Consider the following 144,179-nt stretch of genomic DNA (forward strand, 5'->3'; position numbering starts at 1 on the left):
TAGACAACTAATTTTGTCATCTTACCAAATATCTACATGAGAGGAATTATATTCAAATCTAATTATCCATGTTAATCTAAATACTATTAAATACATGCAATAAATGACATGAATTGAGGGAAAATAATTGAATGCACACTAGGAAGAGTACATGAACTTATGATTATAATTTTAATGCAAGAAATCACTTCCAATACCTTGCTCTCAGCTCCCCCTTTTATAATAGCAAGGACTCCAATCGCATGTAAGAAATATCCTTAACAATTTTAATGTCATTTCATTTCTTATCTTGCTCTCAACCTCTTCCCTTTGTAATGGCTTCCTTACACAGGCTTTGCGAAGGATATGAGATGATGAATGTAGACACTTAAGTCCTAGAAAAGTTAGTATTTTCCACAACTTATCATAGTATATGAAAAGGGATCTCATCCTTCTTGAATAAAAATCCTTGGAATTGAGAAATCCTAAAAAGAAGGAACCTCCATTAGTTTATCCCAGTTCATCTAGAGAGATGGTGACATGTCTATCACTCATTGCAAGCTAAAATTTAGTGGAGAATCATCCTATGCTACGTCATGGGGAGTGATGGAACACCTAAATCTGTCTTTCCAAAGTAAAAAGTGAGATATCTTAGCATACTAAGTCATATAGGTTTCTCCTCGAAGCTCAAAGGTGTTTGATGCCACCAGCAATGAGAAAAAAATCAGCAAATGACAAGTCTTCATTTACAATCATAATATTTGGAAGGAACCATTAATACTTACAAGCATACATTCTATTATAACCTATTACTACTTTTATTATGCCTTCAATTATAATAAATATAATTTCTTTAGTAATAGTTCCATATCTATGCACATCAATGTTTACTTGATGGACCATTTGAGAGAGAGATTATGCTTCTCTAATAGATTGAAGGATTGTTTTTACACCTTGTGTTCCTATAACATGCAATCAAAATCTATATTCAATTCAATCGAGGATAAGATTAACCCTTCTTCGAAGCCACATTAAATATATACCATTTTCATTTCCTTTGTGTCATAGGCTTCCATTTTTATTACATAACCATACATGATCCACAACGATAACCCTAGTATAGCTACAATTTAGCATATTTAACAATTGATTTAAATTAAAGAAAAAGGAAATTACAGATTATTCATCCCTAAACATAAAGTACAGGTTTGATTCCTTTAAATGTGAATTTTCCTTTGGTTTGATCTCCACAAGGGTAAATAATGGGTAGTAATAATTCCTTGGAAACTTGAAATTCATTTTTTGACTTCCAATTTCTTAAATGGAGATCAATGGGCATTAAAGGTACTTTCGATTATCTTCAAGAGAACTTAGAGCATATTGAAATTGGTTCAATTACATTTTAATGACAATATTAGAAACACGTCCCTCATTCTCTATTGTATGATGAAGGACCAAAAAATTAAAATATAATTTTGTTCTCACAATCCACACTATATGGAAAAGAGCTTTCGTTTTTATGCCAAAATATTGTAAATGTTCTAACACTAGATAACATCAACTCAAGGTGTACTTTTATACTATGAAAGCATTTATAAATAATAAATAAAATAAATATCATGTATTTATAGGTCTTCCAATACTTCTTTCATGAACTTCTCTTCCACACTCTTTAATCTGTATATCATTTCAAATGCCCCATGCTATCTCTTGCCTTCGAAACTATAGTAATGTGAGGCCATAATGATTCAAGAAAAATGTAGGAGTATTCACATAAACAAAGTGTATTCAATTAAACAGGGCATAGGCTCAAGCTATAGCCCAAATTATTTGTTACCCTAGCATATTTTACAAACATACAAACGTACAAATACATAAATGCACAAACGGCATAGGCTCAAGCTATAGCCCAAATTATTTGTTACCCTAGCATATTTTACAAACATACAAACGTACAAATACATAAATGCACAAACGTACAAATACATAGGAAGATAATATGAGGTTGTGTAGGTTGAGGGATATAGGATTATAGTTAGGGAGGTTATTGAAAACATACAAATACATAGCATGATAATCTTAGGTTGTGTAGGTTGAGGTATATAGGATTATTGTTAGGGAGGTTATTGAATTATGTATCTAGCCTATTGCTTTATAAATATTGATTGTATGACCATATTTGGTTCTAGGTGAGTTTTCTACCTATTGGATTACATAGCTTTAGCTTAACCGTGACCTCCTACTAAAATATTTAGATTAGTATGGTCTATGCTACATGGAACGTTTGAGGTTTTGTAATAGTTGGTCAATATTTACATATATAATTTTTATGTTCCTATTTATATGAATTGGATGTCGTCTTATCTCACGCATATAGATTATTCATGTATTTATGTGGATATAGAGGCTATATATGGTTACATTTCTATTTTATCTATAACCATTGTTGCATATCATAGAATTCATGTTACATGCATGAAAAAAGGGTACTAATATACAAAAGATACCTAGGTTTCCAAGTTAAATCTATTAAGGTGGTGATAGTGATCAATGAAGTTAGTATCATAAGATTCATAAGATTCATCTGCTAAAGTGTGGCACTGATTGTGAGTGGGCATAATTATCATGCATTATTGATGGATAACAACCTTGCAAATTTCATTGGTAGGTAGTAAAACCAACTACATAATAAATTTGTAGAAAATCATGTGTATGTAGGATGGTGAACCATTTATTTAGTCGATGGATAGTGGACTTGATTGTATAGTCCATGGTTGTTCAATAAGTATTTAAATTATTTTTTTTGGAAGTGATGTTCCAATTATCTTCATCAACTAATGGGTCAATTTAGTGTCTAGGACGAATTCATTATTGTTAATAAGTTTAAGGAAAAAAAAATTGGTATATATAAGGGAATACAAATGGGAAAACATGTTTTCATAGTACCTTATTATTAAGCCTTGTAATTGGGCACACCTTTAACAAATTATGCATGAAGGGAAGCATTTCTATTGAAGTATTTGTGATTTTCATATCACAAGCAATGTGATAATATGGAGTTAAGTTGATGACATGAGCATGGGAATAAGGACTTCAATGAAATGAAATTGAGGTAGTGAAAAACTGAGAGGGGTGACCTCTTGGGTGGTGATGTGGCCAATCGAGAGTCAAGAAAATCAAACATTGGGATTTCCACATAGGCACAAGAATCCACAACGATATGTTGGATTGGATGGAATTGATGCCATAAAGGTGAAAAATCGCCAAGTGACACACCCAAGTGCACAAGGAGATGATTCAACCAGAATGACATGAAGGTAGCATGTAGTAGAATAATGGAACATATGAAATAAAAAACACAATTCACATGTTGGATGAATAGGTTTGGTTGTATTGCATGGCAATAATGATGGTGAGTCAACACACAAGAGGGTGAGTTTACCACATGACATGTGAGGCAACCAACCAAACATGCATAACAAGTGAAGGGATATAGTGTGTTGAACCATCATCACACGTCGTATATATATGGAGAAATACCAAACCTAATGTGACAAAGGAGCAAGTAGAGTTCAAAAAACATAGAAATAAGGAACAAAACTAAGTAACAATGCATGGAGTAGAGCTAAAATAGGTCTATGGAAAGGTAGAAAATCGAGAAACCCAAGTGATCCAACGTGATGATAGCCGATCATGAACTGAGATGTGGTTTTCGGAAATAGCTCGGGTGGTTAAAAATTTAGTGGGACATGTTTTCACTTTCTAATTTATATGTGAAATTTGCATGTTGTGATCAAGGAACTAATCCATTGACTCATGTTTCCTATTGTACATTTTACATTGTTATAAAAGAAGTGAAGGTCAATGGACCATTCCATAAAAAATTTATGTACATGTCTTTGATGGTATATATTTTTCGATGAAGTATTTTATGGATACTACTATTGAAGTACTATGAAATATTTCTTGCACTATAGTAAAGAGTTATGATATTTTGCTAATTAATTGAAAGAGAGCATAAATAAAGTAAACTTATCATGAGGCATACTCCAAGTGCATTGACACTTTTCTATACTAGGAAGTTGTGAAACACGCTAGTGCCATATGCTCAAAGGGCTCATAGTGAACCAAAAGGTTCCTTGTAATTATGTGTAACCTATGGGGTCAAGTTAGGTGGTTGCAAAGTATAATATCAATAGAAAATTAGTAGTGAAACTCTTCACCACAAGTAGGTAATATTAGAGTCCATAGAAAAGTAGATCATAGAAAAAGCTCCAAGTACGGACTAGAACAGATAAGAAGAATTTCGTCTGTAATTTTGACACATAGGTAGAACTCGAAGTTAGTGAATGAAATTGTAGGTGAATTTACCTTTCTATCTTGAAATTTTGGGAAGGGACATTCTGTAATCATTTTCTCATAGGGAAAGAGGGAATAAACTATTTGTTTTTGGTATAGGGGATATTGGGCAGAAATTATGTCAGATTTAGCAAGGCCACATTTAGAGCATATAGTAACAGATCATAATGGTGAACATGAGAGGTTACTTAGGGAAACAAGATGAAGCTAAATCGGAAAATATGATCTAAGTTATTTAGTAGAGCTTGAAAATGATCATGTTACCATGGACACAAAATTGAGTTTGAAGCATCCAAGAGTGATGTTAGAGAAATCATGGAAGTTATTGATGTATGATCCTACATAATCTATGATACAACACATAAATTGTAAGGTCAATGGGATTGAATACAATATTTAGAAGATAAACTAAGATCACTTGTAGAATTAACATGAAATCAAGGTGAAATGATCATAGTGTTGAATAAGCCCATCCAATAAGGTTTGAATAGTTCATCTATGAGGTTGAAGGTGAAGGAACCAAATAAATATGATGAGATGATAAGTGCCAAGATTCCTGGGAAACATTTTTGGGATGTAGAACAAATGTTGGAAGAGTTGAAAGGATGTTCCAAGGAGATGAAATTCAATGTAGTTGTAATGTATCTCACAAGTACTAAAAAGTGTTGTGGATAATGCAAGTAGAAGATATAGTAGTTAGATGTATCACAAAGAATATTTTGAATCAAGAAAAACTAAAATAAACAATAAATGCATTTTTTAGACTAGGAAATCATGTATGGGTATCAAGGGATCTCTTTATGGTTTTGAAGTATATGGGGAAGATCAAAATATATGTCAAATAATTTCTAGTCTTCTACTAGATATCATAGACATGCATGATGAGGACCACATGTATCACTTAATTATCAATTTAAAGTCGTGGGCTAAGAGTGTGTGGTGGGCCGCCCAAATAGGTAGATTATAAGGCTGGTCAATCCACTCCTAGGCACATAAAATGATGCTTGACCCCATATTTTACACTTGAGGGTATAGTTTCCCAAGTTAATGAGTTCAAAGAGAATTTGATATGGTTTTCATGATTTATGTTCCTTAATATTTTTATTATGTATGGTTTAGAAAGATATTGAGTGGATTCTGAGGGATCTAGTTTTGGACAGATTCTAGGGACTTGTTCCCTATATCAGGAACACTCAAACTCAACTGGATCAAGGCATTTAATGCCTCCTCATGTTGTTGCATGTTGGAGCTAGCACAATATACCCTCCATTTTGTATTTTTTAAGGGAAATATATCCCTTACCTTAATGATGACTCTCCCCCACTTGATGTATAAATAAGAGGCTTGAATTGGCCCCAAGGGCAAGAGAACGAAAATAGAGAAAGAATAGATTCAAGTTTTTATTATTTTTGAGCAATTTAAAGACTCTAAGCATCCTTGGTTTGGTACCACCAAGGAGTTTCATATGCCTCTTAAGAATATTTTCATATTATTTTAGTGCTTCGCATATGCCCTATTTAGCTTTTAAATTATAAATTCTTAAAAGTATAGTTTAATAGATTTTTTCACAACTAAGTATGAATTTTCTTGAGCTAATCCACTTTACAGTTCATTTATATAATATTTCATCATTCTTAATCATTCATATAACTTATTAATGCACTTTTGAGTACTTTTCCATTTTATTTCCTTTCTTGTTACAAATTATACAATTTTTTGTTTTACTATGAAGTTGATATTTTGCTTACAAAGGATAGATAGAGCTTGATTTTATAATTATAAATCTTCTGTTTGGTTTCCCATGATTTTACGAGTTGAATCACATAATTATATATCATCCATGTCCATCTTTTTCACCTTAGGTTTGCATTTCAATTGTTTTTCCAGTCCATTGGTCTCTTCTTGTTATAAAACAATGAAACTTCTAGCGGACTACAGATATTCTATTTTTCTCATCCATTTCAAAAATAAACCCTTGGTTTAGTCTACTTAATATATTCAAACATCTCTAAGATGTTTGTGGTATATTTTATAAGAATATAAATCTCATTGAATTTCTCTTATATTCTTATTTAGTACACTTTCAGAGTGTTGTTTTTATCTTTTGCAACATAGGTTTCAATATTACCTTTTAAGTTCTTTATTTCCACGAATAATGTTATTTTCAATTATTTAAAGTAGCATAGGTGTGCTCCATTTCATTTCTTCAAGTTACTTCTACAAATTTACTTTCATGTACCATAGATAGTCTGGAAATTAAACTATGGTTCTATTCATCTAACCAACAATCCAACACATCTCACCTGTATAGGACTTAGAATAGGAAGAAGATAGTTATTTCTTCTAATATAATTCCAACCCTTCTAAAGTTTTTTTGAACCATAGGTAGATAATTAAATATGAGACTCTTGGAGTTACAATGTTGTTGCTGCAATAGTGAGCTCCATCACTTTTTCGCATTGTTGCCTGAGAGGTGTAAAGGTATGCATTACCTTTTTCTTGAACTAATTCTATGTTTTTTCCTTAATTTATTTTTTGAAAAAAGAGAAACAAAATAGATATTAGAATCATTTCGAAAAATATAATCACACATATTTTCTTCATTCCAGAATTTTCTTCTTTTATGCCTCTCACAATTAGGGGCAAGAGAGAAATTTTTTTATCGAAAAAAACAACTTCTAATAGAAGCCAACCCTTTTTATCTGAATATGAGCCTCATGTTCTATCTATAGGGACCTTTGAGGCCCTCTTTAGTGAAAAAAAAAGGATATTTGAGGAGCTTGTAGGAGGAGAAAATCCTTCAACCACCACCACTACTATGGTTGAGGAAAGGAAATCTAAAGTGTTCGTATTCCCCATTAGAGAATAGGTGTAAATGAAAGAATGAGAAATATTAACCCATCTTTACTTCTCACTTATATGTCATAATCACATAATTTCTTGACACATTTATGTTTGAGTCTATTTTTGTGTGCATAACTTGTGACTACACCATATATGAGTAGATTATCAAGTGTTTTACTTCCACCCTTAAGTATGTTGAGCTCTAGTTGTTCATGAGCTTTGAAGGTAATAGTGTAACCACATGGGATCAAATGCAGTAAGATCTTAACAATAAGTATTGATATTATTGTAGAGAAATTGACACTAGAAATTATATTTTCACAATGAATTAAGGTGGGAACGAGTATTTAGGGTATTATGAGGAAAGATTCTAGCTAAGTTACAGAAGGGATGACATTTGCACTCTCGAAATAGATTACTCAATGCTCGTAATAATGATGGGATAAATATAGTATCTCACGGAAACTATAAATTTATTGGATAATGGTGATATCAACTAGCTCACATATGATGAGGTTAAGGAGGTTTTTGAAAATCATTCAAGAGCCACTAGAAAAAGAGGTACAGTGAGACATAGTTTCATAATTATTTCTTCTTCCATTGTTCTTACTAAAAATAAAAGAGCAGGAATGTTATAATCCCTGAAAACTAAAATATTACACATAGCTTCCATTTATATGGATACTTTGCAGGTTATAAGAAGTCAAGAAGAACCAAAAAAAGTAGTGATTTTGTTTTTCCCCAAGTGCGCTAAGAGAGATCCTATGAATGAATGTCCTTTGAATATTGTAATTTTTTTTTTATATAAATGAAGATAATAACTCCATTCACAAGTGTCCATCTCTACTTAGTTTTAAGGATATATTTCAAACAACAAAAGGAAAAATGGAGTAGTTGTGCTTCATAAATCAGAAGAGACCACAACCTCCAAGACAATTTCAACAAGGTATAAACTTCCCTTCTAATTTAAATCATAATTAAATTTGTCAATATAAATATTGGTGGCCACCTAATCCTTGAAATTTTCCCATTCCCACTCCTTGTCCATATTCTCCTCAACTTGTTGTTCCTCCGTTCCAGCCATATTATAAGCACCCTCCTAAATGGGGAAATTCATCAAGAGGATGGAGGCCTTATGTGGCCCAACCACTTGCTCTAATGTCTCTTCCTCGGCAAAAATTACCTCAAAATGTTCCAACAGAATAACCATAGATGCATTCTCAACCAAATCCCAATACTAATAATAAGTGGACACAACTTGTTTAAAGTCGAGAGACTTCTTACCAAACCTATTATGTGGAGGTCCAAAAAATAAACCATAGGTTAGGGAAGGTTCTCCCAATTGTCCATATACCTTATCCTAATGAATATCCTGGGAAAGAGAAGGAGGTTCATGTGCTTCAAACCATTCACCAAAAATCTCCTTATCATGAAAGGTTGCAAACCCTAAAAACACACATCTTAAAAGTATTTAAACTTAAGGGAGAATTTAAAAATATATTTGTAAAAACACCTATCCTCCAAGGACATTCACATTTTTAATAAATTCATCAAATAACAATGTATAGAAGGAATAGAAGGATTAAAATGGATTCCCCTATCATCATTGTTAGTGGGAAACTATCTAACCTAATGCTTGGGTGACTAATCATCCCTAAGTGTTTGGATCCTAGAAGCCTAGCAGTAGATGTGCATATAAAAAATATTGTAGTTCCAAACACTCATTGATTTGGGAGTTGCAATCAATTTCATGACTAAGTATATTATGTTTAAGCTTAAGCTCCAAGTGGATTTGAGAAAGACCATTACTATTATACAATGTGTTGAGAGATCCACAATAGTGCTAGAAGCCATAATCAAAGATGTAATGGTAGCCAAGGAATATGGTAATATCCCTTATAATTCCTTGTACTATAACCTAAAATTAAGTTTACGGGTTATCTTCTCATTATAGGGATACCTTGATTAGCTATCATTGATGCATATATTAGCGATAGGTTTGGGAACATGACAATTTCTCATGGGTAGTCCCTAAAACATCGTATATTGTATCCCACATATCAACCCCTTGTTGAATATAATTTTCAAAAATGGGAAGAAGAAAAAGAATAATATTGTGTCCTCTCATCACACTATCCTGTGTGTACCATCAAAAGCACCATCAACAACAAGTAGGCTAATGAAGATGCAAATCAATATCCTACTATTGTGAACATTTATGGGATGAAAAAGGAGTTATCCTTAGGATAACCTAATTCTTCCAAATACAGTAAACCAATAGAATTATTTATTATTGATTCTAATCGAAATAGCATCAAAATGGTAGAATTTTTTCACTCCAAACTATTGAAAATCAGCTCCTCACTTTCAGTTGATTAATAGGATCAATTACTCACTATCTTGAGGTAAAACATTAATACATTTTCATGGGATTATGATGGTATGATAGATATACATCTTCTCATATACATTCATCACATATACATAAAATAACAACATGATATTTTTCACCAACCTCAAGATAAAATAGACCCCTCTTTAAAGGAGGTTGTGTAAAAAGAGTTTCAAAAATTACTTGATGCAAGGTTCATGTATCCAATTTTGGATAGGAAATTAGTATCTCCTTTGGCTATTGTTCCCAAGAAGAATGGAAAAATGATATTTTCTTTTGTTACAGGGAAATTAGTAAAGCCACAAGGAAATATCATTTTCCCTTTGGCTTCATTGACAAAGTCCCTGATGTGCTTATTGTGAAAAAAGTATTTTCCTTCTTGGATGGGTTTAGTGGGTATAGTTAGATCCAAATCAGTCCTAACAATAAATATAGGACAGCTTCCACTTGTAGTTGGGGGAAGTTTCTTATAATGTTCTCCCATTTGGCTTATGTAATGTCCTTATAACTTTCAAAAGGGGTATTCTTAGCACCTTCTCTGATGTTGTACATGGTTCAGTAGAAATTCGTATGGGTAACTTAAAACCCTATAGGAATGAATTCCACAAAGTTATCCCCAATATTAGCAAGGTCTTGGAAATATGTGGGGAGATGAACCTCTCCTTAATCTATGAAAAAAACTTGTTACTAATGAAAGAGGGAGTTTTTCTCTCCTCAAAATGGATTTGTGTAGATCCTATTAAGGTGGTCACTATCAAACACCTTCACGTGCCTAACAAAAGGAGATGTCAGAAGCTTCTTAGGCCTTCTAGGATACTATCAAATGTTTATAAATGATTATAGTTAAAGTGCCTCTCCTTTTTTTCCCTTGATAATCGAAGAAACTGAGTTGTTTTGGACTGATCCATGCGAAGAAGAATATGAGACCATAAAGGAAAATTTAATGACATCACATGTCTTTAGAGGTCCTAATTGAACCCTTATCTTTTCCATACATGCTATAACAATTTTATTTCTCTTTATATTTATAGATATATATATTATTTCCAGTAGTATATTCATGTGAATTAATATTATGAAAAGAAAAGAGAAAAATGAAATCAAATCTCTCACACACACATTTCACATAAGAAATGACCTAGGAAACCTTTTTGAAAGGAAAAACTAGTTGGATGGTTACACCACTCTACTTTATTTCTCCAAATAGAAAATGTTTGTGAGTATAAAGAAGTATGGTCCATGTTCTGTGGGCTACTATAGTAAATAAATCTTGTACGTGCCCTCTGTCTATATCTCTCTTGGCTATTTTTTCTCATCTATGCCAAACAAATGCACTCAAAATAATGGAATCCCTTTTCCCCATAGTGGCTCGATTACAACATAGCACAATAACCTACTAGTCTTAGGTTTGATTATCTCAACCCTTAACCATAGTTACAATATAGTCTCTTCTATAGTTTCTATCATCACAATAACATGGCTATCCAGTTTCTCATGAAAAATGGGGGTTGGCTTGGCATCCTTTCAAATTTTGGTGGTGAGAACAAGGAGGTCAACTTCTAAGTGGAATAAAATTCACATAGGGACTTTGATTGATGTGATTGTTGTGCAATTGGAAATGCCTTTATGTGTATAATAGACAAAGAAAGGTGCTTTTCTAATGAATAAAATTTTCACACCTAAAAAAACTTGTTTTATGCCTCAAAACACTCTCGAAAGGTTTCAAACCATATTTTCCCAAATTGCGTCCCACCGGTAAAAATGGTCATGTGAGATAATTCCTCCACTCTTTCCACTGTCAAAGCATCTAGATGGATGACCAAGAATATAATGATCCAATATGGATCAATTTTTGACAAACTAGGGAAACAAAATGTTGTTGCATATTTCTTTCCAGGATTAACCTTTTGTATAAATGAAGGGTAGTTTAATGACCAACTCCAAGATGAGCATATTTTTTCCATTTCACTTCTTTCTACATGGTTTGATAAAATTTCCAAATGTCTAGTCACTGGCCAACTGCCTCCCTATGTGTAATCAATAGAGAAGTGCAATATCATTAGACAAATTTCTCCCATACTTGGATTGGTGGAAGCCTAGTCAAGTTGGGACCATATTAGGCTTTAAGAAAATGTGTCAGGAAAGATGAATTCTATGATATCCTTTTAGGTTTTCATGATGAAACTTGTGGAGATAATTTTTTTACAAGAAGGTCACCCTAAAATATCCTACAAGACGGACATATTTGGCCAACTTTTCATAAATATACACTAGATAACGTGATGAACACCAAAGAACGAGGAAGCCTACAAAGGAGGATCAAATTCCCCTTCAACCTAATGTTTCTTTTGAGCTATTTGAGAAATGGGGCGTGGACTTCACTGGTGCTATCAACCCCCCATCTAGACATAATCGTTACATCATTATCTGCAATGGTGACCTAACTAAGTAGGTTAGAGTGAAAGTAGTAAAGGCAACCACAAAGAAAAAGGTAGATATGTTATTAAGAGAGAATATTTTCTACAAGTTTGGTTTCATGAGAGAATTATTAACAAATCACAGAAACTAGTTTTCTTCGAACCTAATTGAGGGGATAATGAATTAGCATCAGATTCTCCATCGAAATTCCACTCCCTAGCACCCCCATGAAAATGGGTAGGTAGAGTTCACTAACAGAGAATTAGAAAAAACTCTTACTATGGTCATTTGTGGTATCAAGAAATACTAGAAAAATGGGCTTGTTTAGGCCACTTGGGCCTACAATAGTATTTGAAAAACCACCACTAGTTTCAACCCTTATGAATACAACACTTTGAGGATGACATTTCAGCTAGACATGGATTTGGCCAAGGCATGGTTCAATAGGATACGGTAGCTAAATTCATTGGATGAGTACAAAATTTATGTATTTTTTCATATTGAGAAACTATATCTACAAAGAATATTTTGGAATGATAGATACATTAAAATTAGAGTCGTCCAAGAGTGTGATTGGGATCTCCTATATGGATTCAGCTTCAAGAACATCAAAAGAAAAATAATGAACAAATGGTTGGGACCTTGTATAGATAAAACATGTTACGATAATAGTTCTATCAGAATCAAAGTCATAGGTGATGAGTAGATACCACTATTGGTAAAGGGTTGCAAGTTGAAGGTTTATAGGAAGCCCTTTTCAATGGTTAAATTTGTAGTTTCAATGAGACAAAAACTAAAAATGATCGAGATAACTAAATATCCCAATTCATCTAGCTCCGAATCAGGAAAATAATAAGTAAAAAAATAATAATAAATGATATCAATTAAAAACCTAATTTGAGGCACTTGAGGTAGGCTCATTAGTGGAAAACCTCCCTTAGGTAGTAAGTGAGTTTCAGAAAAATATAAATAGAATAAACATATATCTAAAAGCCCCTTCTAAGGTGCCTAAAGCAAGTTCCCTAGTTGAAAGAATTGACGAGAAAGCTATTGATCCAAAAAAAACAAAAAACAAAAATGGAAAAAAGAGAAAAAAACATATTGATTTATCACTTTAGTTTTTACAGATGAATAATTTTCGTGCAATAGAAGATGAAAAAATAATTACATCTAGAAAAAAGGACATTCCCACACCCATTTAATTCATAACCACATATTTCCCTAAGGTTAGTCCAATTATCATCCTTTTAACATTTTTCACTCCCTTACATCTTCCCAACATCATCCATATCATAACACCCATTTTTCACAGGTTTTTTACAACTTTCCAGAAATGTTACAAAAAACTCTAGAACTATTACAGGATGGGCCAGTCCCTAAAAAAAGCTACATATCCAAGTTATTTTGAGTATATGATCTAAGGAATAGCACTAGTAGGGTCATATTAATTTTCATTTCCATGAACAAGCTTCACAAATGTTTTCAAATCATTCTATTCATCCTTTGCCACACTACAGAAGGCCATTATTTTCACTTTTTCATCATAATTAGACTAAAAACCTTCTCCATCCACATTTCCTCCATCCTTATGAATTATCGAATCACATAAATCATTTGAAGAGATTTTTCCACTGATCTGAAAGGGTTGTTGTGCTATCTACATGTAACTACACATTCTGGTAGTGAGCCACAATGAGCCTACATACCCACCTTTCTTATCACACAAGGATCCCTCTAAGGGGATTACATTCTCCAAAAAATAAAACAGTTCTATAAATACCCTTCAAGAATGATAAATAGGTCATAATAAAAAACAATATCCCTTACATATTGTTATAGGATTAATTGTACACTCTAACAAACACGTGACAATAACCTACAATGATGGTACCCATCAACACCTAGTGTCTAAAAGGAAAACATGAGGTATGGAACCCCCGAAATATCTCTTAATTCCTTCAAAGCATGATGAATTTTTCCTTTTGAGTAAATCAACGTTCAAATATAATAACCACTAAAATATAAACAAATAGAAACTAAAATATAACTAGCATCCAACACCGACTTTTCTAAAATATGACTTCCCATGTGTTAGATGAAAATATGAAAAATGGGATATTCTCTCGGACTTATTTCAAAAGCTGGCCATTGTACCTTTATGATATCACAGTCAAGTCAGAAGTACAAAGAAGTACTAAATTAGGAGTGGAGTGGCATATGGAGTATCTAAGCCTTGCACACTATGTCCCATCCCTACAATCCTATCATTACTTTACACTCTATTCTCCCCATCATTGTGAAATAAAAGCAAGAAAATTATCCCCTATCGAAAGAGTGCAAACAATATATAGAAACCATAGGTTTTCATAGGAGTTATCAAAAGCTACTATAGGAACTGCTATAGACACCTAAACTCCTACAGGGGTTTTCTAAAGAATTGTAGAAATATTGTTGGATTTCTCTCATTGAACTCCTTGCATGTTTTAAAAAGGTTTTTTCCTCAAAATAATTCCTGAATTTCTTACCAAGTCCACTAGTCAATGAACTATTTAGCCTACATAACATGTTTTGTAATAAAATTTCCAAATAGTTTGAATAGAAAAAATCTCTATTTTTGTGTCAGTTTCTAAGTAGAAGCAAAGGAGGTTCAACATTTTATTTCATATTTGATGCTTTAAAGCATAGGGCTAAGACTGTGTTGACACTTTGATATTTTGTCCATTCAAAAAAATTGTATAGATTCTACAACAGGAAGCCTTTTTTTCTATAGTAGCACAACCACACCATCTTATCTCAAAATTTTCATATCCATAAAGAAAACTGTCTCGTTCTACTAAGTTTTTTTTTTTTTTTTTAAGAAGGAAACCTATGAATGTGGTCTAAAATTAATTTGTAAATCTTGATTGCGGGAACTCTATGAGGATAGAATGGGGGTGAATTTCCATCAGATAAAACCAATTGACATTAGCATACTTTACCAACACCAGAAATTTTTCAACATATATGAAAATTCTCAAACGATAGGGCTCTTTGAGAGAATCATGGGTTTTGGTGATGAGTTGGAAATGGAATTGTCCATGAACTTGTGGAAAATTCAAGAATGAGAATTCGTTACTACATTCACATTACTAGTAATTTTCATAAATGAGGACTCAATAAGTACAATGACAACTCTCCCCAAGGGAATTTAGTGTAGAAAGAGATGCAAGAGGGCATCAATACCAAAAAGGGATTTTTCTGGAAGATAAAAAACTCGATGAGGATAAAATGGAGTGAGGAAGGAGAGATTGCATAATATTTGGGATGAGGTAGCCTATGATATCCTTAAATACATCTCTTATGAGGATAGGTTAAGAAGAGTTCATGCTTACTAATTAAGGTTGGTATATTAGGTAAGATTCAAATCCCACCTCCCAAAATATGAATTAATGAGCATCCCATTATTTCCATGATAATATATGTAGGATATGAGTGCTAAAGTAAAGGATTTATATATTAATACTTGGCCCATGATATCTTGATAAAATTGGTTTTCACTAATGAAATAAAAGAATTACAAATATGATTACTTGGCTCAACATTTTGGATATGGATGAAATACATTTCTAGAAGCTCTAGTAGAACTCAAATGCCTAAGAAAGTTATAGCTAAAAATAGGAAGGGATAGGCAAACCCTAGCCCCTCAAAACATAATAGGAGAGACACCATGGAGGAAGAGGAAGAGGATATAGAAACTACCATTGTAGGTTTAAGTACCCCTACCAATACCAAGGTGAGTAATCCTATCAAACGATTTTTCTATTCAAGAAAAATAAAGAATAGAATCATATTCAGTGTAAAATGTCAATCTCCTTCTCACACTCCCATTTTAATAGAGAGGGAAACTAGCCCCAAGGAGAAAGAGAGGTAGGGAGGAAAAATGTAGGGACTAGGAGAGCTACAAGAGCTAGAAGCGTAGGTGCATTAGGGAAACATGATAGTACTACTTGAGAAAATGGATAAGCTACAGGAGAAGTCTATCTAGCTATTGGAACAACATATAAAGCTATAAGAGGAGGAAAAAGATACAAAATATTTTGCACCAAGGAAGCCACCTTCCTTCTTTTCCTAGCCATTAAGGGGTGATCATCTTTCTAAAGGGAAATTTGGAATAGTGTGCCTACACATCTAGTGCCCCATTTGATGTTTGAGGTGGAGAAGGCGAAATTAGAAACCCATAGGTGGAAAAGGATTTCCAAATATAAAGGGGTTGCCGATATTGTTAGCATGGTGTGTGAAGTCAACATGGTGAGGGAGGAAATGTCATTCTTCACAATAGAAGAATTCAATACAAGATAACACCTCAAAAACGAGCGAATACATTACCAATCTGTAGTATCAAGGGAAATAATTATTAGCATAAAAATATGATCAGATTGCAACGATGGAGACATCCTTAGGGACCACAGTGCATCTTTACTTAGAGGCTACCAATTGTAAGAAACCTACGAAGGAATATTAATTGATCCTAAATTTAGAGAAATAGTGTAAATTCCAAATTAACAAGATAGCTCAGAGAGGCACCATACAATTGAAGGATACCAACCACTTCATATAACTCTTTCTAGATTGTAGCATGGTAGATAAAGCCGAACTACCTAGATTCTATATGCATAACCTTGTCCTTATTTTCGGTAAGAATGTTTGTTGTCATTAGCTTCTTGGTTAAGACATGACGAGATTAGATAATAACAAGTAAAAGCTAACTGGGAATGGGAGTTGAAGGAGCCATTATGGATCCAACTGAAACACCCATCTCCTTTAGTGCTTGGTCAATCCCATCTCATTCTTACATAGTACCCTGAGGTAAAAAGTATTTTGAAGCAACAATAATTAGAATCTATCCCACAATTTGAGGAGAGCTTCATATTATTAAGAGAAGAAATTTCATAATCCTACCAGAGAATATGGAAAGGCTTGTCTCAAAATGTGAACATTAGAGAGTATGAGTCTCCTAATAGACTATAAATAGCACTAGCAAGAACTCCTCTATATAAGAGGATCATTCAGAGTATTTAGATTCAATGGATAGGACTTGAGTTTAGTCCACCTATGATACAATGGCTATAGGATCACCATAGCCAAGATGATGAATCCTCATTGTAGAATGACATAGAGGAAAATCCAGGATTCTATATAGCAGTGGTAGCCACAACTAACTTCGCATGGGATATAAAGTAAACTATAAGGAAGTTGAATAAATAAGAGAATAGAAGAGAAAAATATGAAGTTTCTCAAGGATGAGAAATAATAGTAGTAGGGGTATATGATGGTCTATTAAATAGGTAAATTACAATGCCCATTATTCCACTCCTAGGCATAAAGAATGATGTTTGATCCCACATTTTGCACTTAATGGTATATTTTCCTATCTTAATGAGTTCTTAGAAGACTTAATGTGGTTTTAATGCTTTATGTGCCCTAGTATGTTTATTGTGCATAATTTAAAAATATATTAAGAATATTCTAAGTGATCCATCACTGGACAGATTCTAGTGACTTGATATCTATAGTAGTAAGAGTCAAACTTGGCTAGATTAGGTTACCTAATGCCTCCTCCCATTGCGGGAAGATAGATCTATGACAATATCCCCTACTTTTATGATTTTTGGAGAAAAATGTTTCCCTACAATTAAGGGGCAATAGAGAAAGAGAAAATTGATCTTTTAAGTATTTCTAAACTATTTTTGTAGCATTGTAATTTCTAATGTAAGACATATTTTCAGTTAATGAAAGAAGTTCCTCACTTCAATCCTTGGCTTGGTTCTTCTTCAAGGAATTTGATCATACTTGGGTTAGGTATATACTACGAGCATTCGATCCCTCTTTTACTTCTGTTGATATTATTTTAATGCTTTACATTTTCCTTGTCTAGCTTATAAATTAGCATTTCTAGAAATAACATTGTGCATGATTAAGTAAGTAGTTTCTTGAGATAATATCCTTTATAAGTAATTTATACAATGTTTCATCCTTCTTGATAATTTATATCACTTATCAGTTCATATTTAAGATTTTTTCCATTTCATTTCATTTCCTATTACAAATTCTGCAATTTGTTGTTTTACTATGCAGGTGATATTGTGGTTACAGAGGATATTCGTAGCTTGATTTTGTAATAATGAAGTTGTAATTAGGTTGTCTCATGACTTTACCAACTAAATAACATCATTACCTATCATCCCTACCCATCTTTCGCACCTTAGGTTTGAATTTCAATTGTTATGTTGGCTCGCTAGTCTCTTCGTATAGAAAAACTGGCGATCCTATAACAATCAACACATAGTTCATTTTACTAACCCATTTTAGCAATAAAATCTTTCTTTATTCTCCTTAATGTATTTGAAAATATTGAGGATGTTAATGGTAGCATTTAGAAGAATATAAATTTCATGGAGTTTCCCTTAAGTTCTTATATCATATGATTACTGAGTGTTCTTTTTATCTTCTACAGAATCAACTTTTGGTTTACCCCCTAAGTTCTTTATTAATAATTGAACTGTTAATTTTTTTCTTGCAGGAAAAATAGGTGTGTGCCACTTCATTTTTGTACATTACTTCTACAATTTTACATTCGTGTAGCATTGCTAGCCTGACAAAATAAATAACTTTTTGGTCATCTAACCTACATTCCAACACGTCTCACCTATATAGGAATTAGAATACAAACAATATAATGACTAATACACATACATTCCCAACCCCTCTTATTTTTGTATCAACATTGGGTTGATAATTAATGTTGATACTCTTGGATATAGTTGTTGCAATACTGAGGTCCATCAGGGAGGTCAAGAAGTAAGGTGTCCAAACACTTTTAGAGGCTATTAAAATAGTAGAAAAATATTTTGGACTATGAAAAATATGAGAAGGACAAAGAGGATGTTCATGGTGATAGAATCAAGAAGAAAAAAGACCAAGAGAAGAGAAATTCCTTTAAGGAGGGTAACAAATCACAATAAATTATTTCAAGGGAGAAGAATCCCATCGCACGTTGGCTTTGTGGAGAGGATCCTTTCACAAGGAATTTATATATAATGTAGGAAGTAGCTACCTTCGAAAGATAAGAGCCTGCTAGGGTATGAATTTTGGAGGTAGTGAGTACCTTGGATACTAAAATGGAGATTCAGTCCTAACCCTAGGGCATCATATGGTTAGAAGGTGTCCCTTTGGCACACCATGATATCTTGAGTTTGTGCTACTGACATGTTTCAGCTCTGTGTTGTGCAACACAAAGCTATTTAACCTGAACTATGCCTCACAATAAGTTTACTTATATAATTTCTATACCATTAGTTACACAACAAAACATTATAACTCTTCATTGTAGTGAAAGAAGTGTTACATCCTCTTATGTTTCAATTAACTTTCTTTCATAAATAAATGAGAATTATATGCAAGACAATAATCCATAATCATTATCATCATACACATGCACATATTTATAACCGAAATATCCCTTTGAAATTTTACTTTTATTTAGTGCATACTTTACAACAATTTTCTAAGAAAATGGCTTTGCCACAAATCCTTAGAAGTAAGAAACAATAATAAATTACAAAGAACCTCTATTTACATCCTTTGTACCCCATCGGGTAACCTTTCCACCCTACCATGGGTTTTCTTATGAAATATAAGTCAGCTTCATTTTTGTCATCCAAGAGGACCATAGGACTAACAAGATTATACACCTGAGCCTGTTCCAACTCCTCTTCCTCATTCAAGACATGATTTCCTTCCCCTATGATTCCTCATCCATCCCTTCTTCATTCAATTATGTTTTCCCTTGTGTCTTGTCATGTTTTTTTTCTTTTTCCATCGTGTAATTCCTACATACATATAACTCATTCCATCCATTTTTCCCCTTGTGTGGTACACACATAATCAGTTCATTCAATTGAATGCCATGTCATTTCTTTTCATGAGTGGGTTGACTCGACCAAGTGTTAGCAACCTTAGGTTTGGCTAACATGTAATTTGATACTTCACTCTCAATTTTTTCCTATTGACACTAAATTATACTCCACTAGATATCAAATTTCATTGTATACAATGCCAAATTCTAGCTCTCTCATCTCATCTCGCCTAACTGATGCCTTCGCCTTCCCTAACCAACACCAAATTTTGACTTTATTCATCTCGTCTTTCCTTGCTAATCCCAAACTTTGGAGATTATCATCTTGTATTATTGTCGACGGTGTTGGACCTGCCAACATGTCAAGGGATCTCAATGGTAAGAAGTCTGAATTAGACCTCTGACCGTTTGTTGTAGGAGTCGCAGTAGTGCATCGTACAGTATCGACTGGACCAGAGTTTTGCACAGACGAAAGTAAGATGTCCCTATTGGTAGCAAGGGTGTGACAGCTGCGGAAAGTCAAGGAATGTGCATGAGAGGTTCTAACACATGGAAAGTGGGGTGAGTGTGCCCCTTGGAAACTTGTAATGGTACTCGGCTCGGAAGGTGTTGAAGCCCTGAAAATCGGGTCGACAACAAGGGGGATACCCGCCTGGTCTGGACCTTGGTTGGCAGCTCCTTATCCATTTGGTATAGCGGGTCCGATTGGGGATAATGGGACCAGTTTCCCAATCTAAGGGTGTGTGTGTGTGCAGAGTTGGATGATGCTGATCTAAGAGTTCTACTCTAAGCAAATTTAATCTAATTCTATGCTATTGTAATATAATGAAAACAACACATCTAATTTATGCTAACTCGGGATGTATTTCTTCTATTACGCAATCTAAAGAGATTTCAAATAATAAATGGTAATAAAGATCATTCAGCTATCATAAGAATGGAAATCAATTAAGATGAACCACTTTGCATAAAAAGTTAGGCAAAACAGTTGTGAACAGCATATCGCATAATAAGTTATTCATATATCAAACATAAATAAATGGCTCCACCATACAAAAGTGCCAAATGGTAACTCAAGCATTCATGCAATAACATATAAACAACTAAAAATTGTATATCACTTTAAGAATATAAGCAGAAATGGCCAAGAGATAAAAGTACCATTTATGACTGGTCGTACTCATAAGCTTCAAGCAACAATGATTTATCTCTCCTTGTTCTAATATCTACCAAGAGTACAGAAGTGCAACATCAGTAGCAGATATCAAATGCAAACATTAATAAACCTTGATCCATTCATTCATCAAAACCTCCTCTAAGGGTGCAAAACTGCATGTTCTGAGGACACGTTTTTGACAAATTTCTGGACCCTTCTCTAAATGCATGAGAAGGGTTTAAATACTGCTAACTAAATAACTTAATTACATAAATTTAGGATACGGTTTAAATGACTGCCCTTTATCTAAGAAAATTTATTTCTAAAAATTGAATCTAATTCCTAACTATTTCTGCATTTGCTACTTAATGTTGCGAGCATGCAACATTTGCCTTGGAAGAGTCGGCTGGTTGTTTTCTGCTTTTGCTTGGGCTACGCAAATAGAAATGGCAAGCGCTAGCACCACTTTTTAGTAAACTAGAACATATTTTTGGGAATCATCCTCTGGTTGGGCGAATTTACTGCGTATATACTTGGTGACAACCCAAATTTCTCTCAAATTGCTTCTGCTTTTGCTATCTCGGTTTCCGGACTCGTGGATGACTAAGCAAATTAGGGACTTTGCTTTCTGAACAATTTTCTTAGTGATTCGCGATTAGCGCCTAGCGCTAATCGCGCATTGAAAACTGCCTCCGTTCTTTGATCCGGGCCTTTCTGGTGCGCTTTACATCTTTAGCGCTTTTTCCTTTATCGGGCATAAGCTTCAGAATTTTGTAAACATGCTGCTTTTGTGAGCTTTTGACCTTGAGTGTCGAATCGTCTATTGATATCAGCATCTGCTCAGTAATACTCTAAAATCTGCGTTTCTGTTGCATGCGGTATCCGTTTATGAGGACATCCCTTCTCTATTCTCTGAGAATTGACGCTTTCCCTTTTTCCTTAGATGTTTCCTGCACATTGCTTCATTTTGTTTCCTGTTTTTCATTCCTGCAGTTCACGCAAAGGAAGAGAGTAATGATAATAAATTTTGACACGAAAGCTCTAAGCTCTACGAATGTATAAAATCATGACACCCATAGTGAACTGACTCTTCGAAAAACACAAAACTGTCCTTCATGAATACTTTGGCGTACATTCATTAATTTCCTTTAAGGCGCGCGCCCAATTTTTGGTTTAGGGACAACTTTTCTTGAATGTTGAGCCGAGGAAAATTTGCGATGGGTGACTTCTACGACTCGCATCACAGCATCGCGGATCACATTATCAAGATCTGTCATCGCAGAGTTTCCTGATCAGTTTATCACAGAATCGCGTTATCGCGTTGTCGCAAGATCGCAGCATCGCGTTTATCGCAAGATCGCAGCATCACGCTTATCGCAAGATCGCAGATTGCCGATCGTTGCAATTTGTTAAGTTATTGTGTGTTGTTTATGCGATGTTGTGATATGCGATGTTGCGATATGCGATGTCGCATATCGGCCATCGGAGATTTCTTTCATTTATGGGCGCTTCTTAATGTATGCGATGCGATGAATTTTAAGGAGTATAATACAAAAAAAAATTATAAAATTTTTTGAATTTTTTACTAAGGGTCCCCACTTCTTTAGTGTTATTTCTAATACTAAAGAAGGAGGGGGGTTGTTGGTGGCCACAACAGAAGGGAACACACAAGCAAAGATGCATGACCAACTGGAAAGAAATATAGTGAGAAATCCAAAGTGATAGTTAAACCAATCAACACATTTTAGTAAGATTCATACATACTTATATAAAATAGTCCATACATGCATGCGTAACCAAACAGATAGCTGGAATACAATATGACATATGCATGAAACATGTTGGCTCTGTCATATTAAGAATTGTAAGTTTCAGTCATATAATACATCCATGTCCACCCACTAGCCCCGATAGCGGAATGTTACAGCCACAACCACCTACTCCTCCAAAGAGATATACAATCTCTGTGCAATGGAGAAGCCAAGGCTCGTTACAATACTATCCAAGATTTTTCTAACATACTCCTATTAGCTTGGCTAACCAAAAGCCTATAGAATGAGTTATAAGGGACTATATATAACAAAGGGTTGGGTGGCCCTTAACATTCCCCTTTGAGAAAGTTCATCTACCATCATGAATTTTCATCTACTCTATGACTGTTACATCTAACTATGGATACTTGAATTTACAATTGACAAGACATTACATACAATCTGCACATGTACCCATGTGAGACAAAATAGGCTTGACAAAGACATGCAAGACAACCCTATGACTTGGACAACTGCTGGAAGACCAACTCCTTGACATCCTCATGGTGGTTGATAGTAGCGAACTGATGCTGATCTCGGTACTCCGTGATGGTGTCTGTGTACTCTAAGGTGACATATTTCTGGAAACGAACTCTTACCACCATAACATCTGGGTACATTGTTCAAGCTCCTCTATCCACCTTGTCTGACAGCATGCACATCATTGTGTTGAGTGCGGCCATACCAACAACATATTTGTGCATGGTGTCTGCACTGATCACCAAGTCTGGGATGGTGGCTATGCACATAGACTCGTCAAAGTATGAGTCAAACTCCAGTTAGACCTGTGCCTTTGTCTTCACCTCGGTGAGTGTCCCAATATATGGGATCGTATGTGCATTCACATCACCATCCATACTCCTGAATTCATGTGCATGGGAAGCCTGTAGAATAGTGATGAGGTATGGGAGATCCTCATAGTTCTAGATCTGACTCCAAATGTGTGCCTTCATCTTGACTGCTCTGGGCTTGATCATCTTAGGAAGGTGTAACGGGTCTCCCTTGAATCCCATTGTCCTTTTGTGCATGTAATCAATGACAGCATGCAGTTTAGACAAGATACATGCTCTCCTAGCACATCGATTATGCCAACCATTGAGATGGTTAACAACCTTATGCATGGTACCAAACTTCAAATACAACACCCACATGACTATGTCAAGAGACAATACTTCATCTAATATTTCCTTCTTCAACTCTACTCCGACAGATGTTGTAATCAATTCTCCTCCCTACTTCTCCATTTGTATCTCCTTAGCCATTCGCTTGTTCTCAGTAATCAGGATGCGAACACTCAAGCTAGTTGCTTTAGCATATGCTCTGTTGTCATCAGACAATGTTGTTGGATGTTTGCGTAAGTCAGAAATGATCACTCATTCCTAAAACTATGTAGGAGAAGTATGATCATCAAGAGTGAACACTCTACGAGATTTCCCAACTCTATGTTCAGACTCATCGAATGAGATGTTGTGCATCTCTCCTTTTGGACTATCTCTAAGGATTACAGTGTCTCCTTGGTCACTTGGGAGCTTCTCCTCTTCTAGATGCAGTGAAGCTAGTGGGTCGACCTCTTGGTGATGAGGCATGAGGTCAATATCTCTCTCTAACTCCTGCTGCTCCATATTTTTATCCATCTATTCTTGTATCCATCTGTTCAAGTGCTTGCTCTATCTCCTAAGCAAAGCTATGCTCCTATGATTGCTCACCCTCTCTGCATGGTGTCAATTGTTCTGATGATTCTATTACATGTACGGACGTAGCTTCATCTATTTTTACATGTTTCACTCCTTGTTGTACCTATGCCTATTGTGCTTCCTTCTCCGATCTGCGTAGCTCCTGTTCCTTTCGAAGTTTCTCCTTCAACTCAAGCAACTCCTTCTTTGTTTCCTCCATTCTCCATTTCTCTCTCTACCTTGGCACATTCCTCTTGACATGTTGTTGCCTCTTCACCTCTATTGCCAAAGTTTCTTTTTGCACAAGTGGCTCTGCTTAGAACTTACAGATTTGTTCCTCCTCCATGTTGTCGACAATCTTCCTCTAGTCCTTGTTGCGTAGTGCTATGTTTACCTATGTTGTTTTTGCTAGCTCCGCTTTCCGGGATGCTGCTTCACATTGCTTTGTTAACCATTCAAAAATGATGTCGACCCACTCATTGGGCCTAGAGAAGCTATAACAATATCTCCATCTGTCTTCCTCTACCCAATGACATGCCTTGTGGATCCAGGTAAACCGTTCTCTCATTGAATTCTCTTTCACAAGAAAATGTGGGTCATATGAACTGTAACTTTGGGTGTAAAATGGATATTATTTCATCTCCTCCACTTGGGCAACCACATGCTTGAAAGTCCCTATCTCATACAACCCTATCTACTATAGAAGAACGGACCAAGGTACCTTCCTCTTTCGGTGCAGCCTCACTGACAATCATACTGAGATGTGATATGATACTTCCTACATGATGATTTTGTCCAAGGGAAACTTTGGTAGAACATGCGAAGGCTTCTCCGGGTTGCACATCTATATGAAGGTTCCAGACGGTAAGCCATACCAATCTTCTATATTAATCAGTTCCCCCATTGCTTCCTTTGACATGCAGGATGGATCCTATTCAAATATTGTCTTGTACATCGGGGTAAAAAAATGATCAGACAATTGTGTGATAACTCCGCTGAAGCTTCATTTTGACAACATCTTACAATAAGCCTTCATAGGGGTTTCTGTCGATGTCCATGCCCACTTCAAGCCCAGGAACTCCTAACGGGCACAGATTACATCCAAGAAGTAAGTGGACATGCAGATCTCTCCTTGCTTACCTTTGTGTGAAAATTGATCCCTTGTTACCTGTTCCTTCAGCCGGTGAGCCAACATGTCAAACTAGTTGCATGATTTTCCTTCTCTAGCTAGTTGGTCCAACGGGATCACCCAACTCTGTTGGAAGGTTTCCATGGTTTCTTTTCCATACATATGACATACGAAAATGACCAATTATTGATACACCTTCTGCAATATCTTCATCTTGTAGACCTAGTTGGGTGTCATCCTGAATTTAGACGGCTCTTTCACCCAGTTCTTCAAGATATCTGTGGAGTTGGCATTGTTGCAGGGTAAGTTGAAGGGTGTCTCCATGGCGATCATAGGCTTCATAGATTGGAAAACTTGTAGACACTTCCTTAATTGTTGCTTCAGCTGCACTTCCGTCAGTGTCCTTTGATCCTGCTCTCTTGGAGGACATTAACCTTGAACTACTAAGAGGTGGATGACTGTCTGCAAGATCTAGAGACATAGTGACATGCACGGAAAGAAATCTGTCAACTAAAACCAAAGGAAACTTGAGGAATGACATGCAACATACATGGGTATTGACTCGTAAGGATTGTGCAATTTTTCCTAGGAGGATCAGAGCCTGGCTACCAGAACTGTAAGAAAGGAAATATGGGTTGTCTAGAGGCTGGATGGCTACAAGAATTTCTCAATGTGCAATTTGGACTAGCCTGCTAGCTGCTAGGATTGTGCAATACACAATTCCAGTTGGCAATGGTTGCGGGCTCATTGACTGCATTGCAGAATTTTTAGGCCTAGCAGTCACTACCCCTCAGAATTGCACAATCCAAGACTGGAGGACACTCACTAGGTAGAAATGCACACTTTCTGAGAGGAAGGCGGAGCCTTTCCTCTCAGGATTGCGTAATGTTGTCTTGGTGAGGCAAAGTCCCGGCCAAGGCTGCCAGACTTGTCAATGGGGCACTAAAAGAAAATGTGAAAGTGAATGCATGGTCATACTGAGTGTAAGTTTGAGTGAATGATCATGTATGCAAATAGTGAATGAAAGATTCATAAAATGGAACAACATGCATGTGGGTGAAGTGAGTCACCAAATCGGTGACCATTCATGGAAAGATGTTTCATGCATGCAACAATAGTGAGATGTTAAGGAAAACTAAAATGGTGCTAGTACAAGATAATGTGCATGAAAATGACAACAATCATTCATAGAAATCATGAAAATAGCACTTACACGAGGCAAAACACAAAAAGCGACATAAATGCTGCAAAAGACAAGTTAAGAGGAATTACTCATGAATAACTAAGCTAGATGTGTCGAAGAATCCTGGATGTGCTGCGAGATGTTAGATCTCCAAGATTGATGTGAATAAGTGAGCTCTGAAGTGTCAAATAAATAATTTTGAGGCTCATGATGGGCATGCCACAAATCTAGGAAAAGGCGACACTTGGAGTAAAGATTCTAAAACGATCTTTGCATGTAAACTCCAGCTGCTAAAAATAGCTCCCTTAAATCTACGGATTTTTTTTTCATGTTTCTTTTATCTATTTTGGGGAAAACTAACCCATGCATGCAAGTCAAGTTTTTTGGGTCCCAAGTGGAACCAGTGAATCCAATGGCGCATGTAACAACATGCTCAGCTGAGGGGAAAATTTTCACATTTCGGAGAGGGAGCTGAGCTAGCTGCCCAGAAGGATTATGCAATTTATGGGTTGAGAAATTGGCTGTTGCCTAGATTTGTGGAATTTCTGGGCTAAGTAGTCTTGCTCGGTGGGATTGTATAGTTTTTCCAGTGAAGGTGGACAGGTATATTTTCACAATTTTGGATCTCAGCAGGCTGCCAAATAGGATTACACAATTTCTAGAGGGAAGGGTGGTTCCCCTCTAAGATTGCACAATTTCTTGAGGGAGCTTCTTATCCTGCAGCTGGACCAAGTCCAGAGAAACAACCTGTGAGGGGGATGAAACACGTTATCATGCATACGCTGGTAATCTGGTGGAAAGACACTGAATATTGTGTACATGACAAGGCAAGACATGATGCTGAGGGTGGTTGGTAGAGAGGCTCCAAAACGAAGCTAAGGAAAAATTTTAGAGGTTGTTTCTATTCGCTACAACACTTGGAAACACACTCGTAGAACTCCAACTCTCTGAATGGATGTTGTTCATGAAAAGAAATTCTAATGCCTCCAGAAATATTGTTCACTTTTCAGTTCGTCTTGGTTTCCACACTTGCTTGATTATAAGATGTAGCATCTACAGAGCTCTTGGTCGATTGGAAAAAATTCCAAGACAAGTCAACATAGTTGTTTCAATTGGGGTTGAGGGGTATATTGGTGAAAAAGTAGTATAGTCATCAAAGTCTTAGTTTCACCTCTAGTGTTGCTCTATTGCCAACAGGCATGGATAGTACCTCGACGGAGTCACAGAGGAACACAAGCATCACACTACTACCAGTGAGCCTGGTCAGTGCATCAGCAGAGTTACTTGCATCACCATTATGCACAGGAAGCCTTTCTCTTCTTTCTCCTTTTTCATTTTTCATGTTTTTTTTTTAATTTTTCACTTTTTATTTTTTTCATTTCTCATAATTGTGCATAACACTTATTCATTTCGAAGGCGGAATAGGGATCCCGACTTATTGAGAGTATAATAGGTTGGTTCTTCAGAGTTTTTTATATTTATACCTCTGACATGCTTGTTAAGCTTTTCCCCCTCACCTTACTCTACTTGACTAAGTTTTCAAGGGTTAACCACAAGAACAACCAACTAGAGTAGGTTACACTTGTTAGCATGCAAGTTTTTTTCTTCACCAAGGTTCACTTCGGATAGTATGCATTTTCCATAGACATATCTCAGACTGAAGATAACAAGTTCTTACATAAGAGAGCGGACAACAGATAACCAAATTTTGATAGATGTACAAGTCCTCTTATGCTTTACCCAGCTTGTTTCAGGAGTCACCCACGGTTTCATGCGAAACTAACGTATGAGCAAAAAACAAGAAGACAAATAGAAAACAAAGTAGAATAATAACTAAGTGTGAAAGAAAAGCAAAAAAAACAAGCAAGCAGACAAATAAACACGTGAATTAAGTAAGAAAACAAGCATGCAAGAAAACAACCAAAAGCAAACACTACTCCTACTCTTAAGCTAACACTGCATGGGCTTGATCACGTGAAGTGATACTTCCAATGCATCCACCGGGGCATTGGTTGACCCATGTTGGTGAAGGCATGGTCTGCGAGAAACTCAGTTGTGCAAACCAGCAAACATGAAAGATATAACAATGAAGACAAACACACTTCAAGCTTAAATGTGTCCACAGGATATATGTGAGTGCAAGTACATGACATGCAGTCCCTGGACTTATCACGGTGTTATGCAACACTGTGTGCAACTATGAAGCATAGACATATGCTTAACTATGACATGAAAGCAAACAAAAGAAAAAAAATACAACTTGTGCCGCTCACGTGTGCTTGCAATGTAATATTCCTCCAATGCATGAGCGATGGGATCTTGCAGTTCGAGTGGAGGAAGTATGATTTGTGAGTGAGATTGATCTTCAATTCATATAAATGAGTGATGACAAGCCTTAGGCATTTCAAAAATTTTATGATCAGAAGTGAAACCAACCTTAGGACAGGGAGGGCCTGACATAACCATCAACTAGGGCTAAAGTTCCTTGATAGTCTGGGGGATTTCGACTTCATCATCAAATAGATCAACATAAACAGTTGGCTTGAAAAAATCAACTGCAACAGAATCATCATCGTGATCAAATATGGAAGAAAATAGGTCACGATAGCTATAATCAACAAAATCAATGATTTCATCGACATCCTCATGATGTGATGAATTCAATAGAGGGCTATATGAGAAGTAGACAAATTCACCCTCTATGTTTCTGAAAAAAGTAGATGAAAAGTCAAGTGGAGTTTCAATGAATAATTTATCCTCTCTGTTGTTGGATGATGGACTAACATCTGATTTATCTTGCGAGTGATAAACAATGGGTGCATCCGTATATGGAGATACAAATACGAAATCATGGATGGAAGGTTCACCAAAGAGGTTATGGAAGAATAGAGGAGGCTTGAACAAAAGCAAGTTATCCTTTTTCGAGTTTTGATGCTCAATCTCCTAGTCATGTTATTCATGAATGACAACACACGTTGGTTGTGCAACACCAACTCTGTCGAAGGCATGACCATCATTCACAAAAAGTGTAGAGTCCAGAATGGAAGAACACAAGACAATATCATCTGAAGGATCATCTGAGTATGAAGATGAAGGTTGTGGTACAAAATGCATATGACAACTCGATGTACTCACAACCAAATCTGCACGAAAATTAAGTGAAGTGATGTTGGGAAGATGTGACAGTTGAACATATGTGTGTACATATTCTCCCGCATCACTCTACAGTGGTGGAGTTGTTTGATGAAGGGACAATGAAAAATTACTTGGGACAGTGACCATATCTGTCAATGATTGCGCAACTCCATCACTAAAGTATGTTGAGGTAGGCTTGGTCTCATATTTCTCTTTGCGATGGAATGATTTGTTAAGACAGTACTCAAATATGTCCCAAAGATAAGGAAATTTGATCTGGGTTTTAGGAGCTTTAAACTACGAAACATGGAAGCATTGTCAAAAATCCATAGGTGATTCATGAAGGGCCTTATGTTGTTGTAATAATTTTTGGTCAATATGTTCTGGATCAAACTGATGGAAAGCATCTTCAATGAGATCATAGAAATACTCAAGTGAGTGTACGTATCATCCAGTAGGCTGCACAGCGACTGTAGTGGAGATTCACAAAGCATGTATGCAAGTAGTAGACTGGCCTGTTCCTTGGAACATCGATCTTCCTTGTCAAGAATGGTAAGGAATTCATGTAAGAACATAGGCCAGGCCATTTCACCTTCATCATCATACATGTATCAAGACAAGAGATCAAAAAATTCCCCCGTTGATGTGAAGAGGTCTGGCATGCGGAAAACATCATGGAGTGTTGAGTTTGTAAGGATCCATGATAGATGTGCAAAGGTTCAAAACAAGATGAGAGGACACAACTTGTCATCTGTGATCCATCTAGTGCCATAAATGTGGATGATGATGGACTAGCCAACATGTCAGAGGATCTCCCTGGTAATAAGTCCCAATTGGACTTCAGACCATTTGGTGTAAGAGTCCTAGTAGTGGGTCGTACAATATCACCTTTACCATGTTTTTGCGTAGAGGAAAGTATGATGTCATTGTTTGTAGCAAGGGTGTGACAGCTACAGCGAGTTAAGGAAGGTGCATGATCAGTTATAACACATGGAAAGTGGGGTGAGTGTGCCCCTTGGAACCCATAATACTACTCGACTTGGAAGAGAACACTTGGAAGAGAACACACGAGAAAAGATGCATCACTAGTGGGAAAGCAAGATAGCGAGAAATCCAATGTGTTGGTTAAACCAATCAACAAATTTCAGTAAGATTCATACATACTTATACAGAATAGTTCATACATGCATGCGTAAGAAAACAGATACATATATCATTTAGAGTAAACCGGATAGCCAGAATACAATATGACATACGCATGAAACATGACAGATCTATTATATTAAGAAATGTAAGTTCCATTCATACAATACATCCATGTCGACTTGCTAGGCCTGATAGCGGAATGTTACAGCCACAACTGCCTACTCCTCCAAAGAGATATACTAGCTTTGCATAGTGGAGAACCTAAGGATTGTTACAATATTGTCCAATATTTCTCTAAGATACTCTTATTGGAAGCTTGGATGACCAAAAGCCTCTACAATGAGTTATGAGCAACTATAGATATAAAAGGGTGGGGTGCCCCTTGACATTCCCATTTTTGATAGTTCATCTACCCTCATGACTCTTCATCTACTCTATGACTGTTACACCCAACTATCAACACTTGAACATACGCTTGACAAGATGTTACATAAAATCTACACGTGTGCCCATGTGAGACAAAATGCACTTGAGCAATCCATGCAATACATCCCTATGACTTGAACAATTGTTGGAAGATGAGTGCTTCAAGATCGTCATGGTGGTCGACAATAGTGAACTGATTCCAAGCTTGGTAATCAACGATGGTGTACATGTACTCTAAGGTGACATCTTTCTGGAAACAAAATCTTGCCTCCATAGCATCCAACTACACTGCTTGGGATCATCTATTCAACTCATCTGATAGCATGCACATCATTGTCGAGTGCGGCTAAACCAACAACATACTTGTGCATGGTGTCTGCATTGATCACCAAGTCTGGGCTGGTGTCTATGTGCATCAACTCGTCAAAGTACGAGTAAATCTCCAGTTGCACCTGTGCCTTTATCTTCACCTAGGTGAGCTTACCAATACATGGGATCGCATGTGTACACACAAAAACATCCATACTCCTGAATACATGTGCATCGGAAGCTTGTAGAATAGTTATGATCTGCAGGATATCTTCATAGTTCCAGATCTAACTCTAGATGCGTGCCTTTAGCTCGACCTCTCTGGGCTTCATCACCTTAGCCAGGTGTAACGGGGCTCCCTTATATCTCATTGTCCATGTTTGCATGTAGTGAATGGTTGCATGCATGTTTGACAAGATTCGTGCTCTCCTAGCACATCACTGCTTCCAACTGTTAAGATGGAAAACTTCCTTATGCACGTACCAACCCTAGAATATAATGCCCGCATCACTGTGTCAAGGGACAATACTTCATCTAGTATTTTCTTGTTCAACTCTGCTCAGGCGGATGGTGTAACCAATTCTCCTCCCTGCTTGTCCATCTGTAGCTACTTAGCCATTCTCTCATTCTCAGCTATCAGGAAGTGAATACTCAAGCTATTGGCTTCAACATATTCTCTAGTGGCATTGCCTAATGTTGTTGGATTCTTGCGCATGTCAGAAACGATCACTCGTTACCCAAATAGTGTAGGAGATGTATGATCATATATCGTTGACACTATGCGAGATTGCACAACTCTATGTTGGGACTCATCGAATGAGATGTTATGCATGTCTCCTTCTGGATTATCTCTAAGGATTTCAGTGTCTCCGTGGTCACTTGGGACTATCTCCTCTTCTAAATGTGATTAATTTGGTAGCTCAATCTCTTGGTGACGAGGCATGATGTCGATATATTTCTATAACTCTTGTTGCTCCATATCATATCCATCTGTTCAAGTTCTTTCTCTATCTCCTAAGCAAAGTCGTGCTCCTATGATTGTTCACACTCTCTGCTTGGTGCTAGCTATTTTGATGAGCCTACTACCTATATAGACGTAGTTTAGTCTGTCTATACATGTTGTGCCCCTAGGTGTAGCTTTTCCTACTACGCTTCCTTCTCCTTTCTGCACAGCTCCTTGTCCTTCTAGAGTTGCTCCTTCAACTCATCCAACTCCTCTCTTTCCTCCATTATCTATTTTTCTCTCTCCTTTTGTGTGTTCTTGTTGTATTGTTTCCTGTTTGGCTCTATTGGCAGAGCTGCTTTTGTACAAGTGGATTTGCAAAGAAATTGTAGCTTTGTTCCCCCTCCATGTTGTCGATAATCTTCCTGTTTCCCCTGTCATGCACTGGTATGTTTACCTCTGCTGTTGGTGCTCTCTGGATGTTGCTTTAGGCTTCTTTGTTAATAATTCCACATCAATGCCGACCGGTTCATTGGGCCTGGAGAAGCTATAACAATATCTCCATGGGTCTTCCCTTGCCCAATGACATGGCCCATGGATCCAAGCAAACTGTGCTCTCGTGTAGTGGTATTTCACAAGACAATGCGGGTCATACGGATTGTAACTTCAGGTGTCGAATGGATATTTCTTTGTCTCCTCTGCTTCAACATCCACATGCTTGAAATTTTATATCTTGTATATCCCAATCTGCAATGGAAGAGCAGGCTAAGGTACTTTATTCTTTCACTATAGCCTAGTTAACAATCTTGCGAAGATGTGATATGGTACTTCTTGCATGATGAGTTTTTCCAAGGAAAACTTCGGGAGAACATGCGAAGGCATCTCCACACTATACATTCGTACGAAGGTGTTGGATGTTGAGGCATACCAATCTGCTATATCAATCAGTGCCTCTATTTCTTCCTTCGACATGTAGGGTGGATCCTGTTCAAATATCATCTTGTACATCGAGGTGACAAAATGATCAGAAAACTGTGTGATAATTCCTGTGAAGCTACATTCCAACAACATCTTACAATAAGTGTTCACAAAGGTCTCTTCCGATGTCCATTCCCACTTCAAGCCCGGGAATTCCTGACGGGCAAAAATCTCATCCAAGATGTAAGTAAACATGTAGATTTCTACTAGCTGACCTTTGGGTGGCTTTCGAGCCCTTGCTACCTATTCCTTTAGCTTGTGAGCCATCATGTCAAACCAGTTGCATTCTTTGCCTTCTCTAGCCAGTTGATCCAATGTTATCACCTAACTTTGTGGGAAGGTTTCTGTGCTTTCTTGGCCATACAGATGACATGAAAAAATTAGCATGTACTGATACGCCTTCTACAATATCTTCATCTTGCAGACCTAGTTGGGTGTCATGCAGAATTTAGCCGGCTCCTTCACCTAGTTCTTCAAGATATCTCTAGAGTTGGAACAGCTACTGGTTAAGCTTAACGGTGTCTCCATGGTGATCACAGGCTTCGACATCTATTACATAGTCTCATAATCCTGTGCCTTGAAGGTGGAAATCTTCATCCTACTGACACTGCTTAATGTCATCATCTCAAGATTAGTGTGCGAGATGATCCAATGTATCACATCTACACATGGGACCATGGGATACATGCATGCAATCTAGTACAAGCCCACTTGTGGATGTTCACATTGACTTGGCAGTCTTTGAGTTCTTCCCCAAATGTGCCTGCAAATGCATCATTGACGTCTTCCCATTTGAGCTTGACGTCCTTGTCTACAATCAACATGGTATCTTCATAGATCAACAAACTTATAGACACTTGCTCCACTATTGCTCCACTTGCACTTTTGTGAGTGTCCTTTGGTCCTGCTCTCTTGGAGGCCATTGATCCTAAACTGCTGAGAGGGAGACGAACAAATTCAAGATATGGAGATATAGGGAAATGCATGGCAAGAAATATGTCAGCTAAAATCAAATCAAACTTGAGGAACAACATGCAACATATTTAGGGATTGACTAGCAAGGTTTGCATAATTTTTCCTAGGAGGCTGCGAGACTGGCTACCAAATTTGTGCAAAAGCTAGTGTGGGTTGTCTGGAGCTTGGCTGGCTACTAGAACTATGCATGTGCAACCCAGACTGGCCTACTAGCTACTAGGATTTCACAATACGCAATTCTAGTGGGAAATGGTTGCAAGCTCAATGACTGCATTGCGCAATTTTGTGGGTAAGCAGTCACAACCCCTCAAAATTTCATAATGCAAGACTGGAGGATAGTCACTGGGAAGAAATTTTCATTTTCTAAGAGGAAGGTAGAGCCTTCCTTCTCATGATTGTACAATGTTATCTTGATGGCAGAGTCCAGGCCAAGGCTGGCCAGACTCGTCAACGGGCAACTGAAAGCTAATGTGAAAGTGAATGCATGGAGATACTGAGTGTAAGCTGGAGTGAATGATCATGTATGAAAACAATGAATGAAATATTCAAAAAACAGAACAACATGCATGTGTGTGAAGCGAGTCGCCAAATTGACAAATGTTTGTGCAAAATATTTTCATGCATGCGAGAAGAGTGAGATGCTAATGAAAACTGAAATAATGATAGTACAAGCTAATATGCATGCAAACGACAGTAAACTTTCATATATATCAAGAAAACAACACTCACAGAAGGAAAAATACAAAATTGGCAGAAATGTTGCAAAAGACAAGTTAAGAGGACTTACCTGCGAATAGTTGAGTTGGATGTGTCGAAGACTCTTGGATGTGTTGTGGTATGTCAGAGCTCCAAGATCGATGTGTATAAGTAATATCTAAAGCATCGAATAAATAAGTTTGAACCTCATGACACGTATGCCACAAATCTTGGAAAAAGCCAAACTTTGAGGAAATATTCTAGAACAATCTTTGCATGTAACCTCTAGCTGCTAAATATAGATCCTTAAAATCTAGGGATTCTTTTTGCATGTCACTTTTTTCTATTTCAGGAAAAAGCATCCCATGCATGCAAGTCACTTTTTCCTAGTCCTAGGTGGAACCAGTGAACCCAATGGCACATGCAACAACCTGCTCAGTTGAGCAGAAAATTTGTGCATTTCTGGCACGGAGCTGGGCTGGATGCCTAGAAGGATTGCACAATTTCTAGGCTAAGTAGTTGACTACTGCCTAGAATTCCACAATTTTTGGGCTGAGCAGTCCTATTGGGCTAGATTGCATAGTTTTTCTTGTGAAGGTTGACAAGCAAGTTTGCACAATTCAGGAGCCTAGCAAGCTACTAGAAAGGATTGTGCAACTTTTGGAGGGAAGGTTGGTGCCTCTCCATAATTGCACAATTTTTTGACGGAGCTACTCAACTTGTAGTTGGACCAAGTCTGGAGAAACATCATGTGAGGTGAAAGCAACAAGCTATCATACATATGCTTGCAACCTATTGGAAAACCACTAAATCTTGTGTACTTGACAAGGCAATACATGTTGCTGAGGATAGTTGGTAGGGAGGCTCCAAAACAAAGCTATGGAAAAATTTTGGATGTTGGTTATATCCACTACAACACTAACGTATTTGATGAAAAAATTCTTCTCGTCTCCTCTAATCCTTGGGGCTCATTCACAAACCATTTTCATTCCAACTCATCATGGGCCAACCGTTTCTAAGACTTGGTCACTCGTCTAGGTGCATTTATTCCCATCTCTCGGGTTTCCCATGCTTCTCATTATTGTGTAATATTCGACCTCCTCACCCATCATTAGTCAAATTTGATCACTTGGTCATCCAAACATATTCTTTCCCCAAGGTGTCCACATGCGCCCAATGGAAATCCGAGGTGTCAATTTTTTGACACCTCGTGTTTGCATGCCTTTTCCTAGCATCCTCTTTCATCGCCATTCTTGTGATATCTTTTTCACAAATTGCGTGATGGAAGTATTTCCCATGAAACACACCTTCATTAAAGGTGCTATTGACTCTAGGGCCTGACATCCTCCCCCAATAAATGTTATGATCATCCCAATAACAATCGAGCTACAACCCTATAGTCACATCCCACTAGATATTGCCATCATGATGAAGTATCTCTAGATGATATCTTTGATTTCATCCTTGGAAATCGCTCCTACATATTGACATGTGTTAGATCTTCTCATCAGGAGAAACTAATCAAGTAGCTACACTATTCGTCACACCAAACTCGATAACAACTCATGTCTCAGTTCAATATCATTTACATTAGACCATCACAACTTGACTGATCTACTATTGTAGAGGCACCACCCTAGGCAACTCCATGATCATGGCTCACTATATAAATATAACAATGATCCATGTCATCATGACTTAGTGAGATGAATAAGAATTTTTTTTGTGATGACCTCCACCCTCATATTCCATTTGATATCCTAGAAGCACTGCTCCATAGTTCCTCGTCATGTAAGTCACCAGAGGACAATAGGATCCTATCCTTCCTTATACTTCCTCAACATGTATCTTGAGCTTTGGATCTCATAGCTAACCTCCCAAGATTAATGTTGATGTACCAACCTCTTTGGACTCAACATACTAAGGAACCTCTCCTTGGTCATATCTTTGAACCAATATTGCCATCCCAGTCTCCTTTGCTTACTCTAATATTCTTTTCTTCCTATCTAACTTCTCTACTATGTCTTGAAAAATAGAAATATTGTCCACATATCTTGAGGAAAGAGACTCCACATAGCTTTTTCTCAAGTATCTTCATATAGGACCACAATGATGTTGTTCATTCTAAGAAATGGTGACTATCCTCATTGTTATAGTTGAGACTCGTCTATGATTTCCTTAGGAAGGTATTACCTACAACATCCCAATTTTAGCTTTGTATTACTAGTCTAAGGCAGGCACCTTCTACTTAAATAGAAAATTCCTTGTTAAGTGATCCTCTCTTTATATCCAACAAGATATGGGATTTTTTTCATCAGTTTTACCTACAGTTTATACATCATTGGAAGTACTCCCACTCTCTTGATCCTTCTTTTTCTTCTTGATCTCATCACTCAACATCTCCTCATATTTACCATTTATCTGGTAGTCAAGAGGTTTCTCTACTACTGTGATGTTTTTTTGTAAGAGACTAGATTCCCTGCTTCATTACTTCCTTCTTTTCCCATCCATGGAGAATGTTGTTAGAGAGGTATAGTCATTCCTTTTCATCCCTTTCTCTAAGCTCCAGTATAAGATTTGGTAATTTGTTAATATCGATCTAGATATTACCAATATGCTTTAACTGGCTTAGGTTATCCCGTGGTAAAAACTATTCATTCAAACTTATTTCAGCTTTGTCCATGTCTCAATTATGTCTGGGATGTAACCTGGTCTTATGTCCTCAAACCTGCTACTCCATTAACGTTCCATTTTTACTATGAGAAATGTGGCTAGTGCATTGAATTTCTTCCCTTCAGAACAACCCTTCATTTGTTCCATCATTTTCCCCAGGTGCCAACAAAAGTTTCCCAATACCTCAATGTTTCTTGTCCCATCATACATATCTGATTTTGTTAGCTTCACCTTCATATATGAACTACGAGGACTCCACCGTATGACTTGCTTCAATACTACAATGGTATAAGATCATCCTCTTTTTAGTGCCACAAGTGACTTCACCTGATCCTCCAAGTCCATGTAATATTCCTGATCTTGGGCTTGTATCACTACAAATTCAATGGAGTAGGACCATGTCATAATGGCCCCCTTAATCTCTTAAATATTTACTTGGAGATCTTAAAACTAATTTATATTCCCATCCATATTCTCAACCATCCATATCATCATTAAGTTAAGATATTTGACCTTCTCAAATAGTACCATATCATCATAGTCTAATGATTAGACCTAGTGTTCACATTATGACCAACTTCCTTTTAGATGTGATATTGTCAGGATCACTTCAACCTTTGCAACAACTTGTACGAAAATATAATAACGAAAGTCCATTTTCCTCGATAGAAATTATTTAAAAAATTCCATTCCCCCATAAATTGCAAACAAAAAGGAAAGTGTCTCTGCAATCTTCCTTTCACCTTACTTCCTTCAGTTCAACCTACCTTGAACAAATTGTTCACAACACTATATTATTTTACTCTGTGGTAGCTTGACACTATCAATAAATAGGAGAATAATCCTTACATATGTTCTATCACTTCTAGGTATCAGTTTCAATACCTCCTTCATGTGGTGAAGAGATTCATTGAGCCTTGGAATTTTCCTTGATACCACATGTCACAACCCTAGGGCCTCTTATGCTCAAAAGACACTTTTTGAGCACATCACAGTCCATTGAGTGTGTGAAATTGATGTGTTTCACCTCTGCCTCATTCAACACAATTCTACTTCAGCTAGGCTATGCATCATAGTAATTTTACTTACATGATCTCTATACCATTAGTTACACAACAAAATATTATAACTATTCAATATAGTGCTAGAAATCTTATTATAACTTCTTCTTCAATTAACTTTTATTCATAAATACATGGGAATTTAATGTAGGAGCATATTGTCCCTAAAATTAACCTTCTCTTAAGGTGGTCATAGAATTTTCCAATTTGGAGTGATTCTCTCAAGTAAAATTTGTATAAAATTAGAAACATTGAATTTCTTATGTCAATACATGTGTCCTAGTTCTAGAAGGAATCTACGTTGTTAAGGGAATTTTGATGAGATAGCACTCTGGTCAAACTGGAATATTGTAAATATTGAAACATTTTCATTTAGTCTCTCAAGATGAGAGAAAGTGTATTTAAATTAGCCATCTACTGGAAAAATGCTCCATCTTGTCTATTGTAATCTTTGATATTTTAGTAGGAAGTTCATGAGAAAAGCTAGTGAGGGGTAGGCTTGTCTGGACAATGTTGTAAATTCGTCAATGAAGGGGATCTCCTTGATGTGAAGTCCCAATTAGACCTCACACTATTTGGAATAAGATCCCCATCCTGAGTATCGGCCTGGTTTCCATATATTAATATATATTTGCATTAGCTTTAGCTATGAGCAATAGGGATAAGTGTCTATGTGCCTTTGAAAAAAGAAAGTGTGTTTGGTGAATGTTCGGTTACAGGTGTATCAATATTATTTTCCTATAGAGGGACGAAAGTTGAGCCTCTAAGAGAGAGGTAATAGTACCACACACAAGAAAAATAGAATCACCTAACATCAAATAGAATAGTCCACATAGATGTGATGATTGTTACAACCATTACAACCTATTTTCTATAAGATAAGCACTAAAATAATTGAAATAGTTCAACTAATTTAACACAGGTGAAAGAAAACGTGAATCATAAAAATTCATAGAACAATCTTACAAATATTCACAATCCATGCATGAAAACATGTTGGCCATCAAGCTTCAAGTATTAAGTAAAAGTCCCAAGGTACATGAATACAATTAACATCACTAGATCCAATAGTGGAACATTAGAGCCATGACATACTCCCCAAAAATACTAACTTTGTCTCTATGAGGCCTTGTGGGAGAAGCCAAGGTAAAAATTACTTTTCTTGTACAATGAGGGCTAAGGTCTGTGATTTAGGATTCATACTACATAATGCGAAGATCAAATTGTCAAGGTAAAAGGATTGCACAATTGAGAGAATTAAGAGATAATGTTAGAGGCTTGAGCCTTGAGACTTTGTAGTACATAGCTATGAAGGCCTAGGCATAGGGACTGTACAACTGAGGGACTGAAGGGCTCAATATGGAGGCTTGAAGCTTTATATTGCACATTGTGTAGCTATGAAGGCCTGGGGTAATTGATTATGTGGTTGAGGAACTTAAGAGGTCAAGATTTAGTCTTCAACTTGGCTAATGTGCAGTTCATATAGGAGAACGAGGTGGGAGATTGTGCAGTTGATGGGTTCAAGGCCTCAAGCTTGAGCCTTAAGGCTTGAATTTTCCCAATGCACAGTTTTGGAGGGAGAGATGCCAAGAGATTTTGCAGTTGCGTATTTCAAGAGCTCAAGGTTGAGGCTTTATCATAGATACTATGTAATGCACAAAGAAGGCTTGTTGGAGGCAAGGATTGCATAGTTCGCGAGCTTAGGGGTTGGGCTTGAGCATTGAGATTGCATTGTATGAAGCTATGTGCGGTATAACTATGCATTACGAAGTGCCAAGAGGAAAGGCTATTGCATGAGGACTGATACTATGTAGTGCGCAGTCCAGGAGGGTTGAATGAGGCTGAGAGGCCTGGTCTGGGTGTTTTCCCATTTTTGACTAGGTGTGGGATTAGTGAGATGAAGTTGAAAAAGGACAAGACTTGAGCATGACCTCTTATAAAACCAACTCACAAAAAGATAGAAAAGATAGATCAAACTTCAAAATCAACCTCTTCGAGGGGGAAACTTCCTTTACATTGCAAAAATGAGCAATTCTTGGATGATACAAATGACTAAACATCCTTTCTATTTATAGCACTCTAAGGGGTCACAATATAATCAAACTCAACATAACAATAATAATATAAGGGAACAACAATAAAAATAGTGGGCTTCTATGGGGCACACTAATAATAATATGGGGACAATAGGAGCACAATAATAACAATAAGGGCTACACTGACAATAGTAATGTGGGAACCACTAGTATTATAGTGATCTAACATGCCCCTCTCCTTCAAAAAAGTGTTTTATTCAATGCCTGAGTAGCTCTCAATGCTTCTGTATAAAATTATCATCCTCCTATGTTGAATCGTCAGTGGGTAAGTTCTTCCACTTAATGAGATGCTTCGAAATTGGTCAATTTCATAGTTGTCAACTTCTTCTCTCTGTGACTGCTTCATGTTCAAAAATGATATTTCCATCCTCATCAAGTCTTGGAGATATTGTTTCAACCAGGTGCTTGTCACCTATAACCTTCTTTAAACATGAAACATGGAAAACTAGGTGCACTAGGGAAGCTGCATGAAGCTCCAATTTGTATGCCATAGTACCAATCTTTTGCAACACCTTGTATGGACCATAATACTTTGGTGATAATTTGTTATCCTCCTTATCTTTCTTGAGGGACATTTTTATATATGGTTGTAGCAGTAGGAATACCCAGTCACCTACATCAGAACTTCTTTCTCTACGATGGTGATCTTCCTGTTGTTTCATTCTATTATGCACCAAAGTGAGGTTATCATTTAATAATTATAGAACTTGCTGTTGATGCTCGATGTGATCTTCCACTGGTTGAACCTTATAATTTTCTCTTAAATATGATGAGATGGATGGTGGATTATATCCATAAAGTGCCATAAATGGGGTAATTTTTGTTGTAGTATGGAAGGAAGTGTTATAGCACCATTCAACCATAGGCAACCATTTCACCCATTGTGTCTGTTCATTTGAGGAAAAGCAACACATGTATCCTTCCAAACATTTGTTTGCTATCTCAATTTTCCCATTAGATTGAGGGAGATAAGATGAGCTATGAGCTAACTGAGTACCATGAAAAGAAAATAATTTTGTCCAAAAATTTAGAGTGAAAATGGGATCTGTGTCACCTATAATAATCTTTGGGTTTCCATGTAGCTTTTGAATTGTTTCCATAAATGCATTAGAAATTGTACTGGCTTTAAATGGATGAGATAATGCACAAAAGTGTGCATACTTGGTAATTCTGTCAACTACCACCATGATGACAGTCTTTCCTTCGAACTTGGGTAAACCTGTGATAAAATCCATTGAAACTACCTCACAATGTTAGATTGCAATGGATAAAGGTTGCGATAGACTTGGGGTGTTAATTGTTTCAACTTTATATTGTTGGAAAACCAGACATTCCAGTACAAAATTTTGAATATCTTATTTAAGGCCATCCAAAAAAAATTCCTTCTTAAACCTTTGGTAAGTTTTTAAAAATCTTTAGTGCCCTCGTAAGGGAGAAGTATGAAATTCCATAAGAATATTTTTTCTAAGTTGGGAATTATTACCCATGTATAAGTGATCTTTGTACCATAACGAATCATTTTTCTAGCTAAATGTATGAGATGTACTAGGATCTTGTTGTAGCTTTTGAATGAGTGCCCACACTTCTTCATCATTCTTCTATTCATCTATTATTTCTTTTATCCAATCTAGTTGGATAAGAGAAATGGCGCAAAGCAATGCTTCCACATCCTCATCCTTCCTTGAAAGTGCATATGCCACAAAATCTTGCTTCCCTTTTTTATAGTTGATTTCAAAGTCATAACCCAATATCTTTGTGGCCCATTTTTGCTACTCTTCTAAAGATAATATTTTCTCTACAAAGTATTTAAGACTATCATGATCCATTTTTACCTTGAAGTGTCTTCCCATTAGGTAGGGTCGACATTTCTTAAGTGCATGTAATATTGCCAAGATTTTCTTCTCATAAATACCTTTCTGTAAATAATTTCCTTTGATTGGATGACTTTCGAAAGAAGTGGGTCTTTCTTCTTGCATTGAAACAACACCAATTCCATTTCCTGAGGCATCACGTTCCACAATAAAGGTTTTTATGAAGTTCTATATAGCTAAGGTCGGTGCTTGGCACATTGCCTCTTTAAGATGTTCAAATGCCTTCGTTGCTTCTGGAATCCATCAAAATACATCTTCCTTCAGTAATGTTGTTAGAGGTGCTACTATTCTACTATAATTCTTAACAAACTTGTGACAATATACTATCAACCTGAGAAATCTTCACAGATGCTTTATGGATGTGGGGATTTTCCATTCCTTAATGGCTTTAATTTTGCTAGGGTCTACCTTAACACCTTCATGAGATACAATATGACCGAGATATTCCACCTCTTGTACTCCAAAGAAAACTTTGGAGCTTTTTTCATATAATTGTTTGTCCTCCAACAGTTTGAGCACCCTGTCAACATGTTGGACATGATCCTCCCAAGACCTGCTATAGATTATTATGTCATCAAAAAATACTAAAAAAAATTCTAAGGAAGGGTTTGAAAATGACATTCATCAAACCTTGAAATGTAGAAGGTGCATTGTAAGGCCAAAAGGCATGACCAAAAATTCATAATGACCCTCATGATTTATAAATGATGTTTTCAGAATGTCTACAGTATTTGTTTTGATTTGATGATATCCTCAACGAAGATCCAACTTGGTGAAGTAAATTGATTTATGAAATTCATCCAATAATTCATCAATGACAGGAATGGAAAATTTATCTTTAATGGTGACCTTGTTGAGCTGTCTATAATCTGGACACATGCACCATGACCCATCCTTCTTATGCACCAATACTACTGGAGCAAATAAAGAACTTTAACTAGGTTGAATTATACCAGCCTCTAGCATTTTTGCAACCATAGGTTTAATTTCACTCTTTTGGGCATAGGGATATCTATAAGGCCTGATTTTTGGAGGAACACTTCTTGGAATCAAATGAATATCATGATCAGGATCATGAATACATGGGAGGACTTTGGGAGTCTCGAATACCTTGGAATGGTTTTCCAAGACTTTTTTCAGATCTTGAGAAATATTTCGATGTGGGAACCTCTAGCGAACATAATTGTGCAATTACACCTCGCTTTTCTTTCTCTAGAAGATTTGTAATTTGGTTATATTTGCTTATCTTTCATGGTTTCCATGTTATACCCCTTAATTCAAATTCCTTTCCTTCTGAAGAAAATTTCATGAAAAGTTCTTGAAAGTTAAAAGCTATTATACCCAAGGATTGTAGCCATTGGACTCCTGGTACAACATCAGCACCACCCATTGGAATGGAAAGCATTGGGATATTCAATACATATTCTCCCATTGATAGCTTGATATTATGGCTCTTTCTAGAGAAATTTATGCCTCCTCCACTTTCCACCATTACTTGACACTCTAGTGCTGGATATAGGAAAAAATTCAATTCCTTGGCTATCTTATAATGAATAAAATTATGGGTACTTCCCAAATCAATCAAAACTATTACCTTTTTATTCTTGATATGCCCTTCTATCTTGATAGTTTGAGTAGTGGTAATTCTGGCCAATGCATTACAAGATATGGTCAGATTCATTTCTTCTTTATAGAGGGTTTGTTCCAGGTGTATATCCTCTTCTTTTGATGCTTCTTGTTCCTTTTCTTCCTCTTCTTCACAATCTATGTAAAATAATTTCTTCTCAGTGCACTTATGACCTTTAGTGTATTTTCTATCACAATTGTAACAAAGCCCTTATTCTCTTTTTTCTTCCAATTATTTTGGTGTCAACCTTGTAGGTTGTAGAAGGCTAGGGGAAAAAGCACTTCCACCTTTATAGTTGTTCGTGGTAGGCTTCCTTGTTGTCATAATTTTGCTTTCCATTTTTCTTGCCAACCTGAATGCCTTCTCTAATGAATCAAGTTCACAAAGGAGAACCTCATTTTGGATGTTATCCTTTAAATTCCCAATGAATACATCAATCCTATGCTCCTCTGGAATATCTTTTACCCTTATATTCAATTTTGGAAGTCCTCAATGTGCTCCATCATTAAACCCTTTTGTTTGAGATTTATCAATTGGCTAAAACACGTGCTTCTTTTTGTATCCTCATAATGTGCTATCACTTCTTCCAAAAAATTTCCCAAGTGAAGATTTGTTTATGAGATAAAATCCATCGATACCATACAAACTGATTTGGTTGCAAATATAAAGTTGCGATACATACCTTTTGTGTTTTTTGCACATTATGGAGATCAAAATATTGCTCCATCTATAGTATCCATGTTACGTTATCCTTGCAATCAAAATTCCTCAAATCAATCCTTGGAACATGGTGGGTATTCAATCCACTGTTAGGTTCTATTAAATAATGATTAACATTGATTTTCTTCTCCTCATGAGTTTTCTCTATTACCTTTTCTTCATTAGGAAGCCTTTCTTGTAGAAACTTTGTCAAACCTTCATTCAAACCTTCCATGTCCTTCTTCAAATTTTCAATGTTGTCTTTCATACCATCCATATTATCTTCCACGCCTTTATTTAAACCATCCATCTTAGCTTCTGTTACTTTTTGTGAGAGTGAAATTTGTTGCAATTGGTCTCGTAATTTTGATATATCATGTTGCATTTCTTCCTATTCTTGATGAGTCATGCTAGATATTTTAGGTTGTTTACTAGGTGTTTCCATTTTATTTCTTCGCGACATCAATTAATGATAAGTATTCTTCACTATGCCCTTTGAATTCCTTCAAACTAATTTTTCAAACCAAACATATGCAAAATTAAAAAAAAAAAGAACCACACACCTTTTTTCACTTTGTAAGAGCTTGATATTGAATCTTATGTATCTCTAAAAATTTTTACTTCAAAGGTCTCAAATTGTTAAACGTGGTAGCCCTCTGAGTTGTCTTTCCAATGCCACCAGCCTGATCAAAATTGGATTCTCCAAGAAAGAGTTATGCCTAATCTATCAAGATGACCTGATTATACACTTTTTCAGTAGAGTGAAGTTGTACGAAGTGTCATGTGTCACTATTTCAACCTTCAGACTTGCAAATTCTACAAAGAAAACTATAGTCTATTCTATATATGTAAATTCCTAGAGAATTGAAATTTGATACTCAGAGAAAAAGTTATGATGATGTTCCCAAGGTCACCTGTTTTGGATGTAATTCATGATGCTTTCAAAACCCTAACTTCCTTGGATCATATCTATGCAAATATAGAAAGACAAGATCTGAAATTCGGACCCGAGGATCATTGAGATTGCGGCTAAAATGTGTGTTTTTTATATTTTGAAATGTCGTAGAAAAATGTTATAGCAAAATTGCTACGATGACCTGTTTTGGAGCAGTGAAGCCCTAGAATCCAAAGCTCTGATATGAATTGTTATGAAACGGGTTCACAAAAAGATAGAAAAGATAGATCAATGACTTCAAAATTAGCCTCTTCGAGTGGGAAACCTCCTTTACATTACACAAATGAACAACTCTTGGATGATACAAATGGCTACACCTCTTTTCTATATATAGGAGTTTAAGGGGTCACAATATAACCAAAGTTGGCATAACAATAATAATATAGGGGCACAACAATAGCAATAGTGGGCTTCTATGGGGCACAATAATAACAATAAGGGCTACACTGACAATAGTAATGGGGGAATCACTAGCATTATATAGATATAACATGACCACACAGTTAGACCACTTCAAAACATAATACATTACACTGATAAGATATGAACAACATACTTTCCTCGATGTGACAACGTTGCAACAACTCACTCGAAGTGCGACACTAAAAATAAACTTTGTGACAATAGTGACGACACTTGTGTGATAGTGCTTGAAACTTTTGAAATGATTACGATACATGTTTACATGATAAGAAAAACTCATGATCCCAAATGCTACCCCTTGAAACACACTAGAGCTAGATTTTCTACAATGTGTGACACTTAACATGCTAAAAGATAATATTTTCTATATGAGTAGGAAAAGTGTGAACAAAACTTGCAATATGCGAATGACAGTGAAAGAAACACATGACAGAGTGAATATAACATGATAGTGATAATAATTAAAGTTAAATAAATCATAATCGATAGTCAAAAACATGAAAATGACACTTGCAAAAGTGAAGGTGCGCAAAAGCGACAATTTGAAAAACTCACTGAAATAGAAGTACAAACACAATAAAAAATGAGGGACTTTAAACGATGGTGCACACTGACTATTGACATGGGTTGAACATTTCACATGCACTGTCTTGATGGACTGTGCTATGCTTTTTCAAACCCGTGTAAAATAATGTGCTCATTGTTGTGGGGAAAAATGCCTATGCAGGACGATCCTATCCACCTAAGGTGTGACAGTGCCTTAGCAACAAACGAGTACAGCTACACTGGTTTCTTCCTCTATGAAATGTGAAAGAAGAGAGATCAATAGACTTATCGGTGTCTTCCGTTTGTCCCTCGATCCGGTCTCTCTTCTTTTTGGGTGTTCACAGCTACTTGCCTTCTTGCTTATCCAGTTTCAACTTCCTGCAAGATCACAAGAGAACAGCTACTTGCGACAAGAGAACAGCTACTTGAGACAAGAGAAGAACACTACACAAAGACAGATGTTCACATTCATAACTAGTTTAGGATTAGAAATAAACCAAATACATTCATACATCAAAATACATCAGCATATAGGAGAAACCAAGATAGCTTTATTGATGAATAACAAGGTTCAGGAAGAGATACAACCCAGAGGGCTCCAATCCAGCATCTCCTTTCCAACAAATGGAATTCCTATCTTCAGCCCCTTCAAAGCATTAAGCACCCAATGATTCCAGTCTCAAACCAACAGCAATTCTTTGCAATAACAAAATTCCAGCCTCTAGATCTCATGGAGGAGAGATCCATATATAGATGTTTGGAGAGAGGATGAGTCAGCTTGAGATCTGACTAGTGTCCTCTCCCTCTGTCAGTTCTTGAGTCCACTTGGAGGTTCTTGCTTCCACTTGGATATTTGGAACCTCTTACTCATCACCAGTCGAATTCCCTGAGGCAAGTGTCATTTTGGAAGCTTCCTGGGTTTTGACACCTTGAGAAATGAGCCTGCCACTTGTCCATTCTCGTTCAGCGCAGGTAGCTAGTGTTCCAGTTGACATGCAACGCAGGTAGCCAGTGTTGGCTTTGAAATTCAGCGCAAACAGCTAGTGTAGCCACTGAAATGATCCTGAATTGACTTGTTTTTGAGCAGTTTCTGGTGGAGAACTTCTGTGAATTGCTGTGGTTTGTTAGCCTTGTTCCTCTAGGGGTAGGAACAACATGTTTAGGGACTTTGGATCCCTTAGATTATGGACATTTCATGCTCAATGCTGTAAGGCAAAAAAACGTCTATAACAGTTGGCCCCTAAAGTATGAGGCTGTTTATCAGGCGAAATGCTTTATCAGGGGGATCCGAAGTTCATCTAATGTTGGGAGGAGACCTGTAATAAGATACAATACAATACATTATTTTTCATACTACTTTCATGATCTAGCTGAGGCGGGCATTCCCATGCTCAGCTTTATAAATTCATTTTTCTGTACATAGAACAGACAATCGTCTGATGGTAGACTAATAATTTTGATGAAATTATCATCCTTTGAGTAGGATGATTATCTGCTGCAATGATGTACATGTCAATGTCTTTATCTTTCCTGAATATATATCGCAGCCCGGATGGATGAAACTAGATTCGGGGTCTTCAAACTTGTTCGATCTTCACTCTAAGTACAAGTCAATCCATGTGAGAAATGTTCTGAAGTCGAACATGGAAGGACATCGCTTGATTACCGGTCAATGATGTAAACCGTTAACAAGCGCGAGAGGAATCACCGATAATTATAATGACCCTCAAGGTACTGCAGTACAATTCACGTGGTGTGAATAAAGGACTTGGCGTCGAACACCACGCAAAATCTTTCGGTCGAAGGTCATTGATGTATACCTGTCGCTGGAAGTGAGAAACTTGCCATTGTGGCATGCAAGCTTCAAAGTACTGAAGGGGTTGTTCCTAGATCAACTTCTTGGATAAGGAGCTGATGTCGACAAGAAGCGATCCGTCAAAGGAGGGCCTTGATGAATCCGACATCAGTGACATGGAACGGAGTTGGAGGTGAAAACGATCTGTGACATATGATTCAGGGTGACGGTCATGAAAGGATGAAGAATAATGTATGGCAGTGGATGGGACACGGTTGACTTTTCTGAACGACTTCTCTTAACATATGGCGACACTGATGCGATGGATTGGTAGCATTACCCCAAATATGGATGGTATGGCGAGACCATGGATGTGACCGGTGAATGAAACAACCCAACCCGATTGTGGTACGGAGGAAAAGTGTCATGTTCAAGAGCGACTTGCTACCATCAAAGTTTTCTTTAGTTTCTCCCAATTTTTCCCCAGTCATTACTGACCAGTACTCCTTTATTTTTGTCAAGCTTGAGGAGGATAACATATGCTTGTTCTATAACCTGCCCTTTGGGCAAGCCCATCGCTATGTTTTAACGAGCCTAGCGATAGGGAAACTCGTTCTCGTCTAAAGACAAGTTTGTCGCTATTTAATGATTTTAACGAGTCTAACGACAAGGATAACTCGGTCCTTTTCATTTTTAGAGAGTCTGAAAAGGTACATAAAGTTAACTCCAAAAGTCCTTTTTCGTCATCTAATCCCTTAAGTCCGAAAAAGTATAAAACAATACAGAAGGGATGAGTTTTCGATAGTTTTAACGAGCCGAATAAAAGAAGCGCTCGATCTTTTTGTGCAATAATCCCTTAGGTCCAAAAAGATTAAAATCTAGAGGAGGGATAGCTCTTCCTGTCCCTTTAACGAGCTGGAAGGCCAAGGACTCGGCAATCTTTTCATATTTTACGAGTCAGTTGAAAAGAGCTTAAAGAAGACTCGTCTTTTGAGGAACGAGTGATAAACAGGGTTAGCAGCTGATTCCAGGTACAGGTTGGAATTTTCCAATCACGGCAGTGTCACAAGGATGGCTAGGTGAAATCACTCTTCGCAGCTGTTCCTCAAAATGGGTAAACAATCAGATGGGGGTGAACGATCGACCAAATGGAAAAGTGGAGGTGACGGTGCAAACACGACCAAGGCTTTAGCGGCTGATGATATTACATTCACAGTGGTTATTTACCGGGATAGTTCATTTTTTAACGAGCTTAAACGCGGGTGGAAACATTTGCTCGATCTTATGTTTATTTTTTAACGAGCATGAACTATGTGCTAAAACTGCTCGGATCTTGCATTTATTTTTTAACGAGCATGAACTTTATGCTAAAACTTCTTGATTACCCAGTCATATGATAAGAATGTCTCATGTAAGATTCCATTTTTTATGGAGCTTGCGCCTTACCAAAGCTATGCCCCGCATCCTTTCTTTATGCAAGTTAGGAAACGGCTAACCCAAAAAACAGATAAATAACCGCTCTTTGCTTGCACTCCAAAAGGTTTGCATGCCCCCAGGTATAAAGTATGATTTCAAGGTTACCTCTACTTCTTTTCCTTCAAAACAAATTGTTTTAAAGAGAGAGGCTTACCTCTTTCAGGTTACCCAAATATTGTCTCGTTAATCTTTCAAACAAGACACTTCCTCGGCAATGTCTACCGAAATAGACAGAGGTGAGTGACAATGCCCGCCAACTTACATAACTTTGACGAAAGAATCTTATTCTAGAATAACCCCTCTTCCTCTACGGATGGGGTACAGACTAGTCATATTTTCCCGCGGAAACCTACTCTATACCCAAAGTTTCCCTGCCGAAGCAGACCAGGACGCATGCCCCCTGGGTTCCAGTCATATCCTCCCAGATTACTCGCGCTCATCAGGAGGACGGACCGTGGGTTGAGACATTTCTTGCGTGAAGAGACCATTTAGGGATGGTATATGACTATTTGCGATGCGTGATCTGGGAAATGAAAGTTGGTCCACGAGCTTGACCACTCTTCCTTCATGCGGAAAACACATTACTCTAAAGAGTGAGGAGACTATAGCTCCCATGCAATATATATAGTCTCGTCCAAGGAGTAGGTTATAATCCAAGGGTCCTTGAATGACCATCACGTTCATTTGAACGGTCTTCCCTTTCAATGTTATGGTCACATTGGGCAGGATCCCTAAAGGTCGACTGGTTCCTTTATCAAAACCTAATAGATTTCTCATTTCAGGTAAAAGCGTTGGCGAACCAAGTGCTTTCCAAGCAATAGAGGAAAGGATACTCACAGATGCCCCCTCATCAATGATAGTGCCAGACATTACCATTCTATATATTTGAACAATAATTCTGAATGGTATGCTTGCTGGCAACCGGGGTCTGCCTAGTTGGTTCCAGTCAAAGGATACAACCAGGTTGCTTGGTGGTGGGACCAAATAAACGGCCGGATATCGCTCTGACGAACTTCCTTCCTGCAATAAAGGAATGGGGGCATTGCCCCCTTGTTCATCAGAGTCAGTGTTGATGAAGAGAATTTGGACAGTGTCGTCTTTATTCTCCTCTGTGATGGTATCATTCGAAGATAGAGCCTCTGAAGGCAAAACCGGGTCAACTGCCGTATCAACCTTTCGACTTTCGTCAGGCATGGATCCAGACGGTTCATCTTCAATGATAGGTGCTTCGGCTGACCACCTGGGCGGGCCAGCCGGGTTCTCAACTAGCGAAGGACTTGGCAGGAGTTTTTGATATCCAGGAGGAAGTTGCGCTCGTAAAATCGGGCGATCTTCCAGAACTCTTTTAGCCTCGTCTAAGAAGGGACAACGGTGGATGGCGTGATCGCCTTCACACAGTTTGCAGGGAAATATAGATTTCCCTCTCTGTCCTGGGACTTCACTTTCACTAGTCGACGGTGAGCATTCAACATGGCTATCAGAGGTTGATGCTACCGAATCGTGCAAACGGGGAGACCAGTCCCTTAGTATTCGAGGGATACAGGGACAATCTCTGTGGAAGTGGTCTCCCTTGCATATGACACATGGCGATTTAGGCTTGGTCAGTGTTGTGTGTGGATTTTTGTCAGACGACTCTCGTTTGCCCCCAGTCACCTTTGGCTCCTTCTTCTTCTTCTCTTTCTTCTTCTTCTCCTTCTTCTCCTTAGGAGCCTGGTTTTTGGTTTTACCAGTTCCGTCAAGCGAAGAGGAAGGAGGAGAGGAAGAGTTAGATGAAGTAGAAGGCTGGTTGGCAGCTCTGGTCTGGTCTAACTGTTGACTCGACTGTTCAGGGATGGTGGTATTCTGAACGACATTGGCTGAAAAGAGCCAGACTGGCAGGCCAATTGTCAGTCCTGGAAGCGACAATGTGGCCATATGGGGCGCACCAACATCTCCCCAAGAGGAGAAGGGACTAGGATTTCCACCAAGGGGAATTCCTTGGTTGGTGTGCTCCATTTTCTCAACCTAAAGATCAACGCAGGAATAGGGGTGATTGTTCTGTTTAAAATAAATTTTAACGACGCTTTAGACACAACTTGCTTTTTCAATTTTAAAGAGTCGAGAAAAAGCTAAAGATGACTCTAGTCTCCTTCGATGTTTTAACGAGCCCAAAGTGACAAATGCTCGGATGGACTTTTTCCGTTATAGAGTCTGAAAAAGGCCAAAAGGAACTGCTCTGGAGTTCTAGGCAGAGGGTGTGCCAAACTTTTCGCAAAACCGCAGAGTACTTTTTAGGGTACGGGCGGTCGATCTTCCTGAATGCTGTGTTCAGTGCATTGCGATCAGTAGGGCGGCCGACATGGCTTCCTAAGGATAAAGGTTTTATGCCTATAGGGGTCTCCCAATATATACGCGACGGTACGTGGGAGCACAATCCGTACTGGCGCTATCGTCCCTCAGGAGGAATCACCCACCATCCACGAGATCGACAGTCACCAGGCTTAACGACGCCGGAACACGTCTCTAGCCTAGACCTCTATGTTGTGCGTTATGTTGCAAAGCGTTGTTAAGTTCATTCAATTTATTTTAGGTTGATCTTTTTAAAGTTTGCCTTTCAAGGTTCCCCACGAGATGTATGATACAAATTCCTAAATGCAGTCTAAAGATGATAAGCAAGCTTTATATCTTTTCAACTTTGAAAATCCTAGCTACTAAGGGAAAAGAAAGACACCATCTTTTCTCAAAGAGCAATCAGCACACTCTAATGCACTTTTCCTAAATCCAGCATGCAAACTATCAAATGCAAATGCACAATGCAGGTGTTTGTTTTCCGCTTTCTTAGTATTGATGCCTACAAAGAAAGCTTTTTGTACAACTTTGAATTTGCTTTTAAATGACCAAATACAAACAAGTTTACTTTTTGGAAATCAGAGAAGATAGAAGAGATTACAACACTTAACGATTTTCGAAATGAATACTTGTTTCGACACTTAAAAGAGACAAACTCAAACCAATAAAGCAAGAGTAAATGTATAATCAATCTACAAACAGCCAATGAACTCTCTTCTAAGATCACAATCAACAGATCTGAATCAAGGGCTTCAGGATGACTATTTCACTTATGCAAAGGAAAACTGTAAGTGACGCCACAAACACATAAAAACACTCACAGTCTTTTTGTACAAAAGGAGGCGGAATCTAAGCAGAGAAAAGGAGTTATCAGACTGGTACCTATGCTGGTTACAGGCTGCAAAAACCAGAGATCAAAACAAGGCAAAACATAGCAGAGAACCCCAGCTGCACAAGGGCAAAATGGTTCAGCGCAACCTCAACACAGGGGTTTTGACATTCAGCGCAGGTAGCTTTCACAGGACCTACGTTGAAATGCAGAATCCCTTCACTGGGTCTGCGCTGAAGGAGAAACTCTCGTTTCCCTCAGGTTCTAGGTCACAGATTGCTATTTAATTCACTATTTTAGGCCAAATAAAAGCAACAAGCAAGGTACAATCAAAGGGATGCTTTGAGGGGCTACTAAGATCTATCACAAAGGATCATCAAATCATTTGTGAGTCCATTGTTCAGATCATAGACAAGTCCAGCAATTGGATCAAAGCAGCAACTGTCTACTTTGCATCCGGGAAAGATGCAGTTCGATTGTTGCTGTCAAGTCTATGAAACAAACAAATGATAGAAACACAAATAAAATGACTAAACAAATGTCCCCAGCGGAGTCGCCAATTTGTTGTGGGGAAAAATGCCTATGCAGGACAATCCTATCCACCTAAGGTGTGACAGTGCCTTAGCAACAAACGAGTACAGCTACACTAGTTTCTTCCTCTATGAAATGTGAAAGAAGAGAGATCAATAGACTTACCGGTGTCTTCCGTTTGTCCCTCAATCTGGTCTCTCTTCTCTTTTGTTGTTCACAGCTACTTGCCTTCTTGCTTATCCAGCTTCAACTTCCTGCAAGATCACAAGAGAACAGCTACTTGCGACAAGAGAACAGCTACTTGAGACAAGAGAAGAACACTACACAAAGACAGATGTTCACATTCATAACTAGTTTAGGATTAGAAATAAACCAAATACACTAATACATTCATACATCAAAATACATCAGCATATAGGAGAAACCAAGATAGCTTTATTGATGAATAAGGTTCAGGAAGAGATACAACCCAGAGGGCTCCAATCCAGCATCTCCTTCCCAACAAATGGAATTCCTATCTTCAGCCCCTTCAAAGCATTAAGCACCCAATGATTCTAGTCTCAAACCAACAACAATTCTTTTCAATAACAAAATTCCAGCCTCTAGATCTCATGGAGGAGAGATCCATATATAGATGTTTGGAGAGAGGATGAGTCAGCTTGAGATCTAACTAGTGTCCTCTCCCTCTGTCAGTTCTTGAGTCCACTTGGAGGTTCTTGCTTCCACTTGGAGATTTGGAACCTCTTACTCATCACCAGTCGAATTTCCTGAGGCAAGTGTCATTTTGGAAGCTTCCTGGGTTTTGACACCTTGAGAAATGAGCCTGCCACTTGTCCATTCTCGTTCAGCGCAGGTAGCTAGTGTTCCAGTTGACATTCAACGCAGGTAGCCAATGTTGGCTTTGACATTCAGCGCAAACAACTAGTGTAGCCACTGAAATGATCCTGAATTGACTTGTTTTTGAGCAGTTTCTGGTGGAGAACTTCTGTGAATTGCTGTGGTTTGTTAGCCTTGTTCCTCTAGGGGTAGGAACAACATGTTTAGGGACTTTGGATCCCTTAGATTATGGACATTTCATGCTCAATGCTGTAAGGCACAAAAATGTCTATAACACTCATGAACATGTTTTGAATTAAGTGTGTGTGAGCAAGTGACTTCTGTAGAGTCTCAAAGAAGGTATGTTTTGATGGTTATTTCAATATCTTTTTCATTAGGATATATAAATCTTTCTGCATTCTAAACCTAGATAATAATGAAACACGTGAGGTTAATAGGCAAAACTGATAATTGTCGTTCTTACGTGCAGGAAGGAGGAAAAGCAGAAATTAGCCATCTCAAAGGGAAAGACAAAGAGGAGCTAACTGCTGTCCCTTTGACGGGGAACCGCAAACAGACCAGATCAAAACGGACCAACCCAGAAAAGGAAGCAGAAGTACCAGTTCGGAGTAGAAAAGGAAACAAGTGACTCAGGGTTAATGATTCTGCGAATCCCTCAGGATCTTAGATCCTGAGGGATCGCTATTTTATCTATTTTTTGTATCTAGATATCTCCGTCATCATCCTTATATAAGAGATAGCAATGTTGGCTATAGGAGAGGTTCTGTTGTAATTCCTTTTTACCAGATCTAGACTATGATCTTTATGTCCTGTTAAGACTCACTTTGCTGTAAGTTTATTTCATGCATTAATATAGACTTGGTTACTCTTTTATCTTTGATCCTGGATCAATTTTAATCGGTGTAACCCTGGAGGCTAAGGTCCCGGACCTGGAGGACATTTGCTCTTGTACCATTACACGTGGTTTCTGTGTGGTTTGTTCATAGGCGTAATCTGGTAACCTGTTGTGTTTTATGAACATTATATTACATGTTCTGTTATGTTTAACTTGCTTAATGTTCCTGCAAATTGAAGTCTTATATTGACACTGCATTATGTTACCAATTCATTGAAGTGTTGATTAATCTCTACAGGATATTATAACTCAAGTACAGAGTTCATGGTGATTGTGTTTTAGCATTATGACAGTTATCTTGAGAAGTCTGATTTCAAATGATTATTGAATGTTACTATTTATATCTTTAAATGCAATCGCATACGTTTATTTAGATCAATAATGGAAGCAGATTGAGCACGTTGTGTTTCTAGGGTTGTAATTCTTTTAAGACTACAGGATTGATGTTTTGATTGGAGTGGTTAGATAGAATCGCAGCTTGATGAACTTGGTTATTGCTTATTCCAGTTGTTGTTCCATTTAGTTGTTGTTCCATTTCTGAATTGTTGTTCCATTTAGTTGTTGTTCCATTTCTGAATTGCTGTTCCATTTCAATTGCTGGTCTATTTCAAGACTACCGATTTGTTGTTTCATTTACTTGCCATTTCTTAAGGACAGACTCAGGCTGTAGTGAGTGTCAGCTTCTACTATTTGGCTCCCAGACCTCGGATTTGTTCTCATTAGTTATGAAAAGGATGGGTTATTGCTACCGAAACTTCGACTGATGCAATGCTTCGTGTGATTTAGCCTTTTGAAGTAGTTAAGTTGTAGACATGCAGCCATTTACTTTTGTAGCCTTTAAGTAGCTGTACTACAAGCATTACTCTGACAAGTGCTAAGCCTCAGATTGAGACACTCTTTTGAAACAGAAAGACGTTCCCGGATTGACATTCTAATGTGAGGTAACTAGAGGTGAAAGAGACCCTTTTTATAGCTCTACATTTTGGCGCCGTTGCCGGGGAAAGAGTGTAGCCATCTGTCTTTTTCAGGGTAGTGTACGAACCTGCTAGGGAAGAATTGGGTTTTGAAAACGGAAGGTAAGAACCTACGTATGGAGCATGTAAAAGCCCTGCTCCTTTGCCCGCTTTCCTGCAGATTTGCTGCTATATGCTTAAGAAAGATTTACTAGTTAAATTGAGTGCATGACTAAGTAGAAAAAGCCAGAGAAAAATCCCAAACCTTTGCCGAAGCCAGAAAAAGCTAAGGGGCCGGTGACCCTTGGTCGAACAACATTCATAGACGAAATCTATAAGAAACCCGAATCTCAGCCTTTAGTAGGACCTAGGAAAGTTATTTCCAGACAGCCTACTAGCTCCCTTCAGGCCACAGGTTCACCATATATAGCCTTTGCTGAGGTGCATAGTCAAACTGACGAACAAGACTTTCAAGAAATTGAAGATTCTATTCTAGAGCGATTGCAAGAAGGGAATTTTAGTAATCTTTGTGAAGGAGAAGGGGAAACAGGGGAAGAGCCAAGATCTCCTCCTAGGATAACTCAGCCATTGAATAGCCCAGACAAAGGAAGTGCGGTAAAAATTATTATTGAAAAGATCCAATCCCCTCAGATAGGAATTCCAGATAGAGGAAGTTCTATTAAAACTAATCCTGTCAAAACCATTCCCACTCAACCAAGGAACACTCTTCTAGATATTCTGGAAGGTTATTGGCATATATTTGACCCAATGGCTCAAAATCCACCAAACACCCAAACCTCTACATTACAATACCCCATAGTGGATTCTGCAGCAAATGCCCCCATGAAAGCAATTCCCCTTCAACATATCCCTACATTTCACGGACTTACATCGGAAGACCCGGATGCATTTTTATTTGAGTTTGATGTACTATGCAGGGGATATGACTACACCACTGACCCCCAGAAACTAAAACTATTTCCCTCGACCCTGAAAGGGGCTGCTTTAAGATGGTTTATGGGATTAGGTGGTGGGGTTATAAATAATTGGGATCAAATGAAGGAATCTTTTCTAAAAAAATATCAAGATTACTGCAGGTCTAGAGAACTAAAAGATTAAATATTCCAGATGGTGGCTAGACCAAGCGAAACATTAGAAGAATATGTGGAGCATTTTCAGTATAATTTGCAAAGATCTCCCTATGCATCATCACCCTTACCTGATAATGTGTTGAAAACAGCATTAATAAGAGGCATGAAAGAACAATGGATTGAGAAATTAAACATTATGGCAAAAGGGGATATTTATCAGGAAAATTTTGCTGACATAATTGATCTATGCATCAGGAGTTCGAGAGGCAATACACGGATCAAACTAGCAGAACATGATCAGTTTGCAAGAGAAAACAAAATCTCATCAAAAGGAGTAACGCGGGCTGAAATCAGAAATTTATTGGAAAACTTTAAAACTGATATACTAGGAACACTGACTACACAATTGGACATTTTGCAGGCCAAGCAAAAGCAAATGGAGGCAGAACAGAATTTAGCTATATTCTGCCCCAGATGTAGGAAGAAGCATAGCCATAAGGAATGCCCACTAGATGCAGTCCAAAAATACGCCATTTGTACAAAGGATCATTCGACAGAAAGTTGTCCCTCACTACCTGGACTAAAAGCAGTATATAAGGAGGCATAAGAAGAACCAGAAACGGTGTACATACTTAACCAACGTCGTCAGTGGCAGCCGCGACAAACTGGTATGTTTTCAGATCCAGCTTCTTCTTTTCAGTATCCCCAGTATAACGCTCAACAGTATAATACATAGCAAAGACAATTTCATCCCCCATTCCCAAACTGGTCACCACAGTCATATCCTTCTATTAATCCATGGCTAAATAAGACTAGCTAATCCGGTTGGTCGAATCCTCCTTATCCCCCACCATATTGGCAAAACAGCCCATATCCTCCACAATGGACTCCCCCTACTTCACAAAGTTCAGCCTGGCAGAATAACTGGCAGAGACCAACAAATTATCTAGCAGGAAATGTCCCTCTCCCTCAACCTACACTGCCAGCTTTACAGCAAAATCCCCAGGCTAATCTGAGACCGCAACTCCCAGCCCAACCCAATCCCAATCCAAATAATAGATCGGTCCAAGCACTCCAAATTTTAGAAACACCAGAAGAAGGACCCGATCTGAGGGAGTGCAATGATCTTCAGCTAAGATCTGGGCGTATTATCCAAATAGAGGGAAATAAAACAGTTCAGATTGAATATCAGTTACCTAGAGAACATTTGTCACAAGAAGAGGATGTGAATAGACAACAAACTCATAATCAAGCAACCACATCCTCTCCCCCGTTCCCAGAACGTTTAGTCATACCTCGACAGATACAACAACCTAATTTTGACATTCTGGGAGAATTACAAAATTTGTACATAAAAATTCCATTCCTTCAGGCCATTCAATACATCTCGATATACGTAAAAACTATTAAAGAATTGTGCATAAAAAGGCCAAGGAGGAATATAATAGATAACCCAAGAGTTCAAGTAGTCGGTACTTTATCTAACTTATTGTCAGGAAAGGAAACACCTATTAAGTATGAGGACCCAGGAAACCCAATAGTAACTGTTCAAATTTATGGTCAAACCCTAACCAATGCCTTAGTTGATCTTGGAGCTGCAATCAATATATTGACAACTGCTACTTGCCAAAAGCTAGGCATTACATCTGTAGAACCTACCTCAACTCTGCTAGAATTGGCCGATCGGTCTGTGATTAGACCGGAAGGCATACTGCATGATGTCATGGTCTCGGTTGACTCCTGGGAATACCCAACTGATTTTCTGATAATAAACCCTAAAACCCAACTTGATGGACATCCACTGATCTTAGGAAGACCTTGGCTAGCTACCGCTGATCCCTATATCGGCTGTCAGCAAGGGAACATGATTATAACCAAGGGGGCGGATATCAAGAATTTAGTACTATATCCCCCAGCGCAGCCAAGTACCACTATAGTTAAAACTAATAGGCACCCTGTATCATATCTGACTGACAACATCAGATCTCCATTGACTATACAAGAAGCACTAGAGTTCAAAGACCAAACAGAAGATGATGTCATCAGTAATTTCATTAGTCAAACTGAACTCACATCTCGTACCCAATGTCATATGATAAAAGTAGCATTTGATAACAAAGTAGAAGAGGAACCTCTGAAAGATGCACATGATCACACAATCCCTATCACTTCAGTTTCACATAGTAAAATTGTGGAAATCAAACCTGGAAAGACCTTAAACATTAACGCTGACCTTACACCCGAACAAGAAACAAAACTCATCTATACTTTAAGAAAATATAAAGAAGCATTTGCATGGGATTACCCTGATATGAAAGGAATTGACCCGCAGTTATGTACACATCACATCTACATAGAAAATGATGCAAGACCTGTTAGGCAACCTCGGAGAAGACTAAATCCTCACCTAAAAGAAGTAGTAAAAGCTGAGCTTCAAAAACGTTTAGATGTTAACTTCATCTACCCTATCTCTGATAGTAAATGGGTCTCCCCGCTTGTGGTGGTACCAAAAAAGAATGGGAAGTGGAGGATCTGCGTAGACTACAGGGAGCTAAATAAGGCAACACAAAAAGATCACTTTCCTCTCCCGTTCATTGATCAAGTATTGGAAACTTTGGCAGGGAATAAATTCTTTTCTTTTCTCGACGGCTTCAGTGGGTATAACCAAATACAGATTGCCCCTGAAGATCAGGACAAAACCACTTTTATTTGTCCTTGGGGAACATTCGCCTACCGAGTTTTACCTTTTGGTTTATGTAATGCCCCTGCCACATTCCAAAGGGCTATCCTTAGCATTTTTGCAGATCTAATAAATGAAGGACTGGAAGTATATATGGACGAATTTACTCCATACGGAGATGAGTTTGATCCAGCATTGGAGACACTAGAAAAAGTCCTACAATGTTGCATAGCTACCAGGCTTTGTTTAAGCCATGAAAAATGTTACATGATGATGACAGAAGGACTTATTTTAGGACATTAAATTTCAGCAGTTGGCATTCAGGTAGACCCAGCCAAAATCCAAATACTTTTGCTTATTCCTACTCCTACTACTCAAACAGAGGTACTTAGCTTTCTTGGATTCTCTAGTTATTACAGAAGATTTATAGAACATTATTCACGTATTGCTGCACCATTGTATGCATTAACTGGTAATATTGATTTCTATTGGACAGAAAAATGCGAACGTCCCTTCAATGATCTGAAGAAGCTTTATCTACAGCCGCAGATTTTCCATTCCAGATATCATCTGATGCCTTAGATATAGCCATTGGAGCGGTCCTTGGACAGGAGGAGGACACAAAACCATATGCGATTTATTACATTAGCAAAAATCTGTCCCCTGCTGAATTGAATTATACTGTCACTGAAAAAGAATTTCTAGCTGTTATACATGCTATCAATAAATTCAGACATTACATTACTGGATATCCTGTTATCCTGTACACAGATCATTCTGCTATAAAATATTTAGCAAATAAACCTGTCACAAATGGCAGAATAACTAGATGGCTGATTTTATTGCAGGAATTCGATATTACAATCAAGGATCGACCTGGGAAAGAAAACCCGGTAGCTGATTTCCTCTCAAGAGTGCCAAAACCAGTCGATGCAGTACCAGTTGAAGATCAGTTTCCAGATGAGCATCTCTTTGCTATTGCTCTTCAAACGCCCTGGTATGCGGATGTCGCGAATTACCTAGCAGTAGGTAAGTTACCAAAGCATCTAACCCCTAATGATCGAAAATAGATTGTTCAACGAAGTACCAGATTTTCCTGGATTGTGGGTTATTTGTTTCATACAGGGGCAGACATGCAAATCAGAAGATGCGTTAGACAAGATGAAATTTTTGATATATTGAAAGCATGCCATGACCAACCATGTGGTGGAAATTTCGCTGATCGTAGGACTGCACATAAAGTATTACAAACAGGGTATTATTGGCCCACAATTTTTAAAGATGCAAAGAAATTCGTCCAAGCATGTGACAATTGCCAGAGAGCGGGACGCCCTAGTCACTTAGATGAGATTCCTTTGAAACCACAGTAGTCATCGAACCATTTGAGCGTTGGGCTCTTGATTTCGTAGGACCAATCAACCCGCCATCAAACCAAAAAACATACATTTTGGTGGCAACAGAGTACGTCACCAAGTGGGTTGAAGCAGAGGCCTTACCCAGAGCTACAGAAGAATTTGTTATACAGTTCCTGCTCCATCTATTTGTGCGTTATGGCCTCCCTAGAGAGATAATTACAGATGGAGGGCCACAGTTTGCTGGGAACAGAATAGCAGCAACACTCAATAATTATCATGTTCAACATAAAGTTACCACCCCATATCACCCGCAGGCAAATGGGCAAGTAGAAAGCAGTAACAGAATAATAGAGACGATTCTAAGAAAAACAATTGCATCACATAGACGCGACTGGGCAGCCAAACTACCAGAAGCACTGTGGGCTTATAGAACAACATGGAGAAGCACTACTGGTCACTCACCTTATCAGCTAATGTTTGGAAAACAACCTATCTTTCCTATAGAATTTGAAATCCAGACATTACGAACAACACAACAAGTTGGTTTAGATTTAACTGAGGCACAGACTAATCGACTACAACAGATTAATGAGCTGGATGAAATTAGGCTCTCTGCACTTCAACACACTGCTCTGATACAGCAGCAGAGAGCTAAATGGCATGATGCTCTCATTAAAAACAGAGTCTTCCATGAAGGAGACTGGGCTCTTTTGTATGACTCTAGATTTCAGGACTTCCCTGGGAAACTCCAGACTTGTTGGTTGGGACCATATGGAATTCAGAAAGTGCATGAAAATGGGACCCTTACCTTGACTACTATCGATGGTTCTAGATATACCTTCAAGGAAAATGGCCATCGAGTCCATCTCTATCGCAAACCACTTACTCGGGAGTCCTTCTGCCAACAACTACCCCAAGATTCAGATATGGAGATCTTAGGGGAAGAAGACAAGTCTTTCCCACCTGTAACTCACTAAAAAATCTACTTTTCTTTATAATTTGTATATAACTTATCGAATTATTTTTGTACATATTTTTTGCAGTATGTTTTGTTATTTCTGTTGTTCCTTTTCCAAAAGGAACAACACTTTTGATTTCTGCTATTCCTTTTCCGAAAGGAACAACACTTTTTATTTCTGTTGTTCCTTTTCCGAAAGGAACAACACTTTTTATTTCTGTTGTTCCTTTTCCAAAAGGAACAACACTTTTGACTTTTTGCGGTTCCTTTTTCAAAAGGAATAGCACTTGTGTGTTTTCTCTGTTTCCAAAAGGAACAACACTTTTGATTTTTGCTGATCTTTTTTTTAAAGGGGAACGACATTTCCTTGAAACTACTGTTCCTTTCTCCAAACGAATAGCATCTGTGAACTGTTATTATGACCTTCCTTGAAAGGAACATTACTCATACGATTTCGAAACAGCTTGCTCCCTCTACCCCAAATTAAGGATGTTTATTGCTGATGTTCTTTCAAGTCTTTTGGAATACGGCTATACATTTATGAGATTAAATCGAAAACGCAGCATACCGAAATCACTAAATCATAAATCACTATCTTTATAAGGAACTACCTTGACTTGGTGAAAGGATGTGGAGAAAGACATGCTTACTTATCATCTTTTGCTGCCATTGTTCTACTAACTTTGTTCTGATTGGTTATCTGTATTATGATGGTTCTTTTTCTTTAATTATCATATGGCAATAGGATCAAAAGATCTATACTTTTCTATTGGGATATTAAGACTTCTTCCACCATTCCTACTCTTAAGGAGTGTTGAACCACCCTTTGTGCATAAACAGGAAAGGCTCTCTATTAAAAAGAAGCAAAACAGAATTTCTAAAGATTGTCAAATTGCAGGATAGGAAGTCTCATTACGAGCTGGCCTACCATGATAATCAGGATGGAAGCGAAGTGGCATTCCCATTAGGGCCACCACACCTGGGAAATGGTCCAAAAGGTATATCAAACAAATAATCCTTGGAACAGGAGGTCTCACCACGAGCCAGCCTGCCCACTATTCGCTCCTTCCTCGTGAATGGCATTATGAATAATTGGTCACCAAGCCAGCATAGTGGCCTACATTTTGACATTGCTCAAACGCTTCCTCGCATACACAAAGGACTATGGTTCCAGGGGTGAAACAAACAACTCTGCCAAGGTTATGGACACCTGATGGCAGCAGAGCACTGTTAATGGTATTGAAGTCGTATGTTTACACCAATAGGTAAGAAGATTACATCCTTTTGCTTCTTATGCCGTGATAATTAAAATATATAATATTACCCAACCATATAGCGCATGACTATATATCATCGCCAATCATTACGAAGCTACTGACAGTGACCGCATGAGACCTTCTATTTATGGCAAATGTCTTATCCCCGAACTTCCATCAAATCACCGCAGCCCCATAATATTAAAAGCGATCTAACATTTTACCTCGATTTCAGTATTACGCTGTTTTTGGCGAACATGTCATATATCCATAAGCTGTTCCATAAAGACCTCGCGGCAGAACAGACGCTGCTCCTTTATTTGACGGCTGGGATAGCCTATCACATTGTGGGGGGGGAGGTAACCTCATCATTCCCCAGAGTATGTGTCAGTCCGTTATTTGAGAAAATTTTGTACTCAAGCACGACATGGTTCAACGGTATGATCTTTTGCTATTTTTGTTTTCTTCTGCATGAGCTGACGTTCGAAGTTATTTCCATGGCATACACTTTTGCATTTAAATTTGAACGAGGAATATGCTACCAGCTTCTCTGCGCTTCAACAAACAGCTGTTGTTCCTTTGAAAATTGGCAGTGAAACTATGGGAGGAAGGTCAATCCGCCGAGAACTGCAAACATTAACTGTTTCGGCTGCAGCGCGAAGAATCCTGAAAAGAGCAGGATGGTTGACCTATTTCAACCGCCTGAAGGAGTCTAATGAAACAGTAGCAAGAGAATTTTTACAGAACTTACAGGAAGAATACTCCACAGTAAGAGGAAGGTGAATTGAAGTCACCAATGACATAATAGCAAGAGTCACGGGACTACCGGCCACGGGACCAGTATGGACAATAAAGAAGGAAAGGCTGTAGAAGATTTTGGAAATCTTTCAGGACGAGGGTCAGAAGTTGACAATCCGAGGAAAGGGGGTGTTACCAGCAACGCTAGGAGAGCCATGGGCGGAATTGGCAAAAATCATCCAAAGCTACATCACTTGCGAAGGAAGAAAAGACGTGGTAAGACCCCGACATCTTAAACTCCTAGCTGTCTTAAAACAAAAATGTTCTGTGAATTTGCCTGCATTGTTGAATTCACTATTGCATGATGTCGCACGAAGTATGAAGAAGGAACATCACGTAGAATCAGTTATTAGCCACCACGGATTAATTCGCTTGCTAGTAAATTACAGTCTCACCCAGCAGCAGAGCAGCTGGGAAGAACTAATTGCTGTTATCAATAAAGGGACGGCCACATCTGGACACCCGAAAAAATGAAAACGAGTTGATAACACACCCCAACGTCCAGAGAAATGAAAACAAGACACTTTCACAGAAGTGCAACCTGAAAAACAATCTGAAAAACGACCCGAAAAGCGGAAACATGACGCCATTACACCCGAACAACCAGAAAAACGTAGAAAGTCAGCAAGGCTCGCAGGGTTACAAGGAGGGCTGGAGAAGCCCAAGGCAAGCACGAGCCAAGCAATAGAAATCGAAGATGAGCAGTATGCAAAAACAGAAACGGAAGAAGAAGACGCCGAGGAAGAAGAACAGTCTGCAGAAACAGAAGCAGAAGAAGAAGGCAGCGAGGAAACAGAGCAGTCTGAAGAAACATAAACGGAAGAAGAAGATGTCGAGGGAGAAGAGCAGTCTACAGAGGCAGAAACAGAAGAAGGAAAGAAGGATCCAGAGCAATCTGCAGGGAGAGAAGAAGAAGAAGATGAGCAGACAAAAGAAAAAGGAGACGAAAAGGAAGAAGTTGAGCAGTTCGAGCAGGAGGAAGGAATGGAACAGCAGGAAGGGAGCCAATTACAAGTCCCGTTAAGGGAAGATGAATTGGCCGACATTTTGGCCAATATGGGTGAATATGGCCAACCCTTGAGTCCATCAAACCTCCATGTCGAAGAGAAAACCCAGGAGAAAGATGAACTCGAGGAATTGCATGAAGAAGAGGCAGAAATAGAAAACTTGCCCGTTCACAATGAGAAGATATTAGAAAATGTTGAGCATGAACAACCCGTTCCTAGTCAGAAGCCACCAGATGGAAGTCCGGAGGAAATAAGGGCAGAAGAGGAATCAGCCCAAGAAATAACGGAGCCAAGTAAGGTTCTTACCCTGGAACAGTTACCTCAGGGAGAAAATCAGGAAGCTAGCCACAATCCAAACCGCAGCGAACAGCGTACTGTTCCTTCGGAAGAGATGATGGAAATAAGGGAATTACGAAGGGAAAAGCGGACATTGTTGAACATAATAGCCCAACTTCACTAGCAGATTAGGATTCTAAAAGCAAGGCAAAGGGTGAAGGGGACTTCAAGGAGAAAAGGTTTGACCACACCAGTAAGGCCCCTTAAGGGCAGGAGGCGGAGGACCAGAAGCCATCCCACTGCTCAAAACCCTGACAGAAGCCAAACTGCTGTTCCAAATGAAGCTGAAAAACAAACTGCTGTTCCAAATGAAGCTGAAAAACAAATTGTTGTTCCATTTGAAAAGGAATAGCAGTGGGCTGGAGTTCGTGTTAAAATTGAAAAGGATGATAAGATGGTTCAGATGGAGGCACCATCATTGGGAGTAATAAGGGCTTTGAACTCGAAACAACGTAATAAGAAAGTTCAAGTAAAGCTCCCGGACTCCACGGATGCATGGAAGAAAGACCAAAAACAAGAACCCTCCACCAACATTTGAAGCAGGTCCAGCAAGAAGCAGAAAAGCTCAGGGAGCAAATGGTCCCCCGAGAAAAATATGAATAATTACAGCAGCAGCTAAGGAACGTCAACTTATCTGAAAGCCAAGCTTTCGAAGGATGTCAAAGGGAACAGGAGAAAGTTGCCAAGGTAACCCGTAGATTAGATGTAGTTATTAAACAAATGGATACCTTGTGTTCTTTATATAACGATGTTCTAACATGTAGAGCCCCTGCCAAAAATTATGCCCTATTTTTAATGGAGAGGTATTTACAATTGAAAATAAAGGCTGTCAAAGCAGGCGGTCCTATACAGATTAACACTATGGATGATTTCATAAACTGCTGTAAACATTACGGGGTGAAAGTGTAGAGATTATTATGTGAATTTTACTTGCATAACCTTATACTAGAACAAGAGACTGAATTGAACCCAGCCCCTTTTGTTGGGGACATTCAATTGCAAGCATTTATCTCATTTGCAGTTAATCAAATTAAATGGCTCAAAGCTTATAACACTTTTCTAAAACAAGAGAACGGATTAGATCTTTGGGTAAGAGCCGAACCTAGGGATCCATCGCAGTTATGGAGGAGTCATAGAAACCTTATGAGGGCTCCAGGAGTGATTGAAACGCTAGGACCCATGCATGAGGCAATCATTCGGCAGGGACTTGAATACTTTTCCTCTATTAAGGACCCTGCCATGAATGCAACTAAATTTCGATATCAAGTATCTAATCTCAATATTCAGTTCAGAGAACCATTTAAATACGAGAACTTTAGACTTGCTGCTAGCCGTTTTTCCCTCTATGGTGAAATTGTTTTGAGGGCAGGGCCATCCTGGTTAGGATATAGGTTCCGAAGTCCAATCATTTGGCATCCAGCACCCGGATACCAAGCCCTATATGAGATGCCTGAGGGTCAGACAGGCCACTTCTTTGATTATTTAGTTTCGCATCACGGCTGTAGACCCTCACATGAGATTCCATCTCCAGCTTACTCACTCACTGCATTGCATATCAACTACAATGTTTTCATGAGGTCATGAAAAAGGGTAAGCTGGGGGGTGTGTAGAGTCTCAAAGAAGGTATGTTTTGATGGTTATTTCAGTATCTTTTTCATTAGGATATATAAACCTTTCTGCATTCTAAACTTAGATAATAACGAAACACGTGAGGTTAATAGGCAAAACTGATAATTGTCGTTCTTACGTGCAGGAAGGAGGAAAAGCAGAAATTAGCCATCTTAAAGGGAAATACAAAGAGGAGCTAACTGCTGTCCCTTTGACGGGGAACCGCAAACAGACCAGATCAAAATGGACCAACCCAGAAAAGGAAGCATAGATACCAGTTTGGAGCAGAAAAGGGAAGAAGTGACTTAGGGTTAATGATTCTGCGAATCCCTCAGGATCTTAGATCCTTAGGGATCACTATTTTATCTATTTTTTGTATCTAGATATCTTCATCATCATCCTTATATAAGAGATAGCAATGTTGGCTATAGGAGAGGTTCTGTTGTAATTCCTTTTTACTAGATCTAGACTATGATCTTTATGTCCTGTTAAGACTCACTTTGCTGTAAGTTTATTTCATGCATTAATACAGACTTGGTTACTCTTTTATCTTTGATACTGGATCAATTTTAAGCGGTGTACCCCTGGAGGCTAAGGGCCCGGCCCTGGAGGACACTTGCTCTTGTACCATTACGTGTGGTTTTTGTGTGGTTTGTTCATAGGCGTAATCTGGTAATTTTTATGTTTTATGAACATTATATTACATGCTCTGTTATGTTTAACTTGCTTAATGTTCCTGCAAATTGAAGTCTTATATTGACACTGCATTATGTTACCAATTCATTAAAGTGTTGATTAATCTCTACAGGATATTATCACTCCAGTACAGAGTTCATGGTGATTGTGTTTTAGAATTATGACAGTTATCTTGAGAAGTCTGATTTCAGATGATTATTGAATGTTACTGTTTATATCTTGAAATGCAATCGCATACGTTTATTTAGATCAATAACGGAAGCAGATTGAGCACGTTGTGTTTCTAGGGTGGTAATTCTTTTAAGACTGCAGGATTGATGTTTTGATTGGAGTGGTTAGATAGAATCGCAGCTTGATGAACTTGGTTATTGCTTATTCCAGTTGTTGTTCCATTTAGTTGTTGTTCCATTTCTGAATTGCTGTTCCATTTAGTTGTTGTTCCATTTCTGAATTGCTGTTCCATTTCAATTGCTGGTCTATTTCAAGATTGCCGATTTGTTGTTTCATTTACTTTCCATTTCTTAAGGACAGACTCAGGCTGTAGTGAGTGTCAGCTTCTGCTATTTGGCTCCCAGACCTCTGATCTGCTCCCATCAGTTATGAAAGGGATAGGTTATTGCCACCAAACCCTTAGCTGATGTGCTGTTCTATTTCATCATTATTTCCTTTACTTATCGTTTCATTTATATTCATCAAGGACGATCTCAGGCTGTAGTGAGCCCCAGCATCTACTACCTAGCTCCCAGATCTCGGATTTGTTCTCATCAGTTATGAAAAGGATGGGTTATTGCTACTGAACCTTTGACTGATGCAATGCTTGGTGTGATTTAGCCTTTTGAAGTAGTTAAGTTGTAGACATGCAACCATTTACTTTTGTAGCCTTTAAGTAGCTGTACTACGAGCATTACTCTGACAAGTGTTAAGCCTAAGACTGAGACACTCTTTTGAAACAGAAAGACGTTCCCGGATTGACATTCTAATGTGAGGTAACTAGAGGTGAAAGAGACCCTTTTTATAGCTCTACAACTTCAACCTATAAAGATATGACCATGGAACAACCGTTGGCAAGATCCAAAGTAGGCTCTAAAATTCAAGTGTAGGTAAAATTTGGAGGGTTTTTGTTGCAACAACGACACTTGGAAACACACTGTTAGAACTTCAACTTCTTTGTCTTGCTCCATTATTTCATGTAGGGTCTAGTTTTTTAGGGAGTATCGATTCATTATTCAGATGACCATGGATTCCTCACTTACCCCATACATAAACATAGTCCCCTTCATTCCTTTACTCAATTAAACACAAAAATAAGGTCAACAATCACACAACTTTTTGAATAACAAAAGGGTAATGAAGTTTGTGAGCTTTAGATTTTCAAAATACAATTTTTCATATCTGGTGTTGCTCTCCTATCAGTATACTAGGACAGTACCCCACCAGAGTTGATTGTTTCATATCTCTAATCAGGAAGCGTTTCTCTTCTCTCACCTTTATTTATTTTATATAGGACTATGCATTGACACGTATTTACTTCATTGAAAGAAGAGGGATCCCTACTTATTGAGTGTAGAAGAGGTTTTCCCTTCATAGAGGCATATATAAGACCACTGGTATTGTTTTTCTCATTTAGATTTTCCCCTTATCCTTCTGTACTTGAATGGATCAGTCTAAAAACACTGAAACATAAAGACTCAAGTGTAGGAATAAGGTTTTCATAATAGACATGAAGATCATGGTTCAATACATGACCTTCCTTACACAAGGATCATATATTTTGCCAAAACATCATCGGTGTAACCAAGAAAAGTAAGAAGGACAAAGATCTAGCTAAATGTTTTTGTGTCACAAAGTCTTTTTCTACTTTTCCACATTTTCTTTCGAGCCCAAATAGGTCACCCTTCATGCAAAGTCTGAAAACACAAAAGATAAAACACAACAAGGAAACAAAACTAGGAGGAAAAAAATAAAAGGAGGCTAAACAAAAGGAGGATGCAAGACAAAAGTTAGAAAAAACAATAGAAACTACAAAAAATGAGTGAAACATGAATATGTAATGGAAACTAACATGTAATTAAAGCTACTCCTAACCCAAGCAACTAGACGATCGGGGTCAAGTATAACTAAATTTCCATTAAGGACATTGTAGTTGTTTTCGACCTACAGTCACAAAGATAGGATCGATTAAAACTGATATAAAGCTATGTGCAACAGAAAATATAAGATCTTGAATAATTTGGACAAAAAATTGAAGACCTTTCCCATGATTATAAATATATGTCATAGCCACTACTTCTAACCAATTTTTGTTCATACCTTTTTGGTGAAAACCATAATTACACAAACCTCGAAAACTTCTTGTGAATGTATCTTCATCCATAATGCACTTCTTAGCAAGCACAAAGAAAGATCAAAACTTGTTATTTACAAAAACTCTTTCCAAGTAGCATTCCTCAAACCATTCAACAATTGGATCGTAAAATTTGAATAGTCCTCTTGAAAACTTTGAAGAGGTGAATTTTCAATTAAAGTAAAACTATCAAGATTAGAATATTGTGAGGGGAAATTAATCTCATCATATCCATAGGGCTTTTCAAAATAGTGAGGACCTAATATAACCATCAGTGAAGGATGAAGTGCATCAATTGCTTGACAAGTACCCGAAGAGTTAGATGTTAAACCATAAGGATCAAAGAATGTAGGACAACTATCATCAGATTTGCTAATGGTAAAATGGTAAATTGAATGACATTCATCATGATCAGATGCGATGATTAAATCATCAAATTTCCAGTTAGTAGTTAGTAAAGATAAATGAATTTGAAAATCTCTACGAATTCTCTAAACCATAAAACCAACTTCCTCGCATGTGAAATGTGACAAACATCTTTCCTGTAACTGGTGATAAATTGTACAAGCATCATAATAATGAAAATAATTTAAAAGGAATGGCAACATAACAAACACTTGAGACTAGTCATGACATAGTGAATGAAGAAGAGTTCGATTCGTGCAACAACTCATGTATTAACTAGCACTCAAGAGGGTTTCAGGTGTGATGAAGAAACATATTAATTGTATAACATTCATAAGAAGAACCAAAAAATCAGTGTTCTAAAATGAATTTGATAGACATGTTTTCTTTTACCAAAGATGATTTTTGAATTGATTAACTTTCCACGATTCTATGAGAGATATATATATCCTAAACCTAATTTTGGTACAAGATATTTACATGAATATGAATCAACTAAAGAAGATTGATGAATTAGATTAGAAATGAAATCTTAAAATATCAAAATACTACATTAGAAATACTAAACATATTTCCATAAGGAATTTACATCTACTGAAATCATGCAAAGATAAATATTTCGCGAGATAAACCAAACATGACTTAGTTAGTGGATCTTACCAGAGTGATGAGATCCTGACATAACCATCAATGGAAGTTTAAGTGCCTCAACTCTCTGCCAATTCCTAGAACGTTCAAGGATTTTAAAATCACATTTTGAATATTGAACGAGATCGTGCATATTGTGGTGATAACTATTTCCATTGATTTCAATTAGACCACTACTAATCGTATGGTAGTCAACTTTGTCACACATCTTATTATATTTTACAACTTTATGAAACCATATTACTCAAATCAAAATATTATTTTGATTGCAAATCCAAAGATGAATGAATCACGGAAATTTTCTGAGAATGTTGATTTGAAGAATTGTCTTTATGAAAAACAAGATATGATGATGGATGGAAAGTATACTCGATTATTTCATTTTTTTCTCTTTCATCATGGATATCCTCACAACCTTGTGCTAATTTAGAAGTTAACTGATCATATGAATAACTTGAAGATCATGGAGTGTCTTCATCGCATGTAGATGACTCATAATTAACAGAGCATAAGGGATAGTGGGATGAAGAGGAATTTTTGCTAAGAACATTTTCCTCAGTTCCATCAGATTCCAGATCTAATTTTTTCAAATCATCATATTTTGGAGGAACCAAAATATCAGTTGGTGTGCTTGGGCATACATCATCCCATAGAAAAGTGGAGCATCAATCATCAGGATGTTGGTTGTCAAAGACTTTGTATTGATCAATAAAATCAATTCTATTCGATCACCTATATTCTTAGATTAATTATCCACCAAGAGTGAACTATAGGACTCTGAAAAATAGAATAATGATCAAAAGAACCCTCTCCTTCTTGCTCCTCTACCTGCGAAATGTGACTACCTTGAACCTGTTAATTCCTTACATTTGGAAGAGACTTATTGGGAAGATGAAGCGGCAAGGGCTCATGAGAAAGAGATGGTAGATGATGACAAGTATTCAAATCAGATTGAAGACTTAAATTATGAGTGGTAATATCATCTTGCAAAATTGAGAAATTAGTCTTCATGGTAGGATTCATGAACCATTTTGTGACTTCCTCCATGGGATTTGAATCATGAAAATAAGAAGGGGAATGAGAAGATGGATTACGAATTTGACTAGAATATTTTACAAATTTATTATGATCACAAGGAGGCACCTGCATTGGAATTAAAAAAGGAGGAGGATAAGGACACAAAGGGATATCTGGTTCTTCCTCTCAAATTAGAGGTATCTCATGATTTACAAGAGTTGGTGAAGTAGAAACATCGGGTGGTTTACGTTCATCGTGCAAAGCGATGTGAACCAAATGCTCAAAATTGTACTTAAATAAATCCCAATCAGTGTCTCCTTTGAAAAATTTATAACAAAGGTGAAGGAATTGATCAGATAAATCCTCATCTAATTCATTAGGCTTCATTGCTAGTTGATTTATTATTTTATAAACATATCAGTAATCATACCTACCGAAGGCTTAATAAATCTCCTTGAAGAAATGATCAAAAGAATGGGTGGAAGAAGATGGTAAGGTATGACACCATCAATTAACACAACCTTCAAGGGTGAGGAAGAAAGCCACATAAGAAAAATATTAATCTTTGATTTCGTAATATTCACAAAATTTAAGAAAATTAGAAACGTGTTCAGTTATGGACGTTTCATCCTCACCATCAAACTTGAATTGAGACAAGTAAAAAATAGAATCGTTAGGGATTAAAATTTTACATGGAGATAGGTTAGAAAAACACCTCGGGAGTATGATTTCAGGATGAGCCATTTAAGATAATAGATTCAAAATAGACTCAATGAACAATTTTTGTCATTTGGCCCTCCTTCTAGTGCCGTTTATTGATGGTGCAAAAAATTCACTAGCTAAGGGGGTCTCCCTGATGTAAAGTCCCAATTAGAAATCACACCATTTAGAAAAAGATACCCATCGAGAGTATCAACCCAATTTCCATATATTATTATATATTTTCCTTGGCTTTAGCTATCAGGAAGAGAGAGAAGTGTGTGTGTGTTTCTTTGTGAAAAGAATGTAAGTGTGTACGGTGAATGTTCGGTTACTGGTGTTCCAGGTTCTTCTATTGGAGAGGGAGGAAAGGTGAGCCTCTAAGAGAGAGGTAATAGTAACACACTAGTAGGGGCGCATGCAAGAGAAAGAGAATCTCCTAACATCAAGAAAAATAATCCACATAGATGCGATGATTGTTACAACCATTACAACAAATTTAGAATTAGATAAGTACTAAAATAACCAAAATATTTCAACTACTTTACCACAGGTAAAATAAAACATGAATAATAAACATTCACAAAAGTGGAGCATCAATCATCAGGATGTTGGTTGTCAAAGACTTTGTATTGATCAAGAAAATCAATTCTATTCGATCACCTATATTCTTAGATTAATTATCCACCAAGAGTGAACTATAGGACTCTGAAAAATAGAATAATGATCGAAAGAACCCTCTCCTTCTTGCTCCTCTACCTGCGAAATGTGACTACCTTGAACCTGTTAATTCCTTACATTTGGAAGAGACTTATTGGGAAGATGAAGGGGCAAGGGCTCATGAGAAAGAGATGGTAGATGATGACAAGTATTCAAATCAGATTGAAGACTTAAATTATGAGTGGTAATATCATCTTGCAAAATGGAGAAATTAGTCTTCATGGTAGGATTCATGAACCATTTTGTGACTTCCTCCATGGGATTTGAATCATGAAAATAAGAAGGGGAATGAGAAGATGGATTAGGAATTTGACTAGAATATTTTACAAATTTATTATGATCACAAGGAGGCACCTGCATTGGAATTAAAAAAGGAGGAGGATAAGGACACAAAGGGATATCTGGTTCTTCCTCTCAAATTAGAGGTATCTCATGATTTACAAGAGTTGGTGAAGTAGAAACATCGGGTGGTTTACGTTCATCGTGCAAAGCGATGTGAACCAAATGCTCAAAATTGTACTTAAATAAATCCCAATCAGTGTCTCCTTTGAAAAATTTATAACAAAGGTGAAGGAATTGATCAGATAAATCCTCATCTAATTCATTAGGCTTCATTGCTAGTTGATTTATTATTTTATAAACATATCAGTAATCATACCTACCGAAGGCTTAATAAATCTCCTTGAAGAAATGATCAAAAGAATGGGTGGAAGAAGATGGTAAGGTATGACACCATCAATTAACACAACCTTCAAGGGTGAGGAAGAAAGCCACATAAGAAAAATATTAATCTTTGATTTCGTAATATTCACAAAATTTAAGAAAATTAGAAACGTGTTCAGTTATGGATGTTTCATCCTCACCATCAAACTTGAATTGAGAGAAGTAAAAAATAGAATCGTTAGGGATTAAAATTTTACATGGAGGTAGGTTAGAAAAACACCTCGGGAGTATGATTTCAGGATGAGCCATTTAAGATAATAGACTCAAAATAGACTCAATGAACAATTTTTGTCATTTGGCCCTCCTTCTAGTGCCGTTTATTGATGGTGCAAAAAATTCACTAGCTAAGGGGGTCTCCCTGATGTAAAGTCCCAATTAGAAATCACACCATTTAGAAAAAGATACCCATCGAGAGTATCAACCCAATTTCCATATATTATTATATATTTTCCTTGGTTTTAGCTATCAGGAAGAGAGAGAAGTGTGTGTGTGTTTCTTTGTGAAAAGAATGTAAGTGTTTCCGGTGAATGTTCGGTTACTGGTGTTCCAGGTTCTTCTATTGGAGTGGGAGGAAAGGTGATCCTCTAAGAGAGAGGTAATAGTAACACACTAGTAGGGGCGCATGCAAGAGAAAGAGAATCTCCTAACATCAAGAAAAATAATCCACATAGATGCGATGATTGTTACAACCATTACAACAAATTTTGAATTAGATAACTACTAAAATAACCAAAATATTTCAACTACTTTACCACAGGTGAAATAAATCATGAATAATAAACATTCACAAAATAGTCTTACAAATATTCACAATCCATCCATGAGAACATGTTGGCCATCTGGATTCAAGTATTAAGTAAAAATCCCAAGATACATGAATACAACAAACATCACTAGCTCCAAGAGTGGAAAATTTGAGCCATCACTTGCTCGCCAAAAGTACTAACTTTTCCTATGTAATGCCTAATGGGAGAAGCCAACATGAAAAGTATTTTTCTTGTACAATGATGGTGTATATATAACAAATGGTGTGATCCTTCCCCTCTCGTGTGACTCTTGGACTACCCTCATGATTGGTCGACTTCTCTATCACCTTTTGACTTCCTATGTTACTTTTCACATTACATGAATGAATCTTAGACTTCCACTTTACATTATATTAATCCATTATAGAATTTACATAATACACAAAATGAAGTGGCACATGATGACTCATAACATGATATGACACTAATGACACTAATTGCATGATGAATAGAAATTCCAGGCCAGTCTTCGCTACTACTTCTTTTGATAAGAGATGTATCCGATACTTAATCTTTGTAAGAGATATGGTTTTTTCTTTATGTCCACCCTCTAAAGGGTTGTGTGTTAGGTCCCTATACTACTAGCGTAACCCCTTATTGTTATTAGTGAAACCCCCTTATTATATTGTTGTGCCCATGTAGTCCCCATATGGTTATTAGTGTGCCCCATAGAAGCCCACTATTGTTATTGTTGTGCCCTTACATTATTATTGTTATTTCGACTTTGACTTTGATTATATTATGACCCCATAGACTCCTATATATAGAAAGGAGGTCTTGTCATTTGTATCATCCAAGAATTATTCATTTGTGTAATGTAAAGGAGATTTCCCCCTCAAGGAGGCTGATTTCTAAGGCGTTGATATGTCTTTTCTATCTTTTTGTGAGCTAGTTTCATAACATTTGGTATTAGAGATTTCGACTCTAGGGTTTCGCTGCTCCAAAGACGTCTTCGTGGATTTTTGCTATAACCTTTTTTTTACGGTTATGCCCCTATACCAATAGGTGTCATATATCATGATTGACTTGATGAGCTATGTAATATGTTCATACCTTTACTTGTTGCAAAGGTTTTCCATATTTGTAAAAAATCAAAGGGTAAAAAGAATAAAGATGGTCAAAAAATGAAAGAAAATGAACCCCACCAAAAAGAAAGACCAGGAAAGTGTGCAAGCCTAAATGCCACTACTTTTTTACTTTTGTATGATAAAAAATTGTGTTCATTTTGTCACTCATGCCATAATTTATGAATAGTCAAATAGTTTAATCTTGGCTAGTTCATATTTCAATTTCATGTTGTAGAAATGGAGAATAAAGATCTGACCAAACAGTGTAATCTTGGCAGATAAGTAGGTAGGTAGAGTGAAAAAGGAGCTCAATAGTTTAATCTGAGCCCTTGGATGTAATAAGTGTAGACTTAGATAGGCATTTCCATGTACAAGTAAAGAAAAGTATGATAAGGTTTTGCCAGTCTAAGTGTACCCAAATAAAGAAGTGAAAATGCTAGGTTAAAGTAGGTATGGTAGGTAGATGATGGTTGCAAAATTATATGTGATGAATGATGACTCTAAATGTGTTAATCTCTTATTTTCATTAGAAGGCCAAGGCATGTATTATATTGAAAACATATCAAGGAAAACAAAGTCAAAAAATGAACTCCCCTACTCATTTTCCCTAAATTTTCATTAATTTCCCCTAAGTGCTAAGGAATTTGCTAAATTAGAGGGGCTCAGAGCATTTCTCTGACTTCTGGAGGGACTGGACCCTCAGACCAATAATTTACAAAGCCTAAGTACTTAAAATCATTCATAAATCATTAATTCACCTTCATAAATCTTTTGTTAAGTAAACTCCTATTTTACTTAGGAAAATTGAAATTTTTCTCATAAAAACCCTTTTTCACTTTAAGCCTAAGTTCAAATATATACATAAAATGTTCATACTTAGTTCTTTTCATTTCATTTATCATACTAACTATTAACATGTTATTATATAAATCCCTCGTAAAAACTTAACCCAATCCTGTATTATTTAAACTATATAAATCCTTGAAATGTTATATATCCCACTCTTGGTTAAATATAGCCATAATTTGTTTTAAAATGAGATTAATTAGTTATTTAGTAACTAATTAATAACCCCGACCTGCTGCACATTAAACGGGATTAATTAACCCTCATGGTTAATTAGTAACCTCCCTGACCTATCCCAGCGCCCCCGATGTGATTAATTAATAGTTAAACATATCGGACCCGCCTTTATTAAAACCCCTCACATCATATCTCCCTTCAACTGTTAGATCGTACCTCTCACATCTGATGGCCATTATGAATATTGTGCGACCCTTTATGACCACGCGTTAGCATGCGATCACAAAGCGGTTTCCTAAACAACCTCGCCACGTGTCGAAAGTTCTATGGAATCGCTGGCTCGAGGACTATTACCGCCCTTCCCCATAAGCAGTGCGATATGAAACTTATCTCCTTAACACATATGACAAAACATAATATCATTTGCCGCTGACATCACCTGCCTAAAATCCAAAACCCCGCTAACCCTTCAATTTGTAAATAAAACAAAATAGTCATTTTCAGTACTTTATTCTGCAAACCTATGTGCCCATGAAAAAGAACATCCAGGCCAACCAGTCGAGCTTTCAGTCACCAACCTGCTCCAAAACCTTGCAGCCGACACCGACCAGAACCCTCCAGCCATGCCCAGTACCTGCATTTCATTGCTCATCCCCCAAAAAGGTGTATTTATCGAATTCCTGCTAAAAACCCTGTAAAAGCCTATTTTCCACTGTAAATTGATGAAAAAAGGCCCAAATTCATAATAATTCAGTTATTATTTTCATCATTTAAGTCACCCATAGCCTCTGTGTTGCCCATTTCACAAAGAAAACTAGAGTTTCCTTCTGAATCCACAAGAACCAGAAATGGAAACCCCAGTGGCTTTGAATGTTGCACCCATTAATGCCCCTCATCGAGATTTAGACTATCTACCTTTGGCAGATAGGGACTTCCAAATAAAAGACCTTACCACTGATAAAAATCACGTTAAAGCCTTTTTCCAAAGTAGACATGACTGCCTGAATGGCTCTTATATCCTAGGACTGTGGGAATCCAATCTTCCCATATACTTTCTCCCCTCAGTCCATGTTTTCATCAATGCCATGCCAATTATGACCCTAACCATAGAGTAGTCATGTCTCCAAGCCAAACAGTCCTTTTCCCAATAACTGCTCAATCAATTAATGAGATTTTACAATTTCACCCCAGTCAAACTCTCATTCCCCTTTCCATTGGGGATTTACTTGATAAATCAACTAAATTGTCCCAAAATGAACTTAATCGCCTTTGTCAAAACTTCATACTACAGAAACACCAGCCTAAGTGCCCACCTCCTTATATGAAAACTTTCTTCACATATATGGGTAGACTCATAGTTGATATGATATCTTTGATTATGGGATTCAACACTAGTGAGTATGTTGATGAGTTAACCCTAGTGTTGTTGTGAATCTTTACTCCTGGATAGCCCCTTGCTATCAAATATGACTATGCCTCCTTTACTGTTGATAAAATTCATGACCAGTTCATGAGACTGGAGAATGAAAGGCTTTTCAAGTATACCACCTTCATATATCATCTCATGCTTTATTATCAATCAGATAATTTCCCATTACATGTCATGAAACTTGATACTAAGGGCAATCCAAGATCTGTTATCTTCTGGTCTTCCATCTTCCATGAATCCTTTGATACCCCTTACTCCTATAATGAGTTCATTGATCAGTTTGTTCATCCAGAAACCACCTTATTGACAGGGATTTCCCCTCCTAGGATCAGTGGTGACAATAAAAGGATCCTTCAACTTGCCAAGCAGTACAGATTGGGTGACTGTTATTTATACCAGAACTATACAGAATTCAGAATGTATGGGTGTGAACTTCCCCCTTTCAAGTTATCAAAATATGTTCCAATGACACTGTTCGCATTGGAATACTATAGGCAGATGATAAACTCAGACGTGGTTCATTTTACTGAGGCCAAAAAGAAAGCACAACTCAGGATCAAACATCAATTAGGCCCTTTCATCTATAACACCAAAGAAGAAGGGAAAGAATCAGAGAGAATTCTAGAAGATTACCTTAAATTACACAAAAGTTTTGGTTGGGTTCCATATGACCCTCATAGCTTTATCCGTGACAGAAGAATGAAAGAATGGGCTGTCACCATATTTGTACCATAGAATCCTAGAGATTGAACAATTTTCCAACATGGATGAATGGAGGGAAGGGATCTTAGTAGCAACTGATAGTGAGCAGGTCAACATAGAAAATGTAATGAAAGATCTTGAAAAGACGCTTGATTTATATTATTTTGGACAGGTATATTTTGAGATTTCTCAGAAGTCAACATCAGGGATAAGTGCCTCAATAGCTGGGACCTCTAAAAGGCCCTCACAGTAGGTCGATACACCACTCACAAGGACTTCCAAAGGTAAAGAAATAGAAACTAGCACTTAGGCTACATAATAGGCCATAATGTCTAAACAACTTGAAATTTCCAAAGAGCAGGCCCACATACACACTTCTCCAACTCAAGTCAATATGGGAGAACCACTAATCTTGCAGACTCCTCTGAATGAGGAAAAGAACAAAATGAGAGACAGGGAAGTAGCTACCCCTAGCAGTGGACCTTCAGAATAGCCCAGTGCCAAGAGGCATAGGCTGAATCCTCTTTCAGAATAATAATTTTATGAAGAGACTACTAATAGTCAAAGAAAAGAAGGTGTAGGTAGTCATCAAAATTTCCCAGTAGGTGGGACACCTTCCAGGTCACAGAGATAGGAATTGGAGAGACAACAAAGTGCATAAGTATCATCTTTCAGGCCCCCATGAAAGGACAATCTAGGTATCAAAAAGAAGTTTAAAGAAATAAAAGCCATAAATGAGCCATTGAGGATCTAGGTCTATAATCAGTATTTGAAAATGGATCCCACAGATCAGAATAGGTTGATGTCAACCTATGACATCAAAGAAGATAAAATGATAATGATATTTTTAAAACCCAAGGTGCAATAGCCTCAATCCGCTGCAGATTACCTCAAAACCGATTTTGAAGTCATGGAAAAGACATTCATCCCTTGGACCAGATTCAGTTGCACAAACTGACAGGGAGATGGTCTACTCTATATTGACTAGTAAGGCCATGATGGCCCAAAGACTAGAAAATTCTTTGAATAATACAACTTACAGCTGGAGAAAGCCTCCTCACAGGCTAAAGACAATAGAATTAAATCCTTAGAAGTATTGATCATTGGATTCGGTCATGATCCAAAAGATGTGAAGGTTGCAGAAGCCTTAATTGAAGGTAAGATGAAGACATGGCTACCTTAAGAAAGTAGTTAAATTTGCCTCCTTCAAGGCATCCATAAACTCATGAGGCCATACAATAGAGGTCTGAAGAAGATTTAATGGACTTAGTCCTGAAGCTTAATGAACAGCTCAAGGAGACTGAACAAGAAATAGAAAAATAATTGAAGGACAAGCAGGGAGAGTCGACCTCTCAACCTACCAATGTAATTCCAGTAGTTTCCACTGCAGTCCATTCAACCCTTGGAATAGCTCTGGCACCAAACGTTCTAGTGGTCACAACAGAAGCAACAGCGGGAACAACACAGGCGAGGATTTCAAGTCTAAGCACATAAGAATTAATAAAATCAATGGAGGAATTGAAGCTCCAAGTTTCAGAGTTACAAAAGGTAAACGAACAATTTGTTACCTTATAACAAATATATGATCTTTCAAAGATAAATTTTGCAGAGAAGGTGAGGGAGAACAAAGGGTTAGAACAAAAGGTGAAATCAATAGAAAAAACTTCACATTTGATAAACCCTTAGCAGATATTAGGAAAAGTCTTTGGACCAACATCACTCAGTCAATAAATGATGTTTGGCCATCCATACAGATAATTTTTGAGCAGATGGATTTGGTAAAGCTAGCTCTTGATTAAGTCCAGAGAACTAAGGTAGAATTAGGAAGGGTGCCTGATGAGGCTACCAGACTAATTAATTTTTTGAATACCAAGAATAAATACCAGCTTGAAGAACTAGGCATTGGAGACAGAATAAGGACTATTCTGGAATTCAAGAAGGTTTTAAATTAAAGGTATTTAATGTAGAATCTGGAAAGGAGATTCCTAAACATGCAAAAGGAAATTGATGATTTTATGCATAAATTTGGCATATTACAGAGTAGAGGACTTCCCAGTCCTTTAGTTATTAATGACAAGCCGACGACAAAGATAGAATATGTTGACAAGTTGGTCAAATATGTAGACAACTAGACCATCTCACCTTCTAGTGCAGCTAAAGCAATACCTACAGGCAGAGTTCTTTTTGACAATCTAGAGAACCTATTGTATGTGGGGCACGAAGTAAAACATCTATTCCAAGTTTAGCATAAAATTTTCAAATAAACTGAGGCTAATGAGATCCTTAGAAACTTCAAAGGACTAGAATACCATAGGAAAAATTGTGGGTAGATATGATAGAAATTTTGTGATTTACATTTGGTAAAAATGTAAATTTCCATTTTTTACCATAGGCGCTGATGGTAATAGAAGATAAATAAGGAGCAAGCAGGTAAAAAGTATCAGAATAGGTAAAGAGTATTAGTAAGTAGATCAAAAACAAGGCAGCCAGCACAAAATTACAAAGAAGACAACAAGATGCCGAATCATAGGGCTTGCCTCTAGCACATTCACAAGAATAGGGATAGAAAGCCATCAGTTTGCCTCTTTGTTCTATTTACGAGACCATCTATCTCTATTTTCATGTACCATATAGTTAATCATCCTAGAATATATCTCACTTTGTTATGAGATATTTTTATTGTAAATTTTTGTATAAATACTCCCTCATTCGGAGTATTGAGGGTCTATTCTTGGACATTGTCGTAAAGCTGATTACTTTCGAATCAAGTGTTGTTGGACAAATCTTGCATGGATGGCTGGATGAAGAATTAATACAAAGGACTTTTAACAGGATTCATGTGTCAAACATCGGACAAATAAGTATTTTATATCTCATGTGTTATTGCTTTCTTGTTTATTATATCAATTATGTTTCATATCTGAATATTAAAATGAAAAAGAATAATTCAGAAATTGTTTAAGTGCAATCTATCTTGAATCATTTTTATTCTAAATGTTTTCTTCTAAACTAGCATAAGTAGTGAATTCTTAATTGCTCTTCTTTCCTAGTTTACTCATTTTGATCATTTAGTAAAGAATTCTTAATTTCTCTTTATTGGTGATCATCCAAGTTCCCTCCTCTTAAAACATGTTGAAGGATTCTTAATTTCCCTTCATCCCTTTTAAGTCCATTCCATCTTTTCAAGTCTCTATTTGCTCCCTGTTTAGCTATCTTGCCCTGTGAACCCATCCTTTGTTGAAAAACCAAATCCAGTGAGCCATCTTCTTTGACTCCATTACCCCAATGGCCTAAACTATTTAGTTCTACCCCTCTGCTACTGAATTTCACCACCAAACATAATCAAAACCCTAAGCTTTCATAACTAGCCTAATATCTTTCAAAACAAAGCTAAACCTTGAAGAGAGAGCCCTCTCTGGATACAGATTGGCTAGATTTTGTACCTAAAAGTTGGTTTTTGGTTACCTCAGACCCCCTTCCCTCTTCTTACAACTTCTTGGAAAATATGAGTCATAACAGAGTGGTGACTCCGCTGGGGAATGAATAGTTTGTTTTTTTCCTATTATTGTTTTCTTTATAAACTACAGATGGAGCCTGAAGTTAGCTAGGTAGTCTTTGAACTGCTCTTGCTTTGAAAGTGCATATTAGATGAATGTTGCTTCAATCAATATTCGATCTAGTTTATGAACTGAACATTTGGTTTCCAAACATTTGACCAGTTCCTCATGTCAAATAAATATTTAAGAAAATCTAAATCCCATGTCTAAAGCCTCTTAAAGAAACCATAGAGGTTGTTTTGTTAGTACCAATTAAGAAAAACCAAAAATACACCTAAAAATATGGCTTTAGAAAGGACTCGTTACACTAGAGCTAATCCTGATCCCAATCCACCACAAGTGTTTGAAAATCCTAACCTGATCCCCAAAATTCTTAGGAGACAGGAAACTCAAGAAAGTTCTGCTAGTTATAGGCCCACCTTCAGATCCACATCTTGTCCTGTTAGGTGGATTTATCTTCAAGGCGAACGCTTTGATGATCATTTTGAAACCTCTCTATTTAGGACATCCTCTGATTCTGAATTAATTGACCTAATCCCAGACCCATTGTTCATTGAAGACTTACAGCTTGAAGTTATCAATTCATCTATTGATAGACATTTGTAGAACTCAATATAATCTGATCTCACCTCTGAAGGAACACCCAATATTTCTGTAATCACTACTGCCTTTGTAAGTTCATCACCATTTTCTCATATATCCCAAACTCAAACCACCCCTTCTACCCCTCCATCTACCACTCAAACACCCATCGTTATTCCAACCCCCGTTGTTGTTTCATCACTACCTGCTACAATGGCAAACATATATGCTCCCTTGGTATTACTAGCCAATTTAGGTGCCATGCCCCAAGACTGCCAAAGTAAAATCACTCTATTTGATGGTTCTGGTACCTACACTGCCCAACAACATACCAAAAGGATGACTGATTACTTTGAAATATATGAAATAGATGATGATGATGTACGAATGAGAATATTTGTTCAGAATCTAACAGGGGAAGTCAGAACCTAATTTAGAGCCCTAGCTGCAAACAGTATAGACAGCTTAGGAACTCTCTATAAACAATTCTTAAACAAATGGGAAAAAAGAAATATCCTCTTCAAATCTTATCAGAGTATGAAAACCTAAAGTAGGAACACAAGAAACTGTTCAAGATTACTGCACTAGGTTCAACAATGTCTATAATGCCATTCCTCAAAATCTCAGACCTCCTCCTGAACAAGCTTTAATCAAATTCCCTGATGGATTTGATTTCTACATGGCCTACCAGCTTAGAGAAAGAGCTCCTCGCACTTTAGAAGATATGTAAAGCATAGCTGTCAGTGTTGAAGCCAACCTGATATCTAAAAGAGCCAAGGTTAGAAGTGAAAGGAGAATACCATTGAAAGAAGAGTCCTCATCCTTTGAACAGAAATTAGATGCCATAATTAAATGGATGGATAGGCTAGGGGATAGGGTGGAAAAAATTGAAAGGAAAGCCCATTGGGATGGTCAGCCAACAAATAGAGGGAGAAATCCCAATTCCAGAAAAAATAAAAATCACAATACTGGGAAGACTGGTCTAGATCAAAACATAAGGCCCCCTTTCTAGGAGAATTATGCTGAAGCCTCAAACTCTGATGAACTAGTAGAAAACACTCAAATAAGTTTAATGGGACTCAATAATGAACAACATGTTTTCTTGACCCAAGGGGATCAAGAGGTTCATATTCTCAAACAATTTCAAACTCAGTCAAGTGAATCATTTGACTTCAGGGAGGGATATGACACAACCATCTATGAAGTGCATAAATAGTATAACCTAAGGAGTAGAAGAATTGATGTTCTTGAAGCCAACAAACAAAAAACTGCAAAACAGCTGATCAAAGGTAAGATAAACACTACATCTGTACATATTCTTTCTAGATCAGACCCTCATCTTTCTAATCCAATAATTGAAGATGTATCCGACAATCAACCTAATAATAGATAGCCATTCACACCTCCCCCTCCCAAACGAAATGTGGAAGAACCTCCAGAAGTTGATTTAGGAGAGACTTCAACTCATAACCCCACTCCTAAGAAGGAGAAAAATACAGAAAATATAGAAAATAAAGAGAATCACCTCAAACCTCCTCCTGATCTAGATTTAATCAAATTCCCTAATGGATTTGATTCTCACATGGCCGGCCACCTTCGAGAAAGAGATCCTCTCACTTTAGAAGATATGCAAAGCATAGTTGTTAGTGTTCAAGCCAACCTGATATCTAAAAGAACCAAGGTTAGAAGTGAAAGGAGAATACCATTGAAAGAAGAGTCCTCATCCTTTGAACAGAAATTATATGCCATAATTAAAGGGATGGATAGGCTAGGGGTAGGGTGGAAAAATTGAATGAAAATCCCCTTGGAAGACTGGGAAGACTGGTCCAGATCAAAACATAAGGCCCCCTTTCCAGGAGAATTATGCTAAAGCCTCAAACTCTGATGAACTAGTATAAAAAACTCAAATAAATTTAATGGGACTCAATAATGAACAACATGTTTTCTTGACCCAGGAGGAACAAGAGGATCATATTCTCAAACAATTTCAAATTCAGTCAAGTGAATCATTTGACTTCAAGGAGGGATATGACACAACCATCTATGAAGTGCATAAATAGTATAACCTAAGGAGTAGAAGAATTGATGTTCCTAAAGCCAACAAACAAAAAACTGCAAAACAACCCATCAAAGGTAAGATAAACACTACACCTGTACATATTCTTTCTAGATCAGACCCTAATCTTTCTAATCCAATAATTGAAGATGTATCCGAAAATCAACCTAATAATAGATAGCCCTTCACACCTCCCCTCCCAAAGGAAATGTGGAAGAACCTCCAGAAGTTGATTTAGGAGAGACTTCAACTCATAACCGCACTCCTAAGAAGGAGAAAAATACAGAAAATATAGAAAATAAATAGAATCACCTCAGACCTCCTCCTGATCTATCTTTAATCAAATTCGCTGATAGATTTGATTCTGGCATGGCCTATCAGCTTTGAGAAAGAGCTCCTCTCACTTTATAAGATATGCAAAGCATAGCTGTCAGTGTTGAAGCCAACCTGATATCTAAAAGAGCCAAGGTTAGAAGTGAAAGGAGAATATCATTGAAAGAAGAGTCCTCATCCTTTGAACAGAAATTAGATTCCATAATTAAAGGGATGGATAGGCTAGGAGATAGGGTGGAAATAATTGAAAGGAAAGCCCCTTGGGATGGTCAGTGTTATTGGGAAAACTAGTGTCTATACAGAGCTTCTAGTCCCACTAAGGCTGGTAGCTACCTTAGAAACAAACACACTAAAAACTACTTTCGTTTTCCTTTATGAGCAAAATATAAGAGAAGAATAAGGAGACCAACCTCTGTCTTGTGCTTGGTTCCTTGCTTGATTCCTCTCTCTTCTGGTAGGTCTTTGCCACTTGCTTCCTTGTCTACCCAGCTTCAAGGAGTACCTGTAGAAACAAAGCAGCATAACACTATCCAAGAACATAGATCTATTATCATAAACAATATAGGATCAAATGTACACTGACCACACAAATGCATAAATCATCAATCATACAAGAATGTGGAGGAAAACTTGAATAGCTTTATTGATAATCAAGAAAGAGCAAAGAGGATTACAACCAATTGTTCTGACCCAGCATCATCCTCTTAGCAAAAAAGCCCTTCTTCACCTCATGAAAAGCTTAGATCACCCAACACTATGATATTGCACCAAGAAACGAACAACACTTCCTTACAAGATACAAAATTCCAGCCCCAAACCCCCTGGATCTCTAGGATGAGAGATCTATATATAGATATTTTCAGAGGTGTGAGTCAGCTCTGGGTTTTTGATTAGTGTCTTCTCTCTGATAGTTCTTGATTCCACTTGGATATTTCATTGATCTCTTACTCATCCTTGGGCAATTCTGAGAGGCAAGTGTCACAGGAGAAGTTTTTGGAAGATTCCATGATCATCCACCTCACAAACTGTCTCCGCCACTTGTCTTTTCTTTTCCATCGCACCCCATAGAATTTATTTTCAACATGCATCGCACTTCGCGTGTGTATTAGATGGGATGCATCACACTTTGACCATGGAGCAGGTGAAATGGTCCAGTTTTGACGAGTTCTGAGTAGTCTTTCATGGAGAACTTCTGGGAGATGCTGTAATCAGTTGACCTTGTTCTTTTAGGGGTTGGAACAACAGCTTTAGGGAATTAGGAGCTCTTAGTTTATGGACATTTATGATTGGGGTTGCAGTGCGCAAAAAAGTCTATAACAGTTGACCCCTAAAGCATGAGGTCGTTAATCATTTGATGTCGGGTGAAATGCTTTATCATGAGGATCCGAAGTTTTTTCAAGTTGGAAGGTGACCTGTAATAAGATACAATACAATACATTATCTTCATAATATTTTCATGATCTAGCTGAGGCAGTCATTCCCATGCTCAACTTCATAAATTCATTTTCATGTACATGAGACAGACAATCGTCTGAGTGTAGACTGATGATTCTGGTAGAGCCATCATCCCTTAGATTAGATGACTACCTGTGCAGCAACGATGTACATTTGATGTCTTTATTTTCCTGAATATATATCACAGCCCGGATGGATGAAACTAGATCCGGGGTCTTCAATCTCATTCGATCTTCACTCAAAGTACAAGTCGATCCATGTGAGAGATGTTCTAGAGTCGAACATGGAAAGACATCACCTGATTACTAGCCAATGATGTAAGTTGTTAACAGGGGCGAGAGGAATCACCAATAATGATGATGACCCTCAAGGTACTATAGTACAATTCACGTGGTGTGAATAAGGAAATTGGCATCGAACACCATGAAAAATCTTTTGGTCGAAGGCCATTGATGTAAACCTATCGCCGAAAGTGAGAAACTTTCCATTGAGGCATGCAAGCTTCAAAGTACTGAAAGGGTTGTTCCTAGACCAACTTCTTGGATAATGACCTGATGTCGACAAGAAGCGATCTGTCATAGGAGGGCCTTAGTGAATCCCACATCAATGACACAGAACAGAGCAAATGATTTTAATGGAGGTGAAAACGATCTGGTGATATAAGGTTCAGGATGGCAATCATGAAAGAATGGAGAGTAAATGTATTGCAGCAGATGAGACACAGGTGAATTCTCTAAGCGACTTCTCTTGAACATATCAGCGACAATGAGACGATGGATCGGTAGCATTAACCCCAAATGTGGATGGTGTGACGGAACCATGGTGATGTGACCAGTGAATGGAACAACCCAACCTGACTCGGACGCGGAGTGAAAGTGTCATGTTCAAAAGCGACTTGCTACCAACAAAGTATCTTCAAGTTTTCTTCCCAAGTTTTCCCCAATAATTGCTGACCAGTACCTCTTTATTCTTGTCAAGCTTGAGGAGGATAACATATGCTTGTTCTATAATTTTCCCTTCGGGCAAACCCAACGTTATGTTTTAACGTGCCTAGCGATAGTGAAACTCGTTCTTGTCTGTTATGGACAAGTTTGTCGCTATTTGGTTTTAACAAGTTTAACGACAAAGATAACCCGGTCCTTTTCAATTTTAGCGAGTCTAAAAAGGGATGTAAAGGAAACTCCAAAAATCTTTTTTCATCATCTAATCCCTTAAGTCCGCAAAAGTATAAAATAATACAAAACGGATGAATTTTTGGTAATTTTAACGAGCCGAACAAAACAAGTGCTCGATATTTTTGTGTAATAATCCCTCAGGTCCAAAAAGATTAAAATCTAAAGGAGGGATAGCACTTCCGGTCACTTTAACGAGCTGGAGAGGCCAATGGCTCGGTAATCGTTTCATATTTTATGAGTCAGTTGAAAAGAGCTTAAAGGAGACTTGTTTTTTGAGGAACGAGTGATAGATTCGGGTAGCAGCTGATTCCAGGTAAGGTTTGGAATTTTCCAATCACGGCAGTGTCACAAGGATGGCTAACAGGATCACTCTTCGCAGCTGTTCCTCAGAAGGGGTAAACAATCAAGTGGGGGTGAATGATCGGCCAATACAGAGTGGAGGTGATGATGAGAACACGACCAAGGCTTCAAAGGCTGATGTTAATACATTCACGATGGTTATTTATCGGAAATTGGTTCATTTTTTAATGAGCTTAAATGCTGGGGTGAACACTTGCTCATTGCTTATGTTTATTTTTTAACGAGCTTGAATTCCACATTAAAACTGCTCGAGGCAGGTTTATTTTTTAACAAGCTTTAACCCTGCGGTAACATTGCTCATGGCTAGGTTTATTTTTTAATGAGCTTGAACTTTGCGGAAACATTGCTCGCGGCGGGTTTATTTTTTAATGAGCTTGAACCCTACAGTAACACTGCTCGTGATAATTTTGCATGCCCCCAGCACAATAACGCAAATCGAGGTGAATGCTCCCCAAGCTTCATTGCATTCAACACAGTGGTTGGAATGAAGGTTTACCTTCGAGATCTTTGAAATACTCGACTTGGATTTTACGAGATCATAGTCAAAGACTCGATTTGGAAAGGGAGTTGTTTCATTTTTTAATGAGGTTGACACTGGAAAAGAACTATCCTCATAATCCACCATATTTATAGTATTTGATAGAAAATCAAAAAATGAAGGATGAAGGTTGCCGGAATAATCTTCGCGGTAATTTGGAAGATGGGAACAATGGTGATAATCTTCCCATAGTGCCCCATCAATCATCATTGACTGAACAATTCCTTCATTTGTGTAATGTACATGCGACCAAAGATCTGAAGAGGTGCCATATTCCTTAGACCTATCTATCTAAACACTCGATGAGCGTTGATTCGGGTCTGCCTCCCATACCGAAAACATTGATAGCTACAATATTTCTATTGGGCTTGGAGGCAATACCTACGTATGATCCATGTTTATATCATTTTATGAGATCTTTTGAATCGAATATATCATATTGCAGGTTCCTACCATCGCCAGATTGATTGGAGGTGGAAGGGCAAAAGTCCCCATTAATATAGGGTCTTTTAGTAGGCCTACTCCGATATTTTGAAGCGTATGGGGGCTTCCATGGATCATCGGAATGCTTCCCGTAACTTGGGAACTATTCGGGAGAAATGTTTGTTCGTCAACGTTTGTAATTCCTCCTTGAAAAGGAAATGCAATCTTCCTAAACTAGGTCGACACAACTACAGCCATAGCATATATCCATGGTCTTCCCAGTAGGACGTTGTAATCGAGGTTTTCCTCGATTACTTCGACATCTATTTCTATTGTTTTCCCTCCTAGTTCAACTTGCAAGTTACTTAGAATGCCATATGGGGTATACGTTCTTCTGTCAAATGCTTTTAATGTTGTCGAAGATCGCGACAAGGTTGGTGATCCTAAAGTTTTCCAGCAACTCATCGACATAATACAGGTAGATGCCCCCTCATCAATAATTGTTCGATGAACAGTTTTGTTGAGGGCTTTCACTTGAATGAGGAAATCTAGTTGAGCTGGTAACTGAGGATCGTATCCTTTATGATTAAAGGATACAAGATTAGAATTCTTTGGGTCTATCCCACCTATAGCTGATAATAAAGCCTGCTTTTGGGATGGACAATTTTGCAGTACCTCAAGTGTCGACATAGCAGATGGCGATTGGGCCAGATCTTCCACTATATTATAATGCTGTGCTACTTTTGCACGAGGATTAAATGTCGATTTGTGTACTACTCCCTTTGGCGACTTTATCATTGGTTCAGGAATGATGGGTGGCACAACTTCGGTCAAAGTTGTTGTCGCACTACTAGGTTGTTCATTAGCCTTGTTATTCGACAGCTATGGATTCCCATAATCTTTATTCCTTGTCAAAGAATCATTTTGTTGCTTTGAGATAGACAACATAAGCACTTGGGATCGGGAATCATTTTGGTTAGCAACCAGTTTGGTTCCCGGGTTTGGAAACGGATCAGTCAATACTGCTGAGGTTTTTGAACTCTTAAAGAGTTTCTTAACTTCAGCTTTATGTGGACAATCTCTCATCCGATGATCCTCATTGCATATCTGACACCTCGAAGGGGGTTTCCTTTTCCCAGAAGGGTTTGCAGAAGGTTTTTCAGGAGATCACTCATCCTGCTTCGTTTTCCTCCCTTTATTTTTCTTCTTGCCCCCTGGTTGCTTCAGTTGTTTGCCCTTGTCGGTCGACATGACATTTAGCTCCGAGGCGAGAAGTTCTTCATTTGCATTTTGATCAGAAATCTTACGGGCTTTCTTAGATGTAGCATTTGTCAATTTCGCGCTTGTCGTACCTATCACGCCATCGCTGGCATGAGAGTCTTTGTTTGATTTAGGAGGGGGAGGAACAAAAAATTCTGGTCTAGGAGCATCAGGTATTTTATCATAGAGCATGCCAGACTGAGTATAGATCAAGTCTAGATATTGTGCATGAGCAATAACTTGCTCTTCAGTGATGACTCCTCCCTTTGCCACATCTTTTGTGACAGAAGGTAATAATGACTTAATAAACTATTCAGCTAGCAGCTGATCAGGAAAATATGTTTTTACCATTCTGTGACCACGTTGCCACTCATGAATATGATCAGATATGTGAGTGGCCGTTGTTTGCTTGAAATTGGTAAGAAGTTTTGTTCCCATTTCATACCTTATCGGTAACTGAAAATGGGTTAAAAATGTTGTGGCTAGTGTACTGAAGTTGTCAAATGAAGCTCTGGGTAACACGATATACCATTTTTCTACCATACCAGTTAACGTCCTCTGAAAAAGGTGAAGCCTAATCGAATCATCGTTTAGGGCATTTGATGAACACCATAGATGAAATGTCATCACATGATTCGACCGGTCTTCACCCGTATTTCCATTAAATATAGGAATATCTGACGGAAGTTTATGCGGAATCACTGGCCACCAAGGGGTGTAAGCAATTAGATCGTCTGTTAATCTACTTAGATCCAGTAACTCCAAAGTTGCCACGAAGGGTAACTGTTGATTTAGGTTTGGCGAAGCATACCCAGGATATGACGGAATTTCCTGAGCAGTTGGTATTTGCATACCAACATAATGCATTTGATGCTAGTAACTTTGGTAAGGTTGATGGGCATAACCATTGTAGAACGGTTGATTTTGACCATTTTGAATATACGGCTGCCCACTATTTACAAAGATTTGTTGCTCAGATCCTTGGTTATTGGTATTGCACCAGCCATGGTTGTGAAGCCATGTGTTGTTGTCCAATACTGACTGTTTGAACAAGATGAGGGGTAATTGTACCCGTTTGTGCTTGTGTCATTCCACTAGTTGGCGATTGTGGTTGAGTCGTAGGGACAAGAGGCTATTGCATTACTACTATAGACATTTTTGGGCACTGCAACCCCAAGCATCAAATTTCCATAAACCAAGGGCTCCTAAGTCCCTAAAAGTGTTGTTCTAACCCCTAAAGGAACAAGGTCAACTGATTACAGCTTCTCCCAGAAGTTCTCCATGAAAAACGGCTCAGAACTGGTCAAAACATGATCATTTCACCTGCTCCATAGGCAAAGTGCGTTGCATCTCACCAAAGTATGCTCTATGGTTGCGTTTCATTTCAAAAATCCCTTCTATGGAGTACGATGCGCGAGAAGTGACAAATGGCAGTGTCAATCCGCGAGGTGGAGAGGCATGGAATCTTCCAGAAACTTCTCCTGTGACACTTGCCTCTCTGAATTCGACCAAGGATGAGTAAAAGATCATCAATCTCCAAGTGGAAGCAAGAACTATCAGAGGGATGACACTAATCAAATCACAAGCTGAATCATCTCCCTTACAGATATCTATATATGGATCCCTCATCCCGGAGATCCAGAGGCTGGAATTTTGCATCTTGTAAGGAAATGTTGTTAGTTTCTTGAGACAACATCATAGTGTTGGGTGATCTAAGCTTTGTATGAGGTTAAGAAGGGCTTACTTGCTGAGAGGATGATGCTGGGTCAGAACAACTGGTTGTAACTCCCTTGGCTCTTTCTTGATTATCAATAAAAGCTATTCAAGTTTTCCTCCATACTCTTGTGTCATTTATGTTTCATGCATTTGTATGGTAAATTTACATCTGATCCTAGATTGTTTAAGATTATAGATCCATGTTCTTGTATAGTTTTATGCTACTGTTATTCTACAGGTACTCTGTGAAGCTGGGTGGACAAGGAAGCAAGTAGCAAAGGACTATCAGAAGAGAGAGGAATCGAACTAGGAGCCAAGCGCAAGAAAGAGGTTGGTCTCCCTTGTTCTTCTCTCATCTATATTTGCTAAGGGAAAAACGAAAGTATATTTACATTGTTTGTTTCTAAGGTAGCTACCACACCTTAGTGGGATAAGTAGTTCTATATAGACACCTTTCCCTGTAACAAAATGGCGACTCCACTGGGGATCGAACCCAGAATCTCTGGTTTCGTAGACTGGAATTTTGCATCTTGTAAGGAATTGCTATTGGTTTCTTGAGACAACATCATAGTGTTGGGTGATCTGAGCTTTTTATGAGGTGAAGAAGGGCTTACATGCTGAGAGGATGATGCTGGGTCAAAAAAACTGGTTGTAACTCCCTTGGCTCTTTCTTGATTATCAATAAAAGCTATTCAAGTTTTCCTCCATACTCTTGTGTCATTTATCTCCAAACATATTAAGAAAGCCAAAAACAAATACATGCATGTGCATTTGCATTTAGACTGTTTGATTTAGGACAGTGCATATAGTGTGTGGTCTTTGCTCTTTGTGAAAGAATACTGTCTTTCTTTCCTTAGTAGCTAGGATTTTCATTGCACAAAGAAGATAAAAGATTGTTTATCATATTAGATTTCATTTTAGGAATTGTACATATACATCACGCGGTGGACCTGAAAGGAAAATTTATTAAGCAAGATCAACTATAAAATAAATTTAACCAATCTAACAACGCTTTGGAACCTAACGGACAACATTTAGAAGTCTAGGCTAGAGACGTATTCCGGCGTCGTAAAACCTGGTAACTGTTGTTCTCACTGTTGGTTGGGTGATTCCTCCACTTTGAGACAATAAGTGCCAGTATGGACTTGTGCTCCCAAGTGTTAGCGCTCAAATCTACCTCAGCCTGAGGAAGGCAAAACTCGAGGCCACATCAAACCACGCTCAACCTCGTAGCTAGCCCTATGAGGACAGGAGAGGGCTCTCTTCGGGTCTATCTCGGCAAAAGGTAATCAAAGAAGCTCGAGATGACTGAATTGATGACTAATTTTAGGCTAGGTATTAAGTGTAGAGGTTTAAAGGTGATTTTTTGGGGTTTTTGTTGAATCAAAGGAAAAGGAAATTTTGGGTGCGAGGATAAGACACAGTTTTTGCAAAGGTCTGATTGGAGCAAGGTAGGCGATTGTTTTGATGATTTTAAAGTGATGGGGTGAATAGATCAGACAGGTGAGGAGCTAAGGAGAGCAAGCAAGCACAAGGGTTCTCCTTAAACTGATGAAAACATGGAAAATTAAACAAATTTAAAGGCAGAGCATAGCAAATTTATGGATTCTACCTTAACACTTCATTTGTTCAATTGCAAAAGATGAGAGATGGAAAAATGATACACATAACAAAATTAAAAGTACTGAAAGAAGCACACCATCAAGACATAAAGCCACAAGAATTCCAAATAGTGCTGCAAATCCTTGGTCTTCCCTTTGCCAAAATGCTGAAGTAAAATGTACAATAAAGTCTCAAAGCCTCTTCCCAAAGAGTCCAACCATGAAAATGACTAAGAAAATACATAATATAGGCAAGCTAACACATTCCCTTGCCTCTAGGGGTCGAGCTCATCATCCTAGGAGCTGTTTCAACCAATTCTAAACAAAGCACTACAATCTAGGCAGTCAAAACAACTTTCCTCTATAAGCTAGGAAACCAATTCATTCATTAAATTTTTGCTATTTTATGAATGAATCATCTAGAATAGGTAAATAATTGTCAAGTGAACATAAAATTACATTAATTACATCAAGGAGGGTGAAAAATCCCATCACAAGTTAAAACTGGTCAAAACTGGGCGAATTCCTGAGCTGGAAGGTGAAAAATGTACAAAAAATCCTCATGCGTAGAGCGCCTGAGCCCTACACGTAGCACGCCTTTCCACCTACTTTTGGGGCACTTCCTGGCATCCAAATTGAGCTCAGGTTGGCTTGTTGGAAAGTCCCGGATGTCTACTTTCCAACAAGTGGAATTTTCCAATTTGATGTCAATTTTCCCCTCCAAAAGTGCATTCTTCTAAGGTTTCTACCTGTGTGTCCAAAAAGGGGCAGTGAGGTCATTTTTTGCATGTTTTTTGACCTTATGGGGACCCAAACCTTGATGAAATTCCTTGGCAATGGCTGAGCAAGTGTATTTCATCATGAAAAATCCAAAAATGCAAACCTTTCATGATTTGGACCTTCCAATCTTAAGGGTAGCGCGCGGCGCGCTATGTGTTGAGCCCAAAAACTTGTTTTTTACATAAAAATTTCAAAATTGACAAAATTTTCCCCAAATTTCTTGAAATTTGGGCTGGGGGTCCCAAATCAAGTACTATGCTCAGTCAAAGAGGCTTCGGCCAAAATTTGGAGTGGATCGGGCCTTTTCTGCCATTTTAGTGCCTTGCTCAATCGCCTCTTAAGGATCTTAATTTTCGCTTTGCAAACATGCATGCGGGCCCAGTAATGATTCTTCATGTGACGAAGCAAGTATTTGTCTCTATTGGCTTTCGCCAACAACCGCTCCATGTGTCGGTTGACCTTCTCAAGCACAAATTGCCGTGCAACAGGTGTCAAGTCACCCGGTCTTTTACGGGCCAAACTACGGTCTTCACAGATTCGTTGCAGCTCTATAAGTGTGTGCTCGTCCTCTAACGATTTATTGCGCTGCTCTAGATACCTGATATATGAAGCTGCCTCATCATGACTAGTAAAAAAACCTGATGGCTCACCTGAAGACCTCTCCTCATGCTTGGGCTTCTTGCCCTTATCCTGTACCTGCGGTGCTGCTGTCGAAAGCGAGGCCCCTTCCACACGAGGTGGAGATAACACTCGCTGTGCTGATGAAGTCAACGAGACCCCTTCCACCCCGGGTGGAGATAGTACTCGTCATGTAGATGCAAATAAGGCCCTGTGTCCTCACTGATATGTCACACATGCTGGAGCGCTGACATGCTCTATCTCAGGAATATCAAACTGATGTGAAGGCCCTCCCTCGTCATGAACAATCTCAGGAGGTGGCTATGGCGCTGTGAAAAGGTCACGAGAAATAAAATCCTCCCAAGTAATGCCCTGCTGTGCCAACTGATGCATCACTATGATTTTGATGAATGCATAATGATAGATTCTTTTATGCTGATGTGCTGGGCTCTTCCTTTGTACTAAAGGCACCATCCTCTCTATGTTGCGACACATGAAAAATGGAATGTTCATCATATGTACCCTTGTAAAATGCATCAACAAATGGACATGGTACACGTAGAGACGTGAGAATCTGCCCTCGCAACTGAAATATCGAATGATGAGTTTCATCAATGGTGCATACTCATCCCTTAGGAATCTGAAAGGAAAAACTGCAGTCAAGTGTCTTACACATCCGGGCTTAATATATGGCTCATAGTGAAATCTGTCTAACTGCTGACGTTTACTCCATTCCTCCCCTACATTTGGTATCCCAGTGGCCTGAGCAATAGTCTCGGGTGACAAGGTGAAATTCACTCCGGCAAGGTTTACATGACCATCCTGCAAATGTAGAACAAATAAACGGACTAGTTCCCGATGATTCTGGATTTGTGAGATCCGCTCATAGTATTCAAAACATGATAGATACCAAAAACAGTCCATTGCAAGTGGACAAGCTTGCAATTGAGCCAAAGAGGTAGGCTCCTCCCTGACATGCCGACCACCTTTGCCACCTTTGTGATACCTCCTTGGCACACTTACCTCTGGTGTAGAATCACTATCATAATCCTGCTCATAAGCTGACTCTGTCTCTGACATGTTATATATGCTGATATACAACTGCGTGCAAAATTTGACTGTAGACTTTTTCTTTTTCTCAAAATTCTATGACCAAGGGGACACAAATATACAAGGGAAATGTTAGGAAAGGGGAAACATTAGGGAAATGGGGACAATGGAAATAAAACAAGGAATTTAGGGAAGGGAAGGGTCATGAAAATCTTGAAGTTTTAGGGTTTGGGATGAGGTAGGGTAGGAAAATATGTTTGTAGTAAAAGGGAGGGGTTAGGATTTGAGGGAGAATAGTGTAGGGTTTTATGAGGAATTATTGGGGAAAATATTGGTGAATATAGGGGATGGGGAATCGAAAGGAAATAGGAAAATGAGAACCTTGGTCAACATTTATTTTTGAAACCCTACAGCAATCTTGGCATTTAAATCCTTACAGCAAATTAATGGACAAGGAGGGTTTTTACACTTGGTTTTCCATGGCAAATATATCATAATCTCTTACATAAACCATCCAAAAACCAAGAACAAGCCGTGAATGTAAGCCTACCTGTGATTTCATGCTTGAGAAGAGGCGTTTTAGTGATTTCTGGAAAAGTTCTGGGCATAAACTTCAATGCGTAGCGCGCCTCACCCAACGCGCCGCGTGCTCCTGATGCGTAGCGCCCGTGCAAAATTTTGAAAATTGCGGCCTGATGCGTAGCGTGCCACCGATGCGTAGCGCTCCCAACCTGATGCGTAGCGCGCCTTGGAAACAGCCCGTTTTGCCCACAAATTCACAAAATCGCCTTTAAACGATGCTCTTCACTCTTGGAATGTGGAATGGGTTGCAAATGAGGAAAAATATCTTCATATAGACTCCTTGTTGATTTTTGCTTGATCCAAAACCCCTTTTCTTATGTTTGGTTGTTGACACTTTTTGAAAATTAATAGGCTTTGACCTTTCTGGTTTCCCCTTTAAAATTGGTTGAAGTAATGATTTTCTCTGATAATTTTTGCAAGGATAGCTCTCATATACTTTGGCAAAGGAGACCAAGGCTGCACTTGAACGTTTGAAGAACTAAAAATTTTGACAATTTTTTACAAAAATGAGATGGTGACTTATCTTCAAAACAGAGTTTTGAAGAGAAGTCCTAATTCAGCTGTACAATGATGAAAATTATTGAAGTGAAGATATATCAAAGACATCCCTCTGGCTTGCTGGTCTTCTAAGACTTTTTCAAGACAAAATTGACTCAACCCTAGACCTAAGACCTAAAAATTTAAAAGATGATTGTAAATGACCTTTGAAGACTTATTTTTAATAAACAGGCCTGAACCAGTAGGGCCAAGCATGATGGGAATGAACGACACAACCCACTCCATCAGAGTTATGGCATGCCTAACGAAATGCAACTGATCAAAACTGATGGGACACCTAATCCTGAAATGCAGAAGATCTTTGATCTCTAATGGAGGGATAACTAGACCGACTCTAACATTGGCTCCAATGGGGATGGTAGCTCCTTGGAGATGCCAAGAACCGCAGATCTCTGTAAGAGCTAGACAGTGCCTTCATCCATTGGGCGATGGAGTCATTATTTTCGACACAAAAACTTGAGAAAAACCAAAAACTGCTTTGACCAAACTAGACTCAAAACTAAAAGATTTAGACAACTGACTTGACAAACTTAGACTAACTAACCTTCATTTTCAGAATTATAGCCTTCACCTCGGGCCCCAGACTGAAGATGATAAGTTAGTTTACATGTACAATAGAATAAAAGTAAAATGATATGTACAATGATGATGAAATGAGCAGAAAATACTCAGAAGTAATATCTCTTTAACAGCCGACCATTAATCGGCCCTCCAGGACATTCATCTCCATTCATTTCTTTGAGAAGAAAAGCGTTCTGACCACGATATGCTGCAATCTTATAAGGACCCTTCCATAAATTGTCAAATTTTTCGTGCTTTCCCTTATCTTCATGTCGAGCATCCCATCTCAAAACTACCTCATCTAGCTGAAATGTGTTCGCCTTTGTTTTCCGGTCATAAATCTTTTTGATGCACTCCCGTAACTTGCAAGTGTTTTAAAATACCTCCTCTCGTGTCTGCTGTAAATGAATCATTTGATTAATCCTTCTCTGCATAGGATCTTCCTCACTACCTGCTTCTTGAAGCAATTTGACTACCAGGACAGCAAGTGAAGTTGGAAAAACCGTGTCTATTCTGTACACCAACTCAAAAGGAGACATGCCAATAGACTTTTTCTGACTCACCCTATCAGCCCACAGTGCATTTATCAACTTCTTGTGCCAGCCCTTTTTACTGATTTCCAACAATTTCTTAATGATATTGACCAAAGATTTATTAGATGACTCCGCCAATCCATTTCCTTGAGGATAATATGTGGTTGAATGTCCCAAGCCGATGTTGTACTTATAACAAAACTCAACCATCCTTTTTGACTTAAATGATGCTGCATTATCTGTGATTAACTTACTTGGGCATCCAAAACGTGACAAAATATTGGTTTCAAGAAAAGAGATAATTACCCCATCCATGGCTTGTCGAGTATGAATTGCATCAATCCATTTTGTGAAGTAGTCTGTGGCTGTCAATATCCATCGATGTTGTCCTGATGATGCCGGATGAATTTCCCCGATGAAATCCAATCCCCACTGCTGAAATGGTGCGCTGAGCTCAATTGGTTTGAGAGGCAATGGCTGTAGTTTCTGCTTCCCTTCAAAAATTTGGGATTCATGACAATTCTTAACAACCTTATATACATCTGAAAATAATGAAGGCCAATAATAACCTACCCTTAGAATCTTGTTCTCTGTGGTTTTCCAAAACAGATGGCCTCCACAGTCACCTCTATGAATGTCTTCCACAACTCTTTTGGCTTCCTCCTCTACCAGACAATTCAATAACATTCCACCAGGGTCTTTCCAATACAATGCATAATTTAGTATGCAGAGTTTTGCAGCTTTCAATTTCAATGTTCTACTTTTGTTTCTAGGCATTCCGGGAGGTGAAGACAAATGCTGAAGTACGTATAAAATGTCAGCATACCAAGGAGAACAAAGAAACATTTCAGATACCTGAACGGATGAATTCTCCTCATCTTCATCAGACATGGCAGCAATCAAATTTATGTCTATAACTTGCAAATTCGTTTCAGCCATTAACTTGGCAAGTCCTTTACCTTTGATCAGCTTGGTTGGTTTAATCTCCACATCATACTCTAGCAACGCAGCAATCCACTTACCTCGCCTGCCTTCTGGATCTGCCTGTACTAAAATATATTTAATTGCTGCATTAGGAACATAAGCTAGAACATGGGAATGCAATAAATACACACGAAAATATTTCAAGGCCTTTACAAGCGCAAGTGCTTGCTTCTCAATGATGTTATATTTTAAGGCTCCATCTTTTATAATCCGACTGAAAAAAGCAATGGGCTTTTCGACACCTTCCCTCTTCTGCATTAATACAGCTGCCAAAGTGTGCTCAGAAGCAAATGAGAACAAAATAAAAACCTGAGTATAGTCTGGGCTGATCAAAATAGGAGCTGAAGAAAGAGCTAACTTCACTAAATTAAATGATTTCACCACCTCTTCGGTCCACTTTACCTGACTGTCCTTTTTCAGCATGCTCGTGATTTCTCTAAGATGCTCTGCTAGATTTGGAATGAAGCGATGCAGAAAATTCAGTTTACCATTGAAGGACTGTATTTCTTTCTTGTTCCGGGGCTGTTCAATTTGCTGAATGGCTTCAACACGTGCAGGGTCAATACGGATGCCATCTTTAGATATGATGTGGCCAAGAAGTTTGCCCTCCTCCATGGCGAAAAGACTCTTTTTCGGATTCAGCGAAATGCCATATTTTCTGCACTTTTGGAAAACAATTTTCAAATGATACAAATGTTCCTCATCAGAATTTGAAAACACGGTTAAGTCATCAAGATAAACAACCAAAAACACATCTTTCTCATTGGCGAAAGCCACGTCCATTGCGCGCTGAAAGGTGGCGCCCGCATTTTTCAAACCAAACGGCATCTTTGCATAATGAAACGTTCCCCATGGAGTGGTGAATGTTGTCTTGTCACGGTCATCTTCATGTACTAAAATCTGATTGTATCCTGAATAGCCGTCGAGTAGTGACATCCTTGATGCTCCAACTACTCACTGCAATATATGGTCCATTTTGGGCAGCGGATAATTGTCTTTTAAGGATACCTTATTCAAATTTCTGAAGTCAATACATAAATGGATCTCACCTGTTTTCTTCCTTACGAGTACCAAGTTTGATATCTAATCTGAAAATCGGATAGGCACAATGATTCCTGACTTATACAATATGTTTACCTCTTTTTCAATTGATGGCAGCAGCTTCGGATTGATTCTTCTCAACTTTTGACGAAAAGGCTTCTGATTTGGCTTGATAGGAATAGTATGCTGAATGATATTAGTGTCATATGTTTTCAGATCTGAGTAATCCCATGCAAAAACATTAGAAAATGAAGACAACAATATGATATACTCTTCCTTTACCTTTGGTGACAATGACTTTGATAGCTTTACCATCTTGGGATTCTCAACTGTCCCAATGTTTACCTCTTCAACACCTTTTTCAGTCGGTCTTAATGTCGGTTTGCGGGCCACATCATCTTGGTCAAACAGCTCCTCTAAAGGAATCAATCCCTTAGGAATAATGTTATCTTTAAGTTGCAGCACGTCCATTTGATTTACTTGTATATTATCACTACCATCATCATGTTCAGTATCTATTGAGGTATCTTTGAACTTACCCTTATTTTGCAGAAACTGATTGATCTCTTCATCATCTTGAAAGACCTGCCAACACCGCTGATTGTCTGGGACGGTGGGACGATGTTTCACATGAATCTCAAACTTGTTGCTAGAATTCATCGGAATTTTTAAATTTCTTGCTACTTTAGCAAGTCCATCAGCAACACCATTTTGTATGCGAGGCACACATGTCAAGGTATGATCAGAAAATAACTTCAAAATATCTAAGACTGCATTTCGATATGCCCTCATACGAGGATTCTTGGCCTGAAACTCACCCTTAACTTTCTTTATCACCAACTCAGAATCACCATAGACTGCAATCTTCTTCGCTTTCAGCTTTATAAGAATCTTAAGGCCAGCAATGAGAGCCTCATATTCCACCTCATTATTTGAACAGTCAAATGCTAGTTTATAGGAACACACTCTCACCTTGCTTGGAACTTTGTCTTGAGCGGAAAAGGGACTTCAAATCCGCACACCAATACCAGCACCATCACTACCTACTGCGCCATCAAAATCCATGGTCCAAATACCATCTTCATCTTCTTCCAAGTGTTGAAATTGTGTTAGCTCTGTTTTTTCTGTTTGCTGCCCCTTATCCTCAGCTGATTGCTCCATAGTAGCTTGCTTTTCTCCTCTTTCATTTTGCAGAACTTCTCTGAAATTTTCAGTGATCTCTGGTATATCTTCCTCCTGAACTAACTGATTATCTAAATCATTAAAACTATCAGCAAATAAAACAAATGACTCCAAATCTGTATGTACATAATTTACAGGATGATTGATTGGCTTCTCTTTGCGGGTTATCATGTATTTCATCTTTTGCTCTCGATATAGCTTTCCCATTTGACCGAAGACTGGAATTGTAGCATAAGAAAAGTCTAACTGTAGAGTACCCTTCAACTTAGCCCCCCAAGATCTTGAAAGTAGCATACCAAAACGTGGAGGAATGTCCACCACAACCACATCCATCAAGACATTCTTCACTGGGATTTGGTCTAAGCTAACAACCAAATCTTTCATGAGCCTGATACATCTTACATGGCTGGAATCAAATGAATACAAATCATGATATTTCCTTGTAATGTCTAACCCCAACTTCTCCATGATCGCCATTGGCATCAAATTGTGTGAAGCACCCGAATCGAACATAGCATTGTGCAAAACATATTCATGCAATCTCAAACTGATATAAAAGGGAGGAACATCACTATCAGGGGACTCACCATCCAATGCTGGCCCAAATATCAATTCTGGCTGATCATCTTCAACGTTCACCGTGTCAAACATGGGATCAAAATTCATAATTTTAGAGACTTGACCTCGGTAGCTGCTGTTTTTCATGATTTCAGTCAAAGGAATAGATACTTTTAATTTGGAAATTTCATTTTCCAAACTAAATGCTGAAACTTTGTCGAAATCTTTGACCGGAACTTCCCTCCTATCTTTGATTATACTTGGCTGATTTGTCTTTTCTGCTGCTGATATCTTGCTAGTTGTGGGATCAATTGTCTCCTTTCCTTTCTTCTGTGGTATCGGTGAATTCGTCTTTGGTGTTGTAGCTTCTTTTCTTTTCTGAATCGGATTGATAGGCACATCTCGGTTCCTCAATGAATACTGCTTCTGTTGAGTGGACAAGGCATTCAAATATCCTCTTTGGTAATCATCTAAATCTGCATCATTAGCTAAGATAAAATCTTCATCTTGTTGGGCGCCTGAACTTTCTCCATACTCGTCTTCTTCAGTGATGTAAATTGGTAGATCATCAGGAGTAAAGAAGTGATTTTGGTCCCCTACTACATCAACATCTTCATCTAAATCTTGACTCACAAAATTCTGCAAAAGAGGAGTCTTGATCGGTTGCTGGGCTACCGGCTCTTGTATTCTTGGTTCACGCTGCTTAATTCTGAACTGAGGTTGTTGCTGGCCACGGTAATTTGGATTACGAATTTGCGGTTCTGATTTGTCAAGGTTGATTCTTTTGAGCATTTTTTCCATCTCACGAAGCCAAGGCGATTCTGATGTAGATTCTTCCTTTATAGTCACTCTTTTCTCTGCCTTCAACCATGCTCTCTTGTCATTCAAATTTTCCTCAACATTAACAGCAATCTTTTGCATATCTTCTAAAGTAGGCAGATCTCTATCCCATAATGAATAAGCCATCTCTGGATCAAAACCATCCGGGAATTTGAGAAGAGCTGATTTTCTAGATGGTCTTAAATCATCCGGAATAGCATTATAAACTTTATTGAACCTGATAATATAGTCTTGGACAGACTCACCATGATTGCGTTTGATATTACTGTACTCGGCATTGATCTGAAGCGGATCCTTTCTGAGTTCCCAACGATCTAGAAACTGTCTCTGAAGTTCAGCCAACATAGGTATACTTCTGGCTCCCAAGCCTCTGAACCATTTTCTTACCTCTCCTCCAAATGTTTGCACAAACAACCGCATAGTTACATCCTCCTCATCAATCTCATATAAATCACAAAAATTTGCCATTTTGTCTATGTGCTGCTGAGCGGACACACTTTGAGGAGTGCCATCAAATAAAGGAATCTTTCTTTGATAATCCGCGGGCATATCATGCAAATCTTGAGGAAGAGCGAGAGGAGCAAACCGAGCAGCCATTGCTCTAGGCGGATTTGGTCTAGGAGTAGTTGGTGGAGAAGATGTAACCGAAGAATGAGGAGGTGTATGCGGAGGAGAAGAAATGTGGGATGAAGGAGGGGAATTAGCTACAGATTCTGAATAACTAATTATAGGTTGCACAGGAATGGTGGGAATGAAAGGCGGTTTGGTGGGATTTTTCGAAGCGGAAGCTGTGATAGCAGATCCAATATTCGAAGATGCAGCTTCTAATAAATCAGCAATATTTGCAGCCTGAATGTCACTCTGAAGGTGCCTCAAGATAAAATTTTCAATTAATTTATTATGTTTTTCAACTTCAAGAGCTGCAGCAAAGTCAGGATTTGGAACGAGAGAATCAAGTGCACTTTCAGATTGAGTTTTAAACAACGACAATTCAAATTTCTCGTCAAAGTCAAGTTCTTCAAGATACTCAAAAATTGCAGGACATGAATGAGATTTAACCAGGGGAGTCACCAAGCTTTCTTGACGGAGGATTTTTCGAATCAAGTTTGGATTTTCGTAAATAGGAGGTGGATTCGGATCTGGATTAGCTCTCGTATGTCTTTTTGAAGCCAGTGTGTTTATCAGAAGATCAAAATAATTAAAATAATTCAGCCAATCGTTCTCTAGACTCAATCATCCAAAGGTCTAGAACGAACAAAAGTACTGGGGTGATTTGCAAAACAGGTTTCACAAGCTAACCGGAGATTGACTGAAGCAGCGTTTATCTACTTCCGCTAATGCAAAGCAAAAGCGTTTCGAAGGCTACCTGGCATAACTTCAGACTCCGTCTAAGACTTGTGAAACAAACTCATCAGCAAGCAAACCATTGAGATTTCTTCCCCAGTATGGTCGCCACTATGTTAGCACTCAAATCTGCCTCAGGCTGAGGAAGGCAAAACTCGAGGCCACATCAAACCACGCTCAGCCTCGTAGCTAGCCCTACGAGGACAGGAGAGGGCTCTCTCCGGGTCTATCTCGGAAAAAGGTAATCAAAGAAGCTCGAGATGAATGAATTGATGACTAATTTTAGGCTAGGTATTAAGTGCAGAGGTTTAAAGGTGATTTTTTGGGGTTTTTGTTGAATCAAAGGAAAATGCAATTTTGGGTGCGGGGATAAAACACGGTTTCTGCAGAGGTCTGATTGGAGCAAGGTAGGCGATTGTTTTGATGCTTTTAAAGTGATGGGGTGAATAGATCAGATAGGTGAGGAGATAAGGAGAGCAATCAAGCACAATAGTTCTCCTTAAACTAATGAAAACATGGAAAATTAAACAAATTTAAAGGCAGAGCATAGCAAATTTATGGATTCTACCTTAACACTTCATTTGTTCAATTGTAGAAGATGAGAGATGGAAAAATGATACACATAACAAACTTACAAGTACTGCAAGAAGCACACCATCAAGACATAAAGCCACAATAATTCCAAATAGTGCTGCAAATCCCTGGTCTTCCCTTTGCCAAAATGTTGAAGTAAAATGTACAATAAAGTCTCAAAGCCTCTTCCCAAAGAGTCCAACCATGAAAATGACTAAGAAAATACATAATATAGGCAAGCTAACACATTCCCTTGCCTCTAGGGGTCGAGCTCATCATCCTAGGAGCTGTTTCAACCAATTCTAAACAAAGCACTACAATCTAGGCTGTCAAAACAACTTGCCTCTATAAGCTAGGAAACCAATTCATTCATTAAATTTTTGCTATTTTATGAATGAATCATCCAGAATAGGTAAATAAGTGTCAGGTCAACATAAAATTACATTAATTACATCAAGGAGGGTGAAAAATCCATCACAAGTCAAAACTGGTCAAAACTGGGCGAATTCCTGAGCTGGAAGGTGAAAAATGTACAAAAAATCCTGATGCGTAGCGTGCCTGAGCCCTACGCGTAGCGCGCCTTTCCACCTGCTTTTGGGTCACTTTGCAGCATCCAAATTGAGCTCAGGTTGTCTTGTTGGAAAGCCCTAGATGTCTACTTTCCAACCCAAGTGGAATTTTCCAATTTGATGTCCATTTGCCCCTCCAAAAGTGCATTCTCCTAAGGCTGCTACCTGTGTGTCCAAAAAGGGGCAGTGAGGTCATTTTTTGCATGTTTTTTGACCTTTTGGGGACCCAAACCTTGATGAAATGCCTTGGCAGTGGCTGAGCAAGTGTATTTCATCATGGAAAATCCAAAAATGCAAACCTTTCGTGATTTGGACCTTCCAATCTTAAGGGTAGCGAGTGGCGCGCTACGCGTTGAGCCCAAAAACCTGTTTTTTACATAAAAATTTCAAAATTGACAAAATTTTCCCCAAATTTCTTGAAATTTGGGTTGGGGGTCCCCAATCAAGTACTATGCTCATTCAAAGAGGCTTCGGCCAAAATTTGGAGTGGATCGGGCCTTTTCCGCCGTTTTAGTGCCTTGTTCAATCACCTCTTAAGGATCTTAATTTTCGCTTTCCAAACATGCATGCGGGCCCAGTAATGATTCTTCATGTGATGAAGCAAGTCTTTGTCTCTATTGGCTTTCGCCAACAACCCCTCCAAGTGTCAGTTGACCTTCTCAAGCACAAATATCCGTGCAACAGGTGTCAAGTCACCCGGTCTTTTACAGGCCAACCTACGGTCTTCACGGATTCGTTGCAGCTCTATAAGTGTGTGCTCGTCCTCTAACTGTTTATTGCGCTGCTCTAGATACCTGATATATGAAGCTATCTCATCATGACTAGTAACAAAACCTCATGTCTCACCTGAAGACCTCTCCTCATGCTTGGGCTTCTCGCCCTTATCTTGTACCTGCGGTGCTGCTGTCGAAAGCGAGGCCCCTTCCACACGAGGTGGAGATAACACTCGCTGTGCTGATGAAGTCAACGAGACCCCTTCCACCCCGGGTGGAGATAGTACTCGTCGTGTAGATGCAAATAAGGCCCTGTGTCCTCGCTGATATGTCACACATGCTAGAGCGTTGACATGCTCTATCTCAGGAATATCAAACTGATGTGAAGGCCCTCCCTCGTCATGAACAACCTCAGGATGTGGCTGTGGTGCTGTGAAAAGATCACGAGAAATAAAATCCTCCCAAGTAATGCCCTGCTGTGCCAACTGATGCATCACTATGATTTTGATCAATGCATAATGATAGATGCTCTTATGCTGATGTGCTGGGCTCTTCCTTTGTACTAAAGGCACCATCCTCTCTATGTTGCGACACATGAAAAATGGAATGTTCATCATACGTACCCTTGTAAAATGCATCAAAAAACGGACATGGTACGCGTAGAGACGTGAGAATCTGCCCTCACAACTGAAATATCGAATGATGAGTTTCATCAATGGTGCATACTCATCCCTTAGGCATATGAAAGAAAAAACTGCAGTCAAGTGTCTTACACATCCGGGCTTAATATATGGCTCATTATGAAATCTGTCTAACTGCTGACGTTTACTCCATTCCTCCCCTACATTTGGTATCCCAGTGGCCTGAGCAATAGTCTCGAGTGACAAGGTGAAATTCACTTTGGCAAGGTTTACATGACCATCCTGCAAATGTAGAACAAATAAACGGACTAGTTCCCGATGATGCTGGATTTGTGAGATCCGCTCACAGTATTCAAAACATGATAGATACCGAAAACAGTCCATTGCAAGTGGACAAGCTTGCAATTGAGCCAAAGAGGTAGGCTCCTCCCTGACATGCCGACCACCTTTGCCACCTTTGTGATACCTCCTTGGCACACTTACCTCTGGTGTAGAATCACTATCATAATCCTGCTCATAAGCTGACTCGGTCTCTGACATGTTATATATGCTGATATACAACTGTGTGCAAAATTTGACTGTAGACTTTTTCTTTTTCTCAAAATGCTGTGACCAAGGGGACACAAATATACAAGGGAAATGTTAGGAAAGGGGAAACATTAGGGAAATGGGGACAATGGAAATAAAACAAGGAATTTAGGGAAGGGAAGGGTCATGAAAATCTTGAAGTTTTAGGGTTTGGGATGAGGTAGGGTAGGAAAATATGTTTGTAGTAGAAGGGAGGGGTTAGGATTTGAGGGAGAATAGTGCAGGGTTTTATGAGGAATTATTGGGGAAAATATTGGTGAATATAGGGGATGGGGAATCGAAAGGAAATAGGAAAATGAGAACCTTGGTTAACATTTATTTTTGAAACCCTACAGCAATGTTGGCATTTAAATCCTTACAGCAAATTAATGGACAAGGAGGGTTTTTACACTTGGTTTTCCGTGGCAAATATATTAGAATCTCTTACATAAACCATCCAAAAACCAAGAACAAGCCGTGAATGTAAGCCTACCTATGATTTGATGCTTGAAAAGAGGCGTTTTAATGATTTCTGGCAAAGTTCTGAGCATAAACTTCAATGCATAGCGCGCCTCACCCAACGCACCGCGCGCTCCTGATGCGTAGCACCCGTGAAAAATTACACTGAAAATTGCGGCCTGATGCGTAGCGCGCCACCGATGCGTAGCGCGCCCAACCTGATGCGTAGCGCGCCCTGGAAACGGCCCGATTTGCCCACAAATTCACAAAATCGCCTTTGAACGATGCTCTTCACTCTTGGAATGTGGAATGGGTTGCAAATGAGGAAAAATATCTTCATATAGACTCCTTGTTGATTTTTGCTTGATCCAAAACCCCTTTTCTTATGTTTGGTTGTTGACACTTTTTGAAAATTAATAGGCTTTGACCTTTTTGGTTTCCCCTTTAAAATTGGTTGAAGTAATGATTTTCTCTGATAATTTTTGCAGGGATAGCTCTCATATACTCTGGCAAAGGAGACCAAGGCTGCACTTGAACGTTTGAAGAACTAAAAATTTTGACAATCTTTTACAAAACTGAGATGGCGACTTATCTTCAAAACAGAGTTTTGAAGAGAAGTCCTAATTCAGCTGTACAATGATGAAAATTATTGAAGTGAAGATCTATCAAAGACATCCCTCTGGCCTGCTGGTCTTCTAAGACTTTTCAAGACAAAATTGACTCAACCCTAGATCTAAGACCTAAAAATTTAAAACATGATTGTAAATGACCTTTGAAGACTTATTTTTAATAAATAGGCCTGAACTAGTAGGGCCAAGCATGAGGGGAATGAATGACACAACCCACTCCATCAGAGTTATGGCATGCCTAACGAAATGCAACTGATCAAAACTGATGGGACACCTAATCATGAAATGCAAAAGAGCTTTGATCTCTGATGGAGGGATAACTAGACCGACTGTAACACCACGTACCATCGAGTATATTTTGGGAGACCACAATAGGCTTAATCCTTTATCCATAGGAAGCCGTGTGTGCCGCCCTATCGATCGCAATGCACTGAACACAGCATTCGAGAAGATTGACTGCCGTACCATAAAAATTATTCTGCAGTTTTGTGATTGGTTTGGTAATCCCTCTCCCTAGATTTCCAGAGCAGTCCCTTTCATTCCTTTTCGGACTCCTTAACGGAAAAGGTCCATTTGAGCACTTGTCACTTCAGGCTCATTAAAAATCGAAGGCGACTAGAGTCATCTTTTGTTTTTTCTCGACTCTTAAAAATTGAAAAAACAAGTTGTGTCAAAGCGTCTAAAATTCATCTAATTCGGAAACATACCTCCCCTTGATTTTTAGTTGATCGAGTAATCCGCAATCGTGGAAGAAAGTCAATTGAAACCCCGTCATTCGCGGAGACTTACGAGTCAACCGTCTTTGTCTCCGGAATCAAAACTATTACGGACAAAGCAAACTCATTTAGCTGGTTCCAAATCTCTTGGTAAAATTAGAACAAGTGTTCCAACAACATCAGAGACACTGGTTACTCCAAACATTTCTGGTATTCCTGCCTTTACAGAAGAAGTTCAGTAGCCACCGAAGGACAGTAGTATTGATCCTAGTCTGAGGGTAAACACTTGTGTCACTGAACCAGTTCCATCTACAACCAGTTCTGAGAGTGTTGTTCCCCAAACATATATCGTTGCAGATTCCATACCTTCTTCGGCACCAGAAATATTCTACGGACCTAACGGTCTACCTCTTCGACCTGGTCTGATTGCTATAGAAGAGATTGTGGAGGATCCTCCATCTAGTACTCCATCCCAATTTGGAGTCGAGATCACTCTGTATCCTTCTTCATCAGAAATTAGTCTACCGCCAACGGAAACTCCTATAGAATCGCAAGGTAATCTTTTGGATAGACTAGAAATGTCTGAACAATCGTCAACATCTAGGACTGTGTCATCTGACACAGCGACTGCAGAACTTCCTGCTATCAGTCCAACAATGTTCGTCGGTATACCATCTGTCCTGACTAGCTCTCAATCGCTAGAAGGAGCACACTCAGGGGCTATTTCGACGGTATGGTCCGTTCCTGTTTGTTCATCCGGAATAATATATAGAAACTCTTATGTTGAGTGTCAACAAATTGATCCATTTGGAGGTCAATTTGGGCAGTCTAGTCCTCAAGGGAAAACCACTCCCTTAAGTACCAGATTACCGCTGTATGGGGGGCAGTATATCCTTTCATTGTCCCCTCTCGGAGGACAACCATATCAGAGTTCACAACAAAATTCGTGTTATGCTGGAATTACATCTAGCGGTTGGGTACCAATACTACCTCAACAAGCAAGAGTTGTATATTCGATGCAACAATGTTTACCTATGTCAAATATACCAACTACGCCAGCTATTGTGATGGTGTCGCAAGTACAAGCATTGCCTGTTGTATGCCAACCTCAGGTTTCTCAGGTTGTAATGCAATAGCATCTTGACCCTGCGACTCAACCACAATCGCCGACTGGTGGAATGACACGGGTCCAAACGGGTACAATTACCCCTCATCTTGGTCAAACAGTTAGTATCGAACAACAACACATGGCTTCACAATCATGGCTTGTGCAGTACCAACAACCGCAATTCCAACAAGTATACCAAGAATCTGAGCAACAAATCTTTGCAAATAGTGGGCAGCCGTATATTCAAAACGGTCAAAATCAACCATTCTACAATGGTCATGCCCACCAACCTTACCAAAGTTACCAACGTCAAATGCATTATGTTGGTATGCAAAGACCAACTGCTCAGGTGATCCTATCTTATCCTGTGTATGCTTCACCTAACCTGAATCAACAGTTACCCTTCGTGGCGACTTTAGAGTTACCTGATTTAAATCGGTTAACAAACGATCCAATCGCTTACGCCCCTTGGTAGCTAGCAGTTCCACATAAACTTCCATCAGATATTCCTAAATTTAATGGAAATCCGGGTGAAGATCCATCGAATCATGTGATGACCTTTCATCTGTGGTGTTCATCAAACACCCTAAATGATGATTCAATTAGGCTTCGTCTTTTTTAGAGGACGTTAACTGGTTCGACAGCAAAATGGTATATAGAATTGCCTAGAGCTTCGTTTGACAACTTCAGTACCCTAGCCACAACCTTTTTAACCCATTTTCAGTTACCAATAAGGTACGAAACGGGAATGGAACTTCTTACCAATTTAAAGCAAGCAACGGCCACTCACATATCTGATCATATACATGAGTGGCAACGTCATCGTAGAATGGTAAAAACGTATGTTCCTGATCATCTTTTAGCTGAATGGTTTATTAAGTCATTATTGCCTTCGATCAAGGAAGATGTGGCAAAAGGGGGAGTCATCACCGAAGAGCAGGTTATCGCTCGTGCACAACATTTGGACTTGATTTAAACTCAGTCTGGCACGCTCTACGATAAAATACCTGACGCTCCTGGACCGGAATTCTCAGTCCCTCCTCCTCCTAAATCAAACAATGACTCTCATGCTGGCGATGGCGTGATTGGCGCGACAGACACGAAATAGACAAAGGCTACATCTAAAAAGACCCGTAAGATTTCCAGTCAAAATGCAAAAGAGGAACTTCTTGCCTCGGAAGTAAATGTCGTCTCGACAAATAAAGGAAAAGAAACCAAGCAACTAGGAGGCAAGAAGAAAGGCAAAGGGAAGAAGAAGAAACAGGAAGAATCATCTCCTGAAAAATATTCTGCAAAACCTTTTGGAAATATGAAACCAAATCATCCATGCTTTATATGCGATGGGGATCATTGGACATCAGATTGTCCATATAAAGTTGAGCTTAAAAAATTCTTCAAGAATACAAAGACCTCAACAGTATTAACTGATCCATTTCTGAATCCAGGAACAAGTCTGGTTGACAGTGGAAATGCTTCCCCGTCTCAAGTGCTAATGTTGTCGGTTTCCAAACGGCAAAATGATGCTTCGATATCGAAAAGGAACAAAGATTATGGGAATCCACAACTGTCGAACAACAAGGATAAAGATCAACCTAGTAGTTTGACAACAACTTCGACAGAAGTTGTGCTGCCCATCATTCCTGAGTTGAAAATAAAACCGCTAAAGGGAGTAGTACACAAGTTGATGTTTAATCCTCATGCTAGAGCAGCACAACATTATAATATAGTGAAAGATTTGGCCCAATCGCCATCCGCTATGTCGACGCTTGAGGTACTGCAAAATTGCCCATCCCAAAAGCAGGCTTTATTATCAGCCATCGGTGGGATAGACCGAAAGGATTCCAATCTTATATCCTTTGATCATAAAGGATACGATCCTCAGTTACCATCTCAACTAGCTTTCCTCGTTCAAGTGAAAGCCCTCAACAAAACTGTTCATCGAACGATTATTGATGAGGGGGAATCTATGTGTATTATGTCGATGAGTTGATGGAAAAATTTAGGATCTCCAACCTTGTCGCGATCTTCGACGACATTAAAAGCATTTGATGGACGAACATATACCCCATATGGTATTCTAAGTAACTTGAAGGTGGAACTAGGAGGGAAAATAGTAGAAATAGATGTTGAAGTAATCGATGGAAATCTCGATTACAACATCCTACTGGGAAGACCATGGATATATGCTATGGATGCTGTTATGTCGTCCTATTTTAGGAAGATTGCATTTCCCTTTCAAGGAGGAATTACAATCGTCGATCAACAAAACTTCCTCCCCAATGGCTCCCAAGTTACGGGAAGCATTCCAATGATCCATGGAAGCCCCCATTTGCTTCAAAATATCGGAGTAGGCCTACTAAAAGACCCTATATTAATGGGAACTTTTGCCCTTCCACCTCCAACCAATTTGGCAGAGGTAGCGTCGGTAGGAACCTACAATATGATATCTTCAATTAAAAAGATCTTAGAAAACGATATCGACATGGATTGTGCGCAAGTTTTGCCTCCGAGCCCAACAGAAATATTGTAGCAATCAATGTTCCTAGCATGGGAGGCAAACCCAAATCAACGCTCATCAAGCGTTTGGATAGATAGTTCTAAGGAATATGACACCCCTTCAGATCCTTGGTCGCGAGTGCATGTCACCGATGAAGGAATCGTTCAATCAATGGTAATTGAAGGGACACCATGGGAAGATTACCACCATCGTTCCCTTCTTCTGGTTTGCGAAGAAAATAATCCTGATGACCTTTATCATCCTTCAGTTTTTGATTTTATATCAAATATTGTAAACACAGTGGATTCCGAGCGAAACTTGTCCAATATTGAAGAGACTATCGCCATAAATATCTCGACCAAAAAATGTTCATATTGTGGATTCTCCGGTCACTGATTCAAAAGATACAAACCACAGATCTCTCAAATCCAGAATCTTGTCCCTATACGGAGGGGATGCTTGGAGTGAAATCATTCTTAAGTCCTGATGATGGATCCCATTTGGGATTTGAAACGTTGGCACAAAAATGTTCATACTGTGGATTCTCCGGTCACTGATTCAAAAGATACAAACCACAAATCTCTCAAACCCAAAACAAATGTTGTAGAGAATATTTATGTTGGCAAATGTTGTTCTCCTTCAGAACTGGAAATACATAACGCTCTTTTTCGCGAATTTAGAGATGTCTTTTCTTGGTCATATAATAAAATGCCAGGCATTGACTCGAGTATCGTTGAACACGAAATCAAGATGTATCCAGATGTCAAACCAATACGACAACAGCTACGGCAGGTGCACCCCAAGAAAGCCGCTGCCATCAAGGCAGAAGTTGAAAAACTTCTCCATGCTGGTTTCATTTACCCGGTTCCTCTAACCGATTGGGTATCGAATATTATCCCTGTTATGAAAAGAAAAGGAACGATTAGAGTGTGCGTCGATTATAGGGATGTAAATCAAGCTTGTCCAAAAGACAACTACCCTACACCCTTCATTGACCAAATAATTGATGAATGCGCTGGATGTGAAATCTTTTCATTTATGGATGGATTCTCCGGGTATAATCAAATAAATATCCGCCCACAGGACCAGTCAAAGACTGCGTTTATTTGTCCGTGGGGCACCTTCGCATATCGAAAATTACCCTTTGGTTTAAAGAATGCAAGGGCAACATTTCAGAGTGCAATGAATTATACCTTCCATGACATCAAAAACATCGTTCAACCGTACCTCAACGACCTTCCGGCTCATTCGCGAAAGCGGACTGATCATCCGCAACATTTAAGAGCAATATTTCTACGTTGTCGACACTACAAGATACGACTCAATCCACACAAATGTGTATTTTGTGTCAGTTCTGGTCGTTTACTTGGGTTTGTAGTCTCGAAAGACGGGATTCGTCTCGACCCATGTAAGGTTCAGGCAATCAGAAATTTTCCTCCACCTTCGAATTTGCTTCAGATTCAGAAACTCAAAGGGAAAGAAAACTTTCTGAGGAGGTTCATTCCAAATTACGTTGAACTTGCTAAAGGTTATACGCATCTTTTGAAAAAGGAAGTACCCTTTGCCTGGGATTAGTTTGTGCAAGATTCCTTTGATGCTTTAAAAGAATCCCTAATGAAAGCATCATTAATATACGCTCCTGATTGTCAAAAAGACTTTAACTTGTATCTGGCTGCAGTGGATACAACCATCGCAATGGTTTTAGTTTAAGAAGACAACGGAATAGAACATCCTATATATTATTTATGTAAGAACTTAAATGATATAGAAAGCAAATATTATTATGTTGAAAAGCTAGCACTCGCAACTGTTCAAGCAATACAGAGATTTCGACACTATGTCCTCTTTCGAAAAACTACCATTCTGTCATATTGCAACCCCATGACTTATATATTGTCGCGACAGTTGCTGGGTGGCAAATATTCAAAATGGATAGCAATTCTACAAGAGTTTGATCTGGAATTTGTAAAATCCAAGTCAAAGAAAGCTCTGGTTTTCGCAGAATTATTATGAAATCTCCCATCGTCGTCCAACGATGAAACATCCGAAGAAATGATCGTGTACGAAAATTTGTTTATGATATATTCAAGCAATCTGTGGTATGGAGATATAATCATTTATCTCCAAACCCAAAAATATAGGCCCAATACCTCTCGCTCCGAACAAAAACTTATTCGATACCAATCAAAAGACTACATGATCGTCGGTGATACACCTTACCGTCGTGGTGTCGATACAGTTCTACAGAGGTGCCTCACCCATGAGGAGGCCGAAAAAGTCCTGAATGATTTCCATTCAGGCGTGTGTGGGGGGCATCATTCCGGTTACGCTACAGCGCAAAAATTTTACGAGCAGGATACTTCTAGCCAACAATTTTCAAGGATTGCATAACCGCAGTCAGAAGTTGCCATGCCTGTCAAATTTTTGATAGCAAAACCAGAAGACCACCCGCACCTCTGCAGCCAATAGTTGTTGTTGGGCCATTCGCCAAATGGGGCATCGATTTCATGACATGAAACCCCACCTCGACCGGGGGGCATGGGTATATCATAGTCGCAGTTGAATATTTTACCAAATGGGCCGAGGCGATGCCTACATTAGATAATACTAGTGAAACAGCTGCCCTTTTCTTTTTCAATCATGTAGTCACCAGATTCGGCATCCCACAAGCTATAGTCACAGATCATGGATCGCATTTCCACAATCACATGATGGTCGAATTAGCTGCCAAATTAGGGTTGTCTCACGATAGCTCCACTCCATATTACCCGCAAGCCAACGGAAAAGTTGAAGCAATCAACAAGGTCCTGAATCGCATGCTGCAAAGAATGATTGGAGTTCACAAAATAAGTTGGCACCTAATCCTGTACTCAGCCTTGTGGGCTTACCAAACATCGGTAAGGAATGCGATTGGGTATACACCTTTCCAACTGTTGTATGTCCTAGAAGCAGTCTTACCAATCCAGTGTGAAATCTCATCCCTCAAACTCGCAATTAACCTTCTCCCCAGAACTTCAGAAGAGGAGGCTCGTTTCTTGGAACTAATCCAATTAGATGAAACCTTTCGTGAGGCCGCTTTGGCTAACAAAGCCCATAAGAAACGAGTCAAGGCGCAATTCGACAAGAATGTCAAACCCCGTGTCTTCTCAGAAGGTGACTTGGTCTTGATTTATGACCAAGAATCCGATAAATTGGGGGCAGGTAAATTCAAGTCTTTATGGTTGGGCCCCTATATTGTTAAGCGAGTTTTAGAAAAAGGAGCCTACGAGTTAATGGATTATGACGGGATTCCACTGGCACAACCATGTAATGGGTTGTACCTTAGGCATTACTATGCGTGATTCAGTATAGTAACCTATATGCTTTTGTTATGTTTTTTGTTTTCGCTAAAGTATTTGTTTTTGGTCAAGTATTCCACTTTTTACATTTATTGCAGATGTCAAGCCTATTGGAGTCATGTGTTGGATATGCCGACGGAGTGAGTCGTAGTTCGCGGAACCTATCTTCCGTGGCCTAGGCCATTTTTGATCCAAGCGGCGAGTTAGTAAGTTTCAGAGGGGTATGTATTGGTCGATCAACGAATAACATCGCTGAATATAGCGCGTTGATAGAACTTCTCTCTGATGCCATCACACATGGTATACGCCGACTGACTATCAGGCTAGACTCACAACCTGTCATACTACAAGTCACTGGTATCTACTCTGTCCGAAATCCGGCTATTTATTGCATGTTCCTAAGGGTTAAGATTTTGGAAAGACAATTTGATTTTATTCAATATCATCATATTTCCAGAAGCTTAAACACATTAACTGACTCATTGGCAAATTATGTGTTAGATAGACATTTGCAACATTTATAAAAAGAAGCATCCCATCAATATTTGCATCTGGATCATGTAACTTAACCAAAATAAAACTTTGAAAATCAGAAATATATATATAACTGTTTATGGTTTACATGTAATGTTCTGTAACCAAGACAAAATTGGTCAAATGACCCAAAACTCAAAATGCTAGGGGGAACCCTATTCTAATGATGCTCGTGATAACAAGTCACAGCCTGTGCAATCATGCGTAAGAGCCTAGTCCATCGCCTTGACACACCTGTAGTATGCCGCTGCAACCTCAAAGGCAGCTCGTCAGTCCTCACGTCTAGAATACCGAGAGTGAGGCCCTCAACCTGGTTCTGTAATGCTGTGAGAGTCTCGGCCACATAGAGGTCGTGAAGGATAGCCCTTCCAACAGCCTCTCCTACTGGGGCGGCAGCTAGTACTCTCAGGTGTACTACTGGTCGAACAGGACTGACATCTGCATGAAGACATGAGTTTTGATTAGTCTTGATAGAATAAAGCACAAGGACATTATAAAATAAAAATGATAAACAGGAATATGGTCAAAGAATTTACCAATGGCACCCCACTGTTCGCCAGCCGGCAGTACTAGATCTGGGTCACCCCGGAAATACATACCAACAAATGGATACTCAGAGTAAACCATCTCCTGACGATCAAACCACCCGAAGAAGGTATCAGAAAAGGAAATCTGAGACTGACCAGCATGCCTAGACATATGGTGGACCCATCTCTGCATACGTGCTTCAATCGGTGAAGGTAAATCGAGTGCAATATACTGCGGCTACATCAGTGGTATCTTTTCCAAGGCGAAGGTGGTCAAGATAGAACCATATTAAAAGTTCTTCAATCTCCCGCTCTTCACCTTGGAAAAATAAACATAAGTCATGAGCAAATGTTTCTCCCCGCTTTTAAGCTCATTAAAAAAAAATGAACTATTTCCCGGTAAATAACCACCGTGAATGTAGTACTTCAGCCTTTAAAGCCTTGGTCGTGTTCTCATCATCACCTCCACTCTGTATTGGCCGATCATTCACCTCCATTTGATTGTTTACCCCTTTTGAGGAACAGCTGCGAAGAGTGATCTTGCTAGCCATCCTTGTAACACTGTCGTGATTGGAAAATTCCAAACCTTACCTGGAATCAGCTGCTACCCAATTTTATCACTCGTTCCTCAAAGGCGAGTCTCATTTAAGCTCTTTTCAACTGACTCGTAAAATATGAAAATATTGCCGAGCCATTGGCCTCTCCAGCTCGTTAAAGTGACCAGAAGTGCTATCCCTCCTTTAGATTTTAATCATTTTGGACCTGAGGGATTATTACACAAAAAGATCGAGCACTTGTTTTGTTCGGCTCGTTAAAAGTATCAAAAATTCATCCCTTCTGTATTGTTTTATACTTTTTCCGACTTAATGGATTAGATGACGAAAAATGAATTTTGGAGTTTCCTTTACGTCCCTTTTCAGACTCTCTAAAATTGAAAAGGACCGAGTTATCTTTGTCGTTAAACTCGTTAAAACCTAATAGCGACAAACTTGTCCATAGCAGACAAGAACGAGTTTCACTATCGCTAGGCTCATTAAAACATAGCGATAGGTTTGCCCGAAGGGAAAATTATAGAACAATCATATGTTATCCTCCTCAAGCTTGACAAAAATAAAGAGGTACTGGTCAGCAATGACTGGGAAAATTGGGAAGAAAACTTTGAAGAAACTTTGTTGGTAGCAAGTCGCTCTTGAACATGACACTTTCACTCCGCATCCAAGTCGGGTTGGGTTGTTTCATTTCACCTGTCACATCACCATGGTCCCATCACACCATCCACATTTGGGTTTAATGCTACCAATCCATCACGTCAATGTCGCTGATATGTTCAAGAGAAGTCATTCAGAGAATTCACTTGTGTCTCACCCGCTACAATACATTTACACTCCATTCTCTCATGACCGCCGCCCTGAACCTTATATCACCAGATCGTTTTCACCTCCATTAAAATCATTTGCTCTATTCCATGTCATTGATGTGGGATTCCTTAAGGCCCTCCTATGACAGATCGCTTCTTGTCGATCTAGGAACACCCCATTCAGTACTTTGAAGCTTGCATGCCTCAATGGCAAGTTTCTCACTTCCGGCGACAGGTTTACATCAATGGCCTTCGACCGAAAGATTTTGCATGGTTTTCGATGCCAAGTCCTTTATTCACACCACGTGAATTGTACTGCAGTACCTTGAGAGTCATTATCATTATCGGTGACTCCTCTCGCGCCTGTTAATAGCTTACATCATTGGTTGGTAATCAGGCGATGTCTTTCCATGTTTGACTCCAGAACATCTCTCACATGGATCGATTTGTACTTCGAGTGAAGATCGAACGAGATTGAAGACCTCGGATCTAGTTTCATCCATCTCGGCTGCGATATATATTCAGGGAAATAAAGACATCAAATATACATCTTTGCTGCACAGATAATCATCCAATCAAAGGGATGATGACTCTACTAGAATCATCAGTCTACACTCAGACGATTGTCTGTCCTATGTACATGAAAATCAATTTATAAAGCTGAGCATGGGAATGCCTGCCTCAGCTAGATCATGAAAAAATTATGAAGATAATGTATTGTATTGTATCTTATTACAGGTCTCCTCCGAGCTTGAAAGAACTTCGGATCCTCATGATAAAGCATTTCACTCGACATCAAAAAAAAAGATTAACGACCTCATGCTTTAGGGGGCGACTATTATAGACATTTTTAGGCACTGCAACCCCAAGCATAAAATTTCCATAAAGCAAGCGCTCCTAGGTCCCTAAAAGTGTTGTTGTAACCCCTAAAGGAACAAGGTCAACTGATTACAGCTTCTCCCAGAAGTTCTCCATGAAAAACTGCTCAGAACTGGTCAAAACAGGATGATTTCACCTGCTCCATAGGCAAAGTGCGTTGCAAGTACACTCTGTGGGTGCGTTGCATTTTAAAAAGACCTTCTATGGGGTGCGATGGGAGAGAAGTGACAAATTGCAGTGTCAATCCGCGAGGTGGAGAGGCATGGAATCTTCCAGAAACTTCTCCTGTGAAACTTGCCTCTCTGAATTCGACCAAGGATGAGTAAGAGTGATGAGCCCCAAAAATGGATAATTATTTGGGCTCATTCAACCTCCTAATTTGACTTAATCCACCATTCTCATTAGTTTATTGCATGGTTTTGATTATATTTATGCTAATAGAGTGAATTGGGTTAGTCATTATGCCAGCAAGTAATGTGTGCTTTGTGTAGCCTTTTTGGTGAATTTGGAGACAAAGTCAATGGTTGAAATGAGCACTTGGCAGCCAAATTCGTGGAGAGTATTTTTAGGAAGGTGTTCCCTTCATTTATGGGCCCTTACCTCGAATTCTCCACCATCAGCTCGGAGTTCAATGGCCACCAAATCAATTAGCACAAGGGCAGCCAAGCAAGTCAAGTAGGACTGTTGTTAACTACAAGTTTTGGGCAGCCGAGCCCCTAAAGTTTAGGAGGACTGTTGGGGTCCTAAATTTGTATAAATAAGAAGGCTTAGGGCCTCATTTGGGTTAGCTGGTAGTTAGCCAATGGTTAGTCATTTTGTAGGCAGAAGTCAGCTAGTTTGTATTTTGATTTTGAGGCAATAGATTAGCTTTGCTTTCAGCTCATTTTCAAGTTCTCCTTGTGGACAGTTTTGATGTAACTCCTCTTTTCTTGCTCAATAAAGATGAATCCAGCTTTGCACCAGCTCTAAATCTCTCTTAGGAGGCTGTAGCTCTTGGGGTTGGGCCCATCTCAAGTGCCCAGTACCTCCTTTGTTTATATTTATGTGTTTTTGCTACATTCTTAGAATAACATCTGCTATTTAGATTTAAATATTGTGTTGTTATTTAGGTTGCTTTCGATGATTAAAAAGGTTCTTCATGTTTAGATTTACTTGATAGGTTAATCACATGGAATATATTCAGAAAAAGGCTACCAATTACTTTGGATCTCACCTCCCCTTCAGTGGAATCATGAGCTGGGACCAATGTAACATTGCTGCCCACAAAAACACATTCTTTGTTTCACCATGCAATTATTAGTGTTCGAATCTCATTTGCAGAACTTGATATCAGTTTTGGATGCATGTTTAGGTTTATGATTGCTTAGTTGCATAGCTGTTTCACATGGTTTCCTTGCAAATAAACTTCTGTCCATTTCCTTTTGCTGTTAGGTCAGATTAGAGTGAAGTAACTAGGTCATAGGTTTTATAAGTGTTTGTTTGTTTAGTTTGAAAAACCACTTGCAGAGTACCTGTTATCCTTCCTTACCTACCCATACTCCATCCAACCTACCTGCTTCACCCTTCACTTAGAACCCTTACCTTACATTTTCCTCATCCGCTTACTTTGCCATGATTCTCATATTCTTGTGCAACAGCATTTCATCCCTCCTTGAACAGATCTCACCATCTACGCCACTCCTCAACTCCATCCTCCAAGTCTTGAACTCCCCTACACCCCTATTTCACCTCCATACTCATTCCTCCACCTTTTTTCCTCCATCCATGCTTCAAAACCCCATTTCTGAACATCCTGTAGAAAAATTACAGAACATCTTGTAGAAATCCTAAACATCTTGTAGAACCCCTGCAGACTTCCTGTAGAAGCTCACGAATGAGGTTTCTTGATATCCAGACTCTGTGAAACTCTCTAGAAGGGTGTTAGGGACTCCTTAGACCCTCTCTGAACCTTCCCGACCTCTTCCAAGCATTTATCCTCCTTGATCCACCTCTGCACAGTCAAAAATAGTTAAAAGCACATGCATGATAATTCCAACAACTTAATCAAAAATACAAAAAGATGTTTTCTTCAGATAGAGGTAGTCTAGACACATGTATTTTACCTTCATAGAAGTAATGGCATCTCTTTCAGTAGTTTGCATGCTCTCCTTTGCGTCAGTAGCACTAGCTGGTAGAATTAGGGTTTGCTAGGGTTTGCGTTTCTTTTTGGATTTCAATTTCTTTTTGCAATTAGATTAGCTTCCTTCGAGTTAGCTTTCATCCATCAATTAAAAATCTCCTTCTAAGAGCTCATAAAAGTTGGCTTAAGCTCCTAGTGGACTTGTGCCAGCTGACCAAGTGACAGCTGCGATAAGAGCTAGTACTTGTGCATACAGCACCGTCGCTTCCAAGTTTGTTACGAACTACCGGGTTGATAAAATTAAAGAAGGGAGTTCCAGGAGTTGTAGCATTATTGCTACAATACTGAAGCCCACCAAAGAGATCATCAATCTCCAAGTGGAAGCAAGAACTATCAGGGGGAACACACTAATCAAATCACAAGCTGACTCATCTCCCATACATATATCTATATATGGATCCCTCATCCTAGAGATCCAAAGGCTGGAATTTTGCATCTTGTAAGGAATTGTTGTTGGTTTCTTGAGACAACATCATAGTGTTGGGTGATCTAAGATTTGTATGAGGTGAAGAAGGGCTTACCTGTTGAGAGGATGATGCTAGGTTAGAACAACTGGTTGTAACTCCCTTGGCTCTTTCTTGATTATCAATAAAAGCTATTCAAGTTTTCCTCCATACTCTTGTGTCATTTATGTTTTATGCATTTGTATGGTCAATTTACATCTGATCCTAGATTTTTTATGATTATAGATCCATGTTCTTGTATAGTTTTATGCTACTCTGATTCTACAGGTACTCTGTGAAGCTGAGCGGACAAGGAAGCAAGTAGCAAAGGACTATCAGAAGAGAGAGGAATCGAACTAGGAGCCAAGCGTAGGACAGAGGTTGGTATACCTTGTTCTTCTCTCATCTATATTTCATAAGGGAAAAACGAAAGTAGCTTTACTTTGTTTGTTTCTAAGGTAGCTACCACACCTTAGTGGGATAAGCAGTTCTGTATAGACACTTTTCCCTGTAACAATTACCACCTGAGAAACCTGAGGTTGGCATACAACAGGCAATGCTTGTACTTGCGACAACGTCACAATAGCAGGCGTAGTTGGTATATTTGACATAGGTAAGCATTGTTGCATCGAATATAAAACTCTTGGTTGTTGAGGCAATATCAGCACCCAACTCCTAGATGTAATTACAGCATAACCTGAATTTTGTTGTGAACTCCTGTATGGTTGTTCTCCCGGAGGAGACATTGAAAGGGTATACTACCCCCCATATGGCGGTAATCCGGTACTTAAAGGAATTATTTGCCCTTGAGGACCGGACTGCCAAAATTGACACCTTGAAGGATCAATTTGCTGAGACTCAACATAAGAGTTCCCGAATACTATTCTGGAGGAACAAACAGGAACAGACCATACTGTCGAAATAGCCCCTGAGTGGGCCCCGTCTAGCGATTGAGAGCTATTTGGGACAGATGGTATGCCGACGAACATTGTTGGAGTGATAGCAGGGAGTTCTGTCGTTGCTGTGTCGGATGACACAGTCCTAGATGTCGACGGTTGTTCAGACATTTCTAATCTATCCAAAAGATTGCCTAGAGATTATACAAGAGCTTTCGATGGCGGTAGACTAATTTCTGACGAAGAAGGATATAGAGTGATCCCAAATCCAAATCACGATGGAGTACTAGATGGAGGATCCTCCACAACCTCTTCTATAGCAATCAGACCAGGTGGAAGAGGTAGACCGTCAGGTCCATAAAATATTTCTAGTGCCGAAGAAGGTATAGAATCTGCAGCGGCAAATGTTTGGGGAATAACACTCTCTGAATCAGCTATAGATGGAGCTGGCTCAGTAACACAAGTGTTTACCTTCACACTAGGATCAATTCTATTGTCCTTTGGTGGCTACTGAACTTCTTCTGTAAAGGCAGGGATACCAGAAATGTTTGGAGTAACCGTAGTCTCCGATGGTGTCGGAAAACTTGTTCTAACTTTACCAGGGGATTTGGAACCAGTTAAACCAGTTCGCTTTGTCCGTAACAGTTTCGACTCTGGAGACAAAGACGGTTGACTCGTAAGCCTCCGCGAATGACATGGTTTCAATTGACTTTCTTCCACGATTGCGGATTACTCGATCAACTAAAAATCAAGGGGAAGTATGTTTCCGTATTAGATGAATTTTAGACGCTTTGAGACAACTAGTTTTTTCAATTTTTAAGAGTTGAGAAAAAACAAAAGATGATTCTAGTTGCCTTCGATATTTAATGAGCCTAAAGTGACAAGTGCTCAGATGGACATTTTCCATTAAGGAGTCTGAAAAGGAACGAAAGGGACTGCTCTGGAAATCTAGACAAAGGGATTACCAAACCAATTGCAAAACTACAGAATACTTTTTACGATACGGAAGTCAATCTTCCCGAAAGCTGTGTTCAGTGCATTGCGATCGATAGGGCGGCAGACACGGCTTCCTATGGATAAATAATAAAGCCTATTGTGGTCTCCCAAAATATACTCGACGGTACGTGGGAGCAGAAGTTCGTACTGGCACTTATCGTCTCAAAGTGGAGGAATCACCCAACCAACAGTGAAAACAACAGTTACCAGGCTTTACTGCACCAGAATACATCTCTAGCCTAGACTTCTAGATGTTGTGCGTTAGGTTCCAAAGCGTTTTTGGATTCATTAAATTTATTTTATGGTTGATCTTGCTAAAGAAATTTTCCTTTCAGTTTCACCGCGTGATGTAGATGTACAATTCCTAAAATGCAATGTAAGATGATAAACAGTCGTTTAATCTTCTTTCTGCAATGAAAATCCTAGCTACTAAGGAAAGAGAGATGGCGTTCTTTCAACAAAGAGCACAGAGCACACACTATATGCACTGTCCTAAATCAAGCCAACAAACAGTCTAAATGCAAATGCACATGCATGTATTTGTTTTCAGCCTTCTTAATGTGTGAATGATAAAAAGAAAGCTAAGCGCAAATCTGAATTATTTTCCAAAGCGACAATTACTAACAAGTTTCTTTTCAAAACAAATTGAGGACAATGACGACACTTTGTTATTTGGAATTGAAAACTTGCTTTTGACACTTGAAAAACTACTAACTCAAATCAAATACAAGAGTAACAGTGTAGGCGACTATCAAGAACAATGATATTCTCTTCTATGATTGAAAACGACACTTGCGACACTTTCAAATCAAGAAACGTCAGTATAATTACGCTACTTGTTTGTAAAGGAGAACTGAAAATGACTCAAAAATACATAAAAACATTTACGGTTCTTTGCACAATGGAGGCAGAATAACAACAAGGAAAGGGGTTTCAAAAGAGGTGTATTGACTACAGGCAGCAAAACTCCTGAATAGAGTTGAAAAGAGTGAACACAGAAACCAAAATTTAGGAACAAGGCCTTGTCTGATCAGTGCACCTATAACACAATGAAACTGAAATGCAACGCACCTACTACACTCGAGAAGTGCGATGCATTTGAAGTTCACAGAACAGACAGTGCGTTGGACTAGGGATGAGACTTTGATTAGGTTCTGGGTCACAGTTTGCAGTTCAGTTCAACGATTTAGGCCGAGCAAGTGGTAATCAGTATATCAATCACAGGGGTAGATATAAGGAGGTTACTAGAGCGACCACAAGGGCAATTAGAGAGATTGTAAATCAATCATTTAGTTCATAAACAAAACCTAGAGATAGACTGAAGCAACGTTGATCTACTTTGCACTTGCGTAGCAAATGTAGTTCGAAGGCTAGCTGGCTTGACTTCAGGCTCCATGTGTAAGTTTATAAAGTAAACAAATGTAGATGAACAAACAATCTACTCGCTCCCCAGTGGATTCGCCATTTTGTTATCAAGAAAACTAGTGTCTATACAGAGCTGCTAGTCCCACTAAGGCTGGTAGCTACCTTAGAAACAAACACACTAAAAACTACTTTTGTTTTCCTTTATGAGCAAAATATAAGAGAAGAATAAGGAGACCAACCTCTGTCTTGACCTTGGTTCCTTGCTTGATTCCTCTCTCTTCTGGTAGGCCTTTGCCACTCGCTTCCTTGTCTACCCAGCTTCAAGGAGTACCTGTAGAATCAAAGCAGCATAACACTATCCAAGAACATAGATCGATTATAATAAACAATATAGGATTAGATGTACATTGACCACACAAATGCATAAATCATCAATCATACAAGAATGTGGAGGAAAACTTGAATAGCTTTGTTGATAATCAAGAAAGAGAAAAGAGCATTACAACCAATTGTTCTGACCCAGCATCATCCTCTCAGCAAGAAAGCCCTTCTTCACCTCATGAAAAGCTTAGATCACCCAACACTATGATATTGCACCAAGAAACCAACAACACTTCCTTACAAGATACAAAATTCCAGCCCCCAACCCCCTGGATCTCTAGGATGAGAGATCTATATATAGATATTTTCAGAGGTGTGAGTAAGCTATGGGTTTTTGATTAGTTTCTTCTCTCTGATAGTTCTTCATTCCACTTGGAGATCTCATTGATCTCTTACTCATCCTTGGGCGATTCTGAGAGGCAAGTGTCACAAGAGAAGTTTCTGGAAGATTCCATGATCATCCACCTCACAAATTGTCTCTGCCACTTGTCTTTTCTCATCCATCGCACACCATAGAAGGGATTTTCAACATGCATCACACTTCCCGTGTGTATTAGGTGGGATGCATCGCACTTTGACCATGGAGCAGGTGAAATGGTCCAGTTTTGACCAGTTCTGAGTAGTTTTTCATGGAGAACTTCTGGGAGATGATGTAATCAATTTACCTTGTTCTTTTAGGGGTTGGAACAACACCTTTAGGGACTTAGGATACCTTAGTTTATGGAAATTTATGATTTGGGTTGCAGTGCCCAAAAATGTCTATAATAGTCAGCCAACAAATACAGGGATAAATCCCAATTTCAGAAAAAATCAAAATCAGAACACTGGGAAGACTAGTCTAGATCAAAACATTAGGCCCCCTTTCCAAGAGATTTATGCTGAAGCATCAAAATCTGATGAACCAGCAGAATACACTCAAATAAATTTAATGGGACTCAATAACGAACAACAAGTTTTCTTGACCCAGGAGGATCAAGAGGCTCATATTCTCAAACAATTTCAAACTCAGTCAGGTGAATCATTTGACTTCAGGAAGGGATATGACACAACCATCTATGAAGTGCATAAATAGTATAACCTGAGGAGTAGAAGAATTGATGTTCCTGAAGCCAAAAAATAGAAAACTGTAAAATAGCCCATCAAAGGTAAGATAAACACTACACCTGTACATATTCCTTCTAGATCTGACCCTAATCCTTTTAATCCAATAATTGAAGATGTATCCGACAATCAACCTAATAGTGAACAACCCTTCACACCTCCTCCTCCCAAAGGAAATGTGGAAGAACCTCCAAAAGTTGATTTGGGAGAGACTTCAACTCATAACCCCACTATTGAGAAGGAGAAAAATAGAGAAAATACAGAAAACAAGGAGAATTGCACTGTTCGAAACACAAAAGCTCAGACAGAAAAACATTTCAACCTGGAGACTAATGTAAGCAAACTAAAGATTGTTGTTCCATTGTGAAAATTAGCTAAACATGATGTCTACCGAATTAAAATCAACAAATCACTTAAAATCACTAGAATTGATGACTCAGTTAATGTTTTTGATGACCAACCAAAATTGATCTTTTGCCCTGAAGTAAATGGAAAACCCTTAGAAGGAGGAATTCCTCCTTTCTATGTAAGCTTAAATATACATGACAAAATTCTTCACAATCCCATGTTGGATTATGGGGAATCTCATAACCTAATGCCCTAGTCTGTAATGGAAAAACTAGACCTAGATATCACCAGGCCATATAAAGACCTATTTTCTTTTGATTCTAGTCAGGTGAGATGTTTAGGATTAATAAAAGACTTGTGTGTTTCATTGGTTCAATACCCTACAAAGACAATATTAATGGGTATGGTGGTAGCAGATTTCCACCAAAATATGGCATTTTATTATCCAGATCCTGGGGTGCAAAGCCTCAGGGATCTCTTCAACTGGACATGTCCTATGCTACTATATTAGTTTTCAGGCAACCTAATAAGCCATATAGAGAAACTATGATGAAATATGTACTAAGTAGTCAAGAAAAACCACAAAATTTCCCCATCTACTCAATACACTCCGATATGGACTCATTTATTCTTTACAATGCCAAAACCAATCCTTCCAATGATTTAGAAGTTTTAGTAGCAGAACCAAAAGAAATTAGAAAAGGAAAATCTAGTGTTCAGATTCAGGAAATATTTGAAAACGATGAAATATCAGATAGTAATGACAAACCTAATGAACATGAAAAACTAGATCTCACAATTAAACAAATTCTTGTCACTCCTGAAACCAACTATGAACATGAAATTTTTTGGCATTTAGAATTTGATGGCTCAGTTAATAAATTAGGAGCAGGAGTAGGAGTTTGGGTGTACAATCTAGAAAATGACCATGCTAAAGGCCATGCCTACAGGTTAAATTTTAAGTGCACCAATAATATGGTAGAGTATGAAGCTCTCTTGCTAGGTCTTAAACTTGTTAAAAGATTAGGAGCAATTAGAGTATCCTTCATAGGAGATTCTGAAATAATCATTCAACATATCAAAAGAAAATATCTAACTAATCATCCTAGATTAAGATACTATAGAGGAATAGTCATAGAGATTCTTAATACTTTTCTAGAAACTAAGCTTGCTAAAATCCCTAGAAAACACAACTTGAAAGCACACAGCTTGGCAATTTTAGCCAACACCTTGAAATTATCTTTCAAACCTAATCATCAGTTTACAACTGAGATTAGACACAAACCAGCCATACCTGATAATCTAAAAAACTGGCAGGTGTTTGATAGTGATGAGAATATAAATAACTTTTTGACTTTAGATGAATAGTTTTCTAACAATCACATAGATGTAGATACAGTTGTTAAATTTAATCAAAAAGTTGAGGTAGAAACAAGAATTTCATAAGAGAGTTCAATTCAAATGCTTCATCCCACAAAGTTCACTAAAAAAGAAGTGCAAGACCTTAAACAAATGGATCTTGATGAGATTGTTGAAGGAGAAAAAGAGGTCATTGAGTTAAAAGACAATCATTTGCCTAAAGGATTAGCTCCTCTAGAAGACCTCTTTGATTATAATGACATTCCAAAGAAACCAAAGATGGAACCACTAAAAGCAGACATTGAAGAATATAATTTAGGGATTGAAGAAAATCCAAAAACGATAAAACTATCCATGTTTCTGCCTCTTGACCAAAAATTAAAATATGTTGAACTTATGAGAGAATTCCAGGATGTCTTTGCTTGGAGTTATGAGGATTTGAAATCATATGAAACCTCTACAATTCAACATACAATACCCTTGAAAGAAAACCAGAAAGCATTCGAACAAAAACTCAGAAGAATCAACCCTGTGATGTTACGACTAATTGAAAAATAAATTAAACGTATGTATGAAGCAGGGATACTTTCCCCTATTAGATTTTCAAAGAGGGTATCCAATTTAGTGCCTACTAGAAAGAAAACTAGGGAAATTAGATTATATGTTGATTTAAGAAATGTGAATAAGGTTTATCTGAATGATAATTACCCTTTACCAAAGATGGATCATATTTCGCAAAGGGTGGTAGGTTCTTCTAGAATTTCACTTTTAGATGGGTTCTTAGGGTATAACTAGATTCTAGTTCATCCTAATGATCAAGAGAAAATTGATTTTACAACACCATGGCACACTTTTATGTACATCAAAATTCCATTTTGACTCAAAAATGTAGGAGAAACTTTCCAAAGAGTAATGGACACTGCATTTGCTAAAGAGGTTCATGATTTTCTTGTTATATATCTAGATGAATTAACTTTTTTTTCTAAATCATATCAGCAGGTTTTGACCATCTCAGACAAGTATTTCTAAAATGCAGAAAATATGGTATCTCTTTAAATGCAAAGAAGTCCTTGTTTGGCCTGGAGGAAGGTAAACTCTTGGGTCACATCATCTCCAAAGATGGCATTCACATTGATCTTTCCAGAGTAGAAGCCATTTTACAGATACCTCATCCAAGAAATATAAAAGAACTTCAAACTTTCTTAGGAAAGATAATTTTTTTCAGACGATTCATATCTAACTTAGCTGAACTCATTAGATTACTTAATGATATGTTAAAAAAGGATTCAAGTATCAAATGGATAGCAAAAGCCAAACAATCATTTGAAGAAATCAAAATGGCTTTAACTAGAACACGAGTCCTAACCAGTCCTCAATTTGTTAGAGATTTCATAATATTGTCATTTGCATCAGAACACACTATAGCAACTGTTTTATTACAAAAAATGATCAATGATGTGAGAAACCCATAGCCTTTTTTAGTAAAGCAGTTAGAGATGCATCATTAAAATATAAAATCATGGAGAAACAAGATTTTGCACTGGTAAAAGCCATTAAGGACTTTAGAGTCTACATATTATACTCTCATGTGATAGCCATGTACCAAATGGAGTTGTCAAGGATATCCTGGCTTAGGATGGAATTGAGGGCAAAAGAGGTAAATGGATTGCTACCATATTAGAATATGATATTAAAATAAAACCTACAAAACTAATAAAAGGATATGGATTGGCCAAATTCATGACAGAAACTAATTGTCAAGCCCTAGACATAAATGAACTAGATAACGAACAGGAGATGGCGACTCCACAAATTAGCCAGGCCTTTTCAGACTCACCTTGGTATGTTGATGTAATTTATGTGTTACTAAACCTATAGGATCCTCAAGGGTTATCCAGAACAAAGAAAAGGTTTTTAAAAATGAAAGCTTCAAAATTTTATATTTTAGATAGTGCTTTCTTTTGGAAAAGTCATGAAGGAATTTTATTGAATTGTTTGCTACAAGATGAAGCTGACAAGGCTCTCCAAGAATTTCATGTAGGAGATTGTGGTGGACACCTTTACTGGAAATCAACTGCAAACAATATCCTAAGTGCTAGATTCCATTGGCCAACCTTGTTTGCTAATGTAAAGAAATTTGTCACTTCTTGCCACAAATGTCAAATTTTTGAAGGCAAGAGAAAATTGTTACCTTTACCCCTAAAACCAATTTCCACTAAGAAACCCTTCCAACAATGGGGCCTTGACTTCATTGGAGAAATCCATCCACCCTCTTCAGGCCAACACAAGTGGATACTTACTGCTGCAGACTATTTTACCATATGGATAGATGCCATCCCCTACAGATAGGCTAATGATACAGTGATCATAGGTTTCCTAGAAACCAATATATTGTCTAGATTTGGCTACCATGATAAAATCATAACTGATAATGTTGTAGCTTTCAAATCAAAGAAAACGATCAGTTTCTGTAATAAGTACCACATTACCTTAGGCCATTCCACAGCCTATTACCCTCAAGGGAATGGACTGGCTGAATCTTCCAACAAGAGCCTCATTAATATCATTAAAAAACTGTTGGAGTAGAACAAGAAAACTTAGCAGAAGAAACTGATAAATGCACTACGGGTAGACAGGCCTACAACCAAAAAATCCATTGGCACCAGTCCTTATGAGTTAGTATATGGCAAGGAGGCTGTGTTTCATTCATCATTAGGAGTTCCTATTATGAAACTACTCCAAGAGGCTCAATGGAACCCAATGATATTCAAAGAAGGATAAATAAGAGCATCAATTTGCAGCAGACCAGAGAGGAGGTGTACCAAAGTTCCCAAGTGCTCCAGGAGAAGATCAAGAAGATATTTGACAAAAGGACCAAGGCAGATGATTTCTACCTTGGAGATAAAGTGTTAAGATGGGATTCCAGAAGAGAAGATAAGGGGAAACATGGGAAATTTGAATTCCTATGGAAGGGACCTTATATCATCTATTCCCTACGAGGAAACAGTACATATTATCTCAAAAACAGGGATGGCGCAGAAACAAAAGAAGGACTAGTCAATGGTTGAATGTTGAAACATTACTTTGATCCTACTTATTAATGTTATCCTCATTGTTAACATGTACATAATATATCCTTTGTACTGTCACAGTTTTGATTGGATAGTAACTTTTTGGAGTTGAAGCCTGAAGAGAAGGCCCTAAGCTTCAAAAGTATCATTGTCATACATACAATAAAGCAACCAGCAAAAGAAGATTTCATAGTGTAGTCAAAATCATTCAGAGGCAATCTAACTTGTTGTTCTTGAATTTCCACCAGGAAAAGCCATCCCCAAGTGGAGCCACTATTATGCCCCTATACCAATAGGTGTCATATATCATGATTGACTTCATGAGCAATGTAATATGTTCATAGTTTTACTTGTTGCAAAGGTTTTACATATTTGTAAAACATAAAAAAAATAAAAAAATGTAAAGAGGGTATACCCTAAAAGAAAAATCAAAGGGTGAAAAGAATAAAGATGGTCAAAAAAGGAAAGAAAATGAACCCCACCAAAAATAAAGACCAGGAAAGTGTGCAAGCCTAAATGCCACTACTTTTTTACTTTTGTATGATAAAAAATTGTGTGCATTTTTTCACTCATGCCACAATTTATGAACAACCAAACAATTTGAGCTTAGCTAGTTCATATTTCAATTTCATGTTGTAGAAATAGAGAATAAAGATATGAGCAAACAGTGTAATCTTGGCAGGTAAGTAGATAGGTAGAGTGAAAAAAGGAGCTCAACAGTTTCATTTGAGCCCTTGGATGTAATAAGTGTAGACCTAGATAGGAATTTCCATGTAAAAGAAAACAAAAGTTTGATAACGGTTTTCCAATCTAAGTGCACCCAAATAAAGAAGTGAAAATGCTAGGTTAAAGTAGGTAGGGTAGGTTGATGATGGTTACAGAATTATATGTGATGAACGATGACTCTAAATGTGTTAATATCTTATTTTCATCACAATGCCAAGGCATGTATTATATTGAAAACATCTCAAGCAACGCAAAGTCAAATAATTAACTCCCCTACTCATTTTCCCTAAATTTTCACTAATTTCCCCTAAGTGCTAAGGTATTTGCTAAATTAGAGAGGCTCAGAGCATTTCTCTAACTTCTGGAGAGACCTGACCCTCAGCCTAATAATTTAAAAAGCCTAAGTACTTAAAATCATTCATAAACCATTCATTCACCTTCATAAGTCTTTTCCTAAGTAAAATCCTATTTTTCTTAGGAAAATTAAAGAATTTATCATAAAAAACTTTTTCACTTTAAGCCTAAGTGCGAATATATACATAAAATGTTTATACCTAGCACTTTTCATTTCATTTATCATACTAACTATTAACATGTGATTATATAAATCCCTTGTAAAAACTTAACCCACTCCTATATTATTTAAACTATATAAATCCCCAAAATGTTATATATCCCGCTCCCAGTTAAATATAACGACAATTTGTTTTAAAATGGGATTAATTAGTTAGTCAGTAACTAATTAACAAGCCCAACCCACCACTACATTAACCAAGATTAATTAACCCTCATGGTTAATTAATGACCTCCCTGACCTATCTCGCTGACCCCAATGTGATTAATTAATCTTTAAACATATCAGGCTTGCCTTTGTTAAAACCCCTCATATCGCATCTCTCGTCGACTGTTAGATCTCACCTCTCACATCTAACGACCATTATGAATATCGCGCGACCCTTTGTGACCACGTGTTAGTGCGCGATCACAAAGCAGTTTCCTAAACAGTACCCCGCCACATGTCGAAAGTTCTATGGAATCGCTGGCTCGACAACTACTACCGCCCTTCCCCATAAGCAGTGTGATATGGAACCGCTTAACGCCTTCCCACATATGACAAAATGTCATATCATTTGCTGCTGACTCACCTGCCTAAAATCCAAAACCCCACCAACCCTTGACTTTGTAAATAAAACAAAAAAGTCATTTCTAGTGCTTTATTCGGTAAACCTGTATGCCCATGCAAAAGAACATCCAAGTCAACCAGTCGAGCTTTCAGTCACCAACCTGCTCCAAAACCTTCCAGCCGACACCGACCAGAACCCTCCAGCTATGCCCAGTACCTGCATTTCATTGCTCATCCCGAAAAAAGAGGTATTTATCGAATTCCCAACAAAAACCTTGTAAAAACTTGTCTTCCATGGTAAATTGACAAAAAAAGGCCCAAATTCATAATAATTTAGTTATTTAAGTATGGGGGTTTACGCAGTGCATTATATTAGATATCATTTTTTGGGATTCAACTGTGTTAAGTAAGTCATTCACATATGACCATTTCCATGAGAGGTAGTCGTAACTGACTAATTTCTCATGATTTTTGAATAGTTCACTTAGCACTCATTGCATCGGGTGATGCTCACAGGGCTGAAGAAGTGGGATTGAAACTAGTGAAATGAATCATGTAGCATCAATCATCACTTCCGGGGCTTACACCCGGTAACCAGGACTTCCCAGGAGGTCACCCATCCCAGATCTCCTCTGGATCAAGCGCGCTTAACTGTGGAGTTTTCCTCACAATCAAGCCCACTTAGCTTGCTACCCCATTTGCAAAACCTTAGCAAGTATTGTGCCTCATGAACCATTCAAGAAGAGATCCCTTCACTCCTTTTGAATTTAAGTATGGGGGTTTACGCAGTGCATTATATTAGATATCATTTTTTTGGATTCAACTGCGTTAAGTAAGTCATTCACGTATGACCATTTCCATGAGAGGTAGTCGTAACTGACTAATTTCTCATGATTTTTGAATAGTTCACTTAGCACTCATTGCATCGGGTGATGCTCACAGGGTTGAAGAAGTGGGATTGAAACTAGTGAAATGAATCACATAGCATCAATCATCACTTCCGGGGCTTGCACCCTGTAACTAGGACTTCCTAGGAGGTCACCCATCCTAGATCTCCTCTGGCTCAAGCGCACTTAACTGTGGAGTTTTCCCCACAATCAAGTCCACTTAGCGTGCTACCCCATTTGCAAAACCTTAGCAAGTATTGTGCCTCGTGAACCATTCAAGAATAGATCCCTTCACTCTTTTTGAATTTAAGTATGGGGGTTTACGCAGTGCATTATATTAGATATCATTTTTTTGGATTCAACTGCGTTAAGTAAGTCATTCATGTATGACCATTTCCATGAGAGGTAGTCATAATTGACTAATTTCTCATAATTTTTGAATAGTTCACTTAGCACTCATTGCATTGGGTGATGCTCACAGGGGTGAAGAAGTGGGATTGGAACTAGTGAAATGAATCACATAGCATCAATCATCACTTCTGAGGCTTGCACCCGGTAACCAGGACTTCCCAGGAGGTCACCCATCCCAGATCTCCTCTGGCTCAAGCACGCTTAACTGTGGAGTTTTCCCCACAATCAAGCCCACTTAGCTTGCTACCCCATTTACAAAACCTTAGCAAGTATTGTGCCTCATGAACCATTCAAGAAGAGATCCCTTCACTCTTTTTGAATTTAAGTATGGGGGTTTATGCAGTGCATTTTATTTTTGTCATTTAAGTCCCCCATAGCCTCTGCATTGCCCATTTCACAAAGAAAACCACAGTTTCCTTCTGAATCCACAAGAGCCAGAAATAGAAACCCCGATGGATTTTAATGTTGCACCCATTAATGCCCCTCATCGAGATTTATACTATCTACCTTTGGCAGATAGGGACTTCCAAATAAAAGACCTTACCACTGATAAAAATCACCTTAAAGTCTTTTGCCAAAGTAGAGATGACCACATGAATGGCTTTGATATCCTAGGACTGTGGGAATCCAATCTTCCCATATACTTTCTCCCCTCAGTCCATGTTTTCCCTAATATAATTCATCAATTCCATGCCAATTATGACCCTAACAGTAGAGCAGTCATGTCTCCAAGCCAAACAATCCTTTTCCGAATCGCTGCTCAATCATTTAATGAGATGTTACAATTTCACCCCAGTCAAACTCTCACTCCCCTTTCCATTGGAGATTTACGTTAGAAATCAACTAAATTGTCCAAAAATGAACTTAATCGCCTCTGCCAGACTTTCATACTACAGAAACACTAGCCTAAGGGCCCACCTCCTTATATGCAAACTTTCTCCATAGATATGGGTAGACTCATAGTTGATATGATATCTTTGATTATGGGATTCAACACTAGTGAGTATGTTGATGAGTTAACCCTAGTGTTGTTGTCAATATTTACTCCTGGACAGCCCCCTACTATCAAATATGACTATGCCTCCTTTATTGCTGTTAAAATTCATGACCAGTTCATGAGAGTGGAGAATGAAAGGGTTTTCAAGTATACCACCTTCATATATCATCTCATTCTTTATTATTAGTCAGATAATTTCCGATTCCCTATCATGAAACTTGATACCAAGGGCAATCCAAGGTATGTTATCTTCTGGTCTTCTATTGTCCATGAATCCTATGATACCCCTTACTCCTATAATCAGTTCATTGATTAGTTTGTTCATCCAGCAACCGCCTTACTGACAGGGATTTCCTCTCCCAAGATCAGTGGTGACATTAAAAGGATCCTTCAACTTTCTAAGCAGTACAAAGTGGGTGAATGGTATTTATACCAGAACTATACAGAATTCAGAATATATGGGTGTGAACTTCCCCCTTTCAAGTTACCAAAATATGTTCCAATGAGATTGTTTGCATTGGAATACTATAGGAAGATGAAAAATTCAGACATGGTTCATTTTACTAAGGCCAAAAAGAAAGCACAAATCAAGATCAAACATCAATTATTCCCTTTCATCTGTCACAACAGAGAAGCAGGGAAAAAAGCAGAGAGAATTCTAGAAGATTACCTTAAATTACACAAAATTTTGGTTGGGTTCCATATGATCCTCATAGCTTTATCTGTGATAGAAGAATGAAGAATAGGCTGTCACCATATTTTCATGATAGAATCCTAGAGATTGAACAATTTGCCAACATGGATGAATGGAAGGAAGGGACCTTAGTAGCAACTGAGAGTGAGCAGGTAAACGTAGAAAATGTAATGAAATATCTTGAAAAGACTCTTGATTTAGATTTTTTTGGATACGCACATTTTGAGACTTCTCAGAAGTCAACATCAGGTATAAGTGCCTCAGCAGCTGGGACCTCTGAAAGGTCCTCACAGTAGACCAGTACACCACTCACAGGGAATTCCAAAGGTAAAGAAACAGAAACTACCACTTAGGCTACACAACAGTCCATAATGTCTAAACAATCTGAAACTTCCAAAGAGCAGGCCCACATACACACTCCTCCAATTCAAGTCAATATGGTAGAACCACCAATCTTGCAGACTCCTCATAATGAGGAAAAGAACAGAAAGAGAGACAGGGAAGTAGCTACCCCTGCCAATGGAGCCTAAGAATAGCCCGGTGCTAAGTGGCACAGGTTGTATCCTCTTTCAGAAGAAGAATCTTATGAAGAGACTACTTATAGTCAAAGAAAAGAAGGTGTAGATAGTCATCAAACTTTCCTAGTAGGTGGGACACCTTCCAGCTCACAGACACAGGAATTGGAGAGACAACAAAGTGCAGAAGTATCATATTTCTGTCCCCCAAGAAAGGACAATCCAGATATCAAAAAGATGTTTAAAGAAATAAAATCCAAAAATGAGCCATTGAAGATCCAGGTCTATAATCAGTATTTGAAAATGGCTCCCACTAATCAGAACAGGTTGATGTCAACCTATGACATCAAAGTAGGTAAAATGATAATGAGATTTTTCAAACCTAAGGTGCAACAACCTCAATCAGCTGCAGATTACCTCAAAATCGGTTTTGATGTCATGGAAAAAGGCATTCATCCCTTGGACTAGATTGAGTTACACAAATAGACATGGGAGATGGTCTACCCTACATTGAATAGTAAGTCCATGATGGCCCAAAGACTAGAAAATTATTTGAATAATACAACTTCCCAATTACAACTGGAGAAGCCTCCTCATAGGCTAAAGACAACATGATTAAATCCTTAGAAGAATTCATCATTGGATTGTGTGATGATCCAAAAGATGTGAAGGTTGTAGAAGCCTTAATTAAAAACAAAGATGAAGACATAGCTTCCTTAAGAAAGCAACTAAAGTTTCCTCCTTCAAGGCATCCAGAGACTGCTAAGGTCATATAACAAAGGTCTGGAGAAGAGCTAATGGACATAGTCCTAAAGACTAATGAAGAGCTCAAGGAGACTGAACAAGAACTAAAAAAATCATTGAAGGACAAGTAGGAAGAGTCGACCTCTCAGCCTCCCAATGTGATTCCAATATTTTCCACTACAGTCCCTTCAACCCTTGGAACAACTCTGGCACCAAACGTTCCAGTGGTCACAACAGAAGCAACAGTAGGAACAACACAAGTAGGGATTTCAAGTCTAATCATAGAAGAATTGATAAAATCAATGGAGGAATTGAAGCTCCAAGTTTCAGAGTTACAAAAGGTAAAATAACAAGTTGTTACCTTAGAACAAAAATATGATCTTTCAAAGATAAATTTTGCAGAAAAGGTGAGGAACAACAAAGGGTTAGAACAAAAGGTGAAATCATTAGAAAAGAACCTCGCATTTGATAAACCCTTAGCAGATATAAGCAAAATTCTTTGGACCAACATCACTCAGTCAATAAATGATGTTTGGCCATCTATACAAATAATTTTTGAGCAGATGGATTTGGTAAAGCTAGCTCATGAATAAGTCCAGAGAACTAAGGTAGAATTAGGAAGGCTGCCTAAGGAGGCTACCATACTAATTAATTTTTTGAATACCAAGAATAAATACCATCTTGAAGAACTAGACATTGGAGACAAAATAGGGACTAGTCTCAAAATCAAGAAGGTTTTAACTAAAAGGTATTTAATGTAGAATTTTTAAAGGAGATGCCTAAACATGGAAGAGGAAATTGATGATTTTATGCAAAAATTTGGCATATTGCAGAGTAAAGGACTTCCCAATGCTTTAATTATTAATGACAAGCTGATGACACAGATAGAATATGTTGACAAGTTGACCAAATATGTAGACAACTAGGCGAGCTCATCTTCTAGTGCAGCTAAAGCAATACCTATAGGCAGAGTCCTTTTTGAGAATCTGGAGAACCTATTCTTTGTGGAGCATGAAGTAAAACATCTATTCCAAGTTCATCCTAACTTTTTCAAATATAATGACGCTAATGAGATCCTGAGAAAACTTCAAAGGACTAGAATACCAAAGGAAAAATGGTGGGCAGATATAATAGAAATTCTATGATTTACATTTGGTAAAAATGAAAATTTCGATTTTTTACCATAGTCACTGTTAGCTACCTATACCAATAGGTTCCATATTTCATGATTGGCAAAGAAAGTTCCAAATATGCTCTGCTTTGGTGATACAAAGATCCCATATTTCCAAAAGGAGACAAGGTGTGTATATAGCTTCATGTTGACTAAGTTTTGATGGATGGTCCAAAAGCCTAATCTGGATCAGGCCATGTTTCAATTTTTCTGTTGTAGAATAGAGAAAGAAGTTTGTCCAAACTATTTAATCTTGGTAGACCAGTAGTTTAGGTAGAGAAATAAGGTTCCCAACTGCTTAATCTGGGACCTTGGAAGCAATAAGGGTAGCCTTGGATAGAAAATCAAAAGGAAAAAGCCTAAGAAAAGAAAAGGCACATAAGGGTCTGCAAGTCTAAGTGCACCCTCCATGAAGAAACAAAAAATGCTAGGCAAGTAGATGGGTAGGCAGATGGGGTTGCAGAAATGTCATTCCTTACAATTCAATGTGTGCTAACCTATTCACAAAGGAATATCAATGGATTAAGAAGGTCTTCTTCTCCATCATGTTGCAGCAAAACAAAGAAGCATGACTAACTCCCTTTTCCCCCTTTTCACCTTCATTACTAACATCCCTTCATCAGTTGTGTGCATGAAAGAATTTGAGGTTTTATGCTGGTTCTTATTCCTTTGAAAGCCACGTTTCTTGTCTAAAAATCTTTTATTTTGATCTACTCCCTAAGCTAAGTTATCTTCACATAAACTTAGTGATTTCACTCCTCATTCACCTTTTCCATCCATATTAACCCCTAACTTCTATTATCTAAATCCCCTATGTTACCCTTTCCCTACTATTATAACACTATGGTGTATAAACCCCAAGCATTGTATAAATATCCCTCCCCTTGGCATTATAGCCATATGTTCACTATCAGGGATTAAATTGACAGCTAGTCAGTTTAAGAGCCCTAAGCCTTAGCCCTCTTTCCCCTTCAAAAGTCATTTAACCCATTAAACCCTTCATTTGCTAAGAAACCTTGGGATAAACCCCTTTTTACCCCTAACCCGCTTCATTTGCAAAATACATATAAAAACCCACTTTTTCCATTTATTCAAAGTCTTAGTGCTATCCGCATTTTTATAAAAAACATTGAAAAAACCATGTAAACCGCCAAATTCCTAAGGTTCCCGCCAGGCGAAAATCTCAAAAGATATATTATTTTAATCCCGTCCCCCATCTGTATCGTCCGCCCACCTCAACGATCCGTCGACCGTCGGATCGAGCCCTTTTCATCTGACGGCCCTCGTGCATTTCGGACCGGCCCCGACGTCCGAAAGATACTGTCCGAAATTTGTCAGAGGGTGACGTCAGGGCTCTGCCACGCGTCACCCCCACATCGTATCGGAGGCCCCTCTGACATTTCCGCTTCCGTATGGAAGGCGGTGCGATGTGAAACCGCTAACCACTTCCGGTTTCGGTCAACCCGCCTGCCAGCGTCACCACCAGCGTCACCACCAGCGTCATCGCCGCGTCGGCGCCCTCGTCCGCCTTTGCTCCACCTGTCTGCCACCTCACCATCCCCGTGGATCTCTCTTATTCCGCCACGTCACCCAATGATGTCATGCTGACGTCATCCGACCTTGACCCCACCTGATGACGTAATCCAAAAAAAGCGCCAATGTTCCAAAAAATCCATATTTTGGCCAAAATTTCGTGTTTTTTGCACTTTTTGCAAAAACGGCTGTCGTTTTCTCTGCATGTTTTTCACGTCCAAACTCACGCCAACCTGCTGAATTCGACCTGGAGACCGCTGGCGCGCCATTTCCACCTGCATTCGTGATCATTGTTAACAGTTGCCAGGTATTTATCCCTGTAAATCCTTCCTGCGCCTCGTTTTGTCTGTGAATCGCCAAAAATAGCTTAAAACAGTGAAAAAACACATAATTCACTGGCGAATCCCCTGTGCCTAGTCCCCATTTGCACTGTAAGGTCGAAATTCACCAGCTGAGCTTTATATTACCAGAGTTTTCATAAAACTTACATTCTGTTCGCGCAATCGTGGATCGGCAGCCTAAACTGCATCAATTTGCTGTGAAAAAGAGTTTAAAGCCAGGCATTTGTCATATCCATACTTTGAGCAGTATTTCAATTGTTGTAGTTAACCATTTATTCTCTGTTCATCAGTAATTTACCTTTCTTTTAAAGAAAAACTCTTTGGTGTTGCTCTGCATAGTAACACCAGTTTATAAACAACAGAAATCCTAAAAGTGACCATGGATCCTCCAGTAGCACATGTAGCCTTGAATGTTGCTCCTTTAAATGCCCCTCAGAGAGAATTGGACTGGCAACCTCTGGCAGACCTGGATTATCAAATATCAGAGGAAATGCTGATGAAAACCAAGTTCCACATCCACCTGCTAAATGAATTGAAGGCTAAACATGAGAGTGGAACAGATCTATTGGGTATATGGGACTGTTTTCTCCCTATCTTCAAGCTCCCTCAGGTCAACCAGTTTCCTGATTTAATCCACCTATGTGCCGAATGCTATGACCCTACTTAGAGGGCTGTGCTTGACCCTTCAGGCTCAGTTGTTTTCTATATCACCCCTGAAGCTATCAAAGAGATGCTGAAATTCAAGACTGAGAAGAAATTAGTTCCTTTATCACTAATAGATTTGATAAATCAAGGAGCTAGATTGACAGATTCTCAGGTCACCAAACTCAATCAGTTGTACATTAGCTCTGACTCTGTGAAGTATCCTCCTATTAACCAAGTATACCTCAACCAATTGGCCAGAGATCTTGCAGACATGATTAGTCCCATTTTGGGCTATAATTCAATTGAATTTGTTGATGAAACTGTGCTGGTGATCATGCTCATGTTCGCTCCTGGAAAGTCTGCAATCTGCTATGTCTATGCCACCTACATCTCTGATAAGATACATGAGCAGTTGATGAACTTGGCAAGAGAAAAGGTGTTCAGATACACCTCTTACATCTACCACTTAATCCTATATTATCAACATGAAAAGTTTTCTTTTGCTGTGAAAAGAGTGGATGCCCAAGGCAATCCTAGGTCAGTGGTCTATTGGTCCTCTGTCTTCCACTGCAGACCTGACTCTCCATATACTTACTGTGAGTTCATAGATCTCTTCATCCACCAAGCCATGTCTCTGATGATGAGCTCACCTCCTCCAAGACTAACTGATGAGATGCATAGGGTACCTCAGTTGTCTAAATCATACAGCATTGGGGACTGGTACTTCTACCAGAACCACACAGTTATAAGGATATATGGGTGTGAGTTGCCCCCATACAGATTGCCCAAATATGTGCCCATGAGATTGTTTTCCCTAGAATACTTCAGGCAATTTGGGAATGCTGATGTGCTACACTTTTCAGGCAGGGGCAAGAAAGCACAGCTCAAGGTCAGGAACCAATTATGCCACTTTATCTACAAAAAAAGGGAGGAAGGTTGGCAAGAGGCGGATAGAATGTTAGAATCCCTTGGCTTGCAAACCAGTTTCCTTTGGAAACCATATGACCCCAATCACTTCATAAGCTTAAGAAGGGTCAAATATAGGCTGGC

This window comes from Pinus tabuliformis, chromosome 8 (assembly GCF_031772625.1).
Source record: "Pinus tabuliformis cultivar Carrire ecotype Pingquan chromosome 8, CPIR1, whole genome shotgun sequence".
Classification (NCBI taxonomy): domain Eukaryota; kingdom Viridiplantae; phylum Streptophyta; class Pinopsida; order Pinales; family Pinaceae; genus Pinus; species Pinus tabuliformis.